At 43.7% G+C, this 142,401-nt stretch overlaps 3 protein-coding genes across 14 annotated transcripts; all 3 read left to right on the plus strand.

Moving 5' to 3' along the window:
- Window positions 1–24,660: 24,660 nt before the first annotated feature.
- Window positions 24,661–50,097, plus strand: SERPINE2 (serpin family E member 2). Of its 9 annotated transcripts, XM_030029315.2 has the most exons (11): window positions 24,692–24,751; window positions 35,614–35,744; window positions 38,973–39,247; window positions 40,452–40,571; window positions 41,762–41,989; window positions 43,071–43,268; window positions 46,406–46,604; window positions 46,748–46,848; window positions 47,862–47,948; window positions 48,501–48,584; window positions 49,416–50,097. In XM_030029315.2, the coding sequence occupies exons 2-11, from the start codon at window positions 35,695–35,697 to the stop codon at window positions 49,451–49,453; spliced, it is 1,380 nt and encodes a 459-aa protein (XP_029885175.1). In that variant the 5' UTR covers window positions 24,692–24,751; window positions 35,614–35,694; the 3' UTR covers window positions 49,454–50,097. The 9 variants fall into 9 exon arrangements, with proteins under 9 accessions (XP_029885178.1, XP_029885175.1, XP_029885181.1 ...); XM_030029318.2 differs by lacking the exon at window positions 35,614–35,744 and having other exon boundaries at window positions 24,661–24,751; XM_030029314.2 differs by lacking the exons at window positions 24,692–24,751; window positions 35,614–35,744 and adding an exon at window positions 24,916–25,087 and having other exon boundaries at window positions 40,455–40,571.
- A 10,216-nt stretch (window positions 50,098–60,313) lies between these two features.
- WDFY1 (WD repeat and FYVE domain containing 1) lies at window positions 60,314–90,703 on the plus strand. Its single transcript, XM_030027494.2, has 12 exons — window positions 60,314–60,515; window positions 68,336–68,403; window positions 70,072–70,145; window positions 71,364–71,418; window positions 72,782–72,932; window positions 75,655–75,767; window positions 80,601–80,727; window positions 82,348–82,453; window positions 84,846–84,947; window positions 85,729–85,859; window positions 86,978–87,086; window positions 87,793–90,703. Exons 1-12 carry the CDS (start codon window positions 60,379–60,381, stop codon window positions 87,850–87,852), a joined length of 1,233 nt encoding a protein of 410 aa, XP_029883354.1. The 5' UTR covers window positions 60,314–60,378; the 3' UTR covers window positions 87,853–90,703.
- Window positions 90,704–97,135: 6,432 nt separating this feature from the next.
- Window positions 97,136–116,788, plus strand: AP1S3 (adaptor related protein complex 1 subunit sigma 3). 4 transcript variants are annotated; one of them, XM_030027496.2, is made up of 5 exons: window positions 97,841–98,041; window positions 112,694–112,872; window positions 114,103–114,211; window positions 115,181–115,318; window positions 116,307–116,788. In XM_030027496.2, exons 1-5 carry the CDS (start codon window positions 97,979–97,981, stop codon window positions 116,340–116,342), a joined length of 525 nt encoding a protein of 174 aa, XP_029883356.1. In that variant the 5' UTR covers window positions 97,841–97,978; the 3' UTR covers window positions 116,343–116,788. The 4 variants fall into 4 exon arrangements, with proteins under 4 accessions (XP_040982484.1, XP_029883356.1, XP_029883355.1 ...); XM_030027495.2 differs by lacking the exon at window positions 97,841–98,041 and adding an exon at window positions 98,675–98,809; XM_041126551.1 differs by lacking the exon at window positions 97,841–98,041 and adding an exon at window positions 104,401–110,142.
- Window positions 116,789–142,401: the final 25,613 nt, after the last annotated feature.

Below are 142,401 nucleotides of genomic sequence, written 5' to 3' on the forward strand. Positions count from 1 at the left end.
AACTCCCTGGGACACTATCATCTGCATGGCAACCAGCAGCCCATCTGTGACTAACATCAATATTACAAAGTGAAGGAGCCTGCTTTTTATGTGATAAATACACATTGTGAAAATCCTTATTGGATCTGAACGTGGGCTTGGTGGGAGAAGCCACCCTCTCCCTAACACTAACAGCAGGTCACATTACATTTCAGCTGTGAATAATGGACAGCAGTGGTTCACTCTGCAGCTAGTCTCATAAAAGTCCACTCATTCTCTGAGATTAATAGGAGTGATTTTTATAGACAAGTGTTGTTGTTGGTAAGTCCTTTCTAGGTCAGTTTAAACCAACACATGTAACCCCTCCTGGCTGAGTCCCAGCTTCATGCAAACTGGCAGATCCACTGCTCAGTTCAAACACAGGCGCTGGAGCAGTGCTTTGGAGGGGACATGCTGGACAAGCCACATTGTCGGAGTTGGGTACAAAACTGCACCTAAGCCAAACTCAGAAGTGCTGACCTCTACTCTTTAAAGGAAAAAGAAGAGTGCCAAGCGCTTGCCAGGGAGGAAGAAGCCTGTTCATCTGAGCGCTAGCCATGGAGAGGATCTTCACTCTTCTGATGGTTTTCTGCCTAGGGGAGCATTGCAGGCTCCCTGTTTGGGGTTGTGCTTTCCCTCAAGTTAACGGTGCTCTTCTGCTTACAAAAAATCAGCACAGTATTAATTTCGCTGTGTCTTAATTATTCCTTTTTTGTTTTTATACATATATGGCTGCTTTTATGCTTTAATGCAATATTTTCCATTAAGCAGTCCTATGCAGTACAACAAAAATAAACCCTCTTATAACAACATGTGTAAGATTAAACTATTAAACTAGTTCGAAGTATACAGTTCATAAATTAAAAGTGCTTATGCTCATACTTTAGTATTGATTGCTGAGTTTATAAAAATAGAAGAACTTGCCCTTAGGAAACAAGAATCATGGTTCCTTAAGCTTTTCTTTGTCAGGAAGCCAAAAAGACAACATTAAATGGAAATGTCGCCATTTGTTCATGTCAAATGTAGTTTATTCAATTAGATATTTTATAACTCTACTGAGTTATACGTAGGAGGTTAATATTTTTTATTGTTTTTCTTCATGCTCTGCCTCTAATACACACAAAGATAACTTAGCCTAGTAAAATATACAGTGTAATTTGGTAATGTGTTTATTGGATTCCAGTAAAAGACTATAAGAAATTATTCAAGATTTTTGCTTCTTCAACTAAAATTATCTTCTTTCTTCCTTTCTTTCTTTCTTTCTTTCTTTCTTTCTTTCTTTCTTTCCCCCCCCATAATCTTGCAAGGTTTTTGTACTCTGGAAATGCTTCAGAGAAGAAATTGCTAGAAATAGAGTTGTATTTTTTTTCCCCAAGAGTCAGGAAAGAAAGCCTTTCTAGGGAAGGAGGTCTTTAGTTACTCACGTTTTCCAAAATTTAATTGTCTATGGTTCTGAAACATATCTAACATCTTGTAGAATGATACACGCAAGAGGAGCCTAGATTTACAGTAACTTGCCTTTTGAAATTGTCTTATGGAGTGTTCAGACCAGTTATGGTTTTATGGGTGTGGTTTTATGGTAGTTTAAACTAGCAAAAAAATATTCATTTTTCCTGTGGAGTTAGTTTTCTGCCAGATTGGAGTCTGGAGCTCCGCTCAGCTCTAGGGGTTAGATAAATGCCACCGTTGAGGCAAGGAAGAGAGATGGGAATATGCAGCCAGTGAAGGGAAAGGACAGGACCACAGTGACATTGACTTTAGCTTCACTTAACCAGTGATGGAACTGCAACCTAAGCAGCTGGATAAAGCTACGGGCATGCTCACAAGTTTTACTGAACTGGGACAATGGTACCATTCCCTGTGCAATGGCCTTGCCACAGTGGTAAAGAAAAAGGAGAAGCAAGGCCGTTTAGCTGACTTTGGGCTGAGAACCACATATGCGGTCCGTGGTTACTTCCTAAAAATCCCTGTAAGCACTTTCACTATGTGAATCTACAGGAGGTGACATTTCTCGAAGGGACCAACACCCTCCCCAGAAAAATTGCAGAAGTTCAGAAAAGGTGAAAGGTGAACACTGCCACCCCTTCCTCTTGCGTAATTCGATTAGCTCATCCTCTTAGGCAGCAGAAGTTGCCATCCCCATGGTGTTGGTTTCAGGGTTTTTTTGAAGTCTTGTGTTGCTTTAGGAACTGCTATCGTGTTTGAACTCAATTGAGGACATGAAACCAACTGCAGTTTGGCAAGCCACATAGACTGGAGCTAATTTTTGTTCTCTGTTAATTTACCTGCCTGTGGGTTTTTGCGCTGCCCAGGATTTAATCATAACTTGCTCAAGAGGTGCTAAACGTGTTTGTCTGAAACTGTGCTGGCTGCTGACCGATGGGGAGCCGCAGTGTGTCATCTGGTCTGGTTACTCCTCCCCATGGCCAGGCACAGCTGCTATGCTGTAACATGGGCAGACCCCAAGCCTAAGGCTTCCCTTCACTACTGCATGCCTGAGTACATGAAAGGAGCGTTGAAAGGGTCTTTCACAGCAGGTACAGCTCTGGGCTGTGGGAGCTAGTGGGGCTGACATGTAGAAACCCCTCCATCCAGCTTTTGGGCTACACAGGGGGAGCAGAAGTGCTGGAGATGACGGTGTGCTGTGGCACACAGTTTGTGGAGAGGCCTCTGGGAGGGACGCTGCAAACTGTGATGACTAAGAGCGGCCCGGAAGCTAAATCCAGTGTAACTGAGGGAGTAGGTTCATGAAATGCTTAATCCAATTTAAATGCAAGCTGCTTCCAACAGAGGTGGCCTCTCCACATCCCACATGAGCGTTCCTGCCCTCTCCCTTCTGTCACCTCTGGGTATTCTCGAGCCATAGGCTGACTTGGATCATGTTGTTCATCCAGTACAAAGCAGACGATGTTCTGTGCGTTGTAGGTTCGGTTTGTGTCAGGCCATAACTATGCATGACAATCTGAGCTAGGAGGCCCCATCTGGTAGGACAGAAGGAGAAATACTTCTCTGTTTGGTAGCCTTCAGTTTGACTGGATTGAGTAAAAGGAAACTGGACTACAGGGAAACCAATATGAATAATGCTCGGGGCTGAACTGGTTTCAGCAGCTCAGGAGAGACTAAAAAACAGAAAACCATTGGAAACTCCCCTTAGCTACCCCACGTAGGAACCACACAAAACCTGGATCCTCGCACCAAGCTCCGGTAAGCAGGACTGCAGACAGAGGAGCCTTCTTTTGGAAATGTCACTCAGAAGAAATCAGCCAGCCAAAGGTGGTTTGATGAGGTTTGCTGATACATTTATACAGGCCAACAGTCTGGAGGCCAGGAAGGAGCTCTGGTTTCTAGATAAATGCCCTCTCAGCCATTCACTTTACTACTGGTCACAGCTCTCTCCCATCCTCTTTACTACTGTTTGGTCCTGTTTCGGGACAGGGATGTGGCAGGGTTTGAACAGGGCTGGTGGTTGCACAGCGCTCGCACAGCACTGCAAGGGAACACAACCACGGCATCCTCCTCCCGCTCCACTGGCATCCAAAATAAACACCCTTTCATCACTGCACTTATGCTTTGATTTTAAACATAGCTTTTCCATTCCAAATGTAAACACGTCCCAGGATTATCACCTCCGGTTTCTGCAAATGGATGTTTGTTTCGGGAAACAAGTGGAAGAGCAGCGTACTGCTGGGTTAAGTTCCCAGCTTCCAGCAATCTGTCACATGGGGGCTTGCCTCCTGAACATAAGATTGTGTTTCTGTGTTGAGAAACCTGTGGTGATTACTTCCTCCAGTCCTGTCAGATAAGTGTAGTTGCAGAGTGCTAACAAAACGTGTTACAGGACTGCTGAGAGGAGCAGTGGCTCAGAGAGGCTTTCGGAGGTGCAGGTGGGAGCTGAAAGTGAGGGATAAGGAGGGAAGTGGAAGGGGTACCATGCCTGGAGTGTGAAGAATATTTGGCAGCTGCGGGAAGGATGGAGAAGACTTCTAGGTTTTATCTGTAATGCAAAAAAAACCCCCAGGGTTCTTCTCAGGGAAATCAGGACATAAAACTGGGGATAAAGGCAGGAAAAAATATGGGAGCTCTCCTTCCAGCTTCTCCTTCTCTGTCCTGCTCCTTCTGTTCTCTCTATGCTCAGTGTTGGCGTGTCGCTGCTCTATACTCTCGCCTGGAGTATTGCTGTGAATCCCACCCATCCTCCTCCTTGCATGGCTCACAGAGCGGGTGCTGCTGGGGGTGTTTTCTGACACGCACAAGTAAAGGCTTTGCCTGGGGGGTGCCCACCTCAGGCAGGTGGATCAGGAGCCCCTTGCATTTCCAGAAGTGTCATGCCTACTAGCCCAGCACCAGGCACCCAAACCAACGCGCATGCAGGATTTGCAAGGCTTGTGTGCAGCAGAAGCGGGGCTTCCCCATCCAAGGATGTTGTGGGTGAAAGTCAGATGATGAAGAAAGACTTGGGGGCTCATCTGCTGCCCAGACAACACACCTTCCATTTAAGCCTGTGGGTTCTACAGCAGCTTCTCTGTCGCAGCTCAGGGATGAGCAGCCTGGTCAGCCTGCCCCTGTCCCTGCCCCTGCCTGCGGTGGCACAGCTCCATCCCAGAGCTGCAAATGAGGCAGTTTGCAGCCTTGCAGAGGGACAGTGAGGGGAACAAGTGAACGGCACAGAGCACAAGCCCTGGCAGACCTGAAGAGAAGGCTGCACAGGTACAGAGGAGTTCTGGACTCCAGACCCTGCAAACTTTACAATCAAAGCCATTATCACATCAAGTAAATACATACAAATAAATCAATTTAGGTGGCCTGCTTTACACAGTAATGTACTGCATGTACCGTCACTGAAGTCTTTAATGAGTTCCTTCTACAATAAATTCTGATCTTTTTGTTATTATTTTTAATTCAGGACAGTTCCAGAAATGTCATCCGATTTCCCACTGTCATACAAAGTGCCCAAGGCTGTGATCGAAAAATCTTATTAAAAGATTCATATTCTGTTTCTAATCTGATGCATTTCTGTCTTTAGAGCGTCTGCTAGTTTCTTTTTGCCTGCATGCCTTTTCTATTTTGATCTAACCTCTTCCTTTCCTCCCCCTGTTGCAGTACCTCTGTCTATAGTGCTGGTTTCTCCTTCACAAGTAGTTAATGCAAAAAACTTACATTGCTCCATATCTGGGCAGGTCAGCTTCAAGTACGCCTGAATCACAGGTTCAGCTGATGTTTATGGTGGCTAACAATGAAAAGATTTTTTTACGCTGAAGATAAGGGTGTATTTTGCACTGTAAGATAAACCTTAGATGTAAAAATCATTATTTATTTAATAGGAACATCAAAGAATACCACTGGAGAAGGGAACTTCAAAGTTTCCCGGAATAATCAGATTTCTGCTATTATGTGGGGTATATTTTTCTCCTGACTCTATAATAGTGAGTAATAAAAGTGTAGTTATCAGAAATCATTGAAAGCATTACTCGATTGAGCTAAAAAAAAAAAAAAAGGAATTAAGTGTTTCCTTAGAAGCTAGGAATCTAGTAAGCGACAGGACTGCAGGGCTAATGAGACAAAGAGAAGTCTGACTTGGAGCAGACTGCAGTGCTTCCGAAACCCACTCCCAACCTCAACAAAGATTTTATTTTGGGGAGGAGGAGAATTACCATTAGGAAAGCTCGTTGCTCAATTTCCTACAGAACTTGTCTTAATTAAATGCGTATTTAAATAAGCAGGAGCTCAGTAGTGAACGTATCCTATAGCATCATTGTGCATTGTGCTCCAGCGGTACAGAAGCAGCACTGAGGGCAGCCCCATCCCCAAGCACTGCATATTCGAGGTAGAGAGTGCCACAGAAAAGACATCCTTTGTGGCTCTCCCGTTACAGATTTGTCTGAATGACTTTCTAAAGCCTCCGATGACTGACTGCGAAACAAGGCCCCAGTTGATTAAGGAACCGAGTGGCTTGGCAGAAGAATGGGGTCCTTCAGTTTAAATTCAGGCTAGTTTCCGTTTTCTTAGTCCTTTCCATGGCTTACAGAGAAATCCCTCATGATATTTTAACCCTTTGCTCTGCCTGGCTGAGCCCTGGGAAGATGTGGGCTGTGAGCCCCCATGAGCTTTCTTTGTCGGCAGCACCCCGGTCCGGGAGCCCCAGCGCAGCAGAAGAAGGCTCGCCAGGCAGGGCTTGTGGGAGAGGTGGGTCCACTCTCCTGATCAGCAGAAAGGAGGAACTGAGGGGAAAAAGGAGGCATGCAGCAGGTGAAGCATGTATCTTCCAGCAGGGAGCATTACGGTCCAGGTGATGCAGTCTGCGGCTGGGAGGGAAGCGTGGTGGTCTCTGTCAGCCCCAAGCCCATGTGCAGCTTGCTGGCCCCGTCTGTGATCAGCCCATGTCTGATGAAAGCCAGGGTGGACAGTCCCCTGCTGCGTGTGTGACATTTGGTGAGCAGCCATTTGTGTTTGACATTAATATACACAGATACGGCTCCAGCCCAGGCATGGTTGTAGCCACAGAATTGCCAGGTTTTGACAACAGCTGTGAAAGGTTTCTTCATCCTGAAAGAACAGAGATAATTTCCTATTCCCACAATAGGTGCATTGTTTGCATGCATGTGTGTTGGGAAGGAAGAACAGTTTCTAAGTGGGTAAGGCAATGATCAAGGTCTCATTGGACCTGGCTTCTTGTCCCACAGCTGTCAAGGGGCTGCTCAATGGCCTCCAGCAAATCACTTCACCTCCTCATGGCTCAGTTTAGCTGTTGTGAAACAGAAATAAAGGTGCTGACCCTTGGTAAAGCTCATACAGTGACTTCCATTAGCAGAGGGTATGGGAGGTTATACCAGTATTATTATTATGGCATGCATAAGGAGAACAATAGACAGAATTGGAACAAAACCAGACAAAGTGGAGGGGGAAAAGGATATTTTATAGCAGTGACAGCAAGCAGGAAAAATAGTTAGGTGAGAGCATGTCCTGGTGACTAAGAGCAACCAGTGCTGTCTCTGTACCTTACGAGATGTGGGTGACCTCTTGGTGTCCATGTCTGATGTCCTCACCTGGGCAGATTTCTTGACAATAATGTGTGTATTGCAAAGCTCTTTCCAGCCTTTGGTTTCATTGCTCAGCTTTCTCGGGCAGTGCTTCACAGTCCTCTGTAGGCAGCTGCAGCATGCATGGCCCATGGTCCCAGCTCACTGCTGGCTGCTTGTACTACACCAGCTCCCCAGCCTGAGCTAGTGAGCCCTGCAAGGGCTTGCGGTGGTTCTCATGCAGGCATGTGGTTTCTGGCTGGCTCACAGCATGGCCGTAACTCGCTCGGGCATGCCTGCATAGGGCCTGTCGGGGCTAAATGACATTGCCAAATGACAACTGTTTTAAAACCTGGCTGGTGAAGAGTGGCGACACCTCCAAAGGCAGCTTAACCTGTGTGCAGTCAGGTGTCCAGGAGCTCCAGCCACGACATCAACCTGCCAGGGATGGCCAGTGCCGTCACCAAGCTGACCGGGGGCTGTACGCAGCACAGGAGTGTTTCGGGGTGGGCTGGGCTGGGGAGGGACCACTGAGTTTAGACATTTGGAGGTACTGCACTGATTTGGGCTGTTCAGGAGAGCCATGCCTCATCTGCCATGGCAGGAGACAATTTATCCTTCCGTAGCTCACCCAGAATTGTTCCCTCTGACACCACAAACCAACGTTTCCCTTCTTGTGGGTAGGGGATGTGCGGTGGTCTGCATTCTTGGCTCAAGCAAGATGTACTTTTTCCCATTTTCCTCACAAGAGCAAAAATGGAAAGAAGTTAGTTGAAACAAAACCTTTCACTTAGTTGTTTAGAAGGGGGGAGGGGGAAGCACTCAAAGCACACAGTGGCTGTTGCAGTTGCTCCCTTCACCCATTAGTTGGACTAACTACCCAGGACATGGGGGATGTGGCCCTGACTCTCTCCTCCACCTCGCACAGGTCTCCTGGCAGCACCGGTCACCACTGCAGCGCTGCTCGAGTCCTCCTGCACTGTTCCCCTAAGCCTGAGCTGGAGCGGAGTGAGTACCCAGGGATGCTGCCCATGGGGAACATCGAGCCGGAGGGACAGCGCATCACTCCATCCCAAAGATGACTTCTGGATTTCACCTCAGTGGAGCCATGCCGCAGGGACAGACTGAGGAAGGCTTACCCAAAAGCGCCATAGGGCAAACTGAGCCTGAAAGAGGGTGAGGAATGGAGGCAATGATTTTAGCTGAACAGCACTAGGAACTAGGGAAATACTCAGAGGAGAGCCTGATGAGATTGCTCCTCATAAGACAAAGAATTTTAAGACATGCAAAATAGTTATAACATTTATGGGTGTGATACCTGGGAAAGAAGGCAAGGGACTGCTCACGAATTTTGGTAACATATGGTGAATTAAGAAAGAAGGTTGCTTAAACTACAAAAACAAAGGTGATACTCGGAGGGCTGTATACGATTGATCTAAAAATAGTTCTGAAGTTCAGAAATAGTTCTGAACTTGCGGATTTTGGCAAGTTGCGTAAGCTATTTTCAGAAGGCAAAAGAATATAATGGTATAACTGAAATGGAAGAATATAGGTGTCCCGAGGTCTTGAATGTTCTCTATGATGTACTTACAGATTGCATGAAAAGCATAGTGGATAAAAAGATAATATATCTCTTGTCCTAGTAATAAACAAAATAACCTTTTGTTCCTATATAAAGTCCGGTTCCAGAAATATATGCAATACTATAATAGTACTTTAAAGTAACATCAAATACAAAAGTATATTTTCCTTTTTCCTAAATACCATATTTTTTAGAAAGTCTGTGGTTCAAGTGGCCTGAAGTATATGACTGAAAGCTTTTCAGAGATAATAATCTGCAGGCGTGTTCCACCCCTGGACAGTGATGGATCTGCTGCAGAGAGTCCTTCCCACACGGAAGGGGGCTCCTTCTTGTGGGATGTGCAAAGCAGCAGGAATGCAAAGCTTCAAGGAATATCGATCTATATATAGGTGGCAAAAATACTGTCAGTTTAATTTTAAAATCAATACAAGCACTTGTAATGATTCTTAATTGCATGAAGCAAGACTCTTACATCCTTTGGCATTAGGGCTGGTGAAGTCAGGACAGAGAACTTAAGTGGGAGATTAGTACAGCTCTAACCATGCCAAAGGACAGGAGAGAAGGGTCAGAGTTTCACAGTGTAGTTCTCCACCAGAAGGATTTTTACTGGGTCAGGAGGAGTAGAAAGGAGGCTTATCCTCAATACAGTACAGTATTTTGGGGAGAATAATACTAACAATAATAGCGTATAGAGCTGTTACAAGGACAAATTTTTGTGGACCAACTCTAAGGAACAGGGCCTGGACCAAAAAAGCCCTGCAATAACATGAGTGATAAATATAATACCTTCTTGAACTTAGAAAGCAAAATAGAAAGGCTGGAAAGAGTAGTATTCTGTATGAGATTTGTGGTATTTTTGTGGAGAACTGACTAACAAGCACATGATGTGCAGCTTGGAAGAGTGGGGGCAAAGTGCTGGAAGAGAAACCTGAGCTTTCAGAGAAATTAATCTCACTGACATTAAAACAACCTCAGTTCACACGTTTGTAGGAGAAAGACTCAAGTGCCAGATTTCTAATTAAAAGGTAGCCATGATCAAGCCATGAATAGCAAAGAGGCATAGCAAAGGTTTTTTAAAAATGGCAACATATTGAGGAAAACCTATATGGAATATGTTGGCTCCAACTGCAATATTGAGACAGCTGTTGAATTGCAGCCTGAAAAAGCGTAAAATATTGAGAACTGGTAACACAAGCTCCAATTCTGAAATACTTGTGTGACAAGCAGAAGAGAAACTCGCTAGGCAGCTGAAAATGTCACAGAACTAATTGCTTCATTTTGCTAGCTACCTTCTGTTACATGCGCATCAAAAAACACCTCCGTAAGATGGGGGATATTCAACTTTTGAGGAGCAGTAGTAGACTCTGTGGCATCTGAACACCTCCATGCTCCAAACTTCTGCTGTCTAGCACTGCAGTAAAGAAATGCCACTATTCCCATTTTACAGACAGACAGGTAAATCAAAACAAACGAAGCAATTTTCTAAAGGTTGCACTGAGAGTTTGTTGGCAGGTCAGGGACTGAACCCCCGTCCCTAAAGAACTAGCTAAATCTTTAACCACTGGAAATTTTTTTTTTCTGAATTGTTAAATGGGTCATTGTTAATAATCCAGAATTGTTATTCTTTTCTCCTTTGACAGATTTAAGGGCTTTCATGTGCCACCTCCTTGTTCTCTCGTATGTTTATATGAAGCATGCATTGCATATTTGGTTGAAAGCCAAATGCGCCTCAGTTCCTCATCTGCTCTTTTTATGTTGCAACTTATCTCCCATCCCACCTCTGCATTGTCTTTTATAAGTGTATCTCTAATCTCAAGCAGCGTTTAGCAAACCGAGATACCAATGTCACAAGGGGTGACTGCAACAGTAGTGCTCCTAATGGTCTCACACTACCGCATCTATGGAAAACTTGAGCAGCCCTAGGAACAGATCACTAGGTGTTTGAGATTATTTTCAAGAACCTTCGCTAAGTATTCACCAGGAATAGGGAGACAGCTGTTAACACTCCAGAAATACCAAGTGAAGGTTTGAATGCCAATCCAGAAAAGGAGTTGAAAATATACTAGATGATTTATCAAGGGCATATTGGAGAAGTGTGAATAGAGATGGTGCTGTGCTGTCATGATGTATCTTACAGTGCCCGATATTGGAATGACTGCTTAGAGATTTCTAGTTAGACACGGCAAAATTTATGATAATTGCCAGTGTTGAGGCAGTACCAAAAGGCAAAATGTGAAGAGCCTGAGGACAAGGGAATTTGGGTGGTTGGGTTTGTGGTTGGGTTTTGGGGGGTTTATTGTGAAATGTTCTGACAGAGATTATTATATAAGCATAAGAGGAAAATGGCATTTTATCGCCATCCCACTTGCCGTCAGTGGCAGTTCTCCCCCTCCCTAGCTCCAGAAATCAAGGGATGGAGAGAGGACAGAGGTCTGGGGAAGGAGTGTTGAGTGCTGCATTGCAGTGTGGGTGGTGGGGACTGAAGGAAGAGCATCTGCTGCTTTTGTTTGCCTCACTTCATCACTGCTGGTTTCAGAGGCAGTTGGGAGGTAGCCAGTCATACAAAGGAATTAACTTAATCTAAATAATAGGCATTGGTAATAAAATATAAAAGGAACTTGGCAAGAGGGTTGTACAAAAGAAGATCTGTTTTAACCTGAGGTGTGATCACACCTGAGGTGTGAGGTGTGAATTGCTGAATGCAGTGTTTAGGAAAGATGGATGCAAAATCGAAGGAGTTGCTGGCACTGCTTGAGTGACATGTGAGCTTGGTTTTGTCTATGTTACTTGGAATTGGCTTTTAGCTTCTGCTGCTCTATTATCTGAACTGTTTTGACAGTAACTTAATAAAAGTAGGAGCCAACTGCTCTGAGGGATCTGTGTGTCCAACCTGGATGTTCAGTCCAAGTCCAGCCTGGTGTCTAGCTGGCCATGTGCATGCACAGATGCCACTTCCGTGCACGCAGTTGCTATGCTAGTGCCAAGAGATGTGGCATGCACAATTTGTGCAGGCACGTATGCAAACAGATAACTCGAAAATCTAGTCTTGAAAGTATTATGGTTATTACCAGAGTAATTCACCTTGAATCTGTTTAATAATAGCATTTTAGAGTGATTCAATCCTAATGATTACAAAAAGAGACCTGCAATAGTTTGTCCTCACATGTTCCATTCATTTTGAATACAGTATATGGATACTAAGCTCTGATTCTCTGCCTTTGATCCTTGAGTAACTATTCCTATACAAACTGGAGTAAATGCTGCTGAACAGGAATTCAGTCATCCTGCCTTGCTCTGCTAGTGTGAACAAACCATTTCTGAAAGGTGAGGGAGCTCTGTGGTGTTTGGTGGCTGCCTGACACTGGCTCTACCTGTGTGTGAAAGGCTGGGGTCAGACTCACTGTATTTGACTGAAACAGTCAGGCTTAGTAAAATGTCTTTGTTTCACCTCTGAAAGGAAATCATATCCAGTAGGCAGTCCTCCGCTCTTGACGACAGTGAACACTCCGTACAAATGATGTAATATTAGATTGATCAACACTTGACATGAAAAAAAGCTTATAAAAATTGGGTATGTGAAGATTTATTGAGATAAACTGTGGCAAGCTGCCAGGAATTCTTCTGTGAGAGAAATAACCACCCTAAGAAAGCAGAGCCCAGAGCACCTCTGAGGACTGGGCTGGCCAGAAGTGACAGTGAGAAATGGTTTCTCTGGAAGCAAAGGGAATTTGAAGTGCTCTTAGAAGAAATGCACGGATATAAGGGGCTGGTGCTTTGAGCTGTCTCAAAGCTACTTTGAGCCTAATTCCTGGCCTTTCTTTTACAAGTTACTAAAAACTATGGTTTGATATATGCCATTTATTCAACACAAATGATTGTTCAGCCTGAACAAACGCCAATCACAGATGGCAAGCATAAAGGCACCGGGCGAGATCGCTACCTTTGGACTAGCATATGAACCAAGTGGGAAGTTCCTAAGAAAAGCTGAAGTTGCTTTATGCAGCTCATTGCCATCTGGATTACCTTCCTGGACCTTCTTGATAACAGGCAAATTGCCCAAAATAGCTTCCTCTGATACCATAGCGCACAAGAACTGATAACGTACCGCCAATGCTAATGCATATGCCTCCTGTTGCTTCACGTGCCTTTTGCCCCTTCTCTCCCGGGGCATAATTAGAAGAATCCTCTATGAGGGGACTTAACTGCAGTCATTTTAAGCTGGGTGGATGTTTTACGTGGTCATTCATGACTTCCGAATCACACAGTGCACCAAAAGAATTACAGACATTGGCTGCTTCAAGACATTGTGACTAGAGGGAGGTACATCCACATTTTACTACAGAAATACAGTTCTTGCTGTCAACTGACCAGGAATTCATGAAGTTAGAAACCTAATCCATGTATTTATGATCTTTGAGTAACTAACTCTGGAGATAAGCTGAAACGAGCCAGGATTTCTGTGGTGATCCTTTCTCCTCGAGCACTGACAGCTTTCCTGAGTGCTGTCACCTCAAGGGAAGGCACTGGGGCTACCGCATCAATCATTTCTCAAGTGTTGTCAAGCCCGATGGGGCAGAGCAAGCCTGAGCTAGGGACGCTGCTGCAAGCGTGCTCACTTTCTGACTTAAAAGCTTATCCACCGGGCCCAAATTGTGTGACTGGAAAACAAAGCAGCAAAAACCCTAGCTGACAAAAGTGGATGGAGGTAAGCCAGGACTAGAACAAAACAAAAGCTGCAAATAAAACATAGATCATCTCAGCCCAGTTAAAATAATAATAAAAAACCCCCTCATGTAGCCAGGGTAAGTCTATGTAGTGATGGGCACAGAGTGGGCTTGGACATTGATTTATGTCCCTTCTTATGACACCGAAACGTGGTGGGGAAGGCAGAGCTGTCTGCCCAGCACAAAAAAAGAAGTCATGTTTGTTTTCCCTGTAGAAGGAGGTGACGTGAGACAACCTCGGGTTCATTGTGTCCTGTGTTGGTTGGGGAGTAGCTTTGATCTCTCCTCTGCTGGACTATGTGTGTCTGAGGAGAAAAGGTACTGACCCAAGGAAGAGCCCGAGAGAGAGACTTTGGTGCAGAGCTGAGGTTTTCTTAGGCTAGCCCATGAGCCCACCAGCTTACATGTGGTTTCAAAATGCAGACAGTGGACACAGCTTGGAGATAGAAACATATCCCCAAGCACTGTTATGATAGCTGTGGAAATGGCAGTCACTGTCTGCAGAGCCACAGCAAGACAGATCGCTGTGGCAACATCTTCTGTTCAGGAAGGGGCACCCACGGTGCTCAGGCACCAGCCAGAGGCCCAGACTTGGGAGGGAAATGTGTTCCACCAGAGCTGTTCAGACCCACAAGATGACTTCAGTGTGCTTAATTGCTTCTAGAGGGAGCCATCGGATGGTGTAACTGTCTAGCCTCCTAACTTCTGGCATGATGAAAGGTTCCCAGCCTGGGACAGTCTGAACATCTTCCTTAGCCTTCCTAGTGATGCTAGGATTCACGGATGGATCCATCTGCTGAAGCCTCAGAAAGAGATGGAGCTTGTGCCGGTGCAGCAGCGAAGGGGACTGGCAGAGGCAAGCCTGCACACGGTGGGGGCTGGCCTTGGCCATCCGGCCAGGGCTTGACTTGGCACTGCCACCAAAAGGGCCAGAAATAAAAGTGAAGCAGATGGGAAGTTGTGGTAGAGGCTAACCACAGGGCAAGAGTATGGGACGCATCTGTCTGCAACGCCCACGTACCATGGGAATGGCCCTGCTGACGCCTGGGAAGTGGTTCGGCATCCTGTCTGTCCCCCCCTTCCCTGTATTTTTCCTTGTGGTATCGTTCCCTGCGAGCACTGACCTGAGCAGATGTAGTGTATTTAAGCTTCAGTCAGGGCTTACTTAAGTTTGGCTACAATAGTATCTAAACTGCTTGTCTCAGAAAGGATTTTGACAATTATTTTCACCCTCTTCTTAATCTACAAACTTATATTTTCACTTACTAGCAGCAGTGCGGTGCAAAAGGGCCCTGTAGACTTGAGGGCAGAGACACTGCATGGGGAGGTACGGACCGCACTCGCCAGAGGCAAGGCTTCAGTGCCTTCCCTTGGTCTTGCCGTTACCGATGCACAGCCCAAGGTTTCAGCCAAAAAACCCCCACGTAGGACACTGGCTGCTGTTGCGTAAGAGTGAATTGAGGGCAAATGTGGTTTTGTTCCTTGGCAGCTGTTTTGTTGTACAAGGAGACTTCTAGAGCTTTCTTGGACACCTCTACATGAATAAGGACAGAGCTGTTTCCGCCCAAAAGTCTACCTAGCTGTGTGTACTAAAAGACAATGCCTTTCATGATTAAAGCTGCTTGTTCTGTTATTGGTAGCTGTAAAAATTGTTTCCTGAACCTCCCTGTTTCTTCTTTTTCTTTTTAACAGAGTATCTGTCTCCCATAGTGCTACTGGGTTTTGCCTTTTAATTTAAAAAAAAATAAATTAATGTCATACATGCTTTTGTATATATTCACCATGTATTGAAAAATATATGAAACATTTCCTATAGACTGATGCTGGGTAGCTGACATTTTAGTCCTAATGCATAGTAGCAACTAAATCTAAAGAATTAGATTTGTCCTCATCTTTTTTTTTTTGTTGTTGTTACATCCTGTCAGCCAGTCCTCCAAAGCAGACTGCTCTTGTACCTCAGAAAATTGAGACATTAATTCACAAATCAGCCTGGTGTTATTAAAAACAAACCCCACCCCCTTCTGAAAGAATGGGTTTGAAGCGTGAACCATTCAGTCTAATTCTGCCTTCAGAAATTGAAACTTCAAAAACTTCAGAAACTATGACTTAAGAAATTGTTAGCCTGAACTCCAGCTCTGAGAAGGGGACAGGGTAATGGACCTTTCCCATCATGTCTCAAATTATCGTGATATGCTTTAATTCTTAAAGCTTTGAACCAGTTAATCCTGTCTTTACTGTTGTTGCAGCACAAACTGACTCAAGGGGATGTCTGGACTAAACTATAGGCAAGAGAAGTTAAACCAAATCTCTCCTACCAAGCAGAGAGGACATCAGTCCTGGAAGAAGCTGGTGCTGGAATGCAGAAGCAAGTGGGCAAACCCAAGACACTGAGGCATCAAACACACCAAACAGAGGTGGTGGGTGGAGAAATAAATTGGGAAAATAGAAATAGAATGGTTATCAATATGGGGATAGGTGCTTTACATATAAAAAAAGAAATACATACATACATATATATATATAAAAAAAATACATATATATATATATATATATATATAAAACTTCACCTTAACTAGAGCTGAGTGTTTAATTGCTAATCCTAGAGACCATGAAAAGCATGACAGAAACAACACAAGCTGAAGATCATTAGCATGATCAGAGTTTAAGTGCAGGCAGGAAAATAAAGAGACCAGAAGGAAAGTATGAAATACCTTGCTAAGAAATAACAGGGTTTTCAAAGCAAGACCTGAAGTATGTTAATTAGTTGAAAGGCAAGAGACCTTTACTTTTATCCAAAGACTGCCTGATCTGCCATATTCTACGTCATTTTGGCAAAATGAGCAATGAAAGGTTTCCTGTGAGTATTACCCCAGCTTGTGAACTCAGAAGTTAGCCTTTGTTTTGGGAAAAGGCAAGCTAACTTGAGATGCTGGGGTTTAGCTATGGTGTCAGGTCTAGCTGACTTGTGATGAGGGAAGTATGTTCCGGCAGAAAGCTGGAAGGCTTGCTTTTTTGCACTAGCTGTTGTGATTACCCTGACGCACAACGGAGAAGCCAGGTTAGCTCAGGCAGGCAGGAGCAAGGTACATTTGCATTGTACCTTGGCTGCCTGCTGCTGGGTTTCCTTCCTGCCTGAATGGCAAGTGATTACAGGCTGCAGCCGCTAATTATTTGAACCTTTGGGGAATCAAAGCCATAGTATTTCTCTTATGGACTCTTAACTTTGTACTTTAGATATTTACTACTGGCTGAGCAGGCCAATAGCATGCTCTCTTGGCAGGCTTAGCAGCAGCCTGTTTCATCCCAGCAGGTTGAAATCAAAACCCTGAACCTTGTTCGTCTCTACAGGCCTCTGAAAGAGAATAGTAATCTAAATTGATTTACTATTCTTGGGCTGAATATAGAATTTCTCTTTAGACCTTATCCTCAGAGGATAAAAAACACTTTTTAGCCTCAGAAGTCACTTAAGCGGGTGGGAAAAAAACAACAACAAAAAAAACCAAAACAAAAATCTGAAGTCTGTAAATCTCTAGGGAGAATATTAGCTTTTTATTGTTTCCCTATCAATAAAATGCAGGAAATAGTCCTAACTGCCCCACCTCTACAACTTCCCATTACACAAGAAATGTCCCTTCTAGGCTCCTTGGTTTACTCCTGCAAATATATTATGCAAACATATCCCAGAATTCAGCGTATGGAACAGAACAGATCCAAACTCTGTTAAACCAAATGCAAGGTGCCTTCATGAGATGCTACTTGTGTGAGCTGACCACTCTCAGAGAAGGCAATGCACTGCATTGTATTACAAGCTGAGAGTATGAAAACACCCAGGTAGTCTTGGAAAAATGGCTAATCAGAAAGCATTCACTGGAACTGGCAGGAAAGCACATTTTGCAAACACTTGTTTTATAAATATTTATTTTTAAAATTGAATTTTGTGAATTTCCATATAAAAGAAGCCCTAAAACAGTGAATAGAAACTTCAAGTTTGAAATTCTTGTGTGTTCATTTTTTTTTAATATTCCCTATAACCTCTTTTATTCTTTTTCAGTTTGACAGTTTGAAAGAACCGAAGAAACGAAAATCTAAAAAAACCTGTCTTGGGCAGAATGAAGAGCCAAGGCCAGGTTTCCAGAAGAATGTGTCAGTAAGAAAGAAACTTACAGCTAGTAACCAAAATGCCTGGAGTTGTTATCATTAAGTTATCTTGAATAAACTATGTATTGTGTATTTCCTGAAAAGCATGACCAAAAACTCACTGAAACCATAGATCTCCCAGTAGGTTATGGCTAAAAGCCCAACTAATGTTTTGTGCCTCTTTTTGGTTCATATCCAAAAGGATTTGTTTGTTTGTTTTTACTCATTCCTCACACATGAAAAAAAAACAGTGAACTTAATGGGGTTTGCATTACAAAATTCATTTTTCATTTGTTAGAGAGCACTTCCTTCAGACTGTAGAGAAATCGTTTCCCAGCACAGAAAAATCTGTACTGATGTGGCTCAGATTTAAAATTTAGTAATGTATTTCCTTTACTGGGGACATTCTGAATTTCTTTAGAGCACTGAGTCATTCTGGCGGTGGAACCAAACTCATCTTATTTATGTTGCATGGCAAAACAACAACAAAAACTTTCCCAAATTTGAGAATATCACTGAAAAAGAATAAAAGCACAATTGTCTTCAGCCATTACGGCTGCCCTAATTTGAATCACACGGGAAAATGCTTTGTTAATAGCTTTCTTCTTTTACTCTTCATTGGCAACAAACCAAACCAAACCCCTTTCTTTGTTCTTTTTCCTTTATGCATTGCTTTTCCATCTGGTTTTAGAATGAGCTGGTCCCGTGGGTTAGCAATTATGTTGAAATACTAGAGGTCTGGGGTCGTTTCCACAGACTTCCTGAATAGCCACGGACTGACCACTTCACCTCCACTACTATTCTGTAAAATGGGAATAATTCCACTTTTCCTCACAAGGCTGTTGCTAGAAAATCTATTTATTGCTGCAAGACGACCAACTACCACTGGAATATTCAAGGCATATATGTTTTGTATTTTTCCTTACAAGTGTGTACTGTAGAGTTTAAGCTGTGTAGAGTTTAAGCTAATAAGTCCCGATGATGATTCATGATGATACGATGATTCATAAGAGGAACTAATTTGAATAGATTTAAATATGTGCATGTAAAAGAAATATGTGCGACCTCCCAGCACTCTTTGAAATACAAACGTGAGAATTCCTTTAGGTATAACGCTGGAAGCCTTCATGTCAGACCGTATTGGCAGGTGCCAGGCAGAAGGAGCCAGCCAGAAGGACTGATTTATTCAGCTTTCTGCTGGCAGATCCCAAAGGCTGCAGCCCTGCATTACTCCAAACCATGGGGCGGGAGGTAGGATGCGCTCCACTAACGCCGCCTTCTGCTTTTAAACCCAAGTAGAAGGCTTATTCCTGCGTGTTCTGGACCTGTGGTCTTTTTTTTTTGTCTGCTTTTCTACAACAGCTTCTCTGAGTTTGATTTTAATTTTATCCCCCCCCCCCCCCCCCCCCCCTTAGAGTATTATTTACAACTGAATAGCAAAATGTTATAGGCTGAGAAGACAGGGCACTATATATAGCAAGAGCAGGGCAGTTCCCCACTCTAATCATCTCCTCCTGCTTTTATGTAGATAGTAAATGATGGGCCACAGAGGGAATTGCCATTCGTCTCTAGGAAATGCATGTCAAAGGGGTTTAAGCGCTGCATCCTGCCCACACCAAGGGAAGGTAATTTAGGCTTGACACAGCAGTACTGGCTTTTCCTAGCACTGAGGAGTTGCAGATGAGATCTTTTGTCCTTCACCTGTGTGCCAAGAGCCCAAGTTTTAGAATAGGAGATTTACAATAGCAAATGGTAGCATTCCCAGCCTGGAGTAACAGGCAAATTTCAGCCCAAAAAAAAGTGGCATTCATTCGCATCATCCCCCTCTGCTGACCCCGTTGCCTACATACGCCTCTCGGCCTTGGGAACCAGGCCATGCCTTGGCTGGTGGCTCAGCTCTGTCCTGCCAGGGCCCGGGCCAGCCTCAAGGCTGCCATTTGCTTTGTTTGTGCTTCGGGCTCGTTCCTCTGACTTGCCTCCCCCGAGCCAGCTGACTTGCCTGTGCTTTTTTCCCTCTGCCAAGTCTGCTTTGCTGCCTTCTTTCAGGTCTGGAGCTGTTCTGCTGCCTGCTCTTTTTACAGCTGTCCAAGCGAGCAGAAATAGTTGAACCAACAACAAAACTTTGCCAGCTCTGGTCACTTGGGTCCTACAACCTGAACACAGCATGCAAAAGCTTAAGCAGCAGCTTCGCTGATGGGGCTTAGCCCCAAATCCACACAAATCCAAGGTAATCTGAAAGCAGCTCACTGCTTTTTCTTAATATTACTGTCAGACGGCTTCAGCTGAGATGGGGGCTGAAGGAGCTGTGAGCTGTGTGTGTGCCTTGTCAGAGAAAGTTTGTGATCTAAAGGTTTTATAATCTGCATATTAAAAACTGCCAGAGAGTGTAGTGCAGAGGTTCTGCTTTTACATGTGCAGAGCTATGGGGCATGGGTTAAGGCCCAGCTCCAAGAAGCGACTGAGGTATTGCAATGCAAAGATGCAGAAGGGATCCTGAGTACAAGGCTATCAGCTAAATTTTCTGCCCAGCCTAGGGGTTGTTCATGTATTTTATCCACTGGCTGACTGATGTAAAATACAAAAGCATTCTGCCTGGCAAGCGGGGAGTAGCACTACAGTTTCCACCCTCCCAAAGGATGACTTAAATATGAAGCTACGGTGCCATGCTCTGCCTTTCCTTCTGCCTGATCAAATGCATTTCTAATTCTTTAATGCAAAGTAGGAAGGCACCAAAACAAGAGTCGAAGCGCTCTCTCTTGCTCCAGAAAAGCCTCAGACAGGGTGCACAGAGACCTCTCCTGGGAACACCAGCAACTCTCCTCCTGACTTTGGTGGAGTTAAAAATCACACTCCCCATGTTCTAAGTGACCACCTAACCCCTGAGGTACAGGATGAAGGGAGTGCTACCTCCTCCCCAGCTGTGTGCTGGAGCACAGCACCAGGTACCATGGCATTTTGTACCCAGGTGGTCTCAGCAGTGGCCAGAGTCACCCAGCGAGCCAAGCCACTAGCCTGATCGTACAGGACCTGTGGGCAAGAGCAAAAGCACAGGTTTAGTCACCCAAGGGATATTAGCTCTCCATGGTCCACTGATGGATTTCAACATACTTTAGGAAGACACCATTCAGTAAGAATTGTCTTATACCCAACTGACTATACAAAATACAGAAGAGCCTAGTGGTCTTCCAAAAATCAGATAAAAACTGGACATGCTGTTTATTCCAGTTGTCTATTCATTACAGGCAAAGCATTTCAGAGACGCTCCTCTTGAGGTGCTAAGGTACACCTGCTGTGGTGTTTCCATTGCAGGCTTGCTATGACCCAGGTCACTGATACTTTCTAGTTAAGTCACTTCAGATGAACACCGTGAAAGCCAATAAATAAACAAGAGAATTGTTGATTGGAAATGTTTCCCCATTCCTGTCACCAATAAAAGCAGCCAACAATCTGCTGTGTTTGCAGGGTGAAACAGAGTACAAACTTTTTAATCCTCAATCCAGAGCTCACCTAAAAGATTTAGGGCCAAATATTCCTCTTATTTACTCCAGTGTAAATTTAGGGAAATTTCATGTGAGTTAATGTACCGCCAGGTGGTGGATTTTGCCTCAGATCTCATTATTTGTTGGGCTTTTATTTATATTCAGCCACTGTGTGTATACACGTATACAAAGCAGTAATTTTTGCCAGCAATGAGAAGAGAGTGGAGTTTGCTATATAAATCAGTATTTCTCAGTCAATATGTTGCAACCCCTGAAGGGGTTATAAAAACCATCTGGGGGCTTGTAAAGCACTGAAAATTTTATAACAATCTAAAGCAAAGAAAATGTCATTTCTTCCACTCTCCATATAGCAGCACCATTCTCTTGGCAACCTGTCAAAACCATACATGAAATAATAAATTCTATAGGCTTATCACTTTTACCATAATTTTTTACTTTAGCTTTATAAAACATGTATGGGAACTGTGAAGTTTCTTTTACATAGGATTTCCAAACTGAACTGCTTGAGAAATAGTGCTTTAAAATTTTTGGCCTCAAAACGCAGTAGTTTGCATTAAGGGCCTCCGCCTTAGTCTTCTCCTAAGCTGCTTGTTAAAACTACAGCCTATTTTGTCAAGCTTAGGCTTGTTTGTGTTGGAGCCAGTTTTTCTATTTCACTGTGACTTTCTGCCTGTCGGCTTCCTCTTTAAGCCTAAATCATACAGGGAAACATCAACATTTCCCTCTGTGGGAAGAGATGTTTTGCTTCAAGTGGAAAAAATGGATGAGATTTCCTGTATCCTCATTAGCAACTTGGTGTACAGTTTGAAATCTGCCCTTTCTAAGGTGAGATACCATCTGAAGAACCTCTGTGCTTTTAAGTATAGCCTCACAGTACATGCAACTTGTCAGTGAATTTTGCTTTCATGTACACATCTTTAATCTCTGTGCATAGGTACTTATCTATGAAATTAATTCCAGCAGCAACCAAGTGTATCCCACATGCACTCACCTAAAGGAATCTATGCCAGATCTTGCAATGCCCCCTGTGGCTGAGTTTCTCCAGCAGTTTAAGCCAGTCTCGCTCCTGGCTGCTGTTGGCCTGGCCGCTTTGCTGTTCGAGTGGCTCCAGCATTCATCAAGCCCCTCAGAAGGCTCCTTCAGAGAATAAATTCAGAAAAAAAGCTCAGTGTTGGGTTTTTTCCCTACCAGGATGAGATGGGTCACACAATGGCCTGGCAAGCAGCAGAGCTAGTGAAGCTCTGAGACCCTCAGAGGGGTAGGGGAAAAAGGAGGGGATAGTAGTGCTCCCCTTTTGGCAGCTGTTAGGTTGGGTCGGCCAAACTCATGCAGCTTCACCCCAAACTCCCCTTGACTTCAACTATTTTTGCCTGATGCTTGAATTTCCACAAATGAGTCCTTTGCTGATGCTAAGTAAGTAATAGGTATGACTCTTTCCAAAACGTGTGACTAGTTAACTGTTTAATGGGCACAAATTTGATCATTTAAATCATTTGCTAACCAGGAGAAACAGTGATTTCTTGCCTGGGTGAGAGGTGGCTGCCCACAGCTACTTCAGTTTCTAGCTGTGGGCTATGTGGCAATAAGAAAGGGGAAGAACAGCATTGCCTTCTGGCTGCAACTCTTTAGCTTCAGTTTCACTGGATTGGAACTGTGCTGTCCAAACTGGATGTAATCAAAACTGAGCCTATTTCCCAGTAATTTGTTTGGAACATAACTTCCCTTATGCCTGTCCTGTTTCTACTGAAGACAGACTACAAAGTTTGCACCTGCAAAGGCTGGGTTTGGATACAAGCTGAGGGCATTTGGGGGCTTGGCTGTTGGCTTAGGTCTTCAGCCTTTCGGACTAGAGCCGGGGTTCTTGCCCCAAGATCTGGGTGCAGCTGGCTAGTCATGGTCTGGCTCTTCTGCCTCCTTTCCATAAGCCAGTTCGTACCAAAAGACTCCTAAAACCACTCAATAACATTTTTCCATGTGGTTTTCATGATGGTAAGCAGTTGGGCAGGAGATCTGACATGGTCTACATAGCTTTCTGTCTTCATCCATGAGAGAAAAGGGATACACAAAAGTTGTCCCTGCTAATATGAAAAATCATGCAAAAGGGGGGGGGGTGTTGTTGTTTTTAATTCATCTCTATTCTCAACTCAGAAACGGATCTGCGTTTGTAGAAATGATGGTGTGAAGCATTTTGGGAAGAGGAAAAGACGACGATTTTTAATGAAAATAGCAAAATCAAGCCAGTTAGTAAATAGGCTAAGAAACGTCCACCTCAGCTGGCACTGTCCCCGTTCCTCGACAGCCCAGCCTGCTGATGCCAGCACCTTGTCTCAGCCAAATTCCCCTTGCCCTGGTTGAGGCTGAGCTCCTTGCCTCCACCCCCCGCCACGCTGTGCCACCTCCCTCGTCCTGCTTGCCAGCATTTCGGTTTCACCTAGGCACAGGGGCTCTCCACAGAGAGAGCCCACCTCGATGGACACAAGGCTCTCCACCTTAAAGACCAACAGCGGCTCCCATCACTGCTGCTCCCAGCTCCTGCCAGGAGATGTTTTTTTTTTTATCCAGAAGAGTCCAAACTCCTGAGGGAAGAAATGTGGTTTATTGCATACTTGTCCTGTTTCTTCAAAGCTGGGCTGCGCCACGCATGAGAAATTTTTTGGAAAACAGGCGCAGAAAGGATGACTTAACAAGGCAGTGTTGTCCTCTGCCGGACCAACGCACTGCCTGCTTCTCTGGCGTTGTCAGCAGCACCGTTTTGGTATTGATAGTGGAAATTCCCTCTTGAGCTTTGCCAGCTGAGGAGTCTGAGACTGTCAGTCAGTGCTAAGATTCACACGCGTTTGCCCAGGGCTACACTTCTGTCCTCCCACGCTGCCGTGCCTATGCTGTGACGCTGCAGCGGCAGCCAGCGTCCTGCAGATCCCCCCTTACGCCGTTTGTGATGAGTAAAACCCCAGCGCCATATGAGGGATCGAGGTCCTAGGCTGCTGGCACACGCTTCCTCGTCCGCGCTGCCAGAGTACATGGGTGCAGCGGTCCCAGCCGTGGGGAGCATGCGAGGAAGCCGGGGTGGCAAGAAGAGGTGCCCCTTCAGCCGAAACCCTCAACTCTCCCGCAACGCCGCTGCCGGGAAGGGGCCTCATGGTGTCAGGGGACGTGGCAGCCTTTGGCCTCGGTGGTCTCCCTCCCCTCTCTACCCCCTGCTTCGTCAGCAGTCCCGCCACGCAGGGCCTTGCCCCCGCGGGCGCCCCAACAGCGGCCTCCGCTTCCTTCTCCCCGCCACGGCCGGTCCCTCTCCCCGTGCCCCAGGCAGAGGGGCGAGAGCTGCCAGTGGGGCTCGGGAGGGACCCCGGGGCGGCTGGGCCAGAGGCACAGGCATGCTGGCGGACAAGCCTGGGGCGAAGGCACGCAGCCGGCCGTGCCCGGCACGACGGGCCCTCCGGTGCCACGGGCGCCACGGGGTACGGCCGCGCCGTCGGCCTGTGGCCCGGCACGCCGCGGGCAGGCCGGGCTGCTCCCCTCAGGCGGGCTCGGGGCCGGGCCGGCGCTTCCCGCCGCTGCACTTCCCCCGCTGCCCTCCCCTCCCCGGTCCGCAGCGGCGGCCGCGGCAGCTCTGCCCCGAGGCGGGCCGCCGCGGGGCTCGGCGGAGGGGCGGGCGGGCGGGCGGGGCGGGGCGGGCCGCGGGCCCTATAAACGCCGGGCGCCGCCGCGCTCCGGCTGAGCGGCGCGGTGCAGCGGATGCCGCGGCGGGACTGGGCTGAGAGCCGCTGAGGGGAGGTGAGCGAGGGCCGCCGTGCCGTGCCGTGCCGTGCCGTGCCGTGCCGTGCCGTGCCGCCGCGGGGGTGGAGGAGGGCGCGGCGCGGGCTGGAGGGCCCGGGGCAGCCGCCCGGCGGAGGAGGAGAGGGGCCGGGGCGGCGTGCGGGCTGCGCGGAGCGGGGGAACCAAAGTTTCCCTGTTGACAACCCGGAGGCCGCTGGCCGCGAATGGTCGATCCGGACGCGTTATGCAGGCTGCCGGCGGGCTCGTCGGGGTGCCTTGCCTGTTACCTGCTCCCACAAGTTTCCCAACGCCGGATGCGTGGGCGCTGTGGCGTGAGTGGGTGCTTCTGGCGTGGTGAGTCTCTTCTTCTTTTTGGTTTTTTTGAAAGCAAGGAGGTGTGTGTCGTCGTCCGTGTCCGTCCGTGTGCCCCCCCCCGCCTCCAAGAAGTGGGTTTCCAGGCTGGTAGCGCTGCCCTCTGCCAGCGCCGGCCCGGCCCCGGGTGGGGAGCGCCTGGCCCCCCTCTGCCATCGATCGGCTCCGTCCCTCGTCCCCGCCGCCCCGGGAAGCGCCCGGATCGCCGCTGCATCCCTGGGCCGGCGTGGGAGCCCGCTCCTCTCACGGATCCGAGAGGTGGCACTGCCCGAGCATCGGCTTTATCGTAAGAGCTTGCAAACTGGAAGTTGGTCGCTTTGTTTGTTAGTGTCTTCTGTCTGCTCTGAGAGAAAGCTTGCTTTTCCTGTACTTTAAAAAAAAACAAAAAAAATTATAATTCGGTTAGTAACTGAGGTTGTCTTTACATAGCGAGTGATAGAGAAATGGGAGAGAAGTATTTACAGCCATTGCCTTTTCGGGAGGAAAGGGTGTATACATTCTGTTATTGAAACAGGATTTGGATAGTGCTGGTGACATCAAATTGTGTGTTGAAGCAGAGACCTGGTTAGCTAAAACTCTTATCTTGGCTCCCTTTTGAATAATGTGGGGAGCCTGCTTCGTGTACTGAGTTCTGGGAGGATTTGGAAATGCAAAGTACACCTCAGGAGAAAGTCTTTTGTCTCCTGTTTAAAATGGTGTTCAATACCTTGGCTCAATGTTGTGCAATACAGGAGGATCTTCCCAGAGAAATAAAACCTTTGGAGATACCATTGTGCGAACAAATAGGTGTTAAAATGTCAGATTTACCTTAAAACTTGGGAATATCTGCTTATGAATTAGAGGCCTCAGTGTGATTTATTTCTCCCCCCCCCTTTTCATGCCTGCATATGATTCTGAAACATGGTTTGCTTTTTGTGGTTTTAATTGCATTCTTGGGCAACTTCCTGAAAGAGAAACCTGGTGAACTGATTATTTTTTTCACTGCACTGAAAAATTACTACTTTTCCCTTCACTTTCTCGTATGAGCATTTATTAATGTCTTACCCCCTACTCGCCAGAGGAATTCATTAGAAACCTGGTTTTGTAGGGACTATTCACAAAACATACATAGGTGTAAACAGCTCTACTGTCGTGTAGCTTTGAAAAAGGGGAGAAGCTGCAGAAATCCGTGAAAAAATTGAAAAGCAGCTGCATGCCTGCTGAGTGGTCAGATGAGTCTTTAAAGTGTGTGAGATGAAGACAAATACAAATAAAAAGGCACAATGACTAAGTAGATTGATTCAAATATGTATAAGATGTGCTAGCTTGGAATTTTGGCATTTTATGGGGTGTGATTAAACCTGTGAGAACAGCAGCTGTTTGGCACAGGAGTATACTTTGAGCAATGAATGCTAGTCCACAGCTTCTTTACAATTATGGACAAGTTGTATGTAAGACAACCTGTCAGCAAATTTTGTCAGTGCTCTTAAGATGCTGAAAAGCTGCTTATCTGGACATACCCTTGCACCTGCTACCCAGGTATCAGGGTGTTATAAAAACTCCTCTTCAGATGGTGATATGGCCATCACTATAGACAACTGTCTATATATAGCTCTATGTACCTCATGTAGGAGGTGATATAAACTCATGTCAGTACAAAAAAGAAAACAACAGAAATCTGCAGTGGATTTTTGTCTCAAGGTGTATACAGAAGTGTTGAAGCTTCTGTTTGGTGTTGTCATTGACAACCAGGAGAATAGCATGTCTTAGTGGCATGCAGAGACTTTTAGTGTGGGTCTCTAAATTGCACAGCCAGAAATGTGTTCCAGTCCTTAAAGCTTCTTAACAGCATACTGTTAGGCAGAAAAATGTCAAGCAGTGAGCCCAGTAAGTTGCACTAAGCACTTTTAGACTAGATCGAAGTGTGCGTGTATGTATATAAATATATCAAAACAACCACCTCACTTTATTGCTAGGCATTAAAATGGAGATGCATATACATTGTGTACATCTACAGAAGGGAACAGTTCAGAGGGAGCTCTGGCTAGAGATTTGTGTCGTGCTTTGCTTTGGTGGTGGTGGGCTCAGTTATCTACCTGGCTCATGCAGCTGGTTGCGGCTTTTGATTCTTGCTAGGCAACTGCAGTGCTCGTGCTTGAAAAAGCTGAGGCTCACTGGAAGGGTTTTTTTGGAAGCTGGAGTTAGGGTTGTCTGGACTGCTTGGATTGCTTAATCTCAAGCATGCATGAGAGAGCATGCTTTTGTAATATTAATTAGGGGGAAATCCAGCCTAATCATCAAAACACTTCCAGTTACTTGTTCTGTTAACTGGATTCTACTATTCCTAAGGGTCAAAGGTTTTATACATGGGAAGACATGGAAAAGATGGATTAATCATCACTTATCTGTAAAGTGTTGCTGGATGCAGTCATCTTTGCTTGCCTGTGGGCATCTCCTCAATCGCCTGTGACATAACTTACAAATTGTGTTTTATAGCAAAGTACTAGCCTGTAAGTACCATGTAATTCAGTGCACCTATACAAAACAACTTTTGAATAAGAAGAGTGATATAAAGAATTGCTTCTTTTTAGCATTGGAGAGCAGGTAGCATGGAGTGGCCAATCACCTACATATGAATTTAAAGATTAACAGTGTAAATTAGAGAACTGTGAAAATATAAGAAGCTTTTTTATTAAAGTAAATGGCTTCTGTGTGTGAAAATGTGAAAAAGCTGAATATGTGCAACTGTGTACATGTTCAGGTATGTCTCCTCTAGGAAGGTTGAAATGATGGGGTGGTAGGAGACCACGAGGAGGTGAAAATAAAGGTAATAGTATTCTACAGCTGTAGCTAAACAAATGTTTAGGCTGGCATGCTATGGAAAAAAGCTGTCCTGTGTTCTGCTTTTTCCTGTCTCCCCTTTAGTACTAGAATCTAGTTCACTACTCAACTGCATGAATACTTCTGCAAGCACAGAGGATGTCACTGCTGAAGTTGGAGCCAGTGATCATGGACAGGAGGAGGATGGGGCAGTTTTAGTGGCAATGCTAGTATGAGCCATAGTTTCTTGAGTTGTTTGTCATAGCCTTGAAATACACTTAAGTGCTAACCAAAATGCTTTATTCATCCTTTAGCACCTCTTTTTGAGCAGTATCTGTGGAAGCACATGAGTTTTGGCAGCTACTGTATCTTGTCTGTGGTCTGGTGTTTACCTTTAATAGCCAGAAAGATGCTTTTGCTTGTATTTCCAGGCTGAAATCAGGAGGTGACTCATGCCGGGGTCTGATAAATATGCCACAAAGTGGTTTAACTATGAAAGCATATTCATCTTGTGGATTGATCTCCCCATGGTGGAAATCTCAGTCTTACTGACCATACACAGCAATATGATGTAAACCGTGTGCTTCAGGCAGCCTTCTGTTCTCTTCCTGGGCTTTAGAAACAGTGGCCTGAAGTTCTTTTTAGTATCTTGGGACCATGAGAGCAATTATGGAAGGCAGCAAGACTGATTACCAGCAAGTTCTGAACTGAAGACCCCTGCTCAAGGCTGTGTATATGTCATGGCTTCAGCATGCAGGTAGAAACTGTTTGTGAGAAATATTAGTTGTCAACAGACTGTAAGCTACAGTTGTAAATCACACTGGAGTCGCCAGCAGCAGTATAGAGAGTTGTTCATACATCTTAGCGCTCTCAGTTCAGCTGATGTGCAGATGATATGACTTCATGTTCACCAGCTATGTAGCTTTGACCAAGCTTTGTTTTCTTCTTAAATGCTTTTCTTACTATTTAACAACTTGAACTTTAAACATCTATTCCTGCAGAAGGGCATGTCGTGCTATTTAGTGATGGTCCTAGCTGCTTCCAGGTCAGCTGTGTCATCTGGTCTGAACTGCAAGCTCATGTTCTGTTGGCCAAAGGTTGAGTTGTTTTGGGGGTTTCTTGTTTTGTTTTAATAGGAGAGGGGCAGTCTCTGTCATTGGCTCTGACAGGTTACAGGTACAAAAACAAGAGGAGAACTGAACATACCTCTAACTTTTCCTCTTCCGTTCTGTTATATTCTTCCTTTACATCCTTAAGCAATCTAAGAAATCCTATGTAGAAGTTGGTGGATTTATCTGTTAGCTTTGTCTCCATCTTGCTATATACCTCCTTCTTCCAGAAGGAGTAGTTCATGTAGCTTTCTCAGCAATGAAGCAAGCTTGAGGCCTTCAGCTGCTCTGGCAGCTCAGCTTAAGAGGCTGCTTTCCCAGCTAATTGCCTACTTCCTCTGCCGAGGTTCGTCATCTGTGTTACAGAAATAGCGATGGACTGAGTGGAGGCTTCTCAGACAATGCAGCTCACAACTCAGCCTACAAACTTTCAATCTGAACTGAATCAGATGGTTTAATATACCAGGTCATGACCTGCTCTTTCAGGATTCTTGTGCATAGTTCATACTCAGTTGTCCTTTTTCTATGGAAATTTAGGTCTTGCCTTTCCAGAAACCTGTAGTAAAGCCAATGGGATTAATTGGAACTGAGGTCAGATTAATGAAAAGAGTGTGTTTTCTTAAATACAGGTCTTCTAAATAGCTGTTAATTCTCTTATTAATGTAGGTCTTCTTGCAGATGACTGAGGAGGTGTCTATCTGAGTATACAGATAGGGTTCCCAGCACGATGCTTCATTCCCGCATCCGATGGGTGCGATTCCTGCATCCTTACTGCATCTGTGACTTCTGATGTTTTTGTGGTTGGCTGGTTCTGCTTCTGAAGCTAGGGTGGGAAAAAGATGAATATAAGTAAATGTTTGTATGCTGTAAATAAAAATGTCAATATCCCTATCCTTTTTGGGTAACCTTTAAGCTAGTTCTGAAATGGTTGAGAAAAGGCCACTAGAAAACAAGTATCTGATGTTTCTGTGAGCTTAAGTCTGTTTCAGTGATGCTGTCCCAGAGAAAGAAAATCAATATGCTTTTTTAATCTTGAATATTAGTAACTTTAGTCCTTGGCTGCATTATACTTTAAGTATATATATATATATACACACTTTAAGTATATATATACTGCATTATACTATACACGTGTTATCTAGTTTTTCAGATGAGAGCAGGGTTTCTAAATTCACTTGCAGATAGGAAGTGGTTGATTATTAATGTTGCACAGTATTGTTAATAAATAAATGAAAGGCTTAGTCACCTATCACTCCGCAGATCTCCAACCACAAGTGAAGTAAATGGTTAGAACAGTGTTCCTGATCTCTCTGAGCATTTTGTCAGATGGTAGCATTCCCTAGATACAAATGCTTTAAGTTTTAGGTCTTGGACATCAGTGTGTTTGTATAAGTACAAGTTCTTATAGAAATTCTTATTATGAACAGAGAATACTGGAGCTGTTCCCATTTATTTTTATGGTGAAATGAGTCTATCAGATACAACTCTGTAAATTTATGGAACTGGCAACACTGTTATTACCACAGTCTTACCTCTTGTAGGAGGAAGAATAAGTAAAAACTTAGTAATACTGAATTACTTGCATTATTTTAAGTGGGGTTTCTTAAAGGCCATTTGGAAGACTGAGAGCCTGTCTCTTACTTGTTACCAGTTGGGCATCTCTAACAAAAGCATGCTTAGGCTTTGGTTAGATACCATGTGGCTGATACATCCTGCCATCTCTTTTAGCTTCCCAGGTGTATAGAAATATTATTGCTACATGGAAAACACCATTTTCAGTGGTGCTGTAAACCCAGATTGAACCGCAGGGTGTGGAATGATGGGAACTGGGCTTTGTAAGTTGTTGTTTAATAGGACATACAAGTACTTTTTTTTTGTAGAGTAAACTAAACCTAAAAGGTGTAGAATCCGAAGACAATCATCTCTCTCATACTCTGCAGCAACTAGTGTGCCTTGTCAAAGCTCTGCTGAAATTCTCAGTACTCAATTCTGTCTTTAGCCTTCGTTATTGTTTACAAAGACTTTTTTCTTTGCTTGTCGGTTATCTAGGTCTGAGTGTTACAGATACTAGTATCTCGGCTCTTCTGAAGAAGGATGTGTGCTGGGAAGTTCTCGATGTTCAATCTGCTCCAAGCACAGCTCTCCATGCAGTCTCAAAGTGGCCATGGAGCCATGTCCACAAAGCTAATTCTACTCTTTCAGCCTGGTATGTGCAGGAGATGGGGCATGTGTCACTGGCCAGCAGATTAAAATTTACCTGGGGAGAGAAGGAGCAAGTTTGTTTGCTCTGCAGGGGTGTAGAGGTGTGAGAGCCCTGGTATCGGATGAGTCCTGCAACAACTGGAAATGAATAAGGGTACTGGGTTTCCCTTTAATATTGTTTAGGAAAAGAAGGTAAAATACTATAGCAGAAGTGGGGGTTAAGGTAAAGGGGGTGGTGAGGTACCTGATAAGACACCAGACATGGCTAGTCCAACACCTTGTGGGATTACTTCATAATTCTGTACTTATGCAGCCCATTACCAAAGAGTTAATATCCTGTACCTTATTAATGGGAGCTTGCAATCCTGTAGGTTTGCCTTTGCTTCTTAATGAGCCTGTACTTGCATAGTGAGCATTGTTAATGTACAGTAAATGTGGGAATTGTGGTTCCACAAGGTTTTTCTTCCACAAAAACTTAAAATGGGAGCCTGGGTTATAGACCTGCTGCTAAGTTTTAGGCAAATACTTTAATCATTGAACCATCGTTCCCTCTGCTGGGGTGAATCCAGAGCAAGAGGGTATAGCCTCAGTGCCATGTTGTGAAACACTACTGTGCTGCATCTTTTTGGGAAACTGGTTCTGCAGCATTAGTCATGACGGGCTGACTGTCCCATGCTGTTTCTTCACTATGTTAAAATAACCACATTGCATAAAGAACTTAAAATCAACAAAACCACTGCTTTATTAAAGGGACACCAGTAAATTAGAAACATACTTCTGTTTAATCTTTCTGATACTGTAAGGCTTGATAATAGATCTTAGAGAAGGCTGTGGAAACTCTGCTTTAAAACAGGAGTAAATAACACATAGAAACTTTAATGATAGTTGTTGAGCCTACAGTAATGAGAGAACACAGATAAAATTTGGAAGTGGTGGTAGAACTGTAAAGTCCCAGAATCATCTCTAGAAGACCCCTGCCCTGCGATATCAGCAAACCATGTATTTGCTTCATGAAGCAGAGCTAAAGTTGGCTTTTTAAATTGTGTATAAATGAGGGATGGCAGTAAAAGCAAATGAAAGCAAATGATACATAAACACCTATCTATGTTCTTGAAACTCTGAATAGTGCTTGTATAGTTGTAGTGTGGTTACAACTGAGTGGTGAAATCAAAAGTTGTCTCTGGTGAAATTGGTCTTTGTAAAGTTGACATCATGCAGTGAACTACCACAAACAACCACCAAGTGCTGCAGAAGACAGATACTGGTGAGAAAAGTCAGTCTGGCTAATGAACTGGAGATACTAGTCATGAGGCTACAGACAGTTTTAAATGGAGCTTGTCCCCGTGCTTCCTGCTAAACGGAAACTCCCAAGAAGTGGTAGTCAGGACTCTTCATAAAGAAGCACTAAACTCTGACTATCTGCTCATGTGGGAGCTATGCTTGGACAAAGAGATGGTTCCCATCTGGGGCCGGCCAGTTTTACAAGCTGGTGCTCTGCTGGGAAATTCCCCCTTGGCAGGGGAGGCTGGTTGGACACAGCTGAAAGGGAGCCGTTCCAGATGGAGATGGTCCATCTTGAAACAAACACAAATGCACTAACAAACTGAGAGAATTAGAAATAGCAGAGAAAGGATTAAGGTTGAGAGAGTAAAGCCTCAGAACCAGTACCATGCTTTTTGCAGTTGTGTGCAATGTTGGCTGTAGTGCCTGAAGTCAGACCAATATCTTAACATACAAAATGTTTTTAAAAAAAACTTCTAGCTTATCTCTGTGTACAAGTTATGTTTATCTCATGTTGACAGTAATGTACTCTTCAGAGCATTATAAGTACTGAGCTGTTTAAAAGCTAGCAATCATCCTTTCTTAGTAATGCTCTGCATATACTAACCCTTCCAGGTATTGAGTAATAAAAATCTGTTTTGTTGTGTTAGATATTTTTCATGTGACCTGACATGTTAATATAATGTGGCTTTTACTTTTGTATCTATTGGGGATGTCTGTGGGGTGTTTTCCTCACAACTTTGCAGGAAGTACTGGAAAGAGTTGTTAGATGATGGGGAAGAGCCAACATCCAGGATGTACCAGAAAACCTGGAGGAAGAAGAAACATTTCACAGTTCTGTCATGTGGAAGAAGCCACTTCTGAACTCACCTGCATTCAGACTGGGTCCTGCTGCTCTGAACCCGAAAGTGTGTTTAGGTGTACCAGAGGCCAAGCAGCATGGTAGGAGAGGATACTGAACCTGAAGGCTTTGAGTTGTAAGAGGCTGAGGCAGAAAGGGGAGTTGCAAACACCTGTGAGGCGGAGAGGAGAAGCCTACCAACAGGCTTGAGTGTTTTAATATGCTGCCAAGGGTGCATCGTCTGAAAAACAAGACCCAGCATGTGACCTTCCCATTGCAACCAGAGTGGTCTCATTGCTTTGGAGGAACAATTGTTGTGTGCTCAGCCAGCTCCTTAAATGACTGTTAACAAGTTTGGTTGAGTATTTATTCAGTCCTGCTGGAGAGAGTTAGTTAAATGCCTGAAGTGAAACTGCTTGCTTTGAGCTCACATGTCAGTTGAAATAAGACTTTTAAATTAGTAGCACAGATGGCACTGACAAGGAAACATCAACATCTCAAACCTGGAGAAGTCCCTGAATGTTTGTTCCAGGCTGAGTTCCTCTGGGCACACAGGCTGCCCAGTGCCTGCCTAGTGGGCTCAGGGGCTCTGAGCTTTTTGGGCTCAATACAGTGAGACCAGCAGTGCTGCAAGACTTTGCTTTTTAGTTTTACTCTGTTCAGCTGTGCTTGCTGCTGTTCTGGTTACAGCTCTTCACAGAAGTGAAGTCTGGTGTCCAAACTTCCTTAGGCTTGATACATCTTTTAAAGAAACTGCAGAATCCATCTTGCAGCTGCAAGAATGAGCCTTCTGGGTTATACCTTACTGCTGTTGAAGTTAGGCTTCAAAATAAACACTTGGAGGTGTCTCATAGGATACTATCATACAATGGTACTTAGTGTGGTTGGTACAAATATCTAAAAATCTATGTACAGTTCACTATTTCTTCTTCAATTCACTTCAGAGTGTTCTTCAGGCTCTCTGGGACATCTTTTCTCCAACTTACATTTTAAAACTGGGTGTCTTTTCAGCTCATGTTTTTGCCTCTGATCTTGAACGAAACTAACTTCTCTTCCTCTCAGGAAGAGTGCAGCAGCTTGGTCTGGCTCTGAAAATGAAGTCCTTCCTAAGCTAGGCCTTTCCTGTAGGAGGATCTCCATGCTCAGCAGCTTTTTGTGCCTGGGGCTGAAGATGTAACTTCTCCCTGCTCCACCAAATGCCTTTCTAGACCCAGATCAAACAGTCCATATTAATGTAACTTTGCTTTTGTACCAAGCATTCTGTAAATGCAGGCTGAAAGCACTGTCTCCTCCTTGTTGACGTAAATACTTCCATAATAGCTTCAGCCAAAAGCTTAACTATGCATTATGTGCGTGGTCTGAATAGTTGAGCCTAGTGAGAGTTGAGTATGCTGCCTAGTATGTATGAGGGTTAGTGTTTGCAACACTGGCTAGAGGCTGAGGTCGTCCAGAGATTGGTAGCCTGAAGATGTTTCATCATCTGTCATGAAACAACACAGAACTATCAGTGCAGATACGACACGCTGTGGTGTTCCTCTCCTGCCTTCCCCAGAGATCTGTGCCTGACTGGACTACTTGTCTAAAAATATGCAGTGGCTTAAACTAGGCTCTGCAGTTAGATATAAGTAGTAACTACTAATGTAGCATGGTGTACAGGACTTGGTATGGTGCTGCTCAGTGAGGCAGGTGGAGTAATGGAGTTGTCTGCTTGCTGTTGACAAGGCATCCCTCATATAGGTGAATGTATGACAGTCATCTGTTTCTTCAGAAACGTTTAACATTACGGTTAAGAACTGGATTCACATAACAGATTTGGGGTTTTGTTTTTTATTATTCTCCAGATGCATTTCTTTGAGCCAGTGTCAATATTTCTGTTGTCTGTTTAGAAGTTTAAGTTGTAGGATGTTGTCCTTACTGTAAGTTCTCAGTCTAAGAAGTAGGCAGCCTACCTTGAAGAGGTTGTGTGTTTTTTTTTTTTAATACAGCATCTTTCAAAAGCTCACATTTACATAAATGAATTTGCCTATACACCTTCCTCCTTCTCAGTTAACTTTGTAAAAATATAAAGGTCATAGGCAAAGAAATGCCTAGCTTCTATTTTTAATGCTTCAGAAAGCCAAACAGATTCAAATTTAACTGTCACTAAGTTTTTAGCTTCAGCATTATGAAAGCTTGTTGGTATTCTGTATAGCAGGTCAACTGTTTTCCATCCTACACATCCTACATCCTTTTGGATTTTTTTTCTCCTTGCACTGTACTTAAGCTGTTTCTTTCAGGATATGCAAATGCACTTCTTGTTACTGAACTGCATAGAAGTTGAATATACTGAAATCCATGCCAGAAGCATTAATACATGAATGCCACTCTTGCTCGAAGATGAAATTAGCTCCCCAATTAGCTGGTTAAGGTATGCAATGGGCATGGCAGGGCCAAGAAGTGACTGCTCTGTAACTAGTACTGAAAAGCAGTTTTACTCTTTTCCCGTGCTCAGAGCACTGCACAGCTTTGTTTCACTTACTGAGTAGGTATCTGTTGGAGATTGTGCTCCAAAATGGAGACCAACCTGCCTTAATGGCATAGTGGGAGGGAGAGGTTAGGCAAGTGTGGAGACCTCTGGGGAAACCAGGTGCAGGAGGTAATAGTTTTTCCCTGAAACAAAAAAAGCAAAACCAAAATCCTGCAGCGCTGGCCTTGGGAGCAGAGTTGGGTTGCTTTGACAAGGCTTTACCCATGTGTCATGGGGAAAATGCAAGGCTGTTGGTAGCTCTCACCCACCCTGAGTCTGGCAGGGGTTGTCACCAGTGAAGTAGAAAACGTGAGACTTGCAATATATTGTGGTAAAGGCAAAGAAGAGACAAGTGTCTGACTTCAGTTAGCCTTGTGCAGATGCAGTACATAAATGACAATGAAACATTGTTTTATTTGGTTTCATAGAAGTGTCACTCCTGTCTTTGCCTTCGTAATATACTTCTGGCAATATAATGTGTCAAGGGTAGAGGTGCTCAAAATAGCTTGATCTCTTCTGGCTTGCTGGCTGGCTCAGGTTGAGCTGCCTCAATCAAAAGTAGAATTTTCAAATTGTGTGCTCTGTGATTGTTGTCTGTCACTATGCCTGGTCTCCATCACTACATGGGACAGGCTGTATTGCACCAACATTAACTGTTTGCTTGCTTGTAAGTGCACCTACTAAGAATATCTAGTAGTTGTGGTTTTCTTGTGGGCCTTTTTTTGCCATGGTACTAGGTAAAGGTAAAAGTCTGATTAATGTTGGGATCAAGAATTTTTGTTTAAACTGCCCCTTGGGTCTCTGGATAGGAAGAAGAGATGGTCACCAAACCACCAAAGAAAACCCTTAAACCCAAAACATAGTTTCTCTTGGAGTGGCAAGCCATGCTTGCCTCCTGCAAGGCAGCATTGCCATTGATGTAGAGCTGCTGCCTGGGAGAGAGGGAAGCCTTCCCCCAAGAGCAAAACTAGACATTTCAGGTGACTTGTTTGTGCAAGTATCAAAGAACACTTAAGAATATTCCTTAACACTTCTAATTAAAACAAAGTACAAGATCACTTTCCCTGTCAGGCTGCTGGCCTTCCCCATGACTGCTTCCTGCTGTACCCAGTGGTGTGGGGTGCAGGACAAATCTAGGAAGTGACTGGCGTAACCCGCTCAGGGAGGTCAGATGGTGTTTGGGTTTTCTTCCTGCAGGGCTCAGCTGCAGCTGGCCAAATCCAGTCTAGCTTTCCGGCTAAGCCTGAGTAGTGCCAGCTGATGGCTGGTATGGAGTTCCTTTGGAAGGAATTGTGCTTCAGTGACTCCAAAACAGCTTGGGGAATTAGTAGGTTGATGGGAAAGACTGTTAATTAGTGGGCGGGCTCTTAACCTGCTTTGTAGGACAGCCTTTTCACTTTTTCTTGCATAACTTAAAACAGTCCAACAGGTTCTTCTGGTCACAGCTATACTAACAGTTGGGTTAGGGGGAGAAAGATGTCTCAACTCCTGCCTTATTTCATGTTCGGCATTTGGTTTATTCAGTGCTGCAATGGCAAACTTTGACGAAGCCAGTCTGTCCCCTGAAATGGTGTAGAAGAAAGTGGAAATGCTGTATTTGTTACTTTCAAGTGTTTGAGCACAGTTAAAGTACATGCTATTAAAAGATGATTAAATGAATCTGCACAAACACCAGCTGGTTTTCTGGTAATCAAGTGCTCCAGAATGGTTTGAACTTGCAGCGTAGGTAGGCTGTGCAATGGCAGAGCTTCTTGTACGCCCTTCCGTGTGAGTGGGAGGCGGCTGTGAATAACACCGCAGCCAAAACGCTCCCCCCGCCTGAATGCTGCGTCTCTGCTGGCCTCCAGCTTGGGGCCTGCTGGAGCCAGAAGAGCAAGTCTGCAATGATGAGCAGAGGGCTCCAGGGGAGGAGAGACCTATTTTTGGTTTTTGCATGTGGTATGCAAATGAAATTTTAATCGGTTGTATACCTTCTGCAGCCTGCTTAGCCCTCAGTGATCTAGGGAACTAGTTGACTCCTCAGTGTGTTTGAGAGACTTAACACCTAAGCGTGCTCTTGGAGCACCAAAGTCAGCTCAGTGTGGGAACAGGCTTGCTTGTTGATCTGAAAATGGAAGTCAGGACTCCTGAACTGTGCAACTGAAATGTCTTAAAATAAAAACGTTGTGATTGAACTTCTCAAAGGCGAGCAGGGAACCTAATTTCGTGAAATAGGAGATTATTGCATGACTATGCCTCTAAGTACCTGTTTGCACTAACAAAAAAGGGATTGAATGACACTTCCATGAGGAGGAAATACAGCCTAGTAGTTACAGTAACCAGTGTTTAAGATTTGGGCTTGGTTCTCTAATCAGTTGCTGAGAGGTCCTGAACAAACTGTTGCTGCTGCTTGTGCCTCAGTTCCTAGGTCATGGGTGTAACGATACTGAATTCTGTTAGGTGTTAGACCTGCAGATGAAGATTGGCCCACTTTGAATGCGAAATTCCTTCCGTATTTATTAGTTGCTGAATTTTCTTAAATGGAAAAGTACAGGCTAAAATCAAAACTTAAGCTTGCATTTTAAAATCTAAAAGTCTTCCTCTATATTCTCATAATGGAAAATGCCAGTTGTGCAGCAACTCTTTATTATTCTAGGCAGGTGTAAATTCCCCCAGCAGAAGGTCTGTTGGCATATGTATACGTGCTTCTGTTCACTGCAGAAAGTGATCTATAAAATGTACTGTGCATCACATCTTAGTGGGCGAGCACCATACCACAAGTCGTCTTAGCACTAATTTATCCTAAAGGGCAGTTTAAATAGAATGCTAAGACTCCATTTAACTGAAACACAAAACTGACTGAACTTGTGTGTCATGGGAGGTAGTCTCCCATCTTGGTGGCTTTTGTCCTATGTTATAGTCACTGATACATAGCTATTTTATGGTTATCTCTGATTCTGGAAACCCCTAGACCTAAAATACTGGAAGCAGTAAAATGCAGGTGTGAGTCCCATTGCCAGAGCTCTGTGAATGGTGCATGGAGCATGTGCAGGACTCACTGGCTCTTTAGGTAAATAAGAATTTAAGTTGAAGATAAAAATGCTGTACTTGTGAAAGCTGACTTTACTTTCCCCTCTTGTTCTCTTATAGGTATCTCCAACCAGAAATCATGAACTGGCACTTCCCACTTCTCTTTGCTCTTGGGACTTTAACATCTGTATGTTCCCAGTTCAGTTTTTATCCTCTGGAGGAACTTAGCTCTGATGTTGGAATCCAGGTCTTCAATCAGATAGTGAAAGCTAAGCCTCAGGACAATGTTGTTGTTTCTCCTCATGGGATTGCATCCGTCCTGGGGGTGTTGCAGCTGGGTGCTGATGGCAAGACAAAGAAGCAGCTGACAACTATGATGAGATACAGTGTAAATGGTCAGTGATTCCTAAGGTGTTTTGGGGTGTGTTTTGTCAGAATCTTCATGGTGTTTTGAGATGGCTTTCAAAGTGTGGTAGATTGCATCATATACCAATTAACTCTGTTTACCAAAGCACAAAATGGACATGCTTGAAGTTAATTGGCAATTTGAGTATGGACATGTACATATACTTGAACAGGCTTACACACAGCTTTGTTAATGACTTCAGGGCCCTGGTTAGAACTGCCTTCATCTTTGCAAAATTGATTCTCCAGAGCAGTGTGGATGGCAGTCCAGTGCCAGCACTATGCAGTAAGGCTGCAGTACCCCATTTCAGGCTGTACTGAACAGCCCTTAATGTGCCACTCCTTAGATAACAGGGCAAGAGAATATTTCTTGTTACCGCATTGAAAGCAATGCAAGCTCTAACCATACAATCGATACTTTCACTTCAATGCTGTTCAGATTTGTTCATTTGTGTTTCTGCTGTCAGGATCCCTGAATCTGTAGTTTTTGTAGTGCCCTCTTCTTGAAACAGCTATTTCTGCTTGTCTGTGTGCCTGACACTGCATGCATCTGTGTTTATATTCCTCTGCCAATGTCTGCCCCTCAAGAGGGTGTAGGCTGAAGGTTCTTGCTGCTTTACTTTGCATGCTGAGTATTTTTGTGAGTGTTTGCCAGCAAGACTTAACATCTTAGTGCCAGCATTCTGCCTTCCTTCCAGGAATAGGAAACCCTCCAAGAGGTAAGTGCACATTTAAATCTTGAGCAGTATTGTCATTTAACATGTTGTCCTGTCTTCATTTGCTTTGCTGTTTTGGTTCTGGGTTTAAACTACAGCAAAATGATTTGTCAGCTTAAGATCTAAATGTTGTAGATTGAAATCTCTTCATGGGATAATCAACTTTAGGAACGTTTGAATGCTCAAAATGTAAGTACTTGCAAAAATTTTGAAGCATTGTATCAACTGGTTTTATTTGGCCTGCAGACTTCCTAATCCTAACTGTGAGACACAGAGGTTCTCAAACTCCTTAGAAGGTAGCCAGTACCTTGTTACAGAGACTTGTTCTGGGATGCTACCTATCTCTTTGCACGGATCTCCTCTGCTCTTGTTCATGATTGCCTTACAATCCTTTGGCAACTACAGCAACTGCTTCTTTGGAAAGGTAGTATTTGGAAAGTATTTAATTTATCTTTAGCTGTCTTTTAATGCAATTTAGCAGCTGGAAGCAAAGAGGAGAGCCAGCATCATGAGACCAGCCAGCTCTCCCCGGACCACCAGCAAGTGCTCCGTGGACCACCAGTGGTCCACAGAATACAGTTTGAGAACCTCTGTTATGGTATGTTCTCCAAAAGAATTTGCCCATAATATTGGAGAGTAAACATGTAGAAATTTATACAAACAGTACTGCTAAAGCATTCATGATACATGAAACAGCAAAGCCATCTGAGGCTTTTTCTTGTATGCAGCTAAGAGAATAACTCTGAACTAATTTATTCCCTTCATATCTCTTATCTCAAGCTTGTCTACATACGGAAGCAGTCTGGAAACGTTGCTGCCTAAATTGTATTGGGAAACAGAGGGAGCCCATTAATAACTGCTGTAAAAGCAGCCACCCGAGGATCCTGTTCAATATAACAGTTGAACATGAAGTTGCTTGCCTGGCAATAGCTTTCCTGTGTAGACAAGCACTCATTCGTAAGCCATAACAGCGGGGAGAACTGGGTATGGTGAACATAGCAGTTCTTCTGTGCTGCCATATGCCTTCTCTCATGCAGTGAAGGAGCTAGCAAGCACTCGATATGAGCTGCTTTCAGGTCCTAAGGATCTTGACTGTAAGCACCTGAACCTACTGCTCTCCCTTTTTCCTATTTTTAAAGGCAAGTATATGTGTTTAAGGGATTGACTCCTGCTTGTAGCTGATTTAGGCCAGGACCTAGTCCTTAAGGAAACCAAGACTTGACTTTAACCTTATTATAGAAATCTTGACAGCTTCCTTTGTTCTCCAGTAAATGGAAAGGAAGGATGGTGAGAAAACAACTTTTGTTTTGCACTCTGAGGTTCAAGACCACGTGCATAATCCTGCAGACCTGTTCGCTCTGAGTGAGCAGGCTGAGCTCTTCACTTTCTTTGTCACTGTCACAGAACTGACAGGTGGCCTGGGCTTATATGGTATGAAATACATTTTTGGAACAGCCTGTTCTGTCAAAGAGCATGGTTAGTAGCTCCACACCAAGACTTGAACCTCAATATTATCCCAGCACTGTCCATAGCATTCTGAGCAGACAGCTAGAGGAGCAGCAGGCATCAATCACAGTGAAAGTCCTGTCTTTGCTAGGAAACAGTAGTGTTCTTCAGATGAGAGATCAGAAATGGGTATTTTGGAAGGCCTTTCAGAATGCCTGCTTTGGTCGCCTTTTCTAGTCCAGCATTTAATGTCTGACCTTTCATGTCATTAATAGTTGCATATAAAGTAACTGTTTGTTCATCATCTTATTCTAAATTAAACTTGCTGTTCTTTCCAACTAGGAGTTGGTAAAGCGTTAAAGAAGATAAACAGGCTCATAGTCTCAAAAAAGAATAAAGACATTGTTACAATTGCTAATGCAGTGTTTGCAAAGAGTGGCTTTAAAATGGAAGTGCCTTTTGTTACAAGGAACAAAGAGGTGTTTCAGTGCAGTGTCAAGAGCGTGGACTTTGAGGACCCAAATGCGGCATGTGATTCCATCAACCAGTGGGTGAAAAATGAAACAAGGGGTGAGTATTGGTGAGTGCTTTTATGTGCATGGCAGGGTGGTGTCCAAGCCATCTCAGATTCAGATGGAAATACTGGGGAAAGATGGGGAGGCAGAAAAAGCTCTGCCTTACAGCTGAAAACTGTCTTTAAGCTGGCATTAGTGTGATGTTTTAGAGCTGGTGGGCCAGGAATCTGCAGTCACACTGCCCCAACAGATGTGCCTGTCTGGTGGCCTTGAGGGATGTGTACAGTGTGTGTCCATCTGCCCATGGGATCGGGCGAGCTTCTACTGTTCTTTGCCTTCATACAACTGGTGAGAAATCCAAGCAGAGTTCTCTTGGAGCTATGCTTTCTCAAACATAAAAGATGCTTTCAAGCAATTCAGACATTTGACTCAGTAAATCAGATTTGTGGAAAGCTGTAAAGCAGTTCAGCTTTTGCTCTTGCTGCCCTAAACTCTTGCAAGATATGGCCATGTTCTTAGGAGTCATGTTTAGTGGAGGTTTTTTAACTAACACTGCCTTGACAGAACTCCTCATGGTTCAAGCCTCATGGCATCTAGTTGCCAAGGTTACATATGCTAAAGCCAGAAATCACGTTTTGCAACATATTCATAGTCTAGGTGAACTACATGTTTGGTATCTTTTGGAGTTAAACCCAGTGCTTCCTGGATGTGAGGAGTGTGTTAATGATGTTGAATGTGGTATTTGTGAAATGAGGCTGTCAAATTCTTTCACTACCACATCACCACTTTCGCATAGCAGTGTTGCAAGCAGTGTGTGAATGGGAAAGTGCTTCAGCTGAAACTGTTACCACTGTAACATAGTCTTAAATCTGCTCACGTGCTGGAAAGGGTAAGGCCCTGCTAGTAATAACATCAGTCTATCAATTAGCAAGATATGTTTGCTTTCTAATTATCCCAAATGTTTCCTTTTTGACAAAAAAATACCGTTGGCTTTATGAACCTCAAATGTATTGCCCCATGAGGAGTTGGCACACTCACAGGCAAAGAGGCCTAAAGTAACATGTGCTTCAGGTTCTTAATGAACAGTAGGCCAGTGTTATGACAGCAAATACTCAGACTTTCTTTATTTCTTCTAGGTATGATCGATCAGGTTGTAGCTCCAGATGATATTGATGGCAGTTTAACCAGACTGGTTCTAGTAAATGCTGTGTATTTCAAGGGCTTATGGAAATCACGATTTCGACCTGAAAATACAAAGAAACGTCCATTTTATGGAGCTGATGGGAAGACCTACCAAGTTCCTATGCTGTCGCAATTATCTATCTTCCGCTGTGGTAAGCTCAGTAACTCCCACTACCACCAACAATAGCTGTAAAATTTGCTCTTTCCATTCAAACTAGAGCAAGAATTTGCTGCACATTTGGTGTTTAATGGTATTGCTTATTGTAGCTGATGTAGGAGGCTTTGTGTTACAGAAGTATCTGATACTGCTGAGGTATGGATGAGGTTGCTGTGCAAGGTATTTAACAGTTGCTTAAGGTCGAGTACTCTGTCAAAGTACTTGCCTTACGCTGTTGCCTTTAAAAAGGAAAATCTGAAGTACCCGAACTGAGAATTCTGCATGTTACTTAAGCTTTGCAGTAAGAAGAAATCATTAGTTTTTAAGGGGTGAGAATAAAGGAAAAGTGCTGACTGAAGCAGAAGCCTGAGGTGGATCTGGTGATGACCTGGGTATGGAAGAAAGATTGGAGTAGAATCAATCTGTATTTTACTGTATAATAAAGAAATGGGACTTGCACAGTCCCCAGACCTGCGGGAGTCAGAGGAGCACAGGGTTAGTATGTTGGCTATATCTTGCAAGGTGTGAAGCTGCTCTTCAAATTCAAATTGAGTCACAAGTGAAAAGAAGTTCAGCAGGTTCAGCCAGACTTCCATCAGAGACTCTCAGAGCTGACATAGGCAGCTCTATGCCACTGACAATGTACTTCAGAGCTGCTTTATTGGTCAAAGTAAGATTGAAGCTCTGATAAAAGCACATCTTCTGTTGTGTCCTTCCAAGAAGAGAGCAGTGCTGCCTGGAACTCACTTCTGTGTGTGCTAAATACAGTCTGAGAAATAGGCCTGAGAGTACAGCTTGCTATAAATCCAAAAAACAAGACCCACTGTGCTTTTAAATGCCTAGTTTTACTATCAGTAGTACTTGACTAATAGTAGATTTGTGTTAAACAGCTGTAACTTTCTGTCCCAAACCCACATATTAGAGCAGATGTAATACTTTGAGATAACTGCTGAAAGTGTGAGTTGGGAGAGGTGGGGAAGCCTACTGCAGTGTATATTACTTATCTATGGAGTTTGAAAGAAGTAGATAACTTAAGATAGGCTTTAGCAAGACTATTATCTTAAGTTTTTGTTTCTGATGCTGGTTAAAAACGCCATTGTGTTGGTGTCATGGTTTAACCCCAGCCAGCAACCAAGCACCATGCAGCTGTTCACTTACTTCCCCCACACCCAGTGGGATGGGGGAGAGAATGGGGGGGGGGGGGGGGAAAACAACCAAACAAAAAACCACCACCACCACCAAAAAACCCAAAAAACCAAACTTGTGGGTTGAGATAAGAACAGTTTAATAGGACAGAAAGGAAGAAAATAATAATGATGATAATAATAATAACAAAATGACAACAATAAAAAAAGAATTGGAATATACAAAACAAGTGATGCACAATGCAATTGCTCACCACTTGCTGACCAATGCCCAGTTAGTTCCACAGCAGTGATCTGCCCCTCCTGCCCCAGCCAGCTCCCCCCAGTTTATATACTGGGCATGACATCACATGGTATGGAATGTCCCTTTGGCCAGTTTGGGTCAGCTGTCCTGGCTGTGTCTCCTCCCAGCTTCTTGTGCCCCTCCAGCCTTCTTGCTGGCTGGGCATGAGAAGCTGAAAAATCCTTGACTTGCTATAAACACTACTTAACAACAACTGAAAACATCAGTGTGTTATCAACTTTATTCTCATACTAAATCCAAAACATAACGCTATACCAGCTACTAGAAAGAAAATTAACTCTGTCCCAGCCAAAACCAGGACAGTTGGCCTATGTTTAAGCTAGAAAAGCTATTGAGGCTAGAAAGGAACAAGAGAAATACTGCTGAGTTAGGACTAGTTTTAGGTTGGGTCTCTCTGGATATCCTAACACAGGGTTTCTGTCTTATTTATGCTTGCAAAGGGATCTTTAAAGGTTTAAATTTCTTAAGCATCTTAAATCTCATCAGTTGACTGTGAAGATGAACTCCCCTCCTGTTTGATATGCCTCAGTAGTAATAATAGTAGCATGTAGCAGATCAGGAAAGTAGTACTTTGCTGTTGGACTGTTTACCTTTTGTTACTGTCCTGTAGCTGACTATGCAACCAGTATTTTGATCTGTAGGCCCCAGTCTGAGAACCGCTGTCATAATAAAAGGAAATAATCAAACTGCCAAGCTTGACACAGTTCCTGCAAAATAAATTCAACACAGCCAGTTTTCTAGCAATATGAGTTCAGTCAAGGGAGGTTGCATGGCCCTGGCAACATGATTAAATTTCTGATGAAGATGTCGATTTTTCAGCTTGGGCTGACAAGTGCAGACTTATATGAAGAAAGGAGAAAGATAATAAGGTCTTATTGCTATCCAAAAACTTTGCCAGAAACGCTGTCTGTATTTAAACTGACAAGTTTTCACTTGAAACTCCTATAAAAAGCATTTGCTTCCCAGTCACATGCCAGAAATCCCACAGTAACCAAAGGGAACTTGGAGGACAGGGTTGCTCAAAGACAGTCTTCGCGGCACTTGCTGTAACTCAGAGGCATTGCTATCTCACTCCTTCTCATCTAATTGGCCTCCTGCACTGCCTTGAAGTGGCTGCTCTCCACTACCTTCAAGGACTTAAGACTGCTTCCTAATGAGATCCTTATTAAGCAAGAAAATGAAGTAAATGCAATAGACTACCTTGAACAGGAGCTCTTCCAATAACTCTTGGAGGAGAAGGAGCTTGTCTACAAGATCTCTTCGGTTTGGAAAGATAGTCTGCTGCTTTTCCTTGGTTTTTGTTTCTCAGTGCTCAGTTGGTTCTGGTACAGCTGAAGTCTCAAGTAGAGATCCAGCTGATTCACAGATCTGGTGATTTCTAACACTTGTCACTCTGGACTGATGAGGTTTTTCTGGGAAACAGTATGCATATCAAACTCAAATGAGTATTTGCTTCATGGTATCATCCTGTCTGTGCTCTTTGTCAAACTAGCATCTGTACAGAGCCCATGCCAGTTTCGAAGGGCTGCCTAGCAGGAAGGCAGGCAGTCTGTGACTTTTTAGTTGGTTTTAAAATGTGGGCAAAGCTTTCCTAACAGACTCTTATAGCTGTAGGTGTCTAAAGGTAAAGTAGAGATGTAAGACTAACAATTATGGCTCATCAGGTTTGCTTATTTTTTTTAGGCACTACAAGTACTCCAAATGAGCTGTGGTATAATATCATTGAATTGCCATACCATGGTGAAATGATAAGCATGTTGATTGCTCTGCCTACCGAAAGCACAACGCCGCTCTCTGCTATCATTCCCCACATCAGCACAAAAACAATAGGAAGCTGGATGACAACCATGGTAGCAAAAAGAGTGCAGGTTATTTTACCTAAGTAAGTACTAATATAATTCATTTCTCCTTCAGGGAATGTTTTGGGGGTCATATACATGTATCTCCTCTGATACAGGAGAAACAGCGGGCTTAAGACAAATTTCCTTCATAATACTGATGCATTCTTTTTTTTGTTCCAACTAGATTTACAGCAGTAGCAGAAACAGACTTAAAGGACCCTCTGAAAGCACTTGGTATTACAGATATGTTTGACCAGTCAAAGGCAAACTTTGCAAAAATAACAAGTAAGTTGTTTGTTGTTGGGGTTTTTTTTTCTTTTTTTAATCCATGGTGGTCCTTATTCGTAGTTTCTGGCACTGAATAAAGCACTGTTTTAGCAATGCAGTTGTCTGTTTTATATTGGGTGTTACCATGCCATTGGAGCTAAGTTCTGTTTTGTAGCCAGCCAAGCATGGCTGCTTGTTTCTGTTGAATGCTGCAGTGGCTTTTTTCCCCTTGTCTTGCACTAAAGCAGTAAATCATATTGGTCAGCTTCTTAAGATTTGGTATTACAACCTGAGGGTCTCAAGCATTGTCTAAATCAATGGCAGGACTTCTAACAATACCATACCTTAGACTATAACAAATACCGCAAGTCCAGTATTTAACTTTTCCCTAAAGTGTGTGTTTAATGACTTTCTCTTGAGCTGTAGTAAAGCTCAAGGACTAAATTCCCAGTTTAAGGGACTGGACAAACCAGAGCTGTAAATATTAGTATCTGAAAATGGGGTGTAAACATTTTTTGAACTCATGGCTCTAAAATGGTGTCTTTTTTTTTTTCCTGTTCTCTGCTTCTGTTAAACTCCTGATTAGCTTCTACAGAGAGATCTGACAAAAAAGCCTGCCTTGTGCTGGCTTAATTTGAAAACAAATTCCTGTGTTTTATTGAAAGCAAGGTGTCTTGCTAAGTGCTTTTTTCCCCCTGACATTGAGATAAATGGGAGTGTAACTTAAATTCGGATAGCATATTTTTTCAGTCATTTGTTTAATTAAAACTAAAAATGCAAGTGAACACTTAAACTGTGAAATAAGACCTAGTAAATGGGGAGGAGGGAGTTATTCCCTATTCTCTAACTACTAACTTAGTGACTGTAATCAAAGATATTACCAGTAGTGTTCTTCCCTGCAGCTTCAGGATTTCAGCAAGATTGTAGCAGCTTTTATTATTCTTAGCCATGCTAGCATAGCTGCTAGCTACAAGGTACTTCAGGACTCTTGCAGTTTTTTCTGAAAGTGCTGTTCTCCTTGGGTTTTTCAGGAACAGAAGGTCTTCATGTATCTCATGTTCTGCAAAAGACAAAAATCGAAGTTAGTGAAGATGGAACGAAAGCTTCTGCAGCAACAAGTAAGCAGCTGTACTGATAACTGTCAGACTTGGGGAAAACTGTATTAGAAGGCTACACCACTAAGCAAAGATAGCCCACTTTGAGACAATTGCAGGAATGTGCTCTGACTTCAGATCAGATCAGTTGATGGATTTTATGTAATTTCTAAGGAAAACCCCAACTTGCCAGTATTGATCAGACCATTGGTATATTCTAAGAAATATAAACAGGCTTACTTCTAGAGAAGTGTCTTCTAATAGTTAACATTTTGGCCACCAATGTAATGTTCCTGGCTATCTAGGTGGCAAAGAGGACTAAGCTACTAGATCCTTCAGGTGACAACCCAAGACTTCCTTCCAGCTTTTTGTGGGTCTTGTGTTGTGTCTTTTTAATGTGGTTCCTATAAGAATATGTGACCTGTACAACTTTAAATGTCCAACTTGGTAGATTTTAGGCATTTATCTCTACCTGTGCAAGCTTCTAGTATATGCTAGAAAACTTCACTTTGATAGAATACATAATGTGTTGTGGTCCTTGCTTTGTCTAACTTTAAACCTTATGTTTCTTGCAAGCTGCAATTTTAATAGCCAGGTCATCCCCTCCTTGGTTCATAGTAGACAGGCCGTTTGTGTTTTTCATCCGGCACAATCCTACAGGTAAGCAGCATTTATATGTACTTTTTTGCTTAGAAGTTGAATATCAGCTATGCAATAGAGACAAAAGAAGTCTGGAGCTACTGAATAACTATTGCTTTAAAAAAAAAAAAAATCCTGCAAGTATATTTTTATGCTTTTAATACTAGATTGTTTTATTTGGAATACAACTCAACAGGAAAAAAAAAAAGTATTGGCTGCCAAGTTAACAGAAACAAACATGGCAGGTTCATGGGTACAAAAGAACAGTCTTTAATACTCCTAGGTCCCCTGAGTGGAGAGGAGATAACTCTGTTACTGATAGTGAATTGGTGAATAGGGACCCAGCTTTCTGATGGACAGTAAAATAGTGCTAGGGCAAAGGCTAGAATAGAGGCTTCAGAGATATAGGGTGTTGCTGCAGCCTGCTGTGAACAGAAGTGAGTGCTAAAACATAGTGATCGTGGTTTCTTTGCAGTATGGGTTGACTCTCATACAGCAGAGCTGTCCCAGTTACTTTGAATAACTCATCTACTTCTTGCAGTGACATGTGGATGATAGATATGCTAGTTAGTAGGGAACAAGATGCAGCTGCCAGCACTGGGGGAAGAGTAGGCTCCTGGCAGCAGTCCCCATCCCAAGGCTCCACAGAGCATCAAGAGAACTGTGTGTCTCTAGAAATATGAGCTGGCCACCCATCCAAACATACGCTTCCCTGGGCTCACAAACTTGAGGGAGGCTAGACGAGACTGTAATGAGGTGGCTTGGCTGTGCTCTGTGGACTTTATGCTTTTATGGAAAAGTTTAACTGTATTCATGGACTATGGTAATCCTTGTTTTCGTTTTGTCCCTCAGGTACAATCTTGTTTATGGGACAAATAAACAAACCTTGAATGTGGAAAAGACTTTCTTCAAGGACTAAACAGACTCATGTGACACACCCCTGTTCTAGTAAATATTTTGTACGCTACTCTTTGACTTCACTCAAGAGCTAGTTTTAACCACTGACTAGGTTTTGAAACAGGAGTCGATGTAGTTCTGGCTTTGTGGGGAAAAATACAGATTGAAAACTACAGTATCTCTTCAAAATGTCTAAAAGATTCTCTAAACTACTGAATGGTTACTTATGCTAACAAACTTTTGAGCTTTTTCTGTATCTACTAAGAATTTTATGTATGGCTTTTGTGAGAGGATTTTAACAAAGAATGATAAACGTTTCTATTAATGTTGGTTTCTTCTTGTGTGTGGAAAAGGTCTAATTTTGTAGATACCGCCTATCAAGATGACTTTTGGTTCTTGAGTATCTTGGTACCTGGATATTCTTGGTAGAAATAGATTAAAAGTTCTAGTAATTTTTATTTTATATAGTGCATGTATCACTGAATTTTAAAACTAATGTGGTGTTAAATACACATCGCATTGTCCTGTCTTATTGTAATGTAAACTTGTCATTGCTAGTATACACTTTCTATGGGATTTAAATTTTTATATTTGTTTTTGTACAAAGGAAAAAATAAAACTGCATTATGAACAGTCAGTGTTGTGGATCATGGATGTGCTGATGGGTATTTGGGTCCAGAGCCCTGTGAAGTACTTGTTTGAGACTTCCTTCTAAGGAAGGTGAAAGAAGGGTGGTTTTGTGAGGATTTTTTTGTTGTGGGTTTTGTTTTGTGGGGTTTGGTTGTGTTTTGTTTTGTTTTAACTGTCTGCTGCTGATTACCTTTTCTGCTGAAGTCATTCTGCTGTGGATGAATTATCCATAGGTTCAGTAGCTGAAGAGCAAACTCTTTGTATTTGCTATGCCCAAGTTGCTGCTAAAACTGCCATATGAGGACATCTCACTGCACCTTCAGGGTCTTTCCTCCTGCTCCCTGTGGTGTAGGTTATGTGCACATTTGCATGTTTGCAGCTCCTTACAGGACTCTCCTGAGTGCAAAACTCTTCAAAAGATAAGCAGTAAATCCCTTTGCTTTGTCACAGATGGTTTTTTTTTTTGCAAGCATGTTGTACTGCTCCTGTGGCAACCGAGGGATTTGGATGGGGAAGGTAAATCTTTGATATTAGTTGCTTCTCTTAAGGGCACGCTCGCAGTGAGGGGAGCCAGCTGATGGTGGTCTGTGGGGAGAAATTCCTGCAGTGTTTGACAGACTCAGCCCTGGTGTAAGTAGATGACTGTTGCATGTATCCACAAGCTGGAGGATGAATGAGCATTGAGCCTCTTTGTCAGGTAAGAATACAAGATGAAGTGAAAATGCTTCCAGCAGAAAATACCTGAACGTGTCATGGATGGCCAGTCCTAACCCAGGGTGAGAGCTCATAATGCCACAGATAATGCACAGGCACTAACTTAGTAAGGGGGAGGGGAGTTACAAAACAGCTCTACAGAAAGAATGTCTGGCTCTAACTGCTGGCCTCTCTTTTCCTGCTTGAGTTGATTACTGCGAACTTAAAGAATAAATCTGGCTAGCTGTCTTTTATGGGATGTATTAGTTGCCTACCACCAAATCCTCATAAACTGGGAGAGAAGTGCTCCTGCTGTGTCTTGTGGTGCTGCATGCTAAGGGCTAGGTCTCCTGCACTCAACTCCAAAGAGGTGAATGGAGAAACTAGCATAATCTAGTTCTCTTCCCATCTTACTGAAGAGAAAGCGAGCCATGCAGGCAGAAGACAAAAACAACCAAACAAAAAAAAAAAATCTAAAAACCTCTTAAGTCTGTGACTGATGTAACTAAAGATTCTGGTGCTGAGCAGGAAAGCTCTCCTGGCTAGCCTAGCCAGGCTTGCCTTCAACTCCTTGTATCTCATGCAGGTAAGGAGCAAAAGCAGTAACGGAATTGTACAAAACTCAGTAACAATTACAGTGACGCTTGCATTGGTTTGTCTTGCATCTAGCTTGGGTATGGTTTCTTCTGCAAAAATAGAGAAATGTTGCCTCACAGAAACTGTATAGCTAGGTCCTGAGCTGGACTTCGGAAGGCATGATGTATGTGAGAAGTGCCTACTGGGGTGCAAGGTGCCATCTTGGGGCTCTGGAGCAGTGTGGGATTGTATTTCAGAGTAACAGTATTGCTTTTTTGATATTAAAATAAAATTACAGTATAAGAATTAACTTTCCAGTTGCTTCTGTTTGATATTTGAGGTAAGAATTCAAATATTAAGGGGTTGGCACTCAAACTGAACTCCCATAGGGCTTGCACATGGCAGCAGTGTATGCTCTGTGCAGCAAGCAGGCTTGGGATTAGATGTGGGCAAGAAAAAAAAAATGCAGTGACAAACTGTAAACAACTGTTGGTCCCTTCTGTTAGTCCTGAAATAATTTGCAAAATAAGATGATTGCTTAGAGCACTGAACAAAGAGTAACTGTGAGCATTTTCTTTTTCCCCTAACCAGGCAAAAGCTGGACAACAAAGAGCGTAGCTTGGAAAACATGAAAGGGCTTATTCAGCCTGATTGGGCTGGGCTTATTCAGCCCAATACCTGCCCAGGCTGAGCTCTGAGTAAACTGATGGGGAATGTCACATGTAGCAGCTACTTGGGAGCTTCAGGGTTCTGCAGTACATGGCTGAAATAAGTCACCACTCTGAAAAAGGGTTTTTCAGCTCTTCTGCTTCTGACACTCGAAGCAGTAATTTTTTTTCAGTGCTGGGAAAGGCTGAACTAAGATGCTGATAGTATTTGCCTGTAAAGGAGTTCAGGATGAAGGGAGGTGAAATAAAAGCCTGGGAAGGAGAGGGTTAGGTTAGCTGCTAAAAACTTCCTTTTTAGTAATGCTGTAAAAACACTGTCTGTGCTCTTCAGTCCTGGGAGTTGATTCATATCAAATTTCCAGTCCTGCTTGACAGAGTAACTAGAGTTCAGTGTGATGTTTTAGTGTTAGGCCTATGCTTTACTGTAGTCTTATTAACCCTTACTGTAGCAGTCTCTTAGCTGCTCTTGAAAGGCTTTGGGGAAGCCTGCAATCTGCAGAGGTTGTCTGTTAACTTTTTTTTTTATCTTTTTCTTTGTCTCCAGGAACATCAAGCCGAAGGTGAATGCTTGTGCTGCTTGGCTCTGCTTCAATGTGTTCCTCCTTTACTCCCTACTGCTTTGCAGTTGAACTTTGTCTTCACTCCATGGAAAAGCTGAGGTGGTTTTGGGCCCCTGAGCCCTGCAACACAGGCAGCCCTGCACCCTGCTTGAGAGCAGGAGGAGGGGCTTGGGAGGAATTGTCCGCAAGGAGGAACAGTGTGAGATGGAATGTGTAAAGCTCATGACTTAACAATGGATTGGTAACTTCAAGCAGGAGTGTATCTGCTGTTACTGGCTGCTTTCCCTAGGTATGCCTCAGTTTCTCCATTTTTAAAAGTGGAGGTAACGCATCCTTTGTAAACTTTTCTGAGGTGGAAAGCCCAGAGAGACTGTTAGCTCTTCAGTAACATGAGACTGAAGCCCTGGGCAGGGAATGATCATGGAAAATGCTTGTGGTTATAATTGCTTTAGCCTAGAGACTAAGTAGGGAGGAAGAGTTCAGTAAAACTTGCCATACATTTCCTGAGCCAGACTTGTAATGAAGAAAGTGGTTATGCATGAAGTAATTAACAGGAAAAATAGCAGGCTATTAATCTGCTAAATTGTCTCAACTTTGTTTTCCTAACTTTGGAGAGCTCTGAAAGGCTGCTTTTCTTTTACAACTTCCATGTTTCATTAACACTTTGTAGTTTTCAAATCTTGTTTGCTGGACAGAGTGGAGAGGGTAGGGAGAGGTGTGGTGGGTTGACCCTGGCTGGATGCCAGGTGCCCACCAATGCCACTCTATCACTCCCCCCCAGCTGGACAGAGGAGAGAAAATATAACAAAGGGCTCATTGGTTGAGATAAGGACAGGGAGAGATCACTCACCAATTATCATCATGGGCAAAACAGTCTCAACTTGGGGAAAACTAAGTTAATTTATTGCCAACCAACCAGAGTAGGGTAATGAGAAACTCAAATCTCAAAACACCTTCCCTCCACCCCTCCCTTCTTCCTGGGTGTAGCTTCACTCCTGGATTCTTTACCTACCCCCACAGGGGGATGGGTAATGGGGGTTATGGTCAGTTCATCACATGTTGTCTCTGCTGCTTCATCCTCTTCAGGGGCAGGACTCCTCACATTCTTCTCCTGCTCCAGTGTGGGGTCTGTCCCATGGGAGACAGTCCTCCACAAACTTCTCCACTGTCGGTCCTTCCCATGGGCTGCAGTCCTTCAGGAGCACACTGCTCCAGTGTGGGTCCCCCATGGGGTCACAAGTCCTGCCAGAAAACCTGCTCCAGCACAGGCTCCTCTCTCCACAGGTCTGCAGGTCCTGCCAGGAGCCTGCTCCAGCGCAGGCTTCCCACAGGGTCACAGCCTCCTTTGGGCATCCCCCTGCTCTGGTGTGGGCTCCTCCATGGGCTGCAGGTGGATATCTGCTCCACCATGGACCTCCATAGGCTGCAGGGGGACAACCCATCTCACCATGGTCTTCCCCAGGGGCTGCAGGGGAATCTCTGCTCTGGCACCTGGAGCACCTCCCCCTCCTTCTTCACTGACCTGGGGGTCTGCAGGGTTGTTTCTCTCACATGTTCTCACTCCTCTCTCTGGCTGCCATTTGTGTGCCCTGCAACTTTTTTTTCCTTCTTAAATCAGTTATCACAGAGGTGCTACCACTATCGCTGATGGGCTTGCCCTTGTCTGGTGGCGGGTCCATCTTGGAGCTGGCTGGTATTGGCTCTGTTGGACATGGGGAAGCTTCCAGCAGCTTCTCACAAGAGCCACCCCTGTAACCCCCCTGCTACCAAAACCTTGCCACACAAACCTAATACAAGGGCCCAGATCCTCAGCCCATGTAAAGGGATAACTGCTGTTCATCCCTTGGCATCACACAGAATTCCCTGGTGGCAGCCCTCTTATGACAGCAGCTGCTCCTTTAAAAACATGGCTGTGTTGCCTCCCAGCAGCAGAGTGCATTAATAAAGGTGAAAAAGAAATTCCAATATCTCTTTGTAAGCAATGTTCTAAAGACTCTCCCTTGTTCTTCAAAGAAAGAGAAAGCCCTTTAGCTTAGTCCCATCAATTTAAGCTGCATGTATTTATTAGTAATGCTACCACTACCTGTAGTGGTTGAAACCTGTCTAATGCTAATAATTCCCATTATTACTGTGGTGCCAGGAGGCTGTGATAGTCTTGTGTGCCTGATGTGACGTCCAGGAGGAGAGAAGCCCTATCAAAGGCAGTAGGGGAACCTGAAGGTAGAAGCTGTGGAGGGTGATGCAGTCTGTTCTCCCCAGGAGGCTGGTGCTGGAGCTGATGACAGGCTGCAGATCTCCTTGCTCTCGGTTTGCTAGGCTTGCTGCAACAGCCAAGTGGACGCTGGTCACTTACCAGCTGACAATTTTCTGTGAGCTCTTGCCTAATGATGCTTTTTGCATGCTGCAGGGACATGGAGTCATCTTGGGTGGATACTGCTAGCTCACAGTAACGCGGCCATCTCAGTGCTGCGCTGCCTTCAGTCCTCTCTGCCCTTCTGATCATGCTGAAGTTCCCAGGGATGCCATTTTTGCTTTCAAGGCCATGGTGGGAATAACTGTTATAATCTGGAAGATTGGACCCTGTCTGGGATGTATGTGCATTAACATGCTGACATGTCCATTCCAATATATCTCCAATGTACAATTAGCCCTGAGCCAAGGATTACTTTCCCTGAGCCTTTCCTGGCCGCTAAGCCCACGGCATCTCCCTTGAATATTGGATCTGGGCTCCTAATGCACCAAGTTCCCTGTAATTAAGCGTACCAGCTCCTGAAGGGTGTTTGTGCAACAGGAGCAGTGAATCAGATGCTTTTCCTTTGGGGCACCGAGCACCTGGAGGCTGTGGCCATCGGTTAATTATACTGGCTGTGAGCCACCCTGCCCTAGATCAAAGGGCTGGGTATGTCTCCTTGGTTCACAGGCAGCATTTGCTTCACTTCCAGACTAATTTGCGCTGGCTGGTTTGGGATCTGAACAGGCGGCGGAGAGTGGGGAAGGCAGCTCTGTACCTTTCATTGTATCTGACCAGCCTGGGCAATTTCACCTTCCCAAAACAGCTGAGGTGGGGACGCTGCTGCTGTCTGTTCAAGGCCTCACAGGTAGGCGCCTGCCCATGGGAAGCACAGACCCGTGTCACCTCTGGCCCATCTTGCAAAACGTCCCTTGCCCTGGCCCAGGCTGGCTGCTGTCCTCAGCAGGCATCGTGGGGTTTCTGGTGGACCAGGGGCAGCTCGTGTCCCCTTGAGAAGCGGTGCCACCCTCAATGCTCCTCTTTGTACTTAAAAAAAAAAAACAACCTAAAGAAATTCTGAGGGGAAATGATGGCATTTGAATAGTTCTGTTCTGTTTTTTTCTGTTACGTTTCTTCCGTTGGGAGCTCTGAAGGGTGTCTCCTGAGAAGCAGGGTCAAGTAGAAGGGCCGGGCGGGTGAATCTCCTGCCTTGTGGGCATCTCCACGTGGCATGCTCCACGTATTTCAGCAGGAGCTTCCGCGCTTCGCGTCCCCCGCCTTACCGGGAGGCCGGCGGGCTGCGAGGAGGTGCTGTCCCCGCGGCCCCGGCGCGCCCTCGGCCGCCGGTCCCCCGGCGGGGCCGCAGCCCCCTCTCGCGGCCAAGGCTTGAACACACACCCCCCCGCCTCTCTAAGGAAAGGCTGGTTACTTCAACCAGAGTTACCGAGCCTTGCGCGGCCTGAGCAGCACCTCCGAGCTCTCTTGCTGAGCCTGCCTGCAGGAGGGGGAGGCGATGCTCCGAGCTATTCCTTCGGCTCCCGCTCCTCCCGGGCGAGGGGGTTGCCTTCCCAGCTGTTTCGGGAGGGCCTCTTTCTCCTCCCCGTGAGCTCAGACCAGGGCTCCGTCATCTCACGGCAGGCGGCTGGAGCAAGAAGCCCTGCAGCAGGGTGCCGATGGCCAGGATACCCCCGGAAAGCCCTTGCCTGCTCTCCCTCCCCGTTCCCGCACGCTGAAGCGTTGGGAGGCTTTGCCCTTCCCAGGTGCTTGTGGCCCCTGCCGCCGCCTTGCCACCCGGGCTGGTCCCCTGCGGGACTCTGGTGCGACGGGGCACACGGGAGAGAGGGGCAGTCGATTTTGGGGAGTTCCTTTACCTTCCCATCTCGTTTTCAGGGATGCCTGATGGCTGACGCTGTGCTAATTATGCCTGGTTTAACTAGGAAAGCTGTGGAGAGGTAACCTGGCTGATGGCTCTTTGCCTGTTAAAATGGGCTGGAAAGTGAAGTCTTCTCCTCTTCCCCACGACAGAGACCAGTGCGGAGGATACACTGGCAAAGAATTGCCCGGGTAAGGTGTGCTCCTGCTAAAGGCAAAGGAGATGAAATGTGCTGTGCCACGGTCCTCCAGAGACGCAGAAGCAGGAGGAGGAACAAGGGCCGGCACAAGCAAGGAGCAATACAAATGTGGTCTGCTCAGGGAATGGCTTTTATTGACAAAAGAACAGCTTTTGCAGGATTTCTGCTGTGGGAGAAAAGCTGACGTGATCCAGCCTAAGAAACAGGTCTGCGCAGCAGCTTTCCAAGTCTTGTGAACAGAAATGGGAATCCTGCTACTTCAGGGCAAGGTGCCACATGGCTGTGGCGTTATTTACCTGGAACAATATGCCTTAAAACTAGACTGACCATCATGGCATGCTATGGCATGAGTAATTTGTAGCAGCACAGGAAGGAGGGGAGAATGGCAGTGCTATATTTTGTGACTGTATGGGAGGCAACAGGAGACAAGCTGGAGAAAGGGAGGAGGAAGGGTTTAGCGAGGAGGATCCAGTAGGTTGTGATTCTGGAGGTAGAAAACACAAGGTATTTTCATATCCCCTGCTCCTCCAAAGGAGTTCAGAAGGAGATGGAAAAGCTGGCAGAAGGATGTACCTCTGAGCCAAAATGCATTTTCACCGCAATCCCAAGTCAAGGTCAGCAGGATGATGAGTACCAGATGATGAGGCTGGAGGGAATGTCTTACGTGATAAAAAAGGAAGATTAAAAAAAGCTCATAACCACTAGTCATCTAACAAAGTCTTTGGATAGTTGTTTGTGAAAACCTTTCCCTGTGGATATGCCATCCTATAGCTGCACGTTCATACTGAGTCCCTGCTGTGAAGTCTCTGTATGGGAAGAGTGCTGCTTTCCCCTCTCTTCTTTGGGCAGAGATCCAGAATCTCATTTCTGACAATTGGCATGAGCTAAGCAGGTCAGGTTTAAAAAGCAGAGGAATAGGTATGAGCAAAAAAAGAGCATTGGGCAACAAGGTGTCTTTTGGTGGCTGCTTGGATTATGAGATAATTATTAGTTCTGATTATAGGTATTTCCACTGGGCTAAGCACTGTATTGCTGTTTGCAAGCACAGGGAAACTTTGCACAGCAAACATGGTCAAGGCCTGAAATAATGTGTTTGAAGGATTTTAGATCCAGCTGTGCCATGTATTTCACTTATGTGGTCATTGTCTGTTGTCTGTACTGGGCCGATTTGTTAGACCAGGTGTGGAGTCTTGTCTTGCCCTCGGCAACCAAGTCAGACTGCCACACACCAGGTCCTCCCTTATGAATGGGATTCAGGCCAGATTCTCGCAGCACTATAGACCAGCACATTACTCAATAAACTATTAAGCTTATCTGTAGAGCTTCTGGTAAAGGTGGTCCTGGTAAGAGGAACTGGTAAATGATTACAGGTGTTCCTGCACAAGCGTGTTTGTATGCAGCCAGCATCCCCAAGTGCAGAGGGCTGAGTGAGCAGCTCTGCCGGACCTCAGCTCTGGAGCAGATATCGAGCAGTAAAGCACTGGGAGAAACCCTAAAGCTCCCTGTAGGGTACAGCAAGTGTAAGGTCTGTAGATGTGGAGACCAAGAGCCTCAAAAGGAGATAGATGTTTAACTCTCCTAGATTCCAAGGAGATTCAGGCACCTGCATCCCCCTGAGGCTCTGGGCTGGGCTCTTGGGGTAGCTCTGCACAGAGTCACCTGTTTTGGAAAGACCTATTTCCTCCACATGTCCTCCTGCAACCTCTCCCTGTGAAGCCTGGGTGAAGGCTTGCACAACCCTGGAAGAAGTGAACATAGTCAGTCCCCTGTTACAGGGACTGTTATCTTGCCACTTCATCTTATAGCTGAGCCTCTTCAGAACCATAGGAGATGTGAGGTAGTGCAGGGCTGGATTGACTTGCTGCAATTATAGTGGCGGTTCAAACAAGGTGATGGAAAAAATAGGTTGGGGAAGGATAAGAAATGGAGAGAAAAAGCAGGTTATAAGTTTAGTAACTGGACCAAAAGAGGAACACCGGAGAAAGAAAAGCACCATGACACAGGCATGAGCTGAATGAGTGGGGAGTGGGCAGCATTCGGGAGGTAAGAAAAGTGGACTCTGGAAATACAGAAGAAAGACTAGGGAACAGGGAAAAGCTAAAGCTGAAGGCAAAGCAAAGTGTATGTAACCACAAGTATTTTAAAAACTTTGAGCTGGACCCAATCTTCCTGGGTCTGTTTCCTTTGCTGTCTAGCAAATAGCTGGGAAAGCCAGTAAGGCAGATAAAATTCCTCTCTTGGGCCAGGTCAGGGGAAAGATAATTGCTGTCTGCTGCCCTCCTCCAGGAGCCTGGGGAAGCCTCATTCAGCCTCCCTGGCTGCAGGTACGTGACATGGTCAGTGATGGCTTATGAGATGGTACACTTCCCACCGCCGTGCCCCGCAAGGTTCATCCTCGCCTCATCTTGTAGCTCATGTCTTTGGGCACAGTTCTGTCTCGGCCATCCTGAGCAGAAATAGCTTTGCCCAGCTTACAGTTAGGATTTTCATGTAAGCTCAGTGTGTGTGTTGGTTATATCCAGACACACCGTTGTTCAAATATTTACATATTTGCTAGACCTGGGATTAGAAACTACATCTCTGCTCGCAGAGAAGGGTCCTGCCCAGCTCCAGTAACCTCTCCACCAGCCCCTGGCTGGTCCTGACAAGCAGCAGCTCTGGTTCAGGATTGGACTCCAAGGTGCGAACAGGACCCGTGCCATGGACGCAGCAGCTACCAAAAAAACCAGCACTGAGGGGAGGAATTCTGCTGTTGATTAACCAACTACCTGGACAATATTGACGTGCACCGGACACGAAGACAATAACCAGCATAATCCAGCTGCTTAAGAACTTAAAGGATAAAGGCTTACAGCTGCTTCTAGTTTAGAAGACATAAAGCTGATACATTTCCTGTGACTGCACATCCTTCCTCAGTCCGCATCCCTCCATTAAGCGCTCCCGGGGGAATATCCCTTTCTTTGCCGCCTTACCGTGGCGCCAGGCCAGCCGGGCACGGGCAGCGAGCGGCGGGCTCCTCAGGGCGCCAGGGTAACGGCAAGAACTGTATTTAACAGCAGCAGCGCTGGCCCCGAGCGGAGCTCTGCCGTTCGCGTCCCGGAGAGCACGGTCAGCCCCGCAGCCCAACCCACGCCAACCCGTGTTCGAGCCCAGGGCCGCCTGCCGCTCCTTGGGACGCCGCAGCCCCGCTGGAGGTGACGGCTCCCGTACCGGGTGGGCTGCCGGAGGCCCCACCGGCAGCCCCGGCCCCGAGCCGCATCGTCTTTTCCCGCTCTTCCACCAAACGCGGCTCCGCTACGCCGGAGCGCAGGCCTGCCACCGGCCCGCCCTACGCCACGGACGACGTCAGCGCGCCGCCGGGGCTGCGCCGCTACACAGGGCACCTCGGCCCGGCGGGGCGGGGCGGCGCCGCTACACGCAGCGTTACGGCGGCCGCCGCGCTTTCCCCGCGCCGTCAGCTGATGGGCGCCGGGCCGGTCCCGCGGCAACATGGCGGCCGAGATCCACTCGCGGCCGCAGAGCAGCCGGCCCGTCCTCCTCAGCAAGGTCGAGGGGCACCAGGACGTGGTGAGCGCCGCGCTCCTCATCCCCAAGGAGGACGGGGTCATCACGGCCAGCGAGGACAGGTAAGCGGAGGCCGCCGGCCGCGGCCGCCTCACGGGGCGGTGAGGCCCCTCCGGGCCCGCTGCCCGACGGGGGCTCGGCTTGGGGCTAGGCCGGGGCGCCGGCGGCGGGAGCGGGCGGGCAGGGCAGGCCCGGCCCGGGCGGCCTCTCGGCGGAGGGTCGGGTCCGCTCCCCTCCCTTCCCCTCCCCTCCCCTCCCTCGGCGGTCTCCGCTCCGTGCGGGGCTGCGGCTGAGCCCCCTCCCGATCCTGGAGCCCCCCCCCGGAACCGGGCTCAGCGGCGGCGCGGTCCCAGCGGGAGGTGGCGGAGCCGGGGAAGCATAGCACTGGGGCGGGGTGCGGGGGGAAATCAGTTTTTGCGCTGTAAGTCTGCCAGGGGGCACGCAGCCATGACTCTTTGCCTGGAGCCATAAGGAAGTGACCGAAGCTGCAGTTCGAGGGAGGAAAATAGCGTTAGCCGACTTCCCGGAGCTCGTGGAGGGAGGCAGCGGCTGAGCCCACACGGCTGCGGGTGGGAGCGGGGCTCGGGAGCGCAGAGCTGACAGCGTTCCCCTGCCGATAGGAAAAAGCTGTTGTACTTCATGCGCGCTTTCCAGCCCCTGCGAAGTAGATGGAAAAGTACAACTCATTTGTGTGAGTAAAAGGGTTCTGCAGCGGTTACTGGCAGAACCAAATATGTGGGAATACGTTTTCCTCTGCCTTCAGCTGTGCTGGCTAAATCACTCGTAGGTGCATTATTGCTTCCCCTGTCTGTCAGGAGGGTTGGAGCTCCCTGACCTGCGTCAGTCAAAACAAGAGCATTCTGATGGCTCCGTCTGAAGGTCTCAAACCTGCTTCGTTCTGGCTGAAACCGTTCAGGGAGTGAGTTGGCACATCTGAGGGGAGAGGCGGTGATGAGCTGCTGAGGGCAGTGATTTCTGGTTGGAAGGGAAAACGTCTTCAGAGTCTAATCCCGATCCTCGGCACTGGCTCACATAGTATGTGAAACATCTGTCGCAAAAGCTGGTAATATCATTAAGCAGTTATTCAGATGAAACAAAAGTGGAAATGAGGAAGCAAGTAGCACAGAGGGTTGTTGGCTAGGGGAGGGCAGAGGGGTCTGCAGTGTAGTGGTGAGAGCTGGAATTTCCCCATGCTATGTGGAAAGTGACTTTTAAATGTGAAGAGGGGTAGGAGATGCTTCTTAAGAGCTCCCTGTCCAGAAACTGCAGTGGTGTTTGAAAGGACCACGTTAAAGTATGAAAGTGCATTCTTTGAGATGTAGCTTGGTGGAGGCATAATTTTACTGTTATCATATAAAACTTTTAAAACTGAATTTGCATTAATTTTTGCATAAATTCTTATTTGAAAAGCCTGACCTTGTGAGAAACAGTAGGATGTGAGTGCTGAAAATCAGCAGAGCTATGGTGTTACTTGAACTGGTAAACTAGGTTTTCTGCCATTTATTTTTAGGTCAAAAAGAGCAAACAGACCAGCTAGCAACAGCACATGGTAACTTTATAAGCTTACTGTTAGCCAAGGCATTCAAGATTTGGATGTGGAGGGGAACAGATCAAGTGCAAAGGATGTAAACTTGTCCTGGTTTAAGTGAAGTTTACCACATATTGTTGTTTTTTCATTAGCTGGTATTAAAGTGACAAAATTTGTATAGGACATGTCCTGGTGCTCTTATGCAGATCAGGTGGAAACACTGTCAAATTTGTCCCACTTCTCAGGGACCTGGCAACATAAATCTGATATTAAAAAATGCGAAGCTATAGCCACACTTATTGGTGTTGATTATCAGCATTTCTCAGAATCAGAAAGTGCTAGTCTATCTTCACTTCCTATGGAGAGGTGGTAAGAATGTATTTTTCATTGGCATGCTAAGAATTGTTTTCAAGTGCCAGTTGAACTCTTTAGAAAACGGGCAGTAGAAGTAGTTGAATTTGGAAGAGGAAAGCTTAAGTAGTTCCTTAAAGTGGCTAATTGGATTCTACCACCCTCCCCTTTTTTTTTTTCCCCTGAAGATTAAAATACTTAATTCTTAGGTGAGCTGTCAATTATTGGGACTGGAGTAAAAATCCATTGCTGAATTCTAAAAGCCTGAAGTACAAATACTGTAAGTTTGGGGTAACCGAAAGCAAAGATTTCCTTATGTTGTTTAAAGGCTATTTGAAAATATTTTTTTTCTGAAGCACTTGGGGTCAGGCTCCTATTCCTAAAAATATTTTTTTCAGCCATCAGATTGGGTGCCTGTTTTAATAGGCCATCACAGAAGTGCTCTTAAGTGCATTAATATCGGTGTTGGGGATTATACCATCAACTTCTAGCATGTGGCAGATATCTTGGTCGTCTTTCCCAAGCTTCCAGAATGCTGGAGTTTCGGGTGCTGGAAGGATTCAGCACATCATTAGCAGGATCAGAGGATAAAAGGCATATGTGCTTTTCAGACTGTACAATTAGATGTCAATGTATTAAATATTTTCATGCTCTTAGACTGCAGGACATCATACTGTGTAATGTGTGCAGTGAAAGGTATGTAACAGAGGGAAACAGAGTTTTGTGACTCCACAGAACAGCACCTGCCTCTGCAGAGCTTGATTTTGCAACTTAGTAGGGCTGCTTAGAGTTTAAAATGTAATTTCCTGCCTGGTAAAGAGGTAAACAGCTTCCTTTACTGTTGTAATGCCTATATAAAAGCAGCAGCATTTGAATCTCGACCCTTTGAAGCAGTAGTACATACTGCTGCTTGTTGAACCATGGCAGTAATTGTACCTAGCTTGCAGCAAGCAGTGACATTTGGATGTGTTAGGTATGTTTTCTGGCTTTGATTGGAAGATGGACTTGGTTGGTCTTCTCCCTTCCTGTGGAAATAACTTTCTGTAGTACATGTTGGATAACACGTTTTGGATGGGACTGGACAGCGTCCTTTTTATTCCACTCTTATGTGCGGTTGTTTTGGTATCTTAGTACTGTTCAGGATGAAGTTGGCTTTTTGGGTGCCAGTGTGGGCTGAATCTTAACGTGTTTGTGTTCAGTTTGTTTTGATACGCTTCCTGAAGGAGAGAAGAGGAAACAGCAATTTTTAAGAGTTCATATCTGAGTTAAACATGAACAGAATTGTATGGTACAGGCTTGCAGAGGTTTGCCTGTAGCAGACAATGCCAGCTTTTAAACTTAGAGGTCTAATGCTGAAGGTTAGCAGTCTGAATGCTTAGACTGTGTTGGTAAGAGCCAAGGATGCGGTTGCATCTTTATCTGGACAAGTTTTGATGTCAGATACAGACTGTGCAAGGAGAGCAGAGGCTGTTACCCACTTCTGGTGTGTGTAAATTTCTAAGAGAAGCTTTGGACTCAAGGCTAAATTCATGTTGCCTGCCTTACTAAGGGAGTTTACTTAGATCTTTAAACTTTCAGAAACTGTTGCACTGTATTACCTCTAATCTGGGATAGCTCCTACAATACATGAAAGCCTACTCACTCACATATCCTTCACCTACAGTTTAACATGTTATCAAACTTACTGCTCTCCTGTTTGTTTACTAAAAATGGGGTGTAGGTGTTAATACTGCATAACTGATTATGCTGCTAGCAGCAAAGTACAGAGTTCAAGAAACAAAAGAGCTGCTGTGTACACCAAAAGAGTAGGGCCAAAGTATTTTTGATTACATCTTAATACAGCTAAAGCTGTCAAGTATTTCATAATAACCACTCAGAGGAATGCGTTTGCAAGTTAAGTAGTGAGGAAAACATTGGTGTGCAAACATTCTCTTTGAATGTTGTAGATTATCCTCTTGTTAGAGGAGTTGTAGTTCTTTCTATTTTAAATTATATTTCCTAGAATGAGAAGTAATGGTTCTATTTTCTTTTTGAGGGTACAAAAGATGCTATAGTAGATCTGTGAATACCAATAAAAATGTAGCTCTTTTTTTAAAGTTTTGAAGCCAAAAAAGGAAGCAGGAATACCTGCAGGAGTTAAATAGTTACTTTTCCCAATCTGATTATTTGGCAGGGTACTTTGCCATCTGTGAAGCTTTCTCAGAGCTTACCTAGAAGGGATGATTAACTCTGCGTCCCTATGGGCATCTTGCATGACCCTGGCTCTGCGACAACTTTTGGAATTGTTGCAGTGTGTCCTTCAGCTTGGGCAGCCAGCTCAGGTACCAGCTGTGGGTTAGATCTGGCTGTTTGAGGCTGGCTCGTGTTTTCTCAGAGCTGAGGTAGGCCAGTGTGGGCTGCACAGATCTGTGATACAGTCAAATCTCTGGACTTAGCCTTATCATCCTTGTTCTCAGCAAACAAATAACTAAGGCAAGATGAGTGTTTCCCAGCTGTAGGTGGGGATGCTGAGGGATGATAAGCTAGTGTACGTGACCCTAAATGCAAGATTAAGGTAGTCTATTTACCACAGGTTAACAGGATCTCTAGAGCCACTAGCACATCTGAATGCTGGTGTTCTGTGACCATCAGCAGCTGCTATTGCATTGCAACTGCTGCTTAAGTTGCAGTATTAAGGGTTTTTTCAGTTATGGAACTTAAATATTGGTCAAAAATAAAGTTTTAGTGAGAAGAAATTCAATAAAAAGCATCAACTACGAGCTGTGTCCTTGAGCTTGCATTGCACTGTGATTAAAACAGATTCCTAATGCTGTTTTGGGAACATGGTCAGTAGCAGTCTAATACTTCCAGTTTATTTTGACTACCAGAAAAATGCAGTCTTCTGTTCTTGCTAGGAAAACAATTGTTAGTGATTTATTTCAGATAGGAAAGCAATTGTTAGTGGTTTGAAGGGGTTAGGAAGATGCAGTTCTTGGAACAGGGCTAGTGTAGCTGTGTGGTACTTGCCGCAGTGCTTGTATTGTAACAAGTTTGGATTTGCCTGCCAATCTTTCATCACTTCTTTCTCCCTAACATACGTGCATTTGGCTTTTAGAGGGCAGCGTATGTGGCATGAGCACAAATATTGTTGGAACACTGAAGGATTTTCTTTGCTCTCAAACCCCAAACTTTTTCTCCAGCACCATTGGGTGCTTACTCACTCTGTAAAAGAAAGAACAATTGAGAACAACAAAAATCCTTAGAAATTGATAAGGCCACCCTCAGTATTGCTTAAAGATGGCTTTTGTGTGTGTTTCTTTATATTACATTAAAAAAACCCCACCCAACCAAAAAAATCCCCTTTGAATTACTCTTCTGTGAGTAATGTGCATGCTTTCCAGCTGAAAGCAACTCCTGGTTCAATACTCAGTGTTGGGCAAGTCTAGAGGTCTATTTTAATCTTGTTTTACCTCCTCCTGCCACTCTCAGATATCTGAGTCTACTATAATTTAAAAAGTAGGTATCTATCTCTGGGTGCTCCTTAATGAGTTTCAACATTTTCATATCCTTACTGAGACTGCTGTCAAACCAACCTGTGTCTTTCTAGGCCCTTAGTAGGGAATGCTTAAGGAAAGGTGAGTGATAGCCAGCTCTTCTCAGGTACTGAGCACAGGCCTCTTCATTAAATAAAGACGAAGTTTTGAAAAGACTGCTAAAGACTTTAGGGTTGATATGATATGGTGGTTCTCATAATAAAACAGTTTCATGGTAGAAGGAGACTGTGGAAGTGGAGTACTTCTCTGGTCCTTTAAGCTAGAACTGGTACTTCACAAATAATTTGTCTTAACAGAAGGAGATGCACCACAATAACAGGTCTGTAAGAGAAAGAATCAAGGAGAAGTGGGATTTTGGCACAGGTTATTTGCTGACTACGGTGAAACAACCTCTTCAAATTTTGCTCAGTCAGAGCTTTGTATAATTAGATATAAAGCTGTCTTACAGCTTATCTTTGCAAGCATGAGACTAGTGAAGGTCTAATCTTACTTAAACCAAAATAAGAAGCTTTCAGAAGTTAATTTTGCTAACTCTTGCAGCTATTTGCTTGGGCTCTCAACTTTAGTGAGGGACTGTACTGTTGATGATCACTGTACAAATTATACTTCCAGGCAATAATTTGCTTAGAAAAAACAAATCCTTGCTTCCTTTATATTAATTCCTAGTTTAGTATAATTGACCAGAATACTGAGAGGAAACAAAGTCTACTTTGGGGAAAATCAGCAATGCATGATCTCAATCGCTATGATAACTCCTAGTCTTTTTATATCAAAAATAATTGCATGATTTTGGCTAGAAGTTAAAGAGTTAAATTAGTAAGGGTAGAAGCTACCATCTGAGATGTTCAGAACAGTTTGATTATGATGGACTGGAGTAATGTGCCACTGACCTGGTGGAAAAGTGACTTGATTCAAAAGCTGAAAATCATTGTTTTGAGGCAGTGTGTACTCAGCTGTATTGATTTCAAGTTTTAGAAGAGGAAAGTAGTACATTGAGGGTGGGCGTTGTCTGCTTTATTTTTGAGTGGTCTTTTAAAGAAAAGCCCTTAAATGGATTATAGAATTAGAATGCTACCTTTATATCTTCAACCTCAAAAGTTCTACCCCTGATGCAAAATATCAGTCCCTTCCTGTGCTCTTTTTGTTAAAGTCTTACTGGCAATCCTATATGATGTTTAGCAAGTCTATTCCCTATCTTTTTTCCTAAAAAATTCTAAATACCAGGCCTTTTTTTAGCTAAAAGTAAATAGAACAACTCATCTCGATGAAGTCTCTTGACAGTGTTTCCAGGTATGCATATTTACAGATCATTTAGGTTTCCATTTAGGAATGAGGAAGTTAGTTTTAAACAGTAACAAGGCGGCAAACAATGGTTTGGAGAGGAAATTTCAAGTAGACTTAAAATAACCTTAACACTGTCTACATGTGTGCTCTTAACTGCTTGATGTAGATTCCCTTCAAATGTGCCTATTGTAGGAATGTTTTTGACAATAACTTTCCACTTCCTTGATGATTCTCTTATATCCCTCCTCCCAGGATTTGACAGTCATGAGAGTGGTATAATGCTAAATGTTCTCAAGCCTGTTTTTCCTTTCCTTCCAAGGCCTGATTCTGAAAGGTTACAAACTAAAAACAATTTTATAAAGAGCCTTAGCGTGCTGTCCAAGTCATCTTGTCAACTTCTTTCAGTTCCCATTTGACTGGCTAATCAATCCTGTTCATATTGAGGCCAGAGGAGCAGTGCAAAGTAACAGTGCTACTAACGTTGCTTGTCCTTTGCATTCATTCGTACATGAGGGAGTAGATGCATGGGTTAGAAGAAATAATACTGAACTAGATATGATGTCCTCTATGGATCCATACATCAATATTTGGGGATGGAGATGTCAGTAATGTGCTGGTCTGGAGGATGAGGTGCTTCTGTTACTAATATTTAGTATATGGCTTGCTGAAGGATGAGTTGCACAGAGAAGCTGTAAGAATTCAAAAGTTCAGACTTCCATAATGGAATGATTTGCAAATATAGTTTTGTTTTCAAACATATCAAACACTTAATCTGCTACAAAACAAGATGTGGTTTGCTCTGCCAAAGCTGGGAAGAACATGCAAATTGAATTTGACTTAAATCAGCCAGAGCCAAGGAGAAGGAATTAAAGGATTGCAATATGTAGCATTTTCTGAGGTGAGCTAAAATAGTATTTCCATTTCATGCTTACTGAAACTCAGTGTATAAACAGTTTTGAAGAAAACACTTCAGAATCCAAGGGTGGCTATTCTTAGTACTATTATTCTTGTTATGTTAGAGTACTGTTGGAGTGTTATTATTTCTATTATGTTGTTCCTCAAACTATTATGTTCGAGTAGCACAAAAGCTAAGAGGATTGGAGCTGATATATAAGTAGCGAACTGGTTCAGAAGCAAGGGATGATGGATTTACAACTGTCTTCTCCCTGCTTTTCCCATGACACAGAACAATACGAGTATGGCTGAAGAGAGACAGTGGACAATACTGGCCCAGCATCTATCACACCATGTCATGTAAGTACAATGCTGGAGATGGTAAATGATGGCCAAGCATAGCTTGGGTTTTGTACCTGTGCTGTGTGTGGGAATACCTCCTTCCCATTTCCTCAAGTGCTGGATTCACTTGATGATCTTGAATTTGGGAACTTTGCAGCAACTCTAGCTCAGACTTTAATTTGAAACTAGCTGTGTAGTGGGTGAGATCTAAGGCAGCATTCTGTCACAACCAGATCCTTCACCAGGTAAATCACTGTGTGGATCTGCAGCTGTAGATTTCTCAAATTCTGGCAAATAACTCATCTGCCGAATAAGTGAGCTTTTCAAACCACTAGCTGAAAGTTCAGACATAAGAATATTCTCTGCTTTCCAAGGTGTGCATCTTTTTTCCTTTTTTTTTTTTTGTTTTTTCCCCAGCATTTAGATTATTAAGAAAGCAATACTGAGTAGCAGCTTCAGTGTTGAGTAGATCTTGAGTGTCAGTGTGCTTTTTTGATTTTGAAACGTGACTCAGCCTGGGTGCTTTACTGTAACTTTTTTAATGTAGAGTTGCTACCTAGACACATACCACATATAAGAAGAGGGAATACAATGGCAGAATAAAATGTCATACAAACAAAGGATAGTCTTTGGAATGACAATTTCTGCAGCAATTTGTATACAAATGTTAAATGAAGACCAAAGAATTGGACTCCTTGATGTTCTGTGTCTTTTCAGCTGCAGGCTGAGTAGCCTAGGCTCTAGGTTAGAAATACCAACTAATCTTTTTTTTCCTAATAGTTGGTCTAAATTACAGCAGTTGCTCCATTTATCAATTTTTTAAATAGACTATTCAGATTGTGTTCTAAAATGGTTTATACAAAATAAAGTGTGCCTCTAGGTAGTTCCAAGGGATGGACTTCTGTTGTGGTTTAACCCCAGCTGGCAGTGGAGGTTTCTTCTTGGAGAAGAAAGTATTAGTTTAGAACACTGAATCCTTCTTATCCTTGTAATTTGCAAGTTTAATGAGGACATTCTTCAGTGAATTTTTTTTGCAAAATTTTCATGAGGACACTTTATTGTAGTTTTGTTGTTATTGCTTTTCACATCTATTTTAGCTCTTAATTTCAAAAAGGGGAGTAGGTCTTCAGAGGTTTTCTGCTAAAAGAGATTGTATGTAACTCAAAAACATGAGTCTCCTTAAAGTTGCAGGTGTTGAGACATGATTCCATATGAAGTTGACATGCAATTACATATTTCTGTCTCCCACTTTACTCTCTCTAACGATACAGTCCTCAAATGTAATGAACGGAATATTGTTCTTGTGTACAACTCGGGACTCCATTTGAGGTAATTTGAGTGAGCTCAAGTTCTCAAGTGTAACCAGCAGCACATGCTGTTGCTGCTAGCTTGGCTTTCAGCCTGTGTAAAATTCCTCTTACTGAGTTGCACCTTGTGGTGGGAAATCATGTTTGCATGTGGTTCCTAGCAGTATATCTGAGTTCCTGTAGTAGTGTACCTTTCCTCAGCTTCACATAAGGGAATTTAACTGTCTTACCAAGAGACATTATCTATACAGACTAATTTCTATCAAGCTACTTAATCTTAAACAGCTTTTGTCCTGAGTGAAAGAATTGGGTTTAATATATCATGTGTATCCTAATACTTCCATTTCAATAACTGTAATGTGCTTGCTTTTTTTGACAGCACCATGTTCAGCCATGGCTTATCATCATGACAGCAGACGAATATTTGTAGGCCAGGATAATGGAGCTATCATGGTAAGTTGCTGTGACTTTTCTTCAGAATGTGGATTAGAATTGCTTAGATTGTCTGTGAGTACCAGGTGTTGCTGGCAGCTGATAATTTGTTTTCTTTCCCTTCTGTTTGGAATGCAGCTACTACTAAATGGCTGAACTTCTTGGCAGTTCACCTGAGTTATACATGGGAGGACTGCAAGTAAACAAGGGTTCTTCTGGCTAGATGTGAGCCAGCTAGCCTCAAGAAGTCATTGTGCCATTAGCATAGCAGTGGACTCAAACAATTACACTTCATCAAGGAATTATTTTGAGGAGTACATTAAGCTGGGCAGAGTGCCATGGCAGTGTGCTAACAGGGGTTGTGAACTGCCCCTAGCTTGCATCTGGCCAGAAGTATGGATCTGCCTGTATCTCATCATGCACATGTCTCCGGATTTTCTTGCTGCAGATCTTTTTATGATGTGGAAATTTCAACACTAGCTCTAAAATTACAAGAGGCAGGGTTGGTTTCTTTCTGGGAAGTCTTCCTTCTGTCTTTTTACACTCTTGCTGTAATTGCTCTCCCTTTCTTGGAGAGCAGATACATATGGCAGAACAGAAAGTGGGTCTGTATTCTTCCCCTCTTTTCTTGGCAAAGGAGGGGAATCTTGTGATTCTCAGATGCTTTAATGGCTTCCTTTCTCTATGAAAATAAGGTCAAAATAATAACTGTCCTTTAAGGAGCCAGGGTGCTGCATGAGTGTCATAAATAGTGATTCTACTGATAACTACTGTGAATAGCCTACACAGAACTAATTGAATAGTGATCCTTGTGATAACTACTTGAAATTGTAAGCTGAGACTTCTAAAATTTCAGTAAGCCTAATGGATCAAATAGAGAATATTGTCACTTAAATCTGTCCATTATGAAGTCTCAGATACTTAAATTCTAAATACTACCAAGATACAGGGTTTTTTGTTCCTGCTAGGGACAAATGAGATCTTATCTCTTCCTATAATCTCCTTTCAGCAAACTCGGTTCTGAAAGGATGCTCCCTGTTGAAAATGTAGTTTGCTAATAACCTTAATTTACAGTTGGTGTGTCAGTGTGCTATGGTCCAGCCTGAGAAACTGCTAGTTTTTAGTGAGATCTATTGCTGCTGTGCAAATTCTGGCCTGTGAGGTTACTGCTCTTTTTGGGGTATCAATATTGCTTATGTCACTACGGTATCTTTTCTAACAGTTCCACTTTGCTTTTAGGAGTTTCATATTTCTGAGGACTTTAATAAGATGAACTTTGTGAAGACTTATCCAGGTAAACTGTTAACCAGTGTCTAGACTAACATTTGTGTGAAGAGGAGGCACCTAAAATGCGTGGGAAACTGGACACCATCACAGATTAATCAAGTCCATATATGCTTTAAATCTGACAGACCTTCTAGTTGTCACTTAGTTGGGGATAACTGCCATAGGATAAATGCTCTGTTATTGAGTAATCTTCAGTCAGGTCAGTCTGAGTTGCAGTCATTATCATTAAGTTCAGTACATCATTAGCATGAGAGTGTAATGAGCCAGAACTAGTGAGTTCAGATTTTGCTCTTCAAGTGGAGTAGTTATACTGCATGAATGTTAGGGTGAGAGCTTTCTAAAGGTGCATTTTGGTATTTGCAATTTCCATCTTTACTTTCTGTAATCACTGGGCTTGGTTACTTCTAGCTGAAGATAAGAGTGCTTGCTTTCTCTGTCATCTTAAAAGAGCAATAGGAATGAAAAAGATCTTATTTTTCCAGTACATGGGGAATAGGGATTGTTCTAATATTTATGGAGATGCTAATTCCAGCATTTGTCTACACATCCTTAAAATAAATACAGAACTAGATTGCTGGTTAAAAATTGGAATATTAATGTGAAAGGCCTGAAGGGGATTCTTAAAGACTGCAGATTACGTAGGGAAACAAAGTGCAGTTAGTCTTAATGACTCCCTGACACTGATAGAAGCAACATTCTTGCTTAGGAGGAAAAGATCTTTTTCTTAAAGCAACAAAACTCTCCTTTATCCTAAGGAAGATGACTTAACAACTCAGTCAAGGGAAGTCCTTCCATCTTGGGGGCAAGGGGCGCTTCTTTCTAATGCTCATGTAACTTCTTGCTTAGTGGTAGCGTTCTAAACAAAGCTGGGTGGCATTTTGTTGCTGTCACAGGTAGCAGTTTGAATGCTGTGGGCTAGATACACTTCCAGGTGCTTAAAAGCATGAATCTGAGCATAGCTCCCCTGAGGTAAGGAAAAGAGGCACTTAAAGAAAGCAGTTTAGGTTTTTAGATGTGTTGCATTACTCCCCAGAAATCCTGGCCTAACAAGAGGAAGCTGAGGGTTTGGCTGCTCCTTAACCAGAGCATCTTGGGTATCTGGGCTGAACTCAGCTTCTCTCTGGGGGAGAAAGGCTTAAATTAGCTGACTGCATGTTTGGTTCATTTAAGCTCTTCAGAAGGCAAATACCAACCAGAACAATGCTAACCTTTTAATTCAGCCTAGAGGCAAGTATAATATGATGATGGTAAAAGTGTCTCCTTGGGGCATTGTATACATATCTTCAACCTATGTCTCTCTGAGTTAGAACATAAGAACATGTCACATTGATTTTTAGGAAAAAGTAGCCAGAATCTTTTTCTTCCCGCAGCTCATCAGAATCGAGTGTCTGCTATTACTTTCTGCCTGACATCAGAGTGGGTTATCAGCACTGGTCATGACAAGTGTATCAGCTGGATGTGCACCAGGAGTGGGAGTATGCTGGGGAGACATTACTTCACCTCTTGGGCTTCATGTCTACAGTATCCTTTGAAAAATGATTGCTACCCTGAAACTGGAAGAGTACTTTGTTCCTTTAGCTCAATTTGCTCCCTCCTTTTCTTGTAAAAAGCTAGAGTGAAATCTCTTGCAAGTCTGCACACCCTTATTCTGATTAGGTGTTTAATACCTTTATTTGTTAGCTGTTGTTAGATAGTAGAAGGGCATGTTCTGACCTTGAGTTACAGAAATTGCAGTGTGTACTAGTTCCTAATTTTGAGGTGTTTGTCTGTAGCATCTTGTGGAAGTGACTAGTAACTGTATCTACAGCCTGGCCTGTATACTTCTAGCTGAGTCACTTTGTTCAACAGATGCCAGTGTGCGTTTGAGTCCTAGAGCATAAAACATCATGAAGACACTTTGGACTGCTTTAATTCTTCTGTCTTTGCTCATGTTAATCTTTTCTAGTTTAAGCTATGGGGTACATTGAAACTTTATTCATTATGAGTAGTAATTTCTCTGTGTGCAGTTTGCTTTCCTTGCAAATTACTTTTAACTGCAGCATTTTTAGCTTATGGACTCTGGTTGTCTATTCAGCTGTAAGTACTTTAGGGGATTCTTTATCCACGTAAAAGACTTACAAACACAGTAGCCTAAAATGTAGTTCATTTATCAAAACTTTTGAGCATGAGTTAAATACTTTACTTTAAATTCTAGAGCTATTTTCCAGCACTTGTTAATAGTGGCAGTTTAGATGCGGATCGACAGTAACTGGAGGTACTGGTTGGTGTATGAGGATTAATGGCAGTAATGTTGTAGAAGTGGCATGGTTCAAAAGCTGAAAGAGGTCAACTACATCTCTTGAAAAAATAAAGACCTCTCTAGAATTGCTATATACCTGTGTAGTGCTGAGAAACTAGGAGGAAAGCTAACTGGTTGCCAGCAGCATGTCTAGCCTTCTGAGGTCTCCCATCTGCGCAGACCCTGCCTTACTGACTGAAGAGCTAACAGGTTTGTATTGTTGTACTCTTGCTCTCTTCTGCTGTCCTTGTTTTAGAGTTCAGGGGCTTTGTGTCCCACAAAACATTTCATGTACAGCTCGCCTCAGCTAAATGCTGCACAGAACTGGGTTAATACTGGTGTGTGTTTTAGGAGACTAGCTCACAGAACAGCCTGGTGCCTCTGAGCCTCACTATTTGAATTCAATGTGTTCTATAGCTAATGCTGTTGCAAATAATGGAGTACTTTCTTTTCTGCATTTTCATAATAATATGACCTTTTCTATCAAGATAAAAATAAATTTCCACTGAAGACCATGGCATTTGAAAATGCATTGTGATTGATCCTGCCTTTGGACTTGTGTTTGGAAGAGCTAGCTTTCTGGTGTGTGTACTAGGTGCTTGGTCTCCCTATCAGGAGGTTCCTTAGGAGCTGGTTGTTAATGATCCTGTGTGTAAGCTTCTGAAAAACACAGCAGAGTGCCTATTCTTTACTGGATTAGTGGGGATAATGCTAGCCTGAACTTCCAAGATGAAGAAAGGATCACATGTTCAGAGACTAAGTGGATTTCTTGAAAGCGAATTGTTCATCTCAAGATTCTGAAGGCTTAAGAGATTTCAGAATGTCATCAGATGGCAAAACCCCTGCTTTTTTTCACTTACGGTGGTGGGCTTTTTGGTACACTGACTTTTTAAAGTTAGTCTTTTCTGTTGCATAGAATAGGCTACTTTGCTGGCTGGTGCTTGTGTTTTTGTGTGGCTCCAGGAGGACAGGTGAGTTGATACATAACTCTTGGGTTATGTGGTGTCAGCTGTATGGGGTTTTTGTAGCTCTTCCTTATATCCTGAACAGCAAAAGCCTTCTAAGGGTGGCAAATGATCTGGTCCCATCCAGCTTCCTATGCTTTAGTTTCTGGAGACAGTAGTTACGTAGTGACAAAAACTGAATGTCAGAAAATTGTTATGATGTATAATGCTTTTGCCAAACATGCCACCGTGTTAATAGATAAGATGTTAGGATGTGCTGTGGCTTTTATGTCAGTGTTAAATGGCAGAACCCTTTCTGAAATACTGTTCAGTCTCTGATACTGTGCTCAAGGACCTGCATCAGTAAACTTGAAAGTGCAGTAAACAGAACAAGAAATTACATGGTCTCACCTTCTCAGTAGCTAGAACACTGGGAGTATACTTCCACTGTAGGGGAAATGAGCTGTGGCGGGTCAACATCCTTGTATCTTAGTTTTCCTCTCATGTGGGCATCAACTAGTATAATATGCTAGAAAACTAAGAGTTTATAGGAGCAGATACTAAGTAAGACTGAATGCCACCCAATGTCCAGTGAGGTAGTCCTAATGGTAGCTCTGCACTGCAACAAGTAGCCTGAGGAGTTCTGGTATCTCTTGTAGAAGGTCATGAGTGTGTTCTGTAAATATCTGCTAGAAACGGTCTAAATCTACTTGGCTTGCCTTAAACTAGGGGATGGATTATCTCATGGCTTCTCCAGTGGCTTTCTAAAAGGTTTCTGACTTATTTTCCATACTGTCCTACTTGCACATGTAGGGAAGGGTGAGGAGAAGAGAGGAATGAAAAAGGTTTAATTATTACAGTCTCCAACCCCTTTAGATGTAAGTACGTAAATATTTATCTGGAATATTACAATGTTCTTTTCCAATTTGTTTAGACTCTGTAGCTGACAGCTGTGCTATCTGTTTCAGTCCCATAAACTACTCTTAAGAGCAAATGAGGCTTCTCCTTGACTGGTGTTCAGATATGATTATGAAACTCGGCATGCGTTTGTTGGTGATTATTCTGGACAGATCACTCTCCTGAAGCTTGAGCAGAATACTTGTTCAGTTATTACAACGCTCAAAGGGCATGAAGGTAAAGTAACTCTTCCTCTTATAGAATCATTTAGGTTGGAAAAGACCTTCAAGATCATTGAGTCCAACCATCAACCATGCCCACTAAACCATGTCCTGAAGTGCCTTCTCTATGGGCTTTTTGAATACCTCCAGGGATGGTGACTCAACCGCTTCCCTGGGCACCCTGTTCCAATGCCTGGCAACCCTTTCAGTAAAGAAATCTTTCCTAATATCCAACCTAAATCTCCCTTGCAACAACTTGAGGCCATTTCTTCTCGTCCTGTCTCCAGCCACCTGACAGAAGAGACCAGCACCCACCTCACTACAATCCCCCTTCAGGTAGTTGTAGAGAGCGATAAGGTCTCCCCTCAGCCTCCTTTTCTCCAGGCTAAACAGCCCCAGCTCCCTCAGCCGCTCCTCATAAGACTTGTGCTCCAGGCCCCTCACCAGCATGGTTGCCCTTCTCTGGACCTGCTCCAGCACCTCCATGTCTTTCCTGTAGCGAGGGGCCCAAAACTGAACACAGCACTCGAGGTGTGGCCTCACCAGGGCCGAGTACAGGGGGACGATCACTTCCCTGCTCCTGCTGGCCACACTATTTCTGATACAGGCCAGGATGCCGTTGGCCTTCTTGGCCACCTGGGCACACTGCTGGCTCATATTCGGCCGGCTGTCAACCAGCACCCCCAGGTCTTTCTCTGCCGGGCAGCTTTCCAGCCACTCTTCTCCAAGCCTGTAGCGCTGCATGGGGTTGTTGTGACCCAAGTGCAGGACCCGGCACTTGGCCTTGTTGAACCTCATGCAGTTGGCCTTGGCCCATCAATCCAGCCTGACCAGATCCCTCTGTAAAGCCTTCCTACCCTCGAGCAGATCAACCCTCCCTCCCAACTTTGTGTCATCTGCTAACTTACTGAGGGTGCACTCGATCCCCTCATCCCGATCATTGATAAAGATATTAAGCAGAACGGGGCCCAATACTGAGCCTTGGGGAACACCACTTGTGACCTGCCGCCAACCACAACCCTTTGGGCTCGTCCATCCAGCCAGTTTTTCACCCAGCAAAGAATACAATTAATTCCACTTGACCCAGATTATAGTACCTCTTTGTAAGTTGGGATGAGACGTTCAGTTGGGTATCTACCTCTTAAGGATAGATACTGGATAAACAACTAGTGCAGGGCAGTAGTTATCAAAAGCTGTTCAGAGCTGTACATATGACTGTCTCTTAAAGAAAAGACACATTCTTGCTGAGGGGAAATCTTAGCCTTATAAATACTGACAGGTATTTTTATTATAGATGAAAAGTAAAGGTAAACATATGCATTCAGTTAAACACGTTATCCACTAGATGGCCACCTTTAAAAACTTTAGTCTCCTTTAACGTTGAAAAGAAAGGACGAGAATGTGTTACTTTTTTTTTTCTCGAGACCCTGTAGTACTATAATAATATGTAAAGCAGCTTTAGCAAACCTCAATCTAGATTCCAAAAAGCCACTTAAGTCTTCCCAATGCAGACTTTGATGTTCTGATCAATCTTTATGAAACTCTAGTTCAGTTTCTTTTGTTTAGCTGAAACTAAGCCTTGTGCAAGAAATCTACAGAGCCTTTTAGAATCAAAACTGTGTAGTCAAAGACAAATGTCTCATCCTGTGTAGTATAGCTGAAGTCCTTATATCAGATGAAGAACCAAATAGTCTGTAACATAATGTGGAGCACCTGTTTGCTGTAGTGAGTAAGGCAAGAATGCAAATCACAGAAGAATATGTAATTTAATAAAAAGCTGAGAGAAATAAACAAGACTTAATGCCTCTTCCCATGTAGTACTGGCAACTTTCAAATCGGCTGACTAGTTTGCATTTGGGTAGGGGTGAATTACTGGGTCATAAGTCTCTGACCTACTGGAAAAGCCTGCCTTGTTTAATAGCTCTAAGTATAGAGTAGACTTTGTTAAAGCTGGGTAGACTCCTGATTTACAGATTACTGTAAAACGGTAAAGCTGGCTTTGAATAAGGGAGGCAAGTTGAGATTTTCAAATTATAAATGCCTCTTCTGCTTTCAAGCAGAATTTCAGATTGTTTCAGTTAAGAGCAAAATAATTCTGCCCTAGAGACTCCTTTACCTCTGCATGCTTTTGCACTGTATTAAAATGCAACCCCTTGATAGATACTATTGTTAGTCTGAAAGCAGTATGGTACTACATATAGTGCATATTCTATCTGATGAGCTGTGGTGGGCTTCCAAGCACCAACTCCAGCAGTGCTGTCCACATAGGAGACAACCTTGATTTATATATAAGTTCCCTAAGGTGACTGTGATCCTCAAAACAAGAATTGATCTAGTATAGAAGTTGATTAATGAGGGGCAGAACCAAGTTTTGTTTTTTTTTTTTCAATTATCGTAATAGTAGGTCCTTCATTTTTTTCTTTTTTTTTTTTTTTTTTTTTTTTTAAAAAGCAAAACAGATTATGTGTAACCTTTTTGCCCCCACAGTATTTACATAATATTCTCAAGGCCTGGTAACTCTAAATTTAAATGGCATCTAGTTCTTCTCTGAGTGCAGCTGTGTTTGCCAGACCTGAAAAGTTGGACTTCATCTTGTTTCCTTTCTAGCTCTTGCCTAACTGTGACTTCATAAGCAAGCAGGATTTGGTTTGCAGTTTAAATGGTTTTAGAACTGTCTTCAGCTGTCCTTCAACAGTCAGCTTCCAGAATTCTCCATATTTTAATAGCCTACTCTGTGCAACACTGAGATAATACTCAAACTGCCTTTTATGGTGTGGATGGTCACTGTTCTCTTGGAGACTATTCCCAAATGGGTCAGTCTGAAAACAGTGTGGCCCTAAAGGAGGCAAGAAAAATCTCTTGCTCCAGAGAGCTTGAAAGGACTGATTTGGGCTGTAATTACTGTGGTGGTTTGACCCTGGCTGGATGCCAGGTGCCCACCAAAGCCATTCTATTGCTCCCCGTCTCAGCTGGAGAGAGGAGAGAAAATATAACAAAGGGCTTGTGGGTCAAGATAAAGACAGGGAGAGATCACTCAACCAATTACCGTCATGGGCAAAACAGACTCGACTTAGGAAAAATTAACTTAATTTATTGCCAATCAAATCAGAGTAGGATAATGACAAATAAACCCAAATCTCAAAACACCTTCCCCCCCCCACCCCTCCCTTCTTCCTGGGCACAGCTTCGCTCCCGGATTCTCTACCTACCCCACCCCCAGTAGTTCAGGGGGATGGGGAATAGGGGTTACGATCAGTTCATCGCACGTTGTCTCTGCCACTTCATCCTCCTCAGGGGCAGGACTCCTCACGCTCTTCCCCTGCTCCAGCATGGGGTCGCTCCCACAGGAGACAGTCCTTCACGAACTTCTCCAATGTAAGTCCTTTCCATGGGCTGCAGTTCTTCACAAACTGCTCCAGCATGGGTCCCTTCCACAGGCTGCAGTCCTTCAGGCACAGACTGCTCCAGCGTGGGTCCCCCATGGGGTCACAAGTCCTGCCAGAAAACCTGCTCCATGGGCTCCTCTCTCCACAGATTGGCAGGTCCTGCCAGGAGCCTGCTCCAGCGCGGGCTTCCCATGGGGTCACAGCCTCCTTTGGGCATCCCCCTGCTCTGGCGTGGGCTCCTCCATGGGCTGCAGGTGGATATCTGCTCCACTGTGGACCTCCCTGGGCTGCAGGGGGACAGCCTGCCTCACCATGGTCTTCCCCACGGGCTGCAGGGGAATCTCTGCTCCGGTGCCTGGAGCATCTCCTCCCCCTCCTTCTTCACTGACCTTGGGGTCTGCGGGGTTGTTTCTCTCACATGTTCTCATTCCTCCCTCCAGCTGCAGTTTCTGTGTGCCCTGCAACTTTTTTTCCTGTCTTAAATATGTTGTCCCAGCGGCGCTGCCGCTATCACTGATGGGCTTGGCCTTGGCCAGCGACGGGTCCATCTTGGAGCCGGCTGGCATCGGCTCCACAGGACACAACAGAAGCTTCCAGCAGCTTCTCACAGAAGCCACCCCTATAGCCCTGCCCCCCACCAAAACCTTGCCACACAAACCCAATACAATTACCATTCATCTTGTTTTCAGACTAACACAGCTTTTGATGACAACTGAACGACAGAAGCATGCTTTAAAGGGAAGGATGTCTCTAAGGGAATAAAATGTTTTGCAACTTCAAAACTATAGGCAGCACGAGTGACAAAATTACTTCTTTAGTCTCCTATCTACATTACTATGCATATGGGTTTAGTATAAGACTGCTACTGTCAGATGACTTGTTTCTTTCTATGCCTGACTAATGAGGTGCATAGCCAGGTTGGGCCTCTGAAATCTAGTTTTGTAATTTAGTATATAGTGGCCAGGTTTGCTAACAGCAGTGAAACTGTCACTTAATTTTGTATTCCAACTATTTTAAGGTTGTAAATGGTTACGTAAGGGAGTTGGTTTACCTGTGAACACTGCACGCTGTCTTGCAGCCACTGCCCAAGCACCTTACTGTATTGTAGATACTAGCCTCTAGCAAGTTTTAGTACTTTTCATTTTCCAAAGATCGCGTAGCAGCCTGCCAACTGTTAACAGCTGCCTAAATACAAGGGGCAGAAACCTAGTAACTTGAACTTTCTGGCTTATTCTTTGCATCTAACTTTCTTCTTGGGGATGTTTTTGTTCTCTTGTTAAATGCTCTTTGCCTCTCTAGCAGGACTGTTATCTTGCTGTTGCATGCTGTCCTTTGCCTTAAGGCTTTCAATATCTGTTATTGTAGTAAGGGAGTACCTCAGGTTTCACTTTAATGGCCCAGATGCACATCATTGTGGTGGGGAGTGACTCCCTTAGATCTAACTGCAGAATGTTCTTTCCTAGGAAGTATTACTTCCCTGTGGTGGGATCCTGTTCAACGGCTGCTCTTCTCAGGTGCCTCTGATCACAGCATTATCATGTGGGATATTGGTGGAAGGAAGGGGCGAACACTGCTTCTCCAGGGACATCAGTATGTAATGGTGTTGTATTTTTCCTACCTGTTCGGTAATGAACACAGTCCCAGGAAGACTAAATAGCATGGCAAGATACTTGAATCTTTGTCAATAATGGAGAAAATAACTTTTTGCAGAACTCTGAAGACTTTGAGGGGGAAGAAGGATAATCAGTACTAGGAAAGCATTACAGATAAATCTTTTTTTTTTGTTGCTCATGTTTGATACTTCTAAACCATGGGTAATGAGAAAATAACATAAAAGTAGGTTATAGAAAGAGGTGGGTAAAAATCTCGAATAATCTTGCTTGGACTTTATGTAAAAGTTGCATGCTTCTGTATTGTAAATACTTTGGTGAGTTGCCTGTGAGGGCTGGGCTAGAAACTTAATGTATAAGCATGTTCATGTACCCATCTAGAATAAGCTTCAATGTGTTCCTGTTCTCTGTCTCTTTGCATCAGTGAGGCAATAAACTGATCGGATAAATTACAGGGGTGGGTCTCTAGACTTCAGAAAAGCATGTCACATCTCCACTGTTCTGTGGATTAGGTAGTTAGTTGTCTGTATTTAATCAGCTATTTTTACAGACACACAACACTAGCTGCCATTTTTAAATCTAGGGCCTTAATTCAGTCTGACAGGCAGTTCACTGCTGAAGATATATTCTACTTAGAAATTCAGTGGTAGCAGAGATCTTGTTTATGTTTAAAGATGTATTTGTATAGTGCATTCTCCTCTTGTCTAATTCCATAGATGCCTCCATCCACCTTTGATCAAGACTGGTAGCCTTAGCCCTAGAACTCTTGTTAAATCTTGAGGATTTAGTTTTATGGCTAAAGAACTAATAATAGAGTACTGGTTACAAAAAAGTAACTGAAGTCAGTGACTGGAGGACTTTATACTGCTGTTACTGCTGCATCATGTGTCCTGGTGAAGACTTATAACACTGTTAGTTTCTCTTCAAACATCACACTTAGCATCAAACTTCATACTGAATGGGAAAGTAAGTTCTTCTGAGAAGCAGAATGGTTTTTTAATTCAACGTAGTTGTTGCAAAGCGGTCTAATACTGTTGAGATCCTTTGTTTAGTTTCTTATGGTAGACTTATTTTGCCATGACACTCTTATTTAGGATTAAACTGTCTTACTGGTGAATGCATGCTTTGTTTTGCAGCTAGAGACTGACTTACTGTGATTTGTTAGCAAAAGTGGAAGCTCCATCTGCTTCCTAGCTATATCTTGAAACAAATATTTCTCTTTATTTTTCCAGTCGTCTCTGTTTTGATAGCTGGCTTTCCTTGCCAACACAGAATAGCATTTGCACGCACACTCTGAGCCAGTTGACACTCAGTTTATTGTCAATGCTTACTGCCAGCAAACGTTAACGCGGAACTGTACCTCTGGTATTCTGGTCAAGTCTGTAAGAACACTGTTCTAGGCAACATCCTGACGCTAGGGTAGTGCTTAGGTGACAGCATCTGTTCGCTCATCTTCATAGCTCTACTTAGTAGACTTAGCAAAGTGTTTGGAAATCAGTTTTGGCTTCCTAGGTAGCTTTACAAGGATAAATCGGGGTTTGCTAGTAAACTAAGCTTTGTATAAATACCTATGGGTAAATGGCGTCTACTTTGTTTGCAGTGACAAGGTGCAGGCTATCTGTTACATCCAGCTGACACGGCAGCTGGTATCTTGTTCAGCTGATGGGGGAATAGCTGTTTGGAATATGGATATCAGCCGAGAAGAGGTAAGATCATGTCCTAGGTCAAAGATATATTCTTTCAAATTTTTTTTTTTTTCCTTTTTCAGAGGCTGATGTGGCTTTGCTTAGTCGGTTCTGCAGGCTGTTTTCCTCACATTGTCTGAAACTTTAAGGCTGAATGGTATTATTAAAACATGTTCTGTTCTAGTGGCTGTCCATACTGCATTGTAGTAGATGGATTCCCAGGACAGGAGAAGTGCAGGACAGGCTTGGGACTGCTTAGTCTTATATCAGTGAGACCATATGTTCACTGGAATGACTACAGCCCTTGCTGCTGGAACAGTCTAAAGCAGGCACACTTCTGCAGTAAAGAAACCAATGGACTGTGCTTCAACAGTCTTGAAATAAGTTCTCAATTCATGTCAAAGCAGGTAAAGAAGTGAGATGCTGTTTTTGAGATGCAGTTCAGAATGTAGAGATTCAGTCCCCAGACAACTTTTTTTTTTTTTTTTTTTTTTTAAAGACCTCAGTACACAGCAACGGGGCCTGCCATGCACATTCTTTCTGCATCAGTTCATATCCATCATAGGAGCTGAAAAGATGTATATTACTGCTGTCTTTTGGTTAAACCATAATTATAGGCGTTAGTTTGGTTGCCCCCTTAAAGCGGTATTTAAGGCTCAGCCTCCTTGCCCCATTGCTTTTCCTTAAATGCAAGTGTCATGATTAAGAACTGTTTTCTGACATGTGTTGAGCTGTTACCTCAAACACACTGAACGCTGTATGTGATGCTTTTAACATTTTCAGCATGATGATCTCTCTTCAAAACTTCTGTGATACTATGAAACTTTGTAGTTGCAAGGAACTGACTTATAATACAATTGGGAAAACAAGATGTGGCTGTTTCTTTTCTGGATCTGCACACAATAATTAAGGGATCTTCTAAATAATAGACAGTTTTAATACAATTAAAATAATATGGTTAACTTAGAACAGCCATGATGTCTCAGAACTCACTGGGAAAAACATAATCAAGTCCAATCCAAAAGCAAAGATACTAAATGTTTGAAGAATGATGAACATACTGCCTCTGTGACATTAGCTAGCAAGTCATATTATAGGCTATCTTCAAATATGCACTAATACACATAAGACTAGAAGACGGACTTTTTTGATTAGAAGGAATGGTAACTCCGCTGACAGCTGTACTATTGATCTTGGGCAGTTCCAACTGTACGTTGGTAATAGTGTCGGTAGTGTTGGCAGTTTTTTACCTCCTGTTTAATGCCTGAAATTAAGGTGAAAGAATAGGAAGGTAGCCTGTTTTTCTGTTAGAGAGAGACAAAGTGGATTGTCTTCTCAAAAATGCTATTAAGTGAAAACTGCTATTGTAAGTAACTGAAAGAAGTAATATGGAGCATCTCACTTGGTGGAGAGGAGACTCGTTTCCTTTAATGTCCTCCCCCATGCCCCATGCTGGACTTGTAAAGTGTAGTAACAATATTTTCCACTAGCATGGGGGAAGGAAGGGGATGCAATCAAGGTTGAAGATGTAGGAACTGGATATCTGGTATTAATAAATATTCATGGTGAGATGGTGGTGCAACTGACAATACTATTGTTTTATTACTATCAACAATAGATGGAAGTGAATTGAGGAGAAAAGCTTCTTTTTTGTTCCAGCTTTCCTCCTGTTGGGTTTCAGGGAGATTCCTCCATCAGATGTATAAAGTTGTATAGAATGTACATGTTCTAATTCAAGTCTATGTACTAAAAATATTGTGCCTCTCTCTCCATCCCTTACAAGGATGCTCAGTTAAAGTATCTGAGAGTGTTGAAATGTGTGAAAGCTCTAACTATTTTCATTTGGCCTAGTCCCTTTATGGCAGGAAAGATATGTGGGTGTGAGAAGGGATGCTTAATGAAGATGTGGGCAGGATGGAAAATGCAGATGAGTTCTTAATTATTTCAAACTGAAATCCTAGGAAAGCAGAAAAGATAATTCCAGAATTTACTTCTGGATCCCCCCTCTTAGAGGAGATGACTAACTGCCTTATAGCTTCTACAGCCTGGATTACACTAGCCCTTAAAAATCATCTAGGCAACCAGAGCACTAGTCTTTGAATACCTGCAGCAAGTTTAATAACTTAGATGTTTGAATTAATTTTCTTATGAAGGTCTTAATATAATATACTGCTGTGGGCTTAAAAAGTATAGGATGTGTGTAGGTAACAAATAACTGTAGTCTTAGGTTTGGGGTTTTTTGTACTAAACTTCCTATGTACTATACAACAGGCAATGTATTGTTGTAATGTCCACAGCTGAGAAAGGACATCTTTCCAAGTAAAACTTTACTTTGGGTTCTTAAAACAAATGTCCTTGGCTGTCATATGAGGAAAAATAATTCTGATTGCTTGCATCTCTTGCTCTTTTGTAGGCTCCTCAATGGCTAGAAAGTGATTCCTGTCAGAAGTGTGAACAACCTTTCTTCTGGAATATAAAGCAAATGTGGGACACAAAGACATTAGGGTTGAGACAGGTGAGATTGCTTGTTTGAGTGCTTAGCTGTGCTTTCGCATTTAAGCAAAATGCAAACAGAAAACCACTAAAGCTGTTAGGTCTTTTAAACTGTTGGTATTTTTGCTGCTTTGAAGTGAGGGTTTATGGAGAGGTCACAGCTTCTCGGAAGTGCTAAGAAATTTCCAAATTCTATGGAATGTGTTGCATCAAACTTCTATCACAAGGCAAAGCAGGCTGTGCTGGGAGTGCTCTGTTGGATTTCTCTGAATATTTCTATGCACTGGAGCTGTGGACAGCTAATCTTCAAGTGTGGCGTAAAGTGGCACACAGTGCCCCATAACTGAGCAAACTACAGCCTAACATGTTGTAGGGTACTCAGTTCAGGGAAGCAGTGGTAGCCCTGCTCTTACTGGGCTGGAATGTGAAAGCTTTTCAGATAGCTTTCTTTTTGGAGGGACTAGACAGGCACCGAGACACTCATCTGTTTCTGGCTTTCTTAGACTGTTATTTCCTTGGTTGCTTGTTCAGCCCTCTTTTTCCCTGGCTCCCAGAAGGAGCTTGCAAGAGAAGAGGATGGGCAGGGAGAATATGGAGGTAGACCCATTAATGGCCAAGGAGACTGTTCAGAACTTCAGAACTTGGTCTTTGCTTGAAGTAACAGAAGACTTCCTAACAGGTTGCTTCCTAACAGGTTGCAAACCAGAAGCTTTGTTGTTGTTCAGTGAACACTTGGTAAGGTGGTCAAGTGGCACAATATAGTGATTTTGTTTGTTTGTTTGTTTTCTTCTTCCTTCATGAAGCATCATTGCAGAAAATGTGGGCAAGCAGTGTGTGGCAAGTGCAGTACCAAACGGTCAAGTTACCCGATTATGGGATTTGAGTTCCAGGTCCGTGTTTGTGATTCCTGTTTTGAGTCAATCAAGGATGAAGAGTGAGTATTAACGAGTAATAAATTAAAGTAATACTTCTGAGGTGCAGAAACACTTGTGCTTGCTCCACATCCACACATGCACAATGCTACACAAACATGCCAAGGTGACTCTCTGCTAATAGGTCACCTTTGCCTTGGGCACTGAAAGCACTACAATGGCAGAGATCCCTCAACTGGCTCTGCAAGCTGATTTGGATCAGATGTGGTATTACAACTTTTTTATCCACTTTTTCTTCTTTTCCATGAGCCCAGATCTAGAGTTGAAACATATTTGTGTCAAGATTTCTGTTTAGGTAAAGGCTATTGATTGCACTTAAAATTGTTAAATGGGTGCCTGACAACGCATCATAGCTGCCAGCATGTATATGCATTAGTTCATGTACACTACTGAAAACTGTTTCTATGGGAATATTCTTTACAGCCCAATATTATTTTCCCCATGCAAGCAAATTGGGTTAAACATAATTTGCTGCCATTAAACTCTTCTTAGCAATGAAGGAACCCCCTTTTTATCTTGATATGAACAGCACTTCACTGTTCACTGTCTTGTCACCTCCTTGGCCACCTGAAGTGCTAAAGGACCAAAATAATCAGATGCCAATTTGAGGGGTGTTTGTTTTTTTGTTTTGTTTTGTTGTTGTTGTTTGTTGAGGAGGTTTTTTGGTTGATGGGGTTTTTTGTTTGGTTGGTGTTTGGGTTTCTTTGGGGGGTTTTGTTGTTGTTGTTGTTTGTTGTTTGGTGTTTTTTTTTTTTTAAAAAGGGAGGTGCTGTGCCCTAGTTGTCCTGCTAGCTATTGTGAGTCAAAATGTAGCTGAGCTTGACTTTATAACCAAGAGTAGAATTATTTACTAATGCAGTGTCCCACCTCTGCTCAAGTATTATTAACAGTCAGGCTGGAGAAGGCCAGGAAATGTCACACCTGTATAACTACACAAACAATGTTTTAGCATGACTTGCTAATTTAATTCTGTCCCCTTTGATATGGCACTGCAGTTCTCGGAACTGATTTATTACTACTTGAGCAACTTAATTTTCTTGTAAGTTTATTTTACACTGCTATAATTATGCCATCAAGCTTCATCTGATGGCTGGCTTTCATTTGAATTGTTCTCGTGCAGCCGTACTTCCTTAGCAACCTTTCATGAAGGAAAACACAACATTTCACACATGTCCATGGACATCTCCAGAGGGCTAATGGTGACTTGTGGGAGTGACCGGATTGTGAAGGTATGCATGTACCTCTTTCCTGCATTTCTTAGAGATATTTAATAGAGAGCTAATGTTTGTATATACTTTTTTCTTTGACAACTGTTGCTACAAAACTAACTGTTGTGTGCAGCAAGAGTCGTTGTTGTTGCAGACTGTTCCTCCTGCAGCTGAATGAGGAAACGACCTGTAATTCCGCTGTATGGAGTCTAGCTGTTGGAACTGATTACTGTTGGTGTCCTCTGGACAAAGCAGGCATCAGCAGTAGGAGAATCTGCCAGCAGCCTTAAAGACACAGACATGATGAAACGCGCAGGCTTCCTTTACTCTGAGCTCCCTGGCTTCTTGCAGCATTGCCACTAAAAGCCCTGGTTATGAGACAGTGACATGGAAATCAAACTGATGTAGAACCTTGCTGTGCTTAAGCTATACATCTGCCATGCATGTCAGAACTGAGACTGTTCCAGTCTGTAAGCATGTTTATAACAAACTGCATAGCGCTTTTTAAAACAGACCTACAGAGACCTGCTAGAAGACTCTCTTGAGCCCTAAGTTTGGCTTTTGGGTTGTAAGGCTCCTACAACCCTTTATGACGTTTTCCTAGTTTAAACAGGATTTGTTACCTTGTGTCCAGGGAGGTCTTTATGTTTGCTTCTATGCCTCTTAGAGAAACAGCTCTTGGATCTTACAATATTGCTATGTAATTCTCCACAATATTTTCTTCCAGATCTGGGACATGACGCCAGTAGTTGGTTGCAGCCTTGCAACTGGCTTCTCTTCACGCTGATCTCATACCTGACAGGTTTATGCACCTTATGTACAGCAATATGCACCGAATGAATGGAATCCTTCTTAAGAATATTACCGCAAACACTGGTTGCTTGATTCTTCTGCTGCTGTTCCAGGGTGGACAGTCACCTTTGTAGAGCACGGCTTTTCTGTTGGGCTCACCAGGAATCTCCTTGGTGCAGAAGTGCAGTTTCGCAGCCTCTTGGACTAACGTAAAATGGCTTACCTGCAATATGACACCTTGATGAAAGGACCTGTTGTTTCTCGGTTTACATACATAGTGTTAACAATGTGCTATCTCTGCTGATACATCTTGTACAGATACGTTGTAGCTAAAACATTATCAGAGTAAAATGAGTGTAGTAAATTCAATTTGTGCAAATAGTAAAATAACTTATTCTCTCTTCCAAAAAGCAGTTCTGTAGAAATACTTTTGAGCAGTCACTGTCTAAACTGCCTCCAAAAGGTATGTTGGTTATTCCTATGGAAGGAGGAGATACTTCAAAGTGGCAGGTAGCTTCTTTCAGATGAGATAGTAAGAGAACCTTTGATCACACAAGATTTCCATTATTGGCTTTCTTGTAGTGTTTGTCTTCAAGTTCAGATATTAGTGAAATCACTTTTGTGGGACAACTGTTCTGTTTAGGTAGCTGGTGAGTCTTAGAACAATTCTAGGCTCTTTAAGTAGTGTTTTAGCATAGCAAATAAACTTCTGTAGTTCTTACAAAAACGTGCAGCCCAGCTACTGTACTTTAAAGAGAGGCCGTAGGTATGAGCCATATACTCTGAAAATTCTATAATTCTGTTAGAATGGGAAGCTAAGCAAATCTGCCTTGTTAAATGTAATGGCTAAGAAAAAATGGCCAGCTAAATTTTAGAGACTTTTTCCTGTGGAAAGGCTGATGTTTCTTTAAAGGTAGGGAACCTGTCTCTGCTAAAGTGCAGCATAAATTCAAATACTGCCTTGATGTTGCTTGAAACAGATAAATACTGAGTAATAATTACTGAGGTACAGAACAGCTGCTTTTTTCCCCTGCACCTAGGTCTGTTAATCCTGAGATTTCTATATTGATCCCTTCCTGTTTCAAAGCTGAGAAGTATGAATAAGAGCTGGGAGGCTTCTATGACTGTGCAGTTGGCACGTACAGGAAATATCTAGTGAGATGTCAATAAATTGGTCTGTCAGTTGTGTGAATTTCCTACATTTGAATACTGTAAGGAGAACTCATTTCAAAACTTTGAAAGCTAAGGTATTATGTCACAGAGTTTAAGCTTGGAGCTGGTTAGATTTTTCTGAAAACAGATGCATACGTGTGAGGACAAAAAGTGGGGGTAGGTCAGCTGGCCCGGAATAGGTGGTGGTGTACAACTGTCAAAGGTAACAGGCTCTTTCTGGCAGAGGACTTAAGGGTTAGACTGTCTTTATTTACAGCAACAACCAAGTGGTGCTATGAGTGTTAGTGAATTCAAGTCCTAGGTGTGTAACTTGACACTAATAACCTGCATTGGACCATGCTGTAGGCTGAAATAGATGAAGATCATGGTATTGTTAATATGTCATGATTCACTTGCATTTTAAGCCAAAAAGCTGATAGTCTCCAAAGGGCATTAGAATCCAGAATATGTTAGTTACTGTTATTTTGGACCTTGCTTTGTCTACCTTTCCATGGGCCTTCTCTGGAAGCTTTGCAAAGAGTCTTTTAATTTGCTAGGCTTATTGGGCCACTGAAGAATAAACAAAGCCCTCTTTTGTGGGAATCCCAAAACTTGTCTTGTCTTCAATTTGGGATTTAGCACTTGTCACGCTGATTTGATTCATCCCTTGCTACATGCTGTATAGCTTACATTTTTTTGTGAAGGCTTATTTCTAAGCTATTGAGAGAGTATCAGCTTGTACTGGAAAAAAGCTGCAGCTTTGCGCTCTGAAGGCCTTCACCCTTGTAAATTAGGAAGGAAACCAAGTGGTTGAAGGGGTGAATAAGCCCTGATAATGCCCTGCATTCAATTTCAGACTTCTTCCTATCTGGCTCTGGAAGAGAATGGAAGCCTTCTTCCTCGCAGCGTGTAAGGCAGAACATAAGTTATATTGCTAGAACTGTTTAAGATCTTACTGTGGTAGGTAAGGAGTATCTAGGGTCATGAGTTAAGCTGGGAGATTGATGTAGATGTGGGATGAATAGCCTATTTTTTCAAACCAGACATAGTGAAACTTACACCAATGATACTGAGGTGGAACTTGTTTGCAGCTAGCACTCCTGAGCTTCAGATTTTTTAGTTCTGATTTGTCAGCGTGCCCCCTGCTCAGCATGCAGCTCCTCCCTTTCCCTGTGAATACTTCCACTGCTTCTTTACATTACGGTTTTGCCACTAGATAATATATTCTCTACTACATATTGTTAAACCTAAGGAATCTATTTTCTATAATTGATAAAGATAGTGTCAGTTCAGATATAACAAGACAATTATGGCTGCTAAATCCTTAGTCATTTAAGTATACTCTTGGTGTTGAATGAGTAATGCTTACAAACCACTAAAGAGATAGTGCTTTGTTTATAAACAACTATTTTGAAGGCACATACTCTCTCATGAAACTGAACATACTTCAACTATGTCAGCTCAAGTGTGCAATTGCTGAGAAGGTTTGATTTGAAGCATTACTAATCTTGCTTGTATAACCTTCATTGGGGCAGCGAAGGGGAGCAAAGGGTACTAATATGTGCTAATTCTTTACTAGTTGTATTTCTGTACCCTGCATAGTTAAGAGATGCTAGATAAATCTGTCCCTTGCTCCTTCTTGTCTGTTTTTTAAACTTTGATTACATGTACAATAAAATATTTCTTGATACTCAGTCTATTTGAGTGATCCATGTTTTCTTCCATTCTGTGAATGCACAACCGCTACTGTACGCTCTGTCTCCTCCTTTACATGGCCCATGTCCAAATTCTATGTTGGAGGGAGAGCTTGTCAGATGTGTTGTATTGGAGCTGAATGAGCTGCAGCAGTGGGGTTAAAGGCCCATGATGAACCAGTTTGCTGAGAGACAAACTGCTGCGTGGTCCCAGCTAGGGATGTATAACCCTATCCTGTGTCCTGCTTGCCAGCTTGTATAGACCTCTTCTCTGGTTCATCTCGTTCTCTTCAGAGGGCTGCAAACGTTCTTGCAACACAGAGTATCAGAGGATCAATCTCTTCCCTGAGATCCCTTGGATCTGTCTGAGGTATTAGAGAAATACTAATTTATGCTGGATGGGATGAGCAGAGTCTACAATATGATATATTCAGAGGACACAAACTGCAGCCACAGGAGGTGGTTACACTTGTCTCATACTTTCACAGAGAAAGGATGGGGACAAACTCAGAAGCATCCTTATACCTCACAATTACTCACAGCCTTCACAGGCTCAAATACAGCAGTGGCTGGCTTTGTAACACTTGGAATGCCTGTTAACATGTGGTGTAGCTCACCGCTCCCAAGGGTATTCAGGAGCAATAGAAGGAATCTGAAAGGGTTTCACAAAACTCTTTCCACCTCTGAAGGGTGGCTGAATAGTCTGTGTGGTATGTAATGCTGTAATTTTTTTTTTTTTTAACAAGACATGTCTCATTTTGATCAGCTTAAACTTCTCACCTTTCCCAAGGCAAAGTACCCTGTTTTCTAGTTCCAACAAAAACTGACTGGAAACAATGAGGGTGTTACTGATCTGTAGTCGGAAAAGCCTGTTTAGATGTCTGTGTAGACCATCTTATAGAACCTTTTAAATAAGGCATATGAACTCTAGATTAGTTAAGTTTGAAAATGTTTGAGAACTGCACATGGTGTCCTTCTACTGAGAGCATTAAAATATGTGTTGGTTTTCTAAATGAGAATGCATAGTTGATCATGTCTCACATTCTGTATGTCACAAACTTCATTTAAATTTCAGGTAAGCTGTGTGGCAGGTCTTAGCAATGAGTTTTTTGGTGGGGTGTTGACTTTACTCATTGGAGAGATTTAGAATACGCTAGATGCAGGAAAGGGACAGTTTTTGATGTTGATCAGGTTTACTACTTCATACTTCAGAAGGAAAGCTCTCTTAAGGCTTTTTTTCTCTGTAGACCAAGTCCTCAGTGCTGAATGACCTGGCTAACAGTGAAATACCATGATCAAACTACAGAAAATGATGAATTTCTGCCAGCTTAACATTAACAAAAACACTTGTCATCAACTAATCATCTTTCAGTGAGTTGCAACGTGGCCTTTGAAGGCTTTCTCTGCTTCTCTCATGAGTATAAGGCAGGCCTTCTCAATGATCTCTTAAGTGACTGCTACTGAATGATCCCACAAAGTTTTTTGCTCCTTTGGAGGAAGTAAGGGCATGGTTTCTAGGTAGCTGTGTGTGGTCTACTAAACTCTATTAATATGTAAAAGCTAATAATTGAACAGATTCAAAGACAGTGTTACTGGTTTTATCACTTCAGCAATGGAAGAAAGTATCAAAATAATATCAGTAATAAAATCTACACAATTTATTTTTCATAAAATTAAATATAAAATATTTTATCAGATAATAAACTGAAATATATGGGGTCATTAGAAACTTTGCTTTCTGCTTCTATAGCATAAGCCTTTTTCCCCCCAACATACAGGCAGCTCCGAGCTGCCGTAACTAATTGCCCTCCAACTCACTTGTGTACCCAGGGCCTCTTAGCAGTTTTACTATATAATCTGTGCTTACACAGAGGAGTTGAACCGTATTCTTTGACATACTCTTGATGTGTTATACTAATTTGGATGGGATTGACTGGTTTGCCTGCAGAATATTTGGTACATTTGTTCCTAAATTGCCTTTTGTCGCAAAGATATCATGGGTTGCCTTACATCTAGTTGTCATAACTGAATTACTAAGTCAGACCTGTCAGTTTTGTTTACGAAGGCCCTGGTGTGCTATGAATCATGCTTTCTGTGAGACACCCAGAGGCTTAGGGTATCTCTTAGCATTTATCCAGCTCAAAACCAAGATAAATTTATGTAGAAATACAGGTTGACTGTAGGATTTCCCATCTGTATTTTTATATGTGGTGTTTCCATTTTTCCTCTGAAATGCTTTATGTTACCCTGTTCTTCAGGAAACTGGCTTGCAATAATAAATGCTATGGAGGTGCATGCTTTTCTCCCCTTTACCTTGTTTGTAGTGAAAGACACAGAATAGGGTTTAACTTGCTCCTAGCTTTGCTACTATAGCTGTCTTTCAAATAAAGAAGATAACCATGACTCTCACTATCTATATTGATTTTTCCTTCCAAAGCCTGTTTTCCTTCTGGTTTCAGCTGCTCTCAAAATCTATATGTATGTACCTGTCAAAACTTATTTCAGTTTTCATGAACTGAAGTGCACCCCTGTGTTGCTGATCAAGAGTGGGTACTGCTTGCTAATATTCCTTGATGTTGTTGCTGCTAAGCCATAGCTATTTTTCTGTTCTAGTACTGTCCTTTTTCTTTTCTCTGTTCTCATTCATTTCTCCTTCTTTCTCTCTTAGTTTATGGCTCCTTTTCCAGGTTTCCTCTGCAGCAGCATGTCCATGTTGGAGTTCGGCTCCTTGAGACAGATGATAGCAGCTCTTGAAGCACAACTGAACAGCCTGCCTGAGCCTCCTGATCTCTGTAAGAGTGAGCTGGTCTTGCAGTGGCTAAATTAAGGATGACTGAGGCAGCAGAAGTGGAAGGTGAGTCTTTTAGGAAACAATCCATTACCTCATCCTCAGTTACAAGACTCCATCCCATTAAGCACCCCTAGCAATGCAGCCATAACTTGCTCCTCTGTTTGCTACAGCCTTTGCAGGTTGGAAAAGAATACTGCTAAAGCCGCTACCTCTTACAACCCTGACTGTGCAGTGTCCCAGCTAAGTGGTGGACACCAGAGTTTTTAATCTTGGTGATTGGTAGGGAAGGTCTGGGATCAACAGGACTGTCAATAGTACTTAGAGGGCTTTGAGAATGTCAGGGTGTTTTCTGTAAGGGTAGCGAAACGTTGCACATGTCTGAATGGTGTCTGTGGGATACTCAGTTTAAAACTTGATCTCATAGGCATTAACTAAAAGAGGGAAGCAAGGCTGTAAATTGTGTCCTTTGATGGAGGAGAAATGCTGGGAATATAAGCATGCTTGCAGGCAATGAGGGATGTTTTAGTTGTCCTATTCCAAAACAGCAGTTCTTTTGTTTTACGGTGTGAATATACCAACTGAGCACTCTGCTGTTTCAGAAGCATGGTCTGAATATGCTTAGATTTTACAACCAGGATGGAAAGAAGAAAAACATGAAAGAAATGGAGGGAAGGTGGAGAGGGCAAAGAAGTGAATGGCAGTGTGGTTAAAGCATGCAGGGCCTTGATTTAAGGGGTCCTAAGGAAGGCCACTATGGATCTAATAGCTGTTAATCCAACTGAACACGAGATGGCTACAATAACACATTTTCTCTTGATAGAAGGAGAATTCTGGATGGAGCTTTATTGATGTCTGTCTACCTTTTGGCCTGCTCTTAGTTTTATACAGCTGGGAAATTAAATAAAATGCTCCTTGACACCCTTTAAGTACTTGTGTACACCTATCACTTCAGTACAGGCTGTAAGGATTTGAGACTGCTGTTTTTAACTTTCCTAGTACTCTGAACTGCTGAAATGTTGGGACTACTTACTGAACATGCTATTGCTGCTGATAAGGTACCAAAATCTGTGGCACAGATACATAATTTGATAGGTTCTCTAGTGATATGAATGCTTTGTTCTGCACTTAAATTGCGGAGAATCCAGATTGTGTGAGCAAATAAGGAAAAGGGAACATAGGAAAAGCAGGGAAAATTGCCTGGAAAAGTACAAACCCCTGCCTAGTAACCAAGAACAGCGTTAGATTGTTTCTCTATTGATCCAAAGTGCAATTAAAAGCTACCCCCTGCAGCTGAATTTAGATTGGGCTTTGAAAGTTTTCTCTTTCCCCTACAGACCTAGTATCAAGTGGAAAAAAACCTGCACAGCAGGTCTTCTGTAAAATCACCAAGTGGAGCGTGCATCAGCCTGAACTGCTTGGTTTGCACAGGGCTACTTACCTGAAGTAGTCTGTGGCTGTGTGCCTGGCAGCAGCTCAGTTTAGGTGCTGAAAAAACGACACCAAGGCGTGTGCTGGCTAGAATCAGTGTAAATAGCTTCATTTGTTCTGGTACTCAATGGCAGTAAAAAGGCTTCTTTCTGTAATAAAAAGGTGGGGTTTTTTTCAGAAGGAAATTTTTTGCAGTTTTTTTAGAAGGAAGTGGGAATGTTGTATTTTGTTCTTTCCCTGCTGTTCTTTAGGCAGTGGTTTGGGTCTCCTAATTGGAGCTGTCAGGATTTGTTTGTTTTCCTGGAAATGTATGTGAATATAACTTCCCAATCAATTGTAAATTATTCGTGAATGTATAGCTTTACTTATATGGTCCAGGATTAGCTTCTGCAGTCCATAAAGCTTGCAGAGATTAGGAGGGTCTAAGACAAAGCTTGTTGCAGGTTTAGGACTCCATCAGTCCATGGCATCTAACATTTTAGCTATGACTTCTTTTCAAATAAATAATGTCCAGACTCGCCAAAACTTATACCTAGGAGCTAGAGAAGCTCTTACCAGCAGCTGTAGGCACACAAGGCTCACTGAATCCACTGTAACTCTTGGTGTGAACATTTTCTGCTTCTGACTGTGATAGGCTGCTAGAAGACTGGAATATAAGCAAAGAGGACGCAATATCCAGTAGCAGTAAAAAGCTGCTTGCCTCACTTAAAAGCCTTTTCAAAGGGCCTTCAAGAAAGGAATATGAGCATTTTCCTCCGGGCAGAGTCAGAAGCCAGAAGAGAAGGGTCTTAAAGCCTTTTGCAGCCCGCTTTGAGTTAGAGAAATACATTTGCATTACTTTGCAAGCTTTTGTGTTCTGATTAATTAACTGGGCCTCAGGGAAAGACCCGAAGGAGTCCATGGTATGGCATTTTTCTGGCATAAGATCACCCCACTGGTTCACCTGGCACAACTGTGTGCCGCAGGGGCCTCCCCCTGCTCCCATTGCACTGTGACACTGATAACCATCAGTAGTTCCTACCCGGGAAGTTTGAGCTATCTTCTTTATCACAACATTATGCAGGCACACAGTGCTAGTGGCGGAGAGGCGGGGAGGGCAGAATTCCAACTCCTTGCCACTTCTAGTTAGCCAGTCATTAAATACAGCCTGGCTTTCTGTGCGGGAAAGCATCTAATTTAGACATGATCCTGTGTCTGCAGCCTTGTTTCTGTAGGGCAGCAAAATTCTTCTCTCTGCTAACCTGCAAGATTGGCCATAATGGGTTGATGTTGGCCACTGCTGTTAATGTGCACTGTATGCATGATGTGTTTTCTGCTGCTGCTGGTTTTTTTCTGATGTACCTGCAAAAACACAAAAGCAGCAGGCTAGTTTTCTTGAGTTCATGGGCCTAATTAGGTAAGCTCTTTGCATAGAAAAGTAAGATTATTGGGAAGTGGCTGTTAAGCAAAAAAACATAGTTGTCCATCATGGGAGTAAATTACATAGCTAAAATGTAGGCTGCAGAACAGAGGTGTTTTCATGAAACTTTGGGGGGGGGGGGTTGGTTAGGAGTTGGGGGGTGAGGGGAATATTCATTCCTTGAGTTCATTTTGGAGATGAAAGTGTTGATACCCCACATCTGGAGTACAACTGCACTGTGGTGTCCACATTCTTGCATGTTGGGCAAATTCAGTTCTGAGTGTTCAGAGAGACGTGGCTTTCCCAATGCCACAGTGGTATCTGTGGACACTCCACATTCGCCACCAGTGAGGAATGTTAGGGGTTTAAGTGCAGAGCCAGCTCTCTGTAGTTCTGCATAGGCCACAGTAGGTCGATCTGGGGGCTGCAAGGGACAGGAGCATGACTGTGGTTGTGCAGAAGCCAGATGTTTACCTCCTGGGGAAGGCAGCATGGGTACTGTGGCACTTTGTGTGGCCTGTTTACTCATCCCAGCTATCTTTTAGAGAATCTAGCAGCAGCTTTTGGTCTACTTTACCAGATGCTGATAGCAGTAACCACGTGTTTGGCAGCCTCACTGAAGGCAAGAGAGTGTCCCAGCAAAACCAGCGAGGCCAGTGCTGTCTGGCAGCGTGACGCGGTGTGTGCTGCACCACAGCTGTGCAGTAAAGGGCAGGCATGTTCCTGCGGTCTGTAGATAGTGCTGCTTTATGGCTCAGGATGTGTACTCAGAAGTGACAAAGGCCAGAGGCAATAGGCAGCTGGGACTCGTACTTCTTGTGTTGTGCACTCCAGAAGTGAAACCAGAGCGCTCGGCAGCTGGCAGCATCACAGCGCAGCATGCGTCATGCTGCTTGGTGGGATGGCGTTGGAACGTACAGAACTGAGCAAGCAGCAGTGAAGGGCTGTATGAACGGCATGTCTATACAGACCAAATCGAAGCTTATGGAGGGCAGAGAGGAGAAGGGTCATGCATGTTTAGGGAAATGTGGAAATTACCTCCACACTGTTAAATAAGCATAAGGAGCACACCCCAACATATGCTCTCTGCTCTTGCAAACAACCATTTCCAACTGGGAGTGGATTTCAGCCCAGTTGCCCTCTCAGCCGTGCACGCACGATTGCTTTTGACCGAGGGACCTCTCCCCCTTTGCTGAAACCAGAGGCTGAAGAGGGGTTCCACCAGTGTCAGCAGTGTCCTCTGGAGTCCCTGAGCTCCTTCGGATTTCCCTTTCTCACTGATGACTCACAGGCACCTAGCACTGCACACGAGAGCAGGGCACAGCTCTGCCTAGAGCAGATGGGAACCATATCCTGAATCCAGACACACCGCGCTCGGGGCTGGATGCATGCTGTGCATGCTCTAAAGGAGCATCTCTCCTTTAGACTACAGACGTGGGACTTAAATGTCCTAAGTCTTCTCATTTTATGCTCATGTGGTAGTTTGCATCTGGATCAGAGTCCTGGTAAGAGCTTGAGAAGCCTGAGGCCTGGATTTAGGGCTTTTGATTCACGTGCTGAGTCTGTGGATGTCGCACATTCTTTTGGCACCAGCTGCTTATCAGCAAATCCCTGCCAGAGGTTACAGGGATTTGCTGATCTACCGGCAGAGCTGCTCATGTCTTGCTCTCTCATCCAGCTCCGTCAAAAAGCACGGGTTAGCAAAGCCCAGCCATTTAAGGTATTTAAACTATCCGAGTTTCATTTGGATGGAGATGGGCTGCAGAGCAATCGCGCCTGTAGCTCTAGCGGAGTGTCTTCAGGCTATGAACGCTTGGCAGTAGCTAGAGCCAGTGGAGGGCACGAACGGCGTCCTTTGAGCGGTTAACGCAGGGACAGAGTGACAGCCGGAGTCATCCCGTGTGCGGACAGGGTCCCTGCAGCCCCCGCCTGCCGTCGGCACCCTCGCTTCCCAGAGACGAGCGGTCCGCGGGGAAGCCGTGCCCGGGGAGGCCACGCTGCCGCTGTCCTGTCTCCCTGTCCCAAACCCGCCCTTTCGCCCACGCCCTGCCTCCCTTCTCCCGGGAGCGCAGCGGGGGAAGCGGGGGCAGGCCGCCGCCGTCGCCCCTCGGCGGCCTCTCGCCACCGGGCCGGGGAAGGCCCGACGGACGCCGCAGGGTCCCGGCGACGCCTTCTGCCCGCCGTGCCGGCGGGAAGAGCGCGGGCAGCCCGCTCCCTCCCACGGCCCCTCTCTCGTTCTCCACGCCGGCATCTCGGGCCGGCTCGCCGCCGCGGACCCCCCGGCCTCCCGCGCCGGGAGCCCCGGCCCGACGGCGGCGGGGAGGAGGCGCCCGGGGAGTTCCCTTTCGGGGCATTGTGGGAAGGCGCGATGCGGCCGGGGCCTCACCTGGCGCGGGGCGGGGAGGGAGGCAGGGCGGGAGGGAGGCGGCCGGCAGCCAGCCGGGCCGGGCCGGGCCGGCTCCCAGCCTGCCGCCGCCGCCACACCATGGTAAGTGGGCCGGGGCCGGGCGGGAGCAGCCGCCCCCTGCCCCGCCGCAACCGCCTTCCCCCCCTCCCCGGTGCCGCGGCCGGGCCGGCGGCGGAGCCCCCCTCGACGGGCGCGTTCTCTGCGCTTCGCCTTAGAGCCGCGGGGACCGGGTTCCTCCGCCCGGGGCGGACAGCCGGGGCTGGGCCGGGGGGAGACCCTGCGCGGGGCCGGCCCGGACGCTGCTGCCCCAAGAGCCTAAAGCAAACAGAGATGTTTGCGCGCTGCCCGAAAAAGCAAAGTCCCCGCGGAGGTGGGCTCAAACGTGGAACCGCTCTGCCAGCCGAATACCCCTGTCCTGGCGTGCCGGGGGTTTGGGGGTGGTCCCGAAACGGTGCGGCAGCGGCTCGTTTGTGCTTGGAAGAACGAAACTTGGATTTTTTTGGAAAGTCATTCTGCTGGAATAATCTGAGTTGGCTTTAGAGGTAAAACGTGTTCTTTAGAAAGTGCGTGCCAGCCTGTCTGCTAGGGCTGTGCTGGCTGCTCCGCAAAGCAGAAATGCTATTTCCAAGCGGGTTTGAACAAGGTTTGCACCTGTTTTGAGGAAACGAAAGCTATATTCTTTTCCTTTCTGTCTTCTCACCCTCGGGGTAAGCTCGGGTCACGCTGACAGCCTTTCGTAGCCAACCAGGAAAACAAGGCTGTGACAGAGAGAGGTTTTATAAAGTCTTCCTGTAACTTGAGGAGCTGAGGTTCAGGTCTGCTCCAGCGCTTGGAGGAGGATCGAATGTGGTTTCATATGGATCTGTGTCTTTTGGCTGGCTCTGGCGTCAAAGCAGAGCGGTGTTGGGCAGTGGGTTTTCTGGTGGTGGGAGCATTGGGAAGAGCTTTTCCTCATGTGTATTCCCTGGTGCCGGGTGAGCGGAGAGCTTGGGCGGCAGCCTTGCCTCCAGCTCGGGTGCCTCTGCTCAACTGCCTGGTCTCACGGGGGTGGTCGGAACTTGGCTCTGCCTTGCCATCGAGCAGTGCGTCTGTGAGAGCGCGCGTGGGTCTGGTTCTGTTCCGCGTGTGTTGTCTGTTGGCAAGCAGTCTACGTGCGCAACCCGGCTCCGCGGCTGGGTAGAGGCGGCAGCGGCCGCTTGTTTTAGCAAGGAAGGGGGCAGCAGCCCTTCAGCTTAAAGGGCTGACAGGCAGCATCCCGGGAGGGAGGCCCTTTGGCTCTCCAGTGCTGTGCTTGGTGGTGGTTTGCTGGGATCAGAAAAGTTGCCATGGTTATTCTCTTCTGTTAAGTGTGATGACCAGTATCATCTGAATAATGGCTAGCTTTTCCCCAAGGAGGACTTCGGGCTTTCGAGCAGCGAGATGGTCAGGGATGCCTCTTAATTGAGAAACCTTCTAGCTGCTTGATAATTCAGACTTGGGGCGGGTTCTGCAAGCATGCCCCGAGGTGCTGTCTTGCACAGTTTGCCTATTATGTGCGTCTGTAATACCAGTAACTGGCAGTGCACCTGAACAGAAGTCTCTCAACTCCTTCATCGGAGGCCAAGTTTTGTTGTTTGTCTCTATCTTCAAAGGCAGAGCTATGTTGTTTCTTTTCAGTGGTTTAGCCAGAATGCTAAGTATGTGTTAAGTCTAGTGTATTTAGAAAGGTGTACCTGTCATTACATTTGCAAATAGAATATGCACAGTAATGAATTTACAGATGGCAATGCAGTCTCCACACCTTAAGTCCCTATATAGATACAACCTTACCGATTACAGCCCGAGACAGCCCTACATATCCACTGCCCTCGGGTAAAGTTTATGTAAACAACTGGAGTTCCTATTTTGCCCTTGAAGCTCAGTAAATACGGGAGCTGATTTCAGGGAAGTTGATCTCAGAACTCTCCCTGATGCACGCACTTCACAAATGCCAGTTTTCAAAGCACTCACGATGGTCCCAAGGGAGTGCTGCTTACCATAGTGCTGCTTATTGACAATTTGGAGACTGCTGTATTGATTGTTACAATTTTATAAGGTGAGTGTGCGTTCTTACAATTAATAATTTTTTGTTTTCCTTTTCTGAGGTCATAGTACAAACCCTTGCTGGCATTATTACATTAACTACTGCTGTCAGCTTTGCCCCATTCTCCTGTTGTAGAACCAGTGCTGATGAAAGGCTGCTTTTGTCAGGGTATGCTTTCACTTAAAATTCCTCTGTCTGTCATCCAGTCTCCGTGAAGGGGTTGTTACACTGGGTTACGTGTCAAGAAGTAAGGGTTACTGGGTTACAAACCAAGAATAAGCCTTATTCAGGCTCATGAGTGAAGAACTTTCAACAGGTCATTTAAACTCTGTAGATCGGTTCCTCCAGTTTGGAATGACATAGTTGTGCTTGCCACCTTTTTTCTGTGTTTTGAGATCTGAATGGAAGGTACTTGTGCAAATGGTGCTGTGTCTTAGCAAGAGGGTTGTTTCAATTGTTTGCTCTGTTGCAGCTTTCCAGGGAAGTTTCAGGAAAGAGTCTGTTTAGCAAAGCTAACTTCACATCGTGCTAAGACAGACAGCTTTTCTGCCTGGCTGCTACTTCGTGGTATATAAAAAAAAAAAAAAAAAAAGACTTTTTAGAAAAGAGACTAAATTCTGCTCCCTGACATATATGGGTGCAGCAGAGAAACATGTCCTGAAGGATTGCTGTCTCAACAAAGTTGAAGAGCAGGGAGAGAGCAGAGAGGAGAAAATGATTAGTTTCCCCAAGGACACGTGTTGCTGTAGTCTTTCATGCCTGAAAGTGTTGCAACACCTTGATCCTACTGCCACCTCAGTGTTATTGGTATTACTTTCATGACAGTACGTGGCTCTGCTTGCGTAGCTTTGAGTGCAGAATTGGTGCTTCCATAGTAAAGGGCCTGCTTCACTCCTCCCTGTGCTGCTCATCAGAACAGTGAGAAAAATTAGTACTTGTGGGTGTGATCTGAAACCCTGGAGAAAGATCAAAAGAATCCCATTGGGCACAGGAGCTCTAAAAATGTACTTGGCCTAAATAGAAAAGAAGTGGGCAAGCACTGTTTCCACTTAGCAAGACATTTGATACCAGTCACTGATCTAGAAGTTTGGGTGAAATATTAGTTGAAGTGACTGCAGCTGCTGACACCTGCCTGGTGTTTGGAAATGAACTCTCAGCTGTTCTGCATATTGAACTCACCAACGGTCTCAGTGCTTTTAATTGTTAAAATAGACACAGCTCTGCCAAAGATGTTTTCAATGCTGCACAGAATTTACTATCTACAGTTTGAAGAATAACTGCTCTTTTCCACTCTGTGATACAGCTGTGTATTGGCCTAGCAAAGATGATGAACTTTGCCTCTAGGCATTTACCTCTGAAAGACAAGAAGGGCAGCAAATTAGAATAAATGAGGGAAGGAGAGGAAATTACAAATAAATGATTCCTGTTGTTTGAGGCAGCATTCTACATGGGAAAAAAAAAAAAAAAGAAAGAAAAAGGAAGTCTATGTGGTATTTCTTTGTTTATTTATCTTGTGAACTATTAGTGTGGGAGTAGATAATGGTAATGGAATGGCATCCTTTCTGGAAGATCCTGAGTAGATAGACTTTTCAGCTTAGAAAGAGATGACTACAGGGGAAGTAATAGAAATACATGAAATCATGAACGCTATAAAGAATGGTTGCTACAAGAAGAGTCAGGGTACCTCCTGTGAAATTTTTATGCACTAAATGTAAAGAAAACAAAAAAGAATACTTTTTCACACAGTCTAGATTAATGTTTTTAATCCACTGCCAAGGGTGCTGTGGTTGTCCTCGTAGTTAGGCAGTTCATAGAGGATGGGTCCACAGGTAGGTTGTCTGGATCCAGTTTCTGGACCTGAATGCTTAAACCTGTGATTCCTGGAGACAGGACTACCACAATGATTTTACACATGCCCTGTTACTTATGCTCTCCCCTTCTGGAAGCTGCTCAGATCAGAGTACTGCTCAGGGGGTGATCCATAATCTGGTATTCAGTTACTACCTGTCATTCAGTTGGACTTTGAATACCATTTTGTAGGAGTTGCTAGGAAAAATATTTTTTAGGGTCCTTCTCAGGAAGTCTGTAATCTCTGACTATTGATGTGGTCCTCTTCCAGTTGTGGATATTCTCTCTCAAGTACTCGCTGTCATTACAGGTTGTCACCGTTATGCTAGAGACCACTCTGGACTGGCTGGCTATGCAGTAATTGCGATGCATACTTTACTCTCTCTGGGTAATAAGCTCATTTCCGGAAAGCAAATGAAATGTTATGATAGTATCTGCTGATACTTTGCTTAAGTCAATTTTTTAATGTTTTCACTCACAAATAAGGAAATTGTAGGCATGTCTCAGAGCCAGGAGTTACTAGGATGTGGAGTGCCTGGAGGGCTTTGGAGAAAGCCATGGCATCTGGGGTAGGCAAATGCCTGAAGAGGGCTGGAAGGAGGGGTAATGGGCAGCCGGGGCTATAAGGAGGCAAGAAAATGCTGCCAAGCATGTGGACCGTGTAAATGTTTGCTGCTTTTCTGTACCTTTACTCTAACTACTTCAAAATCCCATGCTTTATAAACCATCCCATAGACCTTCTGCCTTCTGAAGGCATCAGTTATGTGCAAGAGCAGCAAAGGGTCAAAATGATGAAAGTACTGAGGAAACTGATGGGGCAGGGAGGGCAGGTAGAGCTGCTCCTCCCCGAAGTACTTACAAGGTTTATGCTTTGGCATGTACATCAGGCATTTCCGTGCCTGTTGTAGTCTTCCCAGTGATGCCCAAGTTAAAACTGTGCTGCTCCTGTAAAAAGAATTCTTTCTGTATCACATATGCACAGCTACTAATTACCATCCCTGCCCATTCATTTCCCTACTGTCCTATTCCTGCAGGCTGTCATCTGCATTTACTTGGCTGCTTTGGGTGTATGCTTTTTTGAGTGGCCACCCCTGGGCCTTTGCATTTTTGCAGATGGTGCAGTTTATAGAGGTGCAAGATCCAGTCATGCACAAATGGTATTTCATTTGTGAGTAGGAATATAGCATGCAGAGTCACGGGGGTAGGATGGGAAAATAAAATTTACATTTGTGTGTTTGAAGGCAAGCTTGACGTGCCTTTCTGGCCAGACGTCTTTCTGGACTAGTATGTCCTGGATTTATGTTTCTCAGTATCACAGACGTAACCCCAGGTACTCTATGCACCAGTCTTTTTTTTCTTCTCTAACTTGCTGAATTTGTGTAGGATGTCCATCTGCAGTCCTCTGTTCAGGCCTGAGAAGAGAAGACAGGGCATTAAAATCCCTCTTCACCAGCCAGTAAATTCCTGTTGTTGCCTTGCTGCTTGCCATAGGAGCTTGAAGGTAGTTTTGCTCAGACACTAGCAGTTATCGATGGCTCTCGTTAACCAGCACAGGAACTCCTGTATGGTCATCACCCTCTGCTTAGTCCCCTGAGGCGAGTGGTAGACACAAACCGCAAGGGAATGAGAAATGGCATCGTTTTTGTTTGAAGAAAATGCAGAAATTCACCATGTTGTGCCTTTGTCTTGCAAGGCTGCCTGCTGGAAGGAGAACAAGTGAAGTGTTGGGTGAGCGTCTGCCTGCCTGCTCTGAGCTCGTGGGAGTGGAGACATGAAACTCACAACTCAGCAGCAGCTGGGGTCAGGAGATGGGGATGGGGAAGGGGCAGTACCTCAGGCATTTCCTTTCCTCCGAGTCTCATGACAAGACACAGATGAATAGCAGAATTAATTTTTGGTCCACTTTTTCATTCCACTGGCTAAATTTTGGGCCAGCATAAAACATGTCGTGAGATCCTGTGCTCTGGCCCTTCCTTCCGTAAACAATGGTTGCTTTTTTTATGTTTAGGTTATTAAATCCATGTCGTTTTTTTACCTTAATGAAAAAATGCCATTTTAAAAGGGAAAATTGAGAATGTCTCTATTGAAAATGCCTAAATGAAGTGCTGCAATGTTGCCAAAAAATTACTCCTGTGCTCTTTCAGAGTCATTCACAAATGTGATCAGGTGTATCTTTGGTCCTTCCAGAGCTCAGGTTTTCTGTGAGCGTCTGTTGGAAGCTGGAGGAGTGGGTGTGAGGCTGCTGCAGACCTGCAGTGTTCCTGCTCCAGCAGGCACAGGTGTCCCCGGGCTGAAGCACTATCTGTCAGCTGGCTGAGGAGCTGGGGAAACTCATCACCTTCTGGTGTGCCCACCCTGTCCCAGAGCAAAGCATTTTAACTTTGCTCCTCGAAAGGTCAGAGGCAATGGAAGGGCACTGCAGAGCCTTCACGTAGCAGGGCTTTGCAAATAACTGATAAGACAAACTGGAAATGAGAATAAAAGAGGCTGCACCTTTTGCCAGAGTCCTTTGGGCTAGATTTTAGCTCTGTTTCTTCACCAGGTGTTCAAGGAACAGACTGGGAAAATGGCTTATTGTGCCTGTAAAGTACACTGGGGTTATAGTGAATTAGGGGTAGCTCTCTGCAGCTTGTTCAGCCTCTCCCCTGGTCTCCACCTCCTTAGAGTAGCCTAATGAAGATTTCCCACTGCCTCCCAAAAATGTATAAACAAATAACGCCTCTGAGAGCCCAGCCCAGGAGGCAGAAGGGAAGTGATTACCTAGTCAATAATTGTTCTGAATGTCTTCAAATTGTGCTGCTTTCTGTAGGGTCAGTCAGCTAGCATCCCTGCAACTGTCTGTCCCTGGAGCCGAGGCTGAAGGTGTGAGTGCTGTCTCTCTGGTTCACACGGCTGTAGTGCGGTCACTGGCCTGACGTCAAATTGCAGAGTTTGAGACAGGTTTTATGCAAACTCCCTGCCTGGATCTGTCCTTGCTTATTGCCTAGAAACGAGTAATTCCACTTGCAGGAATAAAAAAGCACTGATTTAAGAAAACTGAGAATAATTATCCTCTGTAAAAACTGGATGTCATTGCTTGCATCGACATCTTAGGAGCTATCTTGGAAAGCTGTGCTATCTCTCCTCTCCGGAGAGGTGCCCGAAACCTGGCTTTGCTGTTCGTGGGACGCCCAGCAGCCTGTGAGGAGGAGGAGGCACAAGCATGCCTGTACTGTAGGGAGGGCGTTGTTGAAGGAATGTTACCAGTTTATGAGAAATGAGCCAAGGTCGGGAGGACTAGACCTGCTAGAGGCAGCTATAAGCAGGAGCAGAGCCGGAGGGAGCTTGTGGGGCACTTATGGCTTCCTTGAGCTTTGTTTTCTGATCCTTTTGTAGGGATCAGAAGTGAGGAGCTTCAGGATGTTTTTGGTTCAGAACTTGAGCTCAGCTATACTGTTTTGATTACAGTTTTATTTAACTCAAGGGAGGCTATCAAGAAGGTGGTTGGCTGGATCAATAGTATATGGTGTAAATATCCTTTAAATGCTAGTATGCTGGTCAATTTAAAATCTTCAGTAATAAGATAAGGGTGACTTCTGCATCGTGAAAAGCATAAGATCAATATGTAACTATAGTCACATGTGCCAGTAATCATCTGGCACAGCTTTTATTGCATGGACTTTGGATGTATTGTTTAGGGGAAATTGTTCAGAAATGTTTCTAATGGAGATTAAGCGAGAAAGAATTCTGTGCCAGTTAGGCAGCAACACACTGCTTTGGTATTTTGGGGTTGCTCTTTTTTCACTTATTTTCTTTTTTCTTATTTGCTTACATCATACAGACTAAATATGTGTTTTAAATTTTAAAGCTGAGATTCTACAGAATTTAACAAGTGTATCTGTCGGCTTCTGTGCTGCTGTGAATGAAAGTTTTAGTAACAGAGTAAACATGTAAGGGTATTAATATTTTTAATAAAGTAGCCTGGTTTGGATTTTACATAATTGCTTTAAAAGTCCCTAAAACCCCAGACTGTATGTATTAAAGGTCAGTAGCCAGATGGGGACTTTGTACAGCAGTAGAATACCAAAATACCTGTACTTCAGTGTGTTGTTATTCTGTCTCTTCCTGATGTGGCTAGATTGTTAATACATTAGGTCAATAGATGTCTGTTCAGTACTTCTTTCTCATTTCAACCTAAATGCCTGGCATTCCAAACCATCTGTGTGTTCACAGTATAGCTATTCTTTTTTTCTGGAAAAATTTCAGTATTTTCTTCCCTCCCTCCAAAAATAACACTAAACAAAGCAAAAACTAAAAGCAATTTTTTATTCTTCAAATGTTTGGGAGGAAAAAAAAATGAGCTAATGGCTGGCATAATTTGGATGTTCATACTTTTTAAAAGAAACAATGTAAGGAAAGTAGGTTTTGTTCATTTTCAGGCGTGATGTAAAAATAAATACTAATAAAAAAAATTCTGGACAGCTGCCTATGTTGGGAAATACATTCTTTCATATCGGAGGAAAGAATGACAACTAGTGAAAGATAAGCAGAATATGAACTCAACTACACTAAAACAGTGGCAGAAGATCAAGCAGACTTCAAGGGAGTCAGAATAAGTTCAAAGAGGACTTTATGATAAAAAGTCGCTTCCGCTCTGGCAGGTACAGCCAGTCAGTCTGGTTTTCCGCAGGCTTCTGTCAGCAGCTGTTGTCATGTCAGCAGCTGAAGGTGTGGCTTTTTTCATCCCACTTCCCTTTTTACGTGGTCTATGAGTTTTTCTTTATTAGCATGTCATATATTGCCTGTTGCCCTACTGGCAGCAGCAGGCTCAAACGGAAAGTTTTTAAGGAAAACTTAGAGTTTCCGAGTTCTGTCAAGCTGTCTGGTTTAGGATAGTAATTCCTGATTTGCAAATTTTAGTTAACTTGTGAATTTCAGGAATCTTTCTGTTTTACAAAGGTGACTTTGATTTGGGAGGGCTCTTAACTGAATTCGGAAAGGTTATAGCTGAAGCAGAGTGCAAACCCAGTGCTGCTGGACTGGCAGAGCTGCCTCGCCAAGGAAATCCTTGCCCCAACCAAGCACCCAGCAAAGAGAAGGATGCTTGCTTTTTGCAGTCTTCCAGCCACCAACTGCTATTCTGCCTTCCATTCCCTTAGGCTCCTTGGAGTCCTCCCATTTCCCTGTCCTCCTCTCCCATCAAGGGACCTGGAGCAGCCAGATGCCAGAAAACAGGTTTGAAACCAGTCAGCAAATGTTATGCAAGTTGAATTACGGGAGGAGGAGAAGCTTTTCTAGTGCACGTTCTTTCTCAGTGGTGGGGAGAATTAAAGCCTTGCTGCATTGACCCCTGGAGTTCACCTCACCGGAAGAAATGTGACATCTTTTACATGTTTATGTCATTGGACAGTAAACTGCAGAAATGACCCTGGGAGTCCGGAAAGCCGCTTTGTCTTCCCATGTAGTCATCTTTTGATATCCCTACAGGTGGTTTGTTCTGTGTCTAATAGAATATAGTCTGGAGTCCTTTAGACAGTTGTACTAAACATTGCAGTACAGATTAGGTTAAGTTTTAAAACCTCTGTAAAAGCAACAAGTGATGTGAGTTTGAAACCAGTGAGCCAACTGTAAAGCGTTTCATCAGTCTGGAGTGTCAAATGGCCACATACTGGAGAAAGCTGCACCAAAGGGGACCTCCAGGGAACAGTCCAGGAGACAAGCTTGGGTGAGCTGCTTGTCAGATCATGACAGCCCATTAGCAAAAGGAGGGAAAGGTCTCCCAAGGAAGGTGGAAAAAAATCACAGTGTGTGTTAGTTTTACATATTTTTCTTACGTTTACTGTTTGTGTACATGTAAACCTTCTGTGTTTTGCATTTTCAATGTCTGTTCTATTTCCTGTTAAATTATTTCGTGTCAAAGTCTACCATTTGATTTTTTGTAGCCCTGAAACTAAGGGTGTTGTTTGTTATCCTGGTACAGTTTTGTAGATCTCCATAAAAGAGAAGGCCCCCTAACTTTCCAACCTGTTATGTAACTTACAGCTGCAATTGATTCAGAGATGCATGAGAAGGGGATAGAGTTCAGGCTTAGAAATCTGGTTTAAATGCTTGATTTAAAAAAGAAAAACCAAACCCACGTTTTTCCAACTAGAAAATAATGGCCTACAAATATAAAATGCAGTCATTTAGGCTGCTTACTGATGTTTATGGAGATCATTTTGCACAGTGCTGTAGGTGGTTGGGTCTGATTCAGTAAAACAGGCTAATAAAATTACACTCAGCTCCCAGACCAAAGCTTGTCTCCTACAGACTCCGCATGTGAAGGCAGCCGATGCTCCCATAGGAACTGCATGCCTCATCCCGACCCACTCAGGCTTGGACCTAAAAATTCTCTCTGGTGTCGCCCCTGGGTCTGGTGATGGTTAGTCACAGCCAGCACACTCTAGAACAGTCAGAAAGGAAACCAAGCACCCTGCTTTAAAGGTATTTTGCTTGAAGCAAGTAATTTGCCTTTGTTTTCCTCTGGAATTAGCACTTTTAAAGCTGAGTAAAACATTGCAGGATAATCTACCTCTATTTGTAGTTTGGCTGCTGAAAACCAACCAAAAATTCCTTAATCAACATCCATCTTATCATTAGCGCTATAGGAAAGCAAATATGTTTTCACAGTCAAGGAGCAAGGAACAGATGAGCCGTTAGATTTGTGTTTGTTCAGTACGTCAACATTTCCAGGTTTATTGATGCATCAAAATCTTCCCAGTGAGCTGTAATGAACAGAGGTATGAGAGTGAGGAATGTGTTGTATCGTGTCAGTGTGGCTGGGCAGAGCAAAGCTGAACTGAACGAAACAACACCTATAGCAATTGGATACTTATGCTTACAGGAATTAAGCCATTTTTAACCTCTTGAGAATGTAATATTATTTACCTCCTAAAGACTTGCCCAGATTGAATGGATTTTAGAAATTAGAAAAAGGAAGAAGAGTCAAAAGAGGAGAACCCCCCCAATATTTTCTAAGTATCTGCAACTTTCTAATATGTTGTTTTGTTACAGGAGCTCTCAGCTGCCCAGGAATATGTACCTAGGCTTAAGGGTACGCTATTTTGCCACAGGCTGTAAAATTAGAAATGGACTACAGCAGAGGCTCTTATCTATTTTCTAGCTGTATATACTTCTATAATAGTAAAATTGCCTTATAAGGTATGCAGTTATATTCTGCATATGAAACAGTGTGGGATGGGAGACCCAAAAGATAGAATTTTTGAAGGTTGTGTATGAATCTTGATGTGTTTAAGAGCGTTAATGGGTATTTTCTGATTGCAAAGATTGTTGCCTCTGCTCATGAAAGCGGTGGTGAAACATCAATTGCATCTTTATAAGAAACAGTGGAGTTTTCAAAGCAATTTTAAATGGAGAGCAGCTCACTTTCCTGTGGGTGAAATGTAACATCCTGAAGTAAACTGGTCAGAAAATGGTGGTAATATTCACAGTAATTCCCTGGCTTGTGGTATTTAAACTTTTAGAGGCATAAGGTCATATACATATATCTCCTGGAGATGTACGTGTTACTTGCAGGCACTCAGATTTAAGGTCTGTTGGGTCCAACAGCTGAACTTAAACCAGAATATGCTTTCATTATCTTCCCCTATTGAAGCACTGCAGGCAAATATATTTCTTCCCAAGGATGTCTCAAACAGCACGATCTTGTTATGCTGAACATGCTGTCAGCTTTTGATAGGGATTCATTGACTAATTCCCTGCATTTTCAGCCGAATCTGATCATCCTCTCCTGTCTGATTCACCGTGTTTTTAGAAATTTGTTTATCAAATAGCTGCTACCTGTGCCTGATTGCTTTTGAATGGACACCCGCTGACCTGCTGCTCTTATCTGCAGAACTTACACTCTGTTTTTCAAAATGCACTCATCTTTACAAAGGCTTTGGAGTTAATGTGCTGTGCAAAATAGTCTTTCATTCATCCAGCTCATCCCAGTAGACAAGTGTATGGACAGTAAGTACTGTCCCTTCATCTACTGGGAAGGGGTAACCCTGACAGCTGGAATATTACCATGTCAAAACCCAGTTGGTAATACGAACAAAGACAAGAACATGGTACTTTGATCTTCACTGTAATCAGGCCATGTGTACTGCCAGCAGCATAATTGTTTTTATTTAGCAGGCTCATCTGGAGAGTATTACAGGACTCAACACAAGGCAGCTACAAAATCCTTGTAATTTTATCAAGCACATTAGACTAATGATGGCAAGAGCCATATTTCCAGCAGTAGATCCTGCCATTGGCACATATGAATAAAACAGTCCACCTTTCCCTAAAATGATCCCACATTTGAAGTCTTTCTCAATATAGTCAGAACTCTTATCTCCGGACTACTCAACAACTATGTGACTTAATAGCTAGAGAATGGTTCTGAATTATGAATGAATGCTTTGTTTAAAACCCAGTAGCTTTTTTTTTTTTTTTCTGCCTTTTACATAGAAACTTCTCTGGTGTACTTCTCTCTTGGACTTCACCAGAGCATAGAATGATTTTATCTTTACAGAAATCTGCATTGTAATCTTGATAGTAATTGTGAACATTAACTTTAATCCTCACTGGGGAGATGGAGTGATGGGGAAGTATAGGTACAGCAATAAGCTGGAATAGAAAACAAGAGGGGGAAGGTATTAGGTTGTAGACTGAGAAGCTGTAGGGAAGCGTAAGGCTAAACTAATGGGAATGGGGATGTGGCAAGGGACCTGCCAGCTCTTCTGTTCGGAGTTTGCAAGGATTGGGAGCAACTGAGGAAAATGAGGCTCCTGTGCTTCTCCCTGGTCCTCCCAGCATCAGGCGAAGCCTTGTCTCTGCATGGGCAAGTGGCAGTGTGCCCATCATCGTGCACGTCGCTGTGACTGCGGTTAAACATCCTTCCTGCAAGTCCCTGGCCTTCAAGCATTGGTACTGGTAAGAAAAGCAATGGGGATACCTGTCAAGAACAGGGCAGTTCACAGTGTCTTCAGCCATTGGAAGCATCTTTTATCACTGCTAGTTTGTTCAGTTTTTTTTTTTTTCTTCATTTAGCAGAGGACATCATGTCATCCTCAGATAATTTCCTGCATTCTTAAAGCCATGTCTATGCTGTGGGTGATGACTTACTGTACTTCTTAAAGACTTAGTATGGTCAGTTATTTTAATCTGCTAATAAAGGTATTTGTATAAATGTGAATTGATACTTTTCTCCCAAGGTCTCACTGGCATTTAAAAGCTAGCACTTCTGTATTTCAATAATACTGCCAATGCTAAGCATGAAAAAATCATGGGTAAAACCATGTAAAATTATGGCTGGCTTTAAAACTGAAATTTGGAACAGTGTATGTATCATGCTTTATTTACCATAATATCCTTGGTCACTGAGGTTTGTCCTTTGTCATCATGGTCATCTTTCATAATCTGGTGATTTCTGTAGTAAAACTAGTCAAGCTCCCTTTCCAAAGTAGTTGGTTTCTTCTGCTCGTTACAGCCTCTTCTAGGAACATGCCGCTTTGTTTATGACCTGAAATAGCACAATACCAGAATTGTTGGTGATTTTGTTTACTATCTAGGTATTCATATTTCTAGTCTTGTGCCACACTGCATCCTTGATCTCCCTAGCCCTGTTGTATACAAGTCTGTATTCCTTTCACTAAGATGTCTAATCTTGCTGGAGGAGGGGCTGGGACCCTCTTCTCACCACTGCAAAGTGGTGATGCTCCTCCTGTTCCCCAGGGAAGTGGCGGAATAGGAAGCAAAGCTGCTGTCTGCACAAGGTAAGGGAGGACGAGTGGGAGAGGATGCAAAGGGGATGCCGAGGGGAGAGGTCCCACAGGGAGGGGAGAGCTGCCGGGGGAAGAAACAGGAGAGGGGAGGGATTTCTGCTCCCACGCTCAACCTCCCCCAGACCTCACTGATGCCACGTCCAAACTTCACATCAGGGCTGGAGGTGCCTTCGCTAAGATCTCACAGTTTTCCAGCATTAGGCGGAGGAATGGTCTTCTCTGGCTGTGGCCCTGGCGTTAACTATGTTGCTTTGTTTACTCTAGATACACTTTATACTGCTCTTCAGTCGGCAGGGGAAATTAAGGCTTCAGAAATGGTATACGACGCTACCTGATAAAGAGAAGAAAAAGATCGTTCGAGAAATTGTTCAGATTATTTTGTCTCGCAATCAAAAAACAAGTAGTTTTGTTGACTGGAAAGATCTCAAGCTTGTTTACAAAAGGTGTGAGTAATTTTATGAGAACATATAATTACTATTCATATAAATAACACGTGCTAGAAGAGGAAAAATAAAGGCTCACTTTAAGAAAAACAGCAAACAAAACCCTAAGTGCTAAACTAAGCTAGTAGGAGCCTGCCATTGGCAGTCTAACTGTGTATAACAGCACCGTGTCCCTGGATAAATCAGCAGGGTAAATTGTGGGGTGAAAAATACTTGTACAATCTGTCAGATGAGAAAAATGGGAGTAACCTAATAAGTATTAGTGGTGGAAATTCTGTTAGAAGGCTTTAGGCTTCACTGCTTCCTCTAATTCCCCAAGGTAGCCTGCTGAGACACGTGCTGAGCTTTATCAGGCTCTCTGGGAGGTTGCAGGAGCTGTTCTGAGGCACTCTCAATGTTTTGTCAAATTTCGTCTTTGAAATATTTGTTGCTCTGGAAAGTGTTACTTCCCATTTCCTTTTCCAAACAAACCCCTGGTCCCCAGTTACACCATGCTTAGCATTAACTGCCTGTTAATTCTTGTAAAGTTGTAGCAAACAGAAGTAGCCTTAAGGTATAGCACACTGTACAAATTAAGCAGCACCTCCCATTTAGCAAAAATTGAGTTCCATGCTGTGAAGTGATGGATGTAAACATCTGACCAGATGCTGTGGCAAGCTGGGCCTCCAGCCACAGCACCAAGGAGTTTCATGCAGATTGTTACTCCCATCTTGGGTTGATTTAAACATAAAGTTTTGCTGCAAGTTAGTGATGAAGATTGTTCAGTCTAAGCAGCTTCATGCTTTCTGGCCCTATGTAAAACACTGTCAGTCATTTGATAGCCAGCAGGCTTGCTGAGATGAGCCTCTTTCCACCTTTATTTTTGCCTTTTTTTTTTTTTTTTTAATAAAGAGCAGTAACTCATCCTACAGTTTAATTGACCCCACTTACTGTAGTGCTATTGCAGCAGGTGAGGGAGACCTTAAAGTATTACTGATTTACTGTTTCTTTTAAGAGCAGTGTTGGAGGTATCCCATTTTGTCAAGGGTGGAGTTTGTTCTTCTAACTAAATTAATAAGTTGTTTAAATTATCTGATCTTTTCAAGTGTTCTCTGGGTCACTATAAGAATGAAAGAATATTATTTTAGAGACCAAATAGACATTAACTGTCATTTGCATAACTTCTAAAAGATGAGCAGAGCACTGAGAATCCCACTGTTTACTCTCACATTTTTGCCTTTGTTTGCCTAGGTATGCCAGTTTGTATTTTTGTTGTGCAATAGAAGACCAGGATAACGAGCTCCTGACGCTAGAGGTCGTTCATCGATATGTAGAGCTTCTGGACAGATACTTCGGAAATGTAGGTTTCACTTTCTCCCATGAACCGCATTCCTGGCTGTCTGATAAACAGATAAACTGTTTTGCTTCGTGTTTCCATAGGCACTACTTGCCCTGTAGACTTTCTCAATCCAGAGTGAAATTCATTATTAGAATATTTTATAAAATAGTGCTGAAACTATCATAAGATTGTTTTTCTATCCTTTCTCCCCCCCAAAATTAATCTTGATGCATTGTATATCTGTCTTGGCATAGAATTTGAGGAGAAAGCTTGAGGAAAACTACTTAAAAAAATGCTGGGTGACTGTACTTTAATTCTCTGTCCTGACATCTTCAGATATACTGGTTTTGTTTGTTTCATAATAATGTGTAACAATTAAGGACATATAAAGAGGAAAGCGATAAAGTGGGTGTTTTTTTAAAGAAAAGACCTGAAGAAGGTCTAAATAAGTCTTTCAGTAAGTCTTTAAAGACTACAAGAGACCCATCTTTTCTATGAATATTTTTGAAGTTGTTCCCACTACCTTAATTTATCTCTTATTTAAATCATGGTGCCATGACTCATGTTGGTACTGCCTCAAAACAAAAAAGCGGTTGGTGGCTGTAAGGTCACTAGGACAGGGAATTTCTCTTGCTCTGTGAAACTGTGCATGAACGTATGTAACCCATATTACAAGTGCTATATAAGACCTATTACAAGGTTAGTAGGCTAGGAAGTCAGCTTTGTTCTCTGAAAAGCAGTATGAATGTAGTGTATTATATAAAGTATAATAAGTGGAATATCTTTGCTGTAAGCCTAGGCTATATATGTGAAGAGAATATGTGCAGAAGCTGCAATATTACATAATATAAAGTATCTTTCTTCATCCCGCTACCTGCCACGAGAGTGCGTATGTTGAATACATTTGATCATCTTAACAACTTTTGGCCCAGTAGTGCTTATCATGCTGTAAAAGTGATTTAAATGTGAGGTGTCCTTTTATTCTGGCAGGTGTGCGAGCTGGATATTATCTTTAATTTTGAAAAAGCTTATTTTATTCTTGATGAGTTTATAATTGGTGGAGAAGTACAAGAAACTTCAAAGAGGTCTGCAGTGAAAGCCATAGAAGACTCTGACATGTTGCAGGAGGTAAGGCAGAGGAAGACAAAAGGCAAACACTTCATCTTCCTACATCTTCCTTGTTTGACAGGAGCTTAAAATACAGCTAAGCACTTCTGGTACTTAATTATCCAAATGTGTCTTACATTCAGTTTCAGTAGGTACAACAGTGCAGTTAAGGTAGCAGTTACGTAAGCTTTCAATTCAACCCCCTTGCAGAATCATCTGGAGGCTCTTCATATACTGCTGTTGCTCTCTTGTGGTTTAACTGCTAGAGTTTCTCAGATATTATATTAAGAAATAGTTTAAGGCATATCTTAAGATATTTATATGATATAAGAACATAATCTAAGATTATATTTTATGTATACATATGTATATATAAATACAGAAAAATCTATTCTGTTTCACTAATCCATTGGAAACAGATGACCTACTATTAACATTTAAAATTGGAAAGAATATGTGCTGGCAAACTCCACTTTCATTCATAAACACCTGTGTAGTTTTTCTACAGGGCACATATATCTAACCTTTATTCAGAACCGTGCAGGAATTCTCTTCCCTAACTTGTACTGTTGAGCTGGGAATGTCAAAAGCAGTTGAATGTGATGGATTTACTTCATATTTTCCTAGGTAGCAAAGGGTGCATTGTAATACTGAAGGAAACAGCACGCTGGTAGAGCTAGCGAGGGACATACTATGCAAGTCAAACAGTTCTTCACAGGGATCTGGCATTTGCACTTGAAACTAAGCCAGCTATATACCAAGGCCAGCTAGACATGATGAGTTTAGCCACAACCATGGTATGTTGTGATTTGAAAATCAGATTCTAAAATGCTGTTAAAGGTTTTTAAAGCAGAATTACTTCTAGATTTTAATTAATCTGATCTTATTCCATGCAAAACTACAACTGTCTTCAAAGAGGACAAGGGGGTTTGTTTGAATGTTACTGTACCACTCCATAATGCATCAGTTGTTTCTTTTTTTTTTTTTTTTTTTTTCTTTTTTTCCCCAGACAGTGGAAGAGTACATGAACAAGCCTGCATTTTAATGTTAAAACTACCTGGAGAACTGCTGTAAGCACCTGTAAAATGCACTTCCTGAAATTGCTTCCCCACGTGCCAGATCCTCAGAGAAGTACCAAAAACCAGTAACTAAAGGGATTTGTTTGTATAATGGTGAAGATGAAGGTCAGCTAATGTAGCCCAGGGTTTAACAATTCTGTACTTGCATTACTCTGCATATGAATTTCTCAGAGTTGTTATTACCCTTGATCTAGTTTCTCTTCTCCTTGCTGGACTAAACACTTGTTTTGTACCGTATCTTTTAGCTACGGGTTTTGTCATCATAAAATGTTACTCTGACAGTACTTTGTAGATGTATTTTTACTAATTTTGGTCCACTGCTGACCGTATGACTCTACTTTTGTACAAATGTCCATTATTTTGAATGTAACTATTATTCTGCTCTAATAATAATGTTTTTCTAAAAGCCAAATTGTTGTGGGCCCTGATTTCACAAGCTTGTTTAAGAAGATTAACCCATCTAGTATAAGAAGAAATACTCTCCTCTTTGGACCAACCCCTTTCTTTCACTATCTTCCTTCTATTTTCTGCTCTAGTCTGCTAATAAGACTGCTCCAACTGCTGCTAGAGCACACTCCTCACCTCCATTTAATCTGGAAGAGTGTTCTGACTCGAGGTAGGCTTCTCCCAGGTTTAATGAATCCTTTTTGCTGCTGCATGTGGATGGCCTGTTTCTGTCTTTCGCCTCATTTTCCTATCCCCTTCCTAGATCCCCTGGACCTGGACAAAGACTACAATCTTTGGAAGCATGCAGCTTGAGAGCAGGAGATATCCTGAAGAGAAGAAATTAGTCTTTGGGATTTTAGGGTAAAGATCATCTTGTATATCTTTTGGTATCCACCAATAACCATCTTTCCCGGTGGAGTTTTCCAGTCCCAAATTCACACACCTATGGGGATGATCAACTTACTAGTAGTTGAACATGGCCCATTTTTGTGAAGGTTGGACAATTCATTCAGCGTTTTATAACTTTGCAAGCTGCACAAAGGGAAAAGGGGTAAAACAGTAGAGGAGAAGAATGAGCTGGGCTGTGCATCTTACTGTGTGTAATAAAACATCGTAGCTGTGTGTGGAGAGCCAGGTGTTTTAACTTGCCTGTCTTTCAGTGCAATTTGGACTCTAAATTGATTGAACTGGCTTCCTTAGAGAGATTATTTCCTCCTTTAACAGAATTCAAAGCTCAGAGAAATTCTATTTATCTTAGCCCATAACTCATAGCTAGATGTTTTGTTTCTGTCAAAGCATGAAATTATCCTATACAAAAATTAGGTAAGTTATCAGACAAATATGCCAGAATGATCCGAGCATTGATTTGCATTTCCCTTCAACATCTATTTTCTTTGATTGCTGGGATGTACAGTCAGTATTTTCCTTCAGGGATTTTTCTAATCTTTAAATGTCCTGCATGCTTATTCTAATTTTTTCATTGTTCCTTCCTTCCCAGTCTGTTTGTATCTTCCTGGGGATGGGTTTGGGGAGTTTTTTGGAGGGTGGGAGCACTTTGACACAACATGACAACTTTGCTAATTGTCAACCCACTTTTCTGCCTGTTATCTAGTCTGTTGGTAAAACTGTGATAAGCTGGTTCATAGTGTCATGCTGCTCTTTTTATAATTACTTTAACCATCTGTTTTCTCTGTATTGATGTCAAAGGCATACTTTCAGCATTGAAAAAACAGTGAAATTGCTGAAGGGCTTTTAATAGCTCTGAAGACATTCAATTTAATAGTAAATTAATGAAATTGTATCAGTTGTATATTATTTTCTCATGGTTTGAAAAGAAGTTTTTCAAAGTAGAGTGTTTAATTGATTAAGAAGCCACTTCAGAATGTGGAAAGAGGCTCTTTCCGCTCTTTACTTTTATAAGTGACTTCTGTTCAGTGAAATCATCAGTAGTTTCATTTGCTTTTACTCTTTTTTGGAGCCACGCTGTGATTCTCTGACTCTTATAACTGTCATGTTGCTTGAATTCTGGAGTATATCAAAATAGGAGTTTCAAAAAGATTTTTTGGTGTGAATAAGGATATCATAAGCTTGTCTTTTTCAGTCATTCTAAGAAGAGCTGTAGGACTGCTTTCTCTCTCACTTCAAATGAAGAAGAATTCCTTATGGAAAAAAATAATATATTAGCTAGGAGTACCTACACCAGCCATATCAATATAGCATCTGAAATAAATAGCATTGCCAAACTGATGTATCTGGTGTCAACTTGAGAAGTGTGAAGGAATTAGTATGGTTTCCTTGTCCTAGTGCAAAAGGTCTTTGGAACTTGGTGTGCCTGTTGTGCCAGCTGCCTTTGTGCTACAAAGTTGCATGGAAAGTATGTGTTAAGCACTCTAAAGAACTGCTAAGTTATATTCCTGCTCTAAAAAACATTTACAGATTCCTGTTGCTTTCGCCTATAGATAGTCTACACAAAGTAGGCAGGTGAGGGTTACTTAATGTGACTTTTGCAAGTGTCAGTCTGTATGTATACCATCCTTAAGAACAGATTGGTTTGAAACGTAAAACTTGTATTTATACTTTTTGCAACCTTGAATAAGAAAGAGGTCACTCACCTAAGTGGTGTTATAATGGCATTCAGCTCAACCCAACTCTTTCTCCAAAGGGAAAAAGCCCAAATGAAACCCAGTTATTGCCAGGTTGCCTTTAGGTCACTGTGTCAAAATGCCTGTGCATCCATCTTTATGGAACTCCATTGCCATCAACAGGACTCTACATAGTTTAGTGCACTGTGGAGTATAGCTCATCAGAAGATTTATGTCTCTCTTGATATCTTAGTTCTTTGATTTTTCTTAAAGCAGGAGATACATATATCTTTGTATATATTCACAAATCTGTCTGAAGCGTTGCCCATTTCATTTGTGTTTGCAGCTGATGTTTCTCTTTCCAACCTGCCTGACTATTCTAGGACATGCTCAATGTAAAGTTCTCTGAAATTGCTTATGAAATTATCATCAAAAAAAGTACTAGAAAGCAGGTTCCTCAACAGTTTTCCCAACCTCACTAACATCTTTTGTGGTTATCTAAACTCTTACCTTGCTGACAAGCTTCAAGCAGGTATGTCCTAGTTTGCAAAATTGCATTTACTAAAATAACCCTTAATCATGGTCATGTTGCTAGCCTAGATTCCCTTCCTTGCTTTCGCCAGCTGCACCTAACAAAAAGCTTCTTGATTTTTCTTATTAGCATTTCTGCCTGGAGGATTCTTACTGTGATTTTACTGCTTACCAGTTGTGACAGGGCTGGTTCTCTGTCATGCAACTATTTGCAACTCATGAGCTGTGACATCTTTGAACATATCATGGCAATTAAAAAGAGAGAGAGAGACATTAGAGACATTAGGCTGGAATAAAAATAACTGTAATAATATCAAAAGGAATATTAAAAGTATGACAAGTCATCATGAGTGAGAGGCAAGAGTGGCAGGATCTCACAGGATTCATGAATTCTTATAATTTCTGTTTCTTTTTTCATTATGCATCTCTGAGTGTTGTGGCTTATTAAAAGGTGTCGAGTCTTACAACTAAGTGTAGGAAAATTGACATTTAGGTTACCTCCTATCAGCCTTTGTTTAATAAAAAGCCACTGAAAGTGAATCTTCAACACCTCCCCCTAGCTGCTCCTTCAAAAACCCCTGTGCTTTCAGAAACCCATCCAGGTGGGAAACTTATTGTAAAGTTTAGGTATGGTTCTGTGTCAGAATTTATGCTGGACAGAGTAATGCTGTACTTGTGAAAGGATGAATTACTATTTTTTCATTTAGTTTACAGTCCTTTCAATAGACAATGCATTTTTTATCCTCTGCTTAGCACCGTGCTGCATTGGAGTAATACAGCATGCCGTAATGGTACATTAGTCGTCCGGAGGGATAGGTTTATAAGGAAAGATTACAAGAGTTTAACAGTGTGAGCGAGGCTTTCAAAGATACCCAGAGATGTTCCATCAACAGTCCCCTCAAAATAACAAGGCTCAATACAGTTCATAGAGAAAACTCCTATCCGTGCCTGTCCATGATGTTCTACTCCACTGAAAATGCATTTGAAAATATTTCTGTTAGCAGAGCTCCTGTGTGAGGGGGACGTTGCTCTCACCCTGCATAAAATGACTAAACCCAAAGGTCTCAATTCTGCAGTTAATCCCTGTGGTGGGATTTTCATTAACTTCATCTGATGCCTTTATGAGCGTGGAGTCTGCATCATCATCTTACATCATTATATTTTTGTTCTAGACGGCTGCCAAGAACTTGTGAGCTCAGACCAGGTAAAAGCATCCTTCTGGGGAATTTGATGACATTCCTACTGAATTCAATAGTGTGCGTGTTCCTCAGTGAGACCATAGTACAAATAAAATACAGCTGTTGATTTAAATGTCTATTACGATTTTTCAGGGATTTTTTCCATGAAGATAGCTGGTCTAGGTTAAAGTACAGTAGTGAAAGCTTAGTGTTTATAGCAGAAATAACAGGCTGTGCTGCAAGAGACTTAATGTTTGCTGTCATGGAAACCTGTTGCCTTGCAACATGACTAATGAGACCCAGGCTAAGAGAAAGGAAGAAGCTATTCTTGAAATTATTCTTCAGCAAACCCTAAGGAAGACCAGCAATATACATTATCATAAATTATAGTTATTTCAAGTTCTGTTGTCTAGTCCACTTAACCTTGTCTTTTTGTTTACTTATTTTACAGCTCTTGTAACCACATGTTTTCATACAAAGGACGCTATAAAATAGTTCAAAGCTAATCCTTTGGCCATCTAGAAATAAATAGCATCTTATTTGCATTCCTCTTTCCCAGTACACTACAAAATTTGTCCAAGTTTTGTGGAAAGGACACACTGAAAACAAACTTGTGGCTGGTCTGGAATGCCCCAGTAAGCCGGAGGATGGTTAGCAGTTTAGCTGAGGAGTTTTGCCTTTGGTTGTAGTTGTATGTTTTAAAGACAGTCCAGGTACATGAGGTAGGGAACATTTCTGTGTACATATCCATATGGAAAAATCTGGTTACCCCTGTGTGTCAGTGTGGTAAGATTGCTGCTCTCTAATGCTGAAAGGAAACTTGGTGTGGGGGAACGTACAGAAGGTATCTTAAAGTTTACCCTTCTGTCATCTTAATTTAAAATTCCCTCTGAGAATTCTCTCTTCTGGAGCTTCCTGCTCCAAACACAGTATGTACCATTACACACCAGATTCTGCAATGGAGAATAGAGTTGTTTTCCTGCAAAGGTGAATTTCATGTGTCTGTTGTAAGAAACAATGCTGAATGTAGAATCCCTAGTTACACAGGGTGACAAATTCATTATGGATTGCTGTGGATTTCAGCTGCTGTCTGGACCAGGATCTTGCATGAATAAATTGTCAGCAGCTGTGTAAGTCTGCCTGCCTTGTGGAGATCACGATTCAGGGTCCTTCTGGAAGCTAACAGTGAGGAGTCAGCCTTAGCTGAGCAGAGCCAACAATGACAAATCACAGAGGAACATCTTCACAGCAGTTTCAGGTGAAAGAATATGTTCTTTTTTATTTCTCAAGAGGGCTTAGGACGTGGTCCTAGGTGAGTATTATGCTGGATAACAGCTCTGAATTAACAATCTGACAATGTGGCAAGAAAGGAATATTCTGGGAAAAAGAACAAAGAACTGGCTGGGTTTGTAAGCTGACAGCTGCATTTGGGGCGAAGAAGGATATTTTCTGGTGTCTGTTAGTGACAAGGTGATCCTTGTTCTCAGAGGAAAAACCGGCTTGAGTAATTGGTTCTTATTTGGCAAAGACTGACAGAGTGTTAGGTTGGCAATGACAAGAATGTTCTGCTGGCAAAAAAGGTACTGCAGAGGGCAATGAAATATTATAAATTATTTTTCAATATGATAATAAAACATTGATTCATTCTGGCTGGGTTAATGTGAGGAAACCTCAACATTTAGCATGACAGTTCTGTCTGAATGATGATGAAAATAATTAGTATGTCAAAAATGTTATGTCGTAATGTATACTCTAGCATTTATGTTTAAGCCTGGCATAAGAGTGGAAAGACTAGGACCTCAAGAAATCTTGATCATCCTTCAGTCACAGGCAGGATCAGCTGCACCTAAATCATATCTGAGTGATGTTTTTCTAACTTCTTCAAATCAGCCTGTGGTGGAGATCCCAAAAAGTTTGTGGACAGTCTGCCTGAAACTAAACTCCCCCCTGAGTTGAAATGCTCTTCCTAATGCCGGCTCCCATACTGCGACATAAGCCCACAAATGCTACTTGTGACATCAAGCATAGATACAGAAATACCTTCATTACATTTCTCTTTGCAGCAGCCTCTTAAGGGGTTCTGGTTTGCTGTCTAACTCCCAGGTAATGCTGAGGGAGCGATGAAGTACAAGGACAGCTGTGTCTTCAGTATGGGGGTGTTGGGTGGTTTTAACCTTGATTCTGTTGCGTGAACCATATTCAGTTGTGGCTCATTGGTAGCTGGTCAGAAAATTTAAATAGCAACTAAATTGATGAAAACCAGAAGCACAATTCCTTTCTCTTTCTTCTGTTTTCTTATACTCTGAAACTGCTCGTAACAACTGTGCATGAGGCCTGGATTCAGCAAGTACTTTGGGGTGTCCTCTGTTACAAGCGTGTAAGAAAGCTCGGACTGCTTTAATGGGGCTACCTGCATTTTTGAGGTTTAAATTAATGCCCCTGCCTTGCTGGCTCAGCACTGGGGAAACAGCTGTTTCTTTTCAGATGTAGAAAAGGGGAGTTCTCTTCACTATTACAGCTCAGGAGTCATGCTTAAAGATAAAATTAAGGAGAAATAAAGTTTGTTTAAATTCTAACAGGTGATGGGTGTGGGTGGGAGGTTCCTGCACATCATTTTCCAGCTGGAAAGCAGCAGCACAGCTCACCTCCAACAGGCAGGGCTCTTCTCGGGGCGGGGCGGGGGGGTTTGGTGAGGGAACTTAAAATATGAAACTGGGTATGTTTCGAAGCCAAGGAAAACAGTGAACTGAGGCGTTACAAAAGGGCGGATTTCTGCCTTGCCTGGCTTCTCTGCTGGCGTCAGCAGGGCTGGGGCAGTCTGTGAAGTGCTGCAGCCGCCTTGAAGCGGGCACAGCTGGGCACAGCTGTCCCTGCGGGCGGGGGTTACGGTGCCATTTCTGAAGGCAGCGCGCGCAGCCTGCAACAGACCCTGAGAACGCGCCGCAGGCCGGGGTGCCGCCTGGCAGGACGGGGCAAGAATCGCTTGTGCTCGTCCTTCGTCCCCGCGCTCCCCCGCTGCACCGCAGGGCCCCGGGGTGAGCTAGGAGGTGCAAAAGCTTTAAAGCCTTAGGTCCAACTTGCTGTGGCTTTTGCAACGGCAGTGAGGGCTGGGCTAGAGCTCAGACATGCGGTTTAATGAGACGCGGCTGTGCTCCCTGCAGGACTCGGCCTCGAAAAAAATGTATCAACTTCAAATGTTTTGACTCTAAAATTGTTAGTGTTTCACTGCGTGGGAAGGGCAAGAGCCCGTGCAGACAGCTCATCTCTGAGAGAGCGTGGTGGTCGGGTTAGTCCCGTTTGGCGTATAAGCACCTGAACAGTGCCCCAAGCCGCTGCGGTGGCTTCCAGAAGAAATGGGAGATGAAATCCTTTGGGCCACTGGGAGGAGTGGAGGAGCGGGCTGGGAGATACAAAGGTTTGCTGTTGGTTGACTTGTCCTGCCACGCGCTAACAAGCAGAGCAGCCTGTGCATCCTGTGCCAGTGAGGTTGTCCCAAATATTATAGCCATGTTGGAGCATCCAGTTCTCTCCTAAAGAATGGGAAAAATGTGAGACCCTAAATATTTGTGGATACTCCAGGAAAAGGAAAAACTAACAGGAAAGCAAAGGGGTGCTTAGAGGGGGAGGAGAGCCTCTGTTTTCCTTCTGTTCCTTAATGAAAATACAAGGACCGTATTTGCTTATAAGAAGGTACTGACGGCAAAGATGGGGTTGTTGAGGGATTTTTGGTCATTTTTTTAAATAACAACTTTCTACAGCTGCCGAAGGCTGTATACGTCAGGCCAAGCACTAATAGTGCAGCACAAGTAAACGGGAATGAAAGGGCTTACTGCTCCCTTTCTGCTCCCAGGTGGTCCTGGCCAGGAGAAGGAGGGAGGTCCTCCAGGGCTCTGGCATGCAGCTTCCCCTTGGCACAGCCTGGGGAAGCAGGAGATCTCTTAGGGATGGCTGCCAAGAGCATTAGAGAAGTCCTCAGTGCCAGCTGGTGGCGGGAGCGATGGCAGCCTCTCCTGCTTCCAGCATCCCTGCGGGAGCAGGGAACAGGGCAAAGAGAGGGTGAGTCGCCCGACAGGCAGGAGAGATTTTTTGCAAGAGGGAGGAGTAAGAAAGAGGTCCTTCCAGATGCAGTCTCCACACTATTTAGACAGGAGTAGTTCCAGTAGTGTTATCCATAGCTTTCAACTCTTTCTGCTCTCTATTTCTGCATGGGCTGCTCCCCCCATACTCTCATTACCAATTTTAAAACCCTTCCCTGTTTTCTCCAGCCTTGTTTTTCTTCCTTTCCTTTTCCTGCTGCTGCTCTTGCATAAACTCCCCTTCATGTCCCGTCTCTTCCTTTCTCTACTCATTTTTAACTGACTTTCCACAGAGGGAAGGAATGGGTCTCTCACCAGGGAAGGCAGAGCAGTGGAGCCTAGGAGCCATGTTCTGCTCAGCCCTCAGCTCCTGCGGCCAGCCCTTCTGTGAGCTTTTCCTCTCTTCTCTTTTCTGCGTTTCTTTCTGCCAAGAATGCAAAGTCTTTTGGAAAGCCTTATTTGAGGAATGACCATGATTCCGGTGTTGTATTCCCCCCTTGTCCTTCTTAAGTAATTACAGCGCTCGGTCTAGCGCGGATGACTTTTGCAATGCAGTGATGCTTTGCACGGTGTGTTACTGCCACTAGGTAAGATGGCAGCTGGGTGCTTTGTCAAACTGAAACGTTATTTAGGGTCTAAACTTGAGATTATGAGGCACGTGCAAAATTCAAGTCCATTAGCACTTCATTGCTAATTGATTCTAGAAAGATAAGCAGTAAGAGTATTTTCACTCCTATTTTAGAGTTAACTCGGACAGCCAGAGGCCATTTTTGCTGTGAACTTTCCATCTCTTTGCTGCATATCTATCTGAGAAAACAACTTCTGATTCAGCCTGCAGCTAGGCAGAGACCCCACCAAAAAATAAGCAGTCAAACCAAGTCAAGGCTAAGAATACTAACAGAGCCAAAAGGTCATACACTAAGCCCATTTCTGCAACATGACATAAGGATTATGTTGATTTTTTTTTTTTTTTTTTAATAGAAAAGCGTGTTGGGCAGAGCCTCCTGTCAGGGCAACTCTCGGCCTGTGTGTAACACTGTTTTTTCTGCATCTTTTGTGTTACATATGTTTGGTCAGTCATTTCAGTCATCCTTGGGTTTTTTATCATATCTGTGGCCTGACCAAATATCAGGGGAAGGAGTGCGGGTGGGAGCGCAGCCGTACGCAAGCGGCATTTTCCAGCTCTGGCACAAACCCCATGTGTGCGGACAGCCCCCACGTTGCCACGCTCTCTTTCCAAACCTCCACTTTCTCCCTAATTGAGTGGCTTTGGTGAAGAGGTTGAGCTAGCGGCAGTATTTCTGCTTCCAACACCATGCTGGGGGAAGTCGGGAGTCGCTTGCTGTAAGCGATGCTGCCCTCCAGGCAGCCAGGAACGGAGCTAAATATATCTCCTGTGCCCTGCCGCCGCGGTTCACAGCTGAAGAGCGAGCCGCTGCCGTCTGGGATGCGCTGCCGCAGGAGCTGGGCTCAGAGGAGGCTGGGGCTTGGCTTTGCAGCCTAAAGCTAGCAGAGAAAATAAAGTGTCACAGATGTTAGTAATTAATCCCATGTAAGAGCTAAATCTCAAATTAAATTACCCGGCTTGTTTCCCTCTCCATTGCTTTGCAGATTTTCTGGGTAAAATGCCGTCGTCCCTGTGACAGAGGGACTTGCCGTCTGGAGTAAAAATCTGAATTTTAACTGCAGACAAACAGCCCCTCTCTACGTTACTTCTTCTGCCTCTAACTTTCATGGCACTGGGCGCAGGTTTCTTCTCAAAGATAAGGAATCATGGCTGCGTTCACATGGGATTTTTTTCATGTCTCTGCATTTCAGTGCAACCTTAGTGAGGCATGGAGGCAAGGGGGGTCGAATTTGGCAGCACTGGGCTCGTTGATGCTTCTCTGCATGTCTGTTTGGGCAGCCTTATCGGGCGTTACTGGGAAGTATTATCTGGGCAATTTCAAGGACTGCTTAACAGCTACTTTGGGTTGTGTAAACATCTTGTGAAAGTACTCCCACCTTGCTATGAGCACTGGGTGCTCACCGCCCCGGCGAGCTCTGCTGAGCGGGGAAGCGTTCCTGCGAGATGCACAAGCAGGGTTTACTAAAAGGCCTAATGCTGGGGGTTTGTTTTGATTTTTGAGTCAGTATCTAATAAATCAGCTTGCCTGAGGAAGTATGTTTTCCGTTTTTAGTATTCAACAGAAAAGTTTACCCTTTGAAGGAGCAGTCGGCGTGTCTGCACGGTGTAACTCTTCAGGCAGCAGCAGCAGAGATGACCCCTGACCAAACCCCGTGTGTGTTTGGGAGGAAGTTCAGGCTGTTATGTTGATACCTTTTTTTATCTCTTTAATGAAACCTCCTTCCTGCCATTTCAGAGGAGAGGAGGGTTTGACGTCATGTGCTGATGAGTCACTGCTTTTAACAGGCCAGCAAGCAGGGATTGAGAGTGCTGTCTGGAGCAGCTGCTCTGTTAATCATTCACAAAAAGCCCAGAGAAAGCTCAAGGGAAATGCTTGTGAATAATTAAATTTCTGTTTTCATTATGAAGATGCAGTTGATTTACCTGGATCTGCTAGAACGCAGGTATTGGGAAGTGAGGGAGGAGGACAATGATCTCACCGATTTACTGATACCGCTGTAAATAGCCTTTGGATAGTCATCGGTGTCAGTCAAGCATCTACATGATTTAACGATTTCATGCAAAGCTTATGTAATATAGCTCTGACCATCAGCTACATCTCACTTGCTGCAACCACTTCAACCATACCCATGTTTTCTAGAAGAGAGCTCTTGGGGAAGAAAATGCCCTTGGTAGGGCAAAGCATGGATTTTACTGGAAGGCTGAAGATCTGGCATATCTCATAGCCTAAATTCATGTATTCTCAAAGGAAGCCGAGTTGTCCAGGTTTGTTCACTGATGGTTCTCCTGCTCATAAACACCTTCTGGGGATGACTCCATCATTTTGACTTAATGCTGAATCAGTATCTTGGCAAGATACGTTGCACTCATCCTTGTTGTGATGAGCTTTAAACTTCAGTTGCCAACATGCAATGATCAGAGAGTTCATTAGATTCTGCTTTGGATGAGCAGGACTGTTATTTCAGCCAAGGTCCAAACTGCATAGATTCCTACACGGTGAATTATTCACTGCTCAACTCTTCCTCTTCTAGGTTGTTTAAGTGTCTTAGACAAGAGCTGCTGCCTTTTACCCAGAGGTAGAATAAGATGGGCAGTTTTTCTCCCAAAGAAATCCCATCCCCTAAGTCGTCGGTTGAAGGTGACTTAGACCAGAAGTGTGCCACTTGGCTTTGACAAAATGTTAGATTTAGCTTCACCTGCACAGTCGGAGTGCTGGGACGATTAGGGGAGTGGGATTGCTTACAAACATTTACTTTAATTACCTATATGATGTGAGTAGAAAGTTGTTTTTCTGGCTGACAGAGGAATAATGAGAAAAAGACCCACACTATGAAACCATTTGAGTCTGAAGAACCTTTCTGTCTTTGGGCATTGTTTTCATGGATTTATGATATCCCACCGATGTTTAGGCAGAACCTAATTAGCTACAGCCATTGAAAGAGCAAACTTTTAAATAATTTGTTGAAAATGGAATGTGTTTTTCTTCTTTCAGCACTGTGGCCAATTTACTGTGGATTTACCATCTTGAACTGATGAGTAGAAAAGTTTAACTGATTATATCAATTTCTCCATATGCACATTAGCGCCAAATTCTAAAGCTTCTTACCAGAGTACAATGCACTTATTCAATGGGCTGCACTATTCTTGATAGGTGGAAAAAAATGTTGATAGCTGAAACCAGATAGTATCACTGTGGAAGAGAAAGTTACGCTAGAAATGCAATAGCTAATGATTTGCCATTTCTGTAATGGCAAAATTTCCGGAGCCCACTTCTCAGTCTGCAAGTACGATGGCCAGTCCGGACCCTCTCAGGAGAGTTGGCCTCCTGGTGGGGTAGGAGAGTGGGATGGCTATTTAGATAGTTAGGGGGGACAGCAAAGGACCAGCAGAGATGATACATGAAATCTTATGGGGGGAGCAGGAGCGTTCATTGGAATGGGTTGAAATCTGGGGTGCCAGCAACAGGCTGACTGTCCTGAGCTGGGAAACCAGAGCCAGAAGAATGGTTTAGCCAGAGAGTGGTGGGCTAAATAAGCAGCTGAGATGTAGCTCTTCTGAAAAGCAGCAGAAGTAGAGATAAGTGAAGGCCAGGGGAACGTTGGAAAGGCTTCTCTGCAGACCTGTAGGAATTGGCATTGGTAGAGAAAGAAGGAGGCCCCTGCTGAGGAGTTCAGAGGATGGCTGGACTGGCTTTTTCCCAAGAGGACCAGAGATGAGCCTGAGCAGTAGTAGGTGCTGCGACCAGGACAGCTGATGTGTCAGTGTGGTGATTTTGGGGTTGTTAAGGTTTGTGTGCTGTCTGTGAGTAAATGAGAGATGGTGGGTGTACCTGGGTCATCACGTAGCACAGGAGACTGGCTGTGGAGAGACTGGGAACAAACCGGGACTGAAGTGGGAGAGCAGGATGGGAAAACCAGTAATGCTGTGCCCTTTTCACAAGGGTTACCTGGTATCTGTGAGGGGAGGTGGGAGGGAAAATTTTGGACTTCACATGGCAGAGCAGAAGCACTGAAGATACTGTAAGTGAGCAGGTTGTATTTAGCTTTTCAGATCCATGCTGCAGTGGGTAGGGTTGTCCATTGCAAACCCATGGAAGGTGTGATCAGAAGGAAGTGATGTTTGCACTGATTTTAGCAGTGGTAGAGCTCAATTTACAGATGTTGACAGTGAGAGATTCTGTATATACCCTGTCCCAAGCGATCGGAGATCATGAACCAAGTGTGTGTCTTCACCATAGAATCGCAGCCTGAGAAAAAGGATGCCCGAGGATGGCTGATTTGTAACTTTGGTCCTGTGGCACATCCTTCCTGGAGCTCTTTTTGACTTCTGCCTTCTGAACCTTTGAGATTCCTCTGTTCGAGTTCCTATTAATTTTAAGGCCTGGAGAAACTTCAATATTGAAAGCTGTGATTCTAATAAATTAATGACTTTTTAAGTATAACTAGCTTTACTAATAACTCCAGATATTGTGAGATTTTAATTCTTCAGCATCACGAGCCACTGAGTCTGAGACGTGGGACAGAGCCCAGTTTGAATATCACAGCTTAGGGTGGTTATTTATACTAGCAGGGGAAAAGGCATCAGCAAAGCAAATCGTGTTGCTTGCAGATGGAGCATAGTTTGTATGGCATACAACAATAAGGAAGGTCATCTTTCAGAGCAAAGTTGCTATTGAAAAGTTAAGGAATATTGAAAATAGAGGCAATCAAACAGGAACTTACAAAGTATGAGAAGAAAACAAAATCAAAAGGAGGAAAGCAGTTAAAATCTGAAAAGAACACTGTTTCTGAGGCCTCATGTCAAATGTTGATTCTACAAAAGATGCTTTTTTTCAGTTGCTCATTAAAAAGGGTCCTACTGAAGAGTTATTTTTCCCTGAGAAATCAGATGCATTGTATAGTTACATATCATATTAAAAAAGAAAAGATTTCTGCAAAGATGTGGATGCAAGAAAGCAGTAAAGCCTGAAGAGGTTATTAAAAGCCACCCAGAGAAATTGGCCATGTGAGGTGTATACAAAACCGAGAAGCAATCAGCAGCAAGAAATCTTCTGGGACACCAAAGCCTAAGTCTGCACGTAATCCTGAGCACCTGGGAGCCTCTGATCTCCCTCTCCCGGAGGCCTCGCTGTGCGGATGAAGACAGCTGATGCCCTTTGCTCTGACATTTCTATGGCTGGAGGCATTCTCTGTGGGAAGGGCTGGCAGGTTTAAAAATAAGTTTGAAAATTTTCCCTATTCTCCAGCCACATTTTTTTCTCCTAATTGCAAAGCAAGTATAGGTTGTTTTTTTTTTTAAATAACTGATTCAGCCAGCCATTTAATCTCTTGCTCTCTGTGCCCAGCAAAAAAGTGTGGGTTTGTCTGGAAAAATAATAATTGGAGAAAGATTAACACAAGGGACCCAAACCGTCTGCAATTAAATGATGGGCTCTGGAACCTTTCACCAGCCTAGGTCAACAGTAACCAGAAATTGTCCAGTGGGTTTTGACAAAACTTGTGGTCTCAGGCCAGTGTCCAGGGGTAGGTACCAGCCCTATGACATGAAAGAGTGGGTATTCCCTCCCTCAGGCTCTCTCATCAGAGCGCAAGCCCGTCTGCTCGCCTGCCCTCGTGCTCCTTAGCGATCACAGTGTTTAGGGTAGGAAGAAGCACAACTGGTTGCTGGTCAAATAATCAGATTTCTTCCCTCGCTTCTGGCCTCTCGATTTGTGCTTGGGAGAGCTCATTGAGACTCCTCGAACCTGCGGGCTCTCCAGGGCTGCAGTCAATGTCTTACTCACATGGCAAAGTGTTAGGGAGTTCTTGTAATGCCATAGCCTATTATGTTAGGTGTGTCATTATTAATTATTGACAGAGCGCTCAAAGATTGGATTGTGATATTTCTGTTCTTTGTTTCTTTTATAAGAAAAAGAACAGTTTCTAAAGTTAAATTTAAAAAGTTTAACTTTGAAGAGATGCCAGTTCTCCCGTGCCTGAGGCTAGGTTTGTTTTCTTCAAGGTCAGGAATAAGTTTCTCTTCCAGCTTCTATCCTTGATCCGACAGCACGTGGTTTACAAAGGCTCTATGTCCCATGTAAGCCAACACATCAGATAACTCCAACGCATCAGCTACAAGCTGTTCTCACAGGTACGGTACCAAAGGCAGACGAGTAATTCTGACTTTAGTGCTGTTATTAACTCCTCCCTGCTTCTCGGAAGTGACTAGCAGGCATCCTCAGAATCTGTCACAGCTTGAGCCGAGGCTCATAAAGATGGAAATACCTGTTGCAACCCTGCTCTGGCAGCCTGATCTTGCCTGTTGCGAGCATCGTCCTTCTGTGCGTTGCAGCAGGGATTCTGTGTGTCCCCGTGAAGCTGTTCTGCATTTCGAGAGCATGGCACTTTATCTCCTGAGAGACAAAGACGTGCCTTTCTCTTAGATCCCAGCCTACTGGAAAACAAGGTCAACCTGATTGTTTTGGAACAGATGGCTTCCTTCCATGTAGTGGCATTTCCCTGGCTAAATGGAGCCTGACTGTACATAAATATCAAGTGCAGCTATATGTGGATTTATAAGTATAGTAGCAAATCGCAGGGTTAGGAGAATTTATAGCTGCTGAAATATGACCAATTGTTTTCCAAAAAAACAGTCAGCACTTTAAGTTACTAGTTTTCTTTATTTTCAATAGTCATCCTTTAAACTAAGCTAAGCTGGCAGGTGACAGGTTATCCCAGTCCCTCCTGGGAAAGGTTTTCAGTGGAAGATGACTGGAAGCAACTGCACAAGAAGAGCTTGATATATTCTGAGCCATCTCCCCCAGCGGAGTGAGGTTTTGTTGGGTTCTGTGGAAGCATGAGCTAAACCAGATCTGATTTGTATACTAAAACATGAGATTGACTGTGAAGCATGGGTAATGAGGCTGGAAAGAGTACAGGTGGATTAATTGGACACAGAAAGACTAACTTACTGCTCCAGAGTAAATGCATGCTGTTGTCAGTTTTGCTTGGTTTTTTCAGAATATGGGGAATGCTTGTGCCCCAAATTCTTGTCTGTCTGTATTAGAACGTGCTTGGTGGGGGGGTAGGGGGAGTGACCTACATGCCTTATGCAAGAGAGTGTTATCTGAGATTTCCTGTGTTTTTCAGGATGTCTGCATGCTTTTCCTGGTGCCCCCAAAATAATTTAGGTTATATTAATTAATTATTTCAAATAATATTGTGCAGGAGGGAGGAGGACCATATGACCTCCAGAGGCCCATTCCAGCTCTATTTTCTACAGTTTTAAGAAAGCCGGTGACACCAGCGGTGAACGTCACTGATGCAGGCTATTTACCCCTGTGCAAAAGAGTAGCTCTGGCAGTGTGCGGAGAGCCCTGCCTTTGCAAGGGTGGCATTCAGAGCTCTCCCCTCCAGCTTTATCTCGTTAGCTCTTTTCAGAAAATACAGCAGAAATCTAATCCAATCACTTTGGCGTTCAGGCCCTGGCTCAGCTAGGAGACTCCAGCTCAGTAAGGAGAGATGCTGCTTCGTGACTCATTTCCTCTCCTCGGCCACTGAGTCACCGTCCATTCTTACCGCTAAAGACTACCTGAAAGAGTCTGAATGGATTCCTGGGCACTCGGTGTTTTACCTAACTTTAGGTGTGGAAGGAGGCACTTAAAGACATGGGAGTTTGTTGCCCCCTCCAAAACACCATGAACTATGTTGATTTAGCAGGCCTGGCTTAAAAATGTACAGGTTTTCTTTGGCCGGTAGGTCATCGCTAGAAAAGGACTGAACCACAAACACAAGGACTTCAGAGGGCTTGAAGCTGAGCTAGAGCTGAAATTCTGTTTCACAGCTTAGGCTTGTTTCCAGAGCAAACCAGAACTCAGGTCTGGATTTTAAATACTGTCAGTCTTGTCTGTCAAGTACCAAGTTCAAGCGTACAGTCAAGCAAGGACCTTGACCTAGGTATCTCCGCTGCGCCTAGCCGTAGTTCACATGCCCTTGTGCTTGTGCGTCTGTGCGGGAGGGGAATAGCCCGCTGGAACACCTCCACCCTGCCTGTTTGGCAGCCTGTCAGCTTTCCTCTGCCCAGGTTTCCTTCTGACTATATCTTTGTGTTCTTCTTTTTAACTGCTGGTTCTGCTTCCAGAAGTGCTGCCAGCTCCCCACAAGTTTGTCTTTTCGGTCTGATTTCCTAGTGCTCTCACCCCCCAAGGCTCCCTGGTCCAGCTCTAAGTCCGGAAGCTGACGTGGTCTTGGGACTGAGCCTGCTCAGTCTCTCCTCACGTAAATCAATCCACACGTGGCAAGAGATCCAAGGTGTCTTAAAAGCAAACCCAGTTCATTACAAAATAGAGAATTTTCTGAAACAAACACTTGTGTTTATTTTAAGGTTTTTTTTTTCTTTCTTCACTCAAAGGTTTTTTTGATCTTTATCAATATTAAAGTCATCCTGTTTTAAGAAATTTAGATTTTTCTCTTTTGAGATGGGAACTAATTTAACACAGTAAATCCCAGTATTCTGACAAAAATTGCTCACTTGTTTAAACCTCTTTACAAATCCCAGGGAACAATACCACCATAAGCGTTAACAGACCAAAGTGAAGCTAGATGCATCATTTATTTTTGAATAGATTTAGGCTAGCCAACCCCCCAGATTCATATGTTTTCCTCCTTTTTCTTGTGATTTGGTTATCCAAGGTAATAATTCCGTAGTGATGTAATATGATGTAACATTCCTTCACGCAGACCTTGTATTTAGTTCCAGTAGTTCCAAAGGAGACCTCCCATCCTGCTTGGAGCAACCTGCCGGAAGGCAAACTCATTATTCAGAGACCTGCTTTACACAGATGTCCTTTCTGCTCCCAAGTAAAAGCGATCCTAGTCATGAGAGTTGTTGTCCCCCTCCATATACTTGGCAGCATTCGTCAACCCAACTGTTAGTCCAGAATAGGTTTTTTTGACTTTGTTAAGATTTAGCGACCATTCAAAGTGACCGAAAGAGGGGCAGAGCTGCTGTAGAGTTGCTGGCTGCCTTCCTAGTCCTGTACTCCTGGTGCTTGTGCCTAACCTACTGCACAGCTACAGTGGCAGCAACCAGGAGCTTGGGCTGAGACATTTGTTTACCCCAGTAAGTTGGTACATGCCCCCTGTAATAAACACGCAGACCAGAATATTACCGTAAGTAAGCCCGTTATGTGAGACAGCTAAGAAATTAAGGGGAAACAAAGCAAAACCTGGCTCCACAAAATCCGATTAGTAGTTTTTGCTAGAAAATGCTGGCAACACAAAGATTTTATTTGTGTTGTTTCATAGAGATCGGCTGAGACTAAATAACTGAAGCTGCGCAAGGATTGACGTATATGCTTGATTTGCATGTGCTCTGTCCAAAACGATCTTGATGTTCATGTGCGAGTTTAAATGTTCACAAAGTCTTCGTAGAAGCAAGTCCCTGAAAATGAACTTTCAAATGTTGGAAATGATTTCCCCAGAGCTCATGGTTATTTAAATCCCTGTTGTTTGGCTTTGCTCGTTATAGGATGAGTCCTCCTCTCCTGATTCAGATGTTTATGAGCTATGTATGGTCACATAAGCACAAATAACTGAGGTATCGATTTATGAGTTACCAGCCCTCAGTAACCCCTGACGATTGATGCAGTCTTGGCATGGTTTGGATTATATCTCCAGTGCAGCTGCTTGGAGTTGTGTGTACCCTCCTTGCGGCTCTCCTTCCCCTCTGGGAGGGAGAAAAGTCCATCCCTGAAGTCTGAACCTGGCTTCTGAATTTCTGCGCTCTTTTAAGTTTGCTTTCATCGGTTGTATTTGAGACACCTCATGAAGGGACTTAGTAGTGGGGCATTGAACATCCCTGAATATTGAGGCTTCTTTGTTTGGTTTTAGTTGTATAGCTGCATTTTAGTTAGTCCTCTTTTCCATCGTTTAAGTCATATTAAAATACAATGTATGTTTTGGAACAGAAAATTAAATGTACCAAAGCAATTTGAAAACTAACAGCTATCAGGAGCTAAATTTAAGTCTGTGAGCAGCCTAGGGGTTTGCTGTTCTTGCAGACAAGTTTTCAGAAAACTCTGGATAAGGTGCAGAAAGGTTGTGTCATTGCCACAGCTCTGGCTGGCAAAACATGCCATAAGATCAGAATCCCGTTGCTTAGCGACTCTTGAAAGATGATTAACCCTTTCCCAGCACTGCCCAATATTTGTATGGAAGCCCTCCTGAGGCATCTTTGTCGACAATAATTGAATATGAAGGAACTACTCTAATATCTTTAGCTACTAGATGTATTGATTTATTCATCATTAATGTTAAATGAAGGACTGTCTTAATCTTACCATTACTTACTGAAGGAGATCACTTAATCAAAAGTCATTCTTCCATAGTATGACATGCAATTATTGCAAAGGAAGGATCATATAATTACAGTAAAGATGGAGTAAGAAGTGATTAAAAATAATTTGGGGGTGATGGTGGTTAATGCTACTGCTGATATTTCTTCATATGAACTCAAGTATTTCTAAAACTTCTGCTAGGTTTAAAGACTGAGCCCAGGTATTGACATTGCTCTTGCACAGGGTGCCTTAAAGCAGAGTTTGGTAGCAACGGTAGTTAGGGAAGTTCCTCGCCTCTCATCTCCTTCCAGTGCAACAGGGAAATTATATAGGCCATTTCAGTCTGAAAATGCTCCTTCTAATTAAAAATGGAATTAATCTCTGAGGTTGATGGGCTGCAAAATTTCAATTTTCTTCTTGGAAAGGTGCCTGAAATTCAGCAAGAGTTGATAAGCAGGAATGTGTGGGTGTGGTGGGTGTGTTTGGTTTTACCTGGTGTCGCCCTTTTGCAGATACTACGGTACAGAAATTTTCCATATGGCGTTACTAGTATGTTCCAGCACTTGAGTCGATGTATTTTTCAAATGTGATCACTTTGGATGGTGTTCACCTCATCCAGCTCGAGCTGTCTTAAAATTGGATGTGGAGTCAGTCTAGCCCTCTACAGTCAGAGCAAGAGGAGCAATTCTGATGGGTCAGTCATTCCATCTCTTTTACACGTACCCTTGAGTCGGCTAAACTGCCCTGGTTTGCCATCTGCTGAAAGCAGCCTGGAAAGACCATCGCACTCCAGCCCACAGCAAGTGCCGGGTGAGATGAGCCCAGCCCTCTGGTTTCAGTGGTGTCTTGTGTAGCGTTATTTCCACAGGGGTGGCTTTCTACTGTTCAGTGCTGCTTAGTAACAGTGACAGAGCAATATGGTTTTCAATTGCAGTGGTGGAAAAAACCGCACATGGGAACGGAGGTTAAGGCATAGATAGAGGATTTTAAATTGCAATGGCCTCTCTTTGTGAAATTAGCTGGTAATAAAAGCAAGAATTCCCCTGCAGCAAGAAACACTCTGGGTTTCACCTCTCCCCCTCGCAGTGTTCCAACAGCAGCAATTAGTTTCTGTAACTATTGGCCCTCAGTTCTGGTAGCTTGAGAGTAGGTTGGGGCTGTTGACTGCTGAGAAGAGCTGCTCCATACACGTGAATCTGTGTGCAGCAGCATCCCCAGCATCTTTGTGTCTCTGCTGTCATCAATAGAGAAAACTATCTGAGCTAGAAACATTTTGTATTTGATAGTGTTGAGATTGTGTTCTCCTCTTGTTTGCAGGTGGGTTAACTCTGTGACCTTAACAGAGACTTGTAAGGCGTTAGCATCAATCCAGATGACAACCTGCTGTGAATACCACCTTTCCTATGACATACCCGAGTGCAGTCCCTGCGTTGCTTAATCTGTCCTTAGTAATATTATGTGTGCTCCTATCAGGCAAATACAGAAACTGCTGGAGATCTTGATTCCCAAATGCCTTCTCCTGATGCATTTAAGACTTTTGGCTCCAGAGAGCAGCTCATGTGATAAACAAGCCGACTGCGTGCCACGTGGTGTTTTGCACTACTGCTTTTCATATGAGTCTCCATGCCACTGGACGATCTCAAGGGAGATTAACGCTGTAAGAGAGGCACAAACCAATGCAGATGCTTCTGAATTATTAGGCAGACTATTTACTGCTGTTTTGAACACGCTTTTTTAACTCGCCAGCAGCAAAAAGAAACTTGTGCCACTGATATCTGAGCTGTTTCCTTTCGCTGCTGTCAGTAAGGAGATGGAGCTTACAAACTGGGATGTTTTGGCATTTCACTAGAATGGATGGATTTGACTTGTCTGAAATACGATTTCTGTTGGCGCCTATCAGAGGAAAGAGCCATTTATCTTGCGCTGTGCTAGCTGGCGTGTCACGCAGTGGGGACAGCACGTATTACTAGCCCAGCTTTGTACCTCTCCTGGCGTGCGTTAATCATGCGAGTTGTGGTGGTTTGGTTATGAGCAAGTAATCCCGAGCTTGCGCTTCCAGTTTCGTTTCTGGGCAGAGACCAGCCTGGGAAACCGTAACATAAGTGCTGACGTACAAAAAAGTCCAGTAGTCCAGTGTGTGCTCCAGAGGAGAAACAAGAAGTACAGTGCTGCTCCTGGGGCTGAGGAGGGGCAGGGCTGAAGCACCAGAGCCCCAAGCTCTCTGCTGAGCCATGGTGAGAGGGCAACGTCTGCCTCTCCGCTCCTTTCTCCTTGCCTGTTCACTGAGGTTGGAAATCAGACCACTGGCATCGCTCAGTACTGATGGGCACACTGGGAGGCAGCAAATATTCACACCGTGTGCTCTTCCTTGGCTAGACGCTAAAGTTCTGTGTTCTCTTCGGTGTGTTTCTAGGGGCAGTTTTCACAGAGTTGAGATGCTGGAACTTAATAACATGCTTTTAAGAGAAACAAACTTAAGCCAGGTTTTTTGTGGGCAGTAGGGCCATTGCGAAGTAATATGTGTGGATGAATCTGGTTGCCGTTGGGGAAATGCTTGGGATTCTTTGTACCTTTCCGATTCGGATTTTGTATGCAGCTGAAGGCCTCGTGCTTTTGAGGAGCTGTGTGGTTTTATCTCTGTAGGAGAGTCTGTGCTTCGGACAGGTTGCGACTTACTTTGATACTGAAACGTAACAGCAAATGGTGCATCCCGCGGGGTATGCGGGCTTTGGGTGAAGCGTGGTCCAGGGGCTGAGACGCTTCTGTGGGCTAGGGCAGACTAGGATCAGTTCTGGGTCCCCCGCAGACATCCCGTGTGAGCACAGCAGGTACTCGGGGCTTAGACTCCCTGTGAAGCCACGGCTATTTGTAAAGTACTGTCCTCTCCCCTCGCCCCCTTCCCTGCTGCACCAGGGAAGAAGTACTGCGGAGGGGAGGAAGCTCAGACGCCCTGGTGACGGGTGAGGGGGATATTAGCCCCTGAGGGCACGCTGGGACCTGCCCCTACGCCTGCGTCTCTGTGCCCGCCAGCCTGGGGGACCTGAGTCAGCTCTGGTCCAGCATCCACACGGCTGCCTTAGCACCATGCTGGATCTGCTGCTCGGCAAATACACAACCGTACCTGCCCACAGGGATCAAATTCTCCATTTCCCATAAATTCTTTAGTTTAGGGGAAAAAATCTGGACTTGCAGATATTCATTAGGTCCAGGGGTGCTTCAGCCATGTGAATTGTGAAGAAAAAAAGGGGCACGTGAAATTCTAGTCACTAGAATGGGGAAATAAGAGGCAACTAATCTAGAAATTATTGCTTTGTTTTTTTTTTTTTAACTTGTTCTTGGTTAATATTTAGCCACCCCTAGCTGTGCTTGAACACAGTTGCAAACACAAAATGTGAGACAGGTGATAAGGAGTGACTGATCTTATTTTAACATCCTTTAATTAGTGCAGAAAGTAGCCCGTCGACCGTATCTGAAGTGGAAGGGCTGCACACTGAAGCGTTCACTGGGATGAATTAATACGTGATTCCAGGTGAGGCTGTTTCTTTCAGTGCTGTCAACAGTGAGCCTTGGGGAGTTTGTTCTTTCAAACCGGATGACAGCTAGTGACAGATTTCTTAATATTTGTTACAGTGTTGATGCCTTTAACTGTATGGCGCATCTGGAAGAAAAGATTCACTGCTCTGAATAGCTGAACCTGGCCTTTTTGTTCCCACCATTTTAGTGTAATGGTATAGCTTTAAAATGTAAAGCCTGTGATATGAGATTATCAGAAGTTCTTTAGTTAGACTGTAAACTGCCATGTTTTAAATTGCTTTAAATTCATTCAGCTAGAATGAACCTTAATGCCACAATGCTATAGAATGCAGAAATTTTTGCAGGTAACATCTGTACAAAACCAGAGAAAACTGTTTTTAGGCACAGTACAGGGGGCTATTCTGTCACATTTCTCATTTTTTTGTGGTTTATTTTGAGCAGTTTTCTATCCTGTGAGTTGTTTCTCTTCCTACACCCCTCAAAACCTACTGAAAATTTTATGACATTTTTCATACTAAAGGGGCCTTCCAGTCTTGAATGCTTAATGCTGTGATGGGCAGGGAAACGTATCTGTTCTGCAGAGATAGTAACTGGGAAATTGATCTGCTGAAGTCCCTGCAGGAAATCCATGGCAGATCGGGGAAGACATGCTCTTGGTTGCCCTGCTAACCCACATGGCCAGCCGTGCTCTCAAACTTGCTATTTGGACTTGTGTGTTAAGCATCCCTTATGCTGAAAGGAAGGCTCTTTGTTACTAGGAGCAAGCCCCGTCCCTAAGCAAAATGCAGGAAATTCTGGAAAGAGAAAACCCACAACTTTGGGTGGATGTGCCCTCAGATATAGTGCAATCGTGACAGAATACCCGCTCTTCCACTCAGAGCTATCTCTGGGTGCCCGTGCAGCCTCTGCAGCCAGTGTGGTAACATGACAGACCGCTGCTGCACGTTCCTAGCCAGCAAAAAAAGGAGCAGAACCTGGAGCCCTGTCATAATCTTACTTGGGAAATAGCAAGCAGTCATTGTGTCTGGAAACCTTCATTGTCTGATTTATTTTCAGTGACTGGGTAAACGTACTGCTGTATTTTGTGTTACAAAGGAGAACCTGCTTTCTGTCTAGGCTCTTCGTCTCGTAGGCTGCCAAGTGTTAGCGGAGACCTAGTAAAAGCAACTCTTAGCAATGTTTCTTTCCACTGGGATGTAGATAACTGTGGAAGGATGGTTGTAGGTATTCAGGACTGTCTGTTGGACCTTAGGCTTAGGAGACGCTACATACAGGCAGAAAGGCTATAATAGCCGCTTAGTTTCTTCAAAGTCTCCATCCAGTCTGAATCCCTTGGCTGGGACATTGGGTGAGTGTTGATGGAGAACAACGCTGTGCTTTGCCTTAAAACATTAGAGAGCAATGGCTTGTTGTCCTGGCAAGTATTTCAAGGTTTTCCAGCCCAATAAACTTGGATGATATTGCAATGCAATGGCTGAAGATAGTGTTTTGCAACCATTAGTCAAACTGAAAGTTAGGTACTTTTTTATGGATATTGAAGCCAGCTCCGTTAAAAAGGCTTCCACCTCTGGCTCCAAGAAGTTCCTGGTGATGGTAACCAAGGTAATAGCTGGATTTTTTTATTCTGTCTGAAAAACTGATTTCTGTAGTATCAAGAGGGAGAAAATACTACAGAATCACATAGTTCCAGGAAAGTACATATGTAACAAATGCTAAATTGTGAGAAGGGGGATCTGTTTGCAGATAACAGCTATAATTGTTATTGAGAAAGATCAGAAGCAGCCCAAGAAATACATGACTGAAAGTGTATTTGATATTAGGCAAAGTCGGTCATTGAAACCAAAAGTCTCCCATACAGATATTCAGTGCACTTCTTGTGATCTGGATCACCTAATTCTGTCTGATAAACATTACCTTTAGTCTGGGATTGCTTTTTCCTCTCTGTCCCGTGTGAACAATTTGATTTTCCTGGCCCATTTGCAGCAGCATGTAATAGCAAAGCACGTATCTTAAGATGCCGCACAGGGTTTTATGTCCTGCGATCCTGGCTATCGGTCACAGCTTGAAGCATTGACAATATCCAGTAATGAGGCAGTGCCATGTCAGATACAACTGGATGAGTTATTTGTAGGAAATAACTGATTTAATTTCTTTCCCTCAGTCCCTGAATGATCTACTGTGAGGTTTTGACTGCTGGAGATCTGCGTGTGTGAAATGACAATAACTGTTTTATGCAAATAGGTTTCATGCTCTGGATTGCCTATCAGCTATTCAGAGAAATTATTTCTTATTATTTGCTATTTTGGCTGAATGACAGGCCTTGCAAGTCACGTGGCGTTGAGTCTGAGCCCCGAATGAGTAGCTTCCAAACTCACATGGAGCTTTCAAGATCATCCTTCAATAGGGCCGTATTCATGCTCTGAGCATAAACCCTCCTGCAAACAGATTTGCTGTGCTTTCCTCTTCTGTACCATGTTCCTGTCAATGTTTGTTTATTGCCAGCAAGGCAGGGGAGTGTTGCCTAGCCTCTAGGGCAATCAATTGCTTGTCTTCAGACAAAGCTTTGGGAGTACTTTTGGGCAGCATTTTCTCGATTGTAAGTATGGGACACACTGGTGCAGGAAGAGAGGGTTGAGCATACAAGCGGTGTGGTAGTGGTTAATGGATGACCCGGTATGGGTTTGCTGGTGCCACAGCAGGCAGGTTGAGCCGACCCATGCCGACGGGGCTCGGGCGCTGTCCCTGCTCCCGCGGGCAGCCGCCGGCACGGCCGGCCACCACACTTGTACAGCCCAGGCTTTGTCTCTGCCCGGGAAGCGGTCAACGTTTGCTGTGTTCCTTATGCAGTTTTTCAGCCAGGGATTGTACATGAAAGCGCTAACGTCATTTGTGACAGTTGTAGCTCTAAATAGGAAGTGATTAATATTTCATGATTATTTTTCTGTAAGGCATGATTTTGGGGAGAATGCATCAGTCTGACTTGCTTGAGAGAATGAGCCTGCCTTGCTTAGCTTCCAATCAAAATGTAGTCAGGCACTGCATGCTAATATACCTATATTAGATGAAAGCTCTCTGGCTGTCTGACTAATGCTCTGCTGCGAATACGTCAGTACAAAAGTGAACACTTAAGTTTTAGAAACTTCTGTTTCACTTGTCAGTCTTGCAAGTTAGCTGTCTTTCTGCCTTTCTCTTGTGCACCTTTAATCTAGGTTTTAAAATAGTGCAAGAGGTCATG

Source organism: Aquila chrysaetos, chromosome 10 (genome assembly GCF_900496995.4).
Source record: "Aquila chrysaetos chrysaetos chromosome 10, bAquChr1.4, whole genome shotgun sequence".
Taxonomy (NCBI): Eukaryota; Metazoa; Chordata; class Aves; order Accipitriformes; family Accipitridae; genus Aquila; species Aquila chrysaetos.

Bases quoted from the DNA above. Each gene is read 5' to 3' on its own strand.
- SERPINE2 (XM_030029313.2), top strand. From the start codon at position 24,978: ATGCAGGCTGCCGGCGGGCTCGTCGGGGTGCCTTGCCTGTTACCTGCT. The intron at 47,949-48,500 runs GTAAGCAGCTGT...GTTTCTTGCAAG, and splicing joins GAAAGCTTCTGCAGCAACAA to CTGCAATTTTAATAGCCAGG. The intron at 48,585-49,415 runs GTAAGCAGCATT...TTTGTCCCTCAG, and splicing joins CATCCGGCACAATCCTACAG to GTACAATCTTGTTTATGGGA.
- WDFY1 (XM_030027494.2), top strand. From the start codon at position 60,379: ATGGCGGCCGAGATCCACTCGCGGCCGCAGAGCAGCCGGCCCGTCCTC. The intron at 60,516-68,335 runs GTAAGCGGAGGC...CCCATGACACAG, and splicing joins ATCACGGCCAGCGAGGACAG to AACAATACGAGTATGGCTGA. The intron at 85,860-86,977 runs GTGAGTATTAAC...GTTCTCGTGCAG, and splicing joins GAGTCAATCAAGGATGAAGA to CCGTACTTCCTTAGCAACCT.
- AP1S3 (XM_030027495.2), top strand. From the start codon at position 98,690: ATGCGGCCGGGGCCTCACCTGGCGCGGGGCGGGGAGGGAGGCAGGGCG. The intron at 98,810-112,693 runs GTAAGTGGGCCG...TGTTTACTCTAG, and splicing joins GCCGCCGCCGCCACACCATG to ATACACTTTATACTGCTCTT. The intron at 112,873-114,102 runs GTGTGAGTAATT...TTGTTTGCCTAG, and splicing joins CTCAAGCTTGTTTACAAAAG to GTATGCCAGTTTGTATTTTT.